The sequence below is a fragment of the Salmo salar genome, chromosome 23 (assembly GCF_965601325.2).
Source record: "Salmo salar chromosome 23, fSalSal1, whole genome shotgun sequence".
Classification (NCBI taxonomy): domain Eukaryota; kingdom Metazoa; phylum Chordata; class Actinopteri; order Salmoniformes; family Salmonidae; genus Salmo; species Salmo salar.
This window is the reverse complement of record NC_138313.1, coordinates 6,591,141-6,735,319: the sequence shown is the minus strand read 5'-3', so window position 1 is coordinate 6,735,319 and position 144,179 is coordinate 6,591,141. Positions and strand designations below refer to the sequence as shown.

Here is a 144,179-nt window from a genome sequence, read left to right as displayed (position 1 = left end):
CTCAGTGCATTCAATTGCCCAACTTATAGGAATCCCCAATTTAGGCATATTTTTTTACATCGTGATGTTGCGCTACAAAGTGATAACATGATGTAGGTAATTAAGTAATCCAAAGAAAGGCGTATTTATTTATTAGCGTAGAGGTTATAATTATTTAGGCATATCATGTGAATAGGCTTCATGTGAAATAATTGTCAAAAGCAGAAGAGATACTGTTGCATGTAGGTCTAGATTATATATGGATTGATCATATAGAAATATCAAAACATTATTTTAACAACTCCAAAGCAACTGCATGTGGCGCACAAACCACTGACTCGCTGAGTAGCTTTTATTTTTACCCATAAGACTAGGAGCAAAATGTCTATATTGTCAGCATTAACGACCAATTTCCTACTCTGAGACGCTTTGTGAATACTGGCCCAGGACTTAAATCTGAGTATATCATAAAACTAAGTCTGAGAGACAGTGGATTTTATATACACCACTTTCTGTTTTAAACAGTGTTTATTCAGTAATTGATGGGGTAATTGTTTCAAAGTCAAATATCTATATTCAATCTAAAATCTCCCTATAGATATAGATGAGTGCAGAGACGGGACCCACCAGTGCAGATACAACCAGATCTGTGAGAACAGCAGAGGGAGCTACGACTGTACCTGCCCCAGGGGCTACCGCTCTCAGGGTGTAGGAAGCCCTTGTGTGGGTACGTCCCCCCTCTACCCCCAAACCCCCTCACCCACTACCCCTCACCCCTGCCCTCATCTTCCCTGCTTCTGTGCGCAGACCTCTGTCTCTCTCCATCCCCCTCTCCCGATGCCTGCTCAAAACTTCAATAATACCCCAGCCAGCTGTGACATCACATCCCCCTTTGCTTTCTAATGCTAACGTTGCTAAAGCACTGCTAGCTGTCTGCTGTGGAAACCCTGACTAACCATTACAAAGAGAAGTTGAACATGCTGAGTACTGACTGAATATATGTGTAGTTAGAGTACAGCAGGTAAAGACAATGGAAACAACCAGCAAGGTAAAGAGGATGAAAAGGAGCCACAGACAGGAAAATGACCTGGCAGAAATTTGACGAACTGACTTGTTGGAAGGGTGGCATCCTATGACGGTGCCACGTTGAACGTCACTTAGCTCTTCAGTAAGGACATTCTACTGCCAATGTTCTTCTAAGGAGATTGCATGGCTGTGTGTTCAACGAGTGTTGCTGAAATAGCTGAATCCAGTTATTTGAAGTGGTGTCCACATACTTCTGTATACATGGTGTATGATCCCAAATTGCAAAAACTGTCCAGTTGTGCTGACATTCATATAATGTTTTTGTATGTGTGTGCACAAAACCTTCCTTTGATGTTGCAAGAATATTAACAAAACAGCAATTCTGAGTTCTTTAAATGTTCCCAGAACATGTAATTTGGTTGTGGGAACAGTGTGGGTACATTGCAAGAGATTCCCGAAACACAAAATATACCCAGTTGTGATGATGTGTAAGTTAGCTTGCAGAGGAAATTCCCTTAATGTAGTAAGAATGAAATCAGTCCGTTTTTATGACATTCGTAGAATATTTTCTTTAGGTTTAACATAATAGTTAATTGATGTTCGCGCATATACACAGTGTGTACAAAACATTATGAACACCTTCCCATGGCATAGACTGACCAGGTGAATCCAGGTGGAAGCTATGATCCCTTATTGATGTCACTTGTTAAGTCCACTTCAATCAGTGTAGATGAAGGGCAGGAGACAGGTTAAGTATCAAATCATTAAAAGTCCAATTTCCAGTGTCAATATCAAGTCAAACTATATTATAATGTAATGACTTCAATGTGTATTTATTTTTATTTTTTATTTTTTTTATTTCACCTTTATTTAACCAGGTAGGCTAATTGAGAACAAGTTCTCATTTGCAACTGCGACCTGGCCAAGATAAAGCGTAGCAATTCGACACATACAACAACACAGAGTTACACATGGAATAGACAAAACATACAGTCAATAATACAGAAGAACAAAAGAAAACAAAAAGTCTATATACAGTGAGTGCAAATTAGGTTAAGGCAATAAATAGGCCATGGTGGCGAAGTAATTACAATATAGCAATTAAACACTGGAATGGTAGATGTGCAGAAGATGAATGTGCAAGTAGAGATAGGGGCCAGAAGTATACAGAATGGTGTCGTCTGCGTAGAGGTGGATCAGAGAATCACCAGCAGCAAGAGCAACATCATTGATGTATACAGAGAAGAGAGTCGGCCAGAGAATTAAACCCTGTGGCACACCCATAGAGACTGCCAGAGGTCCGGACAACAGGCCCTCCGATTTGACACACTGAACTCTATCAGAGAAGTAGTTGGTAAACCAGGCGAGGCAATCATTTGAGAAACCAAGGCTGTCGAGTCTGCCAATAAGAATGTGGTGATTGACAGAGTCGAAAGCCTTGGCCAGGTCGATGAATACGGCTGCACAGTAATGTATCTTATCGATGGCGGTTATGATGTCGTTTAGGACCTTGAGCGTGGCTGAGGTGCACCCATGACCAGCTCTGAAACCAGATTGCATAGCGTAGAAGGTACGGTGGGATTCGAAATGGTCGGTAATCTGTTTGTTAACTTGGCTTTCGAAGACCTTAGAAAGACAGGGTAGGTAGATATAGGTCTGTAGCAGTTTGGGTCTAGAGTGTCACCCCCTTTGAAGAGGGGGATGACCGCGGCAGCTTTCCAATCTTTGGGAATCTCAGATGATACGAAAGAGAGGTTGAACAGGCTAGTAATAGGGGTTGCAACAATTTCGGCAGATAATTTTAGAAAGAGAGGGTCCAGATCATCTAGCCCGGCTGATTTGTATGGGTCCAGATTTTGCAGCTCTTTCAGAACATCAGCTATCTGGATTTGGGTGAAGGAGAAATGGTGGGAGCTTTGGCGGGTTGCTGTGGAGGGTGCCGGGCAGTTGACCGGGGTAGGGGTAGCCAGGTGGAAAGCATGGCCAGCCGTAGAGAAATGCTTATTGAAATTCTCAATTATAGTGGATTTATCGGTGGTAACAGTGTTTCCTAGCCTCAGAGCAGTGGGCAGCTGGGAGGAGGTGCTCTGATTCTCCATGGACTTTACAGTGTCCCTGAACTTTTTTGGTATATATGGTGTAATACAAGCCAGAATATAGCCTAGAGCAAGTTTAAAACTACCTGGACCAGTGAAATTGTCAAAGTCTGCTCTGATTTAGTTTGTACTCCCTTTTGCACTGTATTGCTTGTTAGCCAAGTAGTTTGTGCTAGCCGGGGAGGGCTTGTCAGAACATAAGTCACAAAAGCCTCACGTACGTGGAGACCCAAACTGTCCTATTCCTAGCTCATCCTCTGTTTGACGTAGTGCACACTTCCTCTCTATTCTTCAACACGTTTTGTGAAGTAGTTCATACGTGCAGCCTCTCGTATATCTTGTGACACGCATGTGCTAGGATCGGTCATGCCTGTGTGTAAGCCACTCACAGGGATGAGAGCAGAAGTGGGAACAACATCAATCTCCATTTGTTCATCTGCTGGGAGACATGATTAAGTGGCACAGATATGATCCATAGAAACGCCTCACTCTGAGCCCCTAGACCCAACACACGTACACACACACACACATGCAGACACACGGACCACACACGGACACACACCGGACACACACACGGACACACACGGACACACACACGGACCACACACCACGCACACACACACGCACACCACACACACACACACACACACACACACACACACCACACACACACACACACACCACACGCACACACATACACACACACACACACACACACACACACACACACACACACACACACACACACACTGTAACCACACATGTACATGCAGCACACACACACACCAGCCACACACACAATCACACAATGTGACGGCTTGAGTTTCAGACCCTGGGTAGATTGACTGGCCGCTACTCCCTGTCCTGATTTATTTTTGCAAATTGAAAGATTCCAAGAAGTAAGTCAGTTTTTTTTGGCAAGGCAACCGCCCAGATCGGTTACAGGCTGCACCACGTGCCCCCGCTGCTCGCTATTTTCATGGTACACACTGTATCAACCATGAAATGATACCAACACTAAAACAATATTAATTAATTGAGATTGCTGCAATACTTCAGGGTTTTGGCTCTGGGCCCTGGAACCTGGGGCTGTCCGGTCGGACCTCCGGCTAGGGCCTGGAATTCTCCCAGGCCCTAGCCTGAGTGATGGCTGGGCTGGCAGGGATCAAAGCAGCGGATTGTAGCTAACGTTGGTGAGATGTATGCTACGGTACAGTAATCTGACCTCACTGCAAACACAGGTTATCATAGAAATGTTCCTAACACTGGCTGGGGGTTTCTGATTATATTGAGTACAGCTTGGCACAGCCTCCCTCCATCATTCTCCACTGCAAGGACCCTGCTCTGCCCTGCCCTGGCACAGGGCTTATAATGAGGAACAACAAAATAAATACACTGCTAAATACTTTTTTCTTTACATAGTTGAATGTGCTGACAACAAAATCACACAAAAAGAATCAATGGAATCCAATTTATCAACCCATGGAGGTCTGGATTTGGAGTCACACTCAAAATTAAAGTGGAAAACCACACTACAGGCTGATCCAACTTTGATGTAATGTCCTTAAAACAAGTCAAAATGAGGCTCAGTAGTGTGTGTGGCCTCCACGTGCCTGTATGACCTCCCTACAACGCCTGGGCATGCTCCTGATGAGGTGGCGGATGGTCTCCTGAGGGATCTCCTCCCAGACCTGGACTAAAGCATCCGCCAACTCCTGGACAGTCTGCGGTGCAACGTGGCGTTGGTGGATGGAGCGAGACATGATGTCCCAGATGTGCTCAATTGGATTCAGGTCTGGGGAACGGGCGGGCCAGTCCATAGCATCAATGCCTTCCTCTTGCAGGAACTGCTGACACACTCCAGCCACATGAGGTCTAGCATTGTCTTGCATTAGGAGGAACCCAGGGCCAACCGCACCAGCATATGGTCTCACAAGGGGTCTGAGGATCTCATCTCGGTACCGAATGGCAGTCAGGCTACCTCTGGCAAGCACATGGAGGGCTGTGCGGCCCTCCAAAGAAATGCCACCCCACACCATGACTGACCCACCGCCAAACCGGTCATGCTGGAGGATGTTGCAGGCAGCAGAACGTTCTCCACGGCGTCTCCAGACTCTGTCACGTCTGTCACGTGCTCAGTGTGAACCTGCTTTCATCTGTGAAGAGCACAGGGCGCCAGTGGCGAATTTGCCAATCTTGGTGTTCTCTGGCAAATGCCAAACGTCCTGCACGGTGTTGGGCTGTAAGCACAACCCCCACCTGTGGACGTCGGGCCCTCATACCACCCTCATGGAGTCTGTTTCTGACCGTTTGAGCAGACACATGCACATTTGTGGCCTGCTGGAGGTCATTTTGCAGGGCTCTGGCAGTGCTCCTCCTGCTCCTCCTTGCACAAAGGCGGAGGTAGCGGTCCTGCTGCTGGGTTGTTGCCCTCCTACGGCCTCCTCCACGTCTCCTGATATACTGGCCTGTCACCTGGTAGCGCCTCCATGCTCTGGACACTACGCTGACAGACACAGCAAACCTTCTTGCCACAGCTCGCATTGATGTGCCATCCTGGATGAGCTGCACTACCTGAGCCACTTGTGTGGGTTGTACACTCCGTCTCATGCTACCACTAGAGTGAAAGCACTGCCAGCATTCAAAGTGACCAAAACATCAGCCAGGAAGCATAGGAACTGAGAAGTGGTCTGTGGTTACCACCTGCAGAACCACTCCTTTATTGGGGGTGTCTTGCTAATTGCCTATAATTTCCACCTGTTGTCTATTCCATTTGCACAACAGCATGTGAAATTTATTGTCAATCAGTGTTGCTTCCTAAGTGGACAGTTTGATTTCACAGAAGTGTGATTGACTTGGAGTTACATTGTGTTGTTTAAGTGTTCCCTTTATTTTTTTGAGCAGTATACAAACGAACCTAACTGAAAACAAATGTGCTGCCAGGAGTGGTAATATGGTATGTGGGTCAAGTTTTTCCATGACCATGCAACATCAGCAACAACAACAAAAAAAGGTCATATGCACAACTCCTGGACCTAGTGTGGAGGGCACTCCACACTAAGCATTTAACTTCAGGCGATGTCTTTTGCACATATTTCTTTGGTCCTTCTGTCTTTTTTAGGGTCTTTTTTTGGTGCAGTCCCGACCGGTCTTGATTTCAATGTTCACGGACGTTTAGTTTTGGTCCAGACCGAACCAAATCTGAATCAATCATAAACATCTATGTTTCACAAATTTGGACAGCACAGTACAGTAGAGCACATCAGAGTACAGTACATTGCAGTACACAGTACAGTAAAAATAAGTATAGGACAGTACAGTACAGTAGAGCATACTAGAATACAGTAAAGAAAAGTATACTGTACGATATTGTGATCTACTTTACTCTAATGTACTGTACTCTGCTGAACTAAACTGTACTGTATTGTACTGTACTCTACTGAATTAAACTATACTTTACTATAGTATTCTCTACTGTACTGTACTCTACTGTACTCTGCAATGTTTGATTCCCAAGACAGGTTTTTTATGCTCTGCACCACCTTGGAAGCTGTCTTTCATTGTCTTTTTTTCAGTATATATCCATGGCAGTACAGTAGTGGTGGTGCCTGGGTAAAATCACTGAGGAAGCCAACCCAAGCCTGTAAAAAAGCCATATTACAACCTATGTTGTGATAATTGCTTTGTAACCCATTTATTCATATGCCACCATAATATATAATAAGGCCGTGACAACAAAACGACAACGGTCACACAGTGGTGGAATACATTCCACTACACATACGTTTGTTTCATTACAAAACCGGAGCGTAACATCTGTCCTGTGAAGTCCACAAAGCAAATATTACATGTAACAAACAGTTATATCACCTGCAGCATGGTCAAGCAAGTTAATCTTTTCAAAAGATTACTAAACCATTACCACGGAGTTACCGCAAGTCAGCACAAAGACAACAGGAGCACTGCCTCAGCTATTCCAGCACCATTTCAAATTAAACACTTAATCATCATCAAATCAATAAGGCTTAGTTTATTCAATGAAAACAAACTAAAAGATACCAAAAACGATTTAGTCCAATCAATGTTGGTAAATATCATGTTGCTGTCCATACCACTGACGTGTGTGTGTGTGTGTGTGAGCGAGTAAAACAACAAATGTTGACTCACCCTACTTGTAGACTAGTTGAATGCCAATGCCATCCTCTCTTTCATGTTGGAAAAACGGTCTATGGCTCTGTCACACAGTACACTTTTTTAACGTTTTTTTTGTCATAGGCTACCGAGCTGAAATGCTTGCTAGCCTAACTTCATCGCATGGGCAACAATGAACCAGCTAAGTGAGCTTGCTTGTTAATGTGAGCCTACTAGGCTATATCTAGGCTACATCTTGAACTTCAATAATCTCAGGCCAGTTGCACAACATATTCATTTATGGTTAGATCAGAGTAGCCGTCATAACCTTGGCCTGTACAGAGAATCAAGAACAGTCCACCACCCAAAGGACATCCAGCCAACTTGACACAACTGTGGGAAGCATTGGAGCCAACATGGGCCAGCATCCCTATGGAATGCTTTCGACACCTTGTAGAGTCAATGCCCCGACGAATTGAAGCTTTTCTGAAGGAGAACTAGGGCTGTTACAGTGACCGTATTACCGCCACACCGGCGGTCACGAGTCTTGATGGCAGTCAAATTCCATGTGACCGTTTAGTCATGGTAATTAGGCTTCTCCAAGCTCTGATGCTGCTGATGGTCATTAGTAGCCTACAAAACTTTGCTAACTGCCTGTTACTCAGCACTCTATTGTACCTCTAATCACTCAGACATCAATGCAAATGTAATCGAAAATCTAATCAAACACTTCATGAGAGCCCATGATTTTGTGTGCAACATTTCTATAGGCTATGCAATTGTGTGAGAAAACAGAGTGATGGTTTGTATCACAACTAAAGTGGCCAAATAACTTCTTAAAATTAAGCACATTAATCAGCTTTACAACAGGTTTAGAGCCTAACTGGCATACATACGCAGCACATGAGTTTCAAGTGTGGTGAAGATCATTTTCACCATAAAAATTGCACCTTTATAATAAAAGCATTACATGAATAATTGCATTTGTGGTCACTTTTGAGAATGGTGTTTTCCCGCGAATATAATATTTGCGCTTATAGCTCTAATGTACACATTGCTGCGTTTATAATGTGAAGAAATAGCCTAATAGTTTATCAACATTTTAAGCTAAATATTCTGATCCATTGTGTCAGCCTCATTGCTTAAAAATGTTTTTTTTTTTTATGCTAGTGGTTGTATAAATTTGGGATCTATCCCATCCCGCAACTGTCCCAGACTATGTTTTGAATATTTATTTCTGAAAAGGTCAACTTTTGTACTATGGGGGATAATAGATTGACATAGGCTAGTAGTTTTGCTGTTCATTAGGCCTACTCATCTTGTTGGCTGACGAAAAGTAAATGTGGACAGTTCTTCCAATATCTTTAATATTCACCTCAGAATTGGATAAGGATGCGTGCAGTTGAGTCCCCGATGGGTCTGTCTTCACTTCTAGCCTGTGAGAAAGACCCGATCAGGTGACGGAGAGCCATTTGAGTGAGAGGTGCTTTGGAGCGTGCAGCTGGGAGAAGGGAACGATAATTATTATATTCAGCCCAAGAGCATAACGGCCATTGGCTGCAAAAGGCATGGATTTGTTTAGGGGGGATATGGCCACGCAAAGGGATGCCTGCCACGCCCTGACCTTAGAGTTCTTTTTAATGTCTCTATTTTGGTTTGGTCAGGGCGTGAGTTGGGGTGGGCATTCTATGTCCTTTTTTCTATGCTTTGTATTTCTTTGTTTTGGCCTGGTATGGCTCTCAATCAGGGACAGCTGTACATCGTTGTCGCTGATTGGGAGCCATACTTAGGCAGCCTGTTTTCCTTTGGGGTTTTGTGGGTAGTTGTTTTCTGTCTTGTGTTTTTCACCTGACAGAACTGTTGGCTTTCGTTTTTGTTTCTTTGTTTAAGTATTTTGTCATTTATAATAAATCATGACCACTTACCACGCTGCATCTTGGTCCCCTCTTTCAGACGATCGTTACAGACCTACCCACCACAACTGGATCAAGCAGCGTGCTCGGGAGAAGATGGACACCTGGTCTCATCAGGAGTGGATTGGGAGGAGAGACTGGACTTGGGGCCAGGTGATCGACAGATATCGGAGCCTACCCGGGAAGAACGAGAGGCAACCCCAAAAATGTTTTGGGGGAGGGCACACGGGTAGTTTGGCTGGACCAGGGGTGAGGCCTGAGTCAACTACCCGTGCTTTTTGCGGTAAGCAGGTGCCTGCCTCTCGCACTCTCTCTCCAGTGCGCCTGCCCAGCCCAGTACGTCCTGTGCCTGCTCCCAGAGCCAGGCCTCCTGCATGTCTCCCCAGTCTGGTGAGTCCTGTGCCTGCTCCCAGAGCCAGGCCTCCTGCATGTCTCCCCAGTCTGGTGAGTCCTGTGCCTGCTCCCAAATAAATAATGGATTTATTGTGAAGGTGTAGACTTTATTACATGGATTTATTGGACTTTTTAAAATGTAGATGTTCCAAAGGTCTGCATTAGTGGCTTGTAGGCTATGTGTGGATGACAGGAAATGCTAAATGTGTATATGATAATTAACAGTCAATTACCGTGAGTCCGGCAGTTACTTGCTTGACAATCACTGGCTGATGAAATGACCGCTACAGCCCTAGGTGCAACCCAATATTAGGAAGGTGTTCCTAATTTTTGGTATACTCAGTGCATGTTAATTAATTATCTGGCAAGGGAACCAAACATTGCAGGTTCAAACCCCACATGTACTGTACATATGAAGTGTAAAAAATATCAAATCATATGTTATTTGTCACATAAGCCAAATACAACAGGTGTAGGACCTTACAGTGAAATGCTTAATTACAAGCCCTTAACCAACAATGCAGATTTAAGAAAAATACCTAAAAAAAAGAAATAAATATAATTTACACATAATTAAAGAGCAGTAGTAAAATAACAATAGCGAGGCTATATACAGGGGGTACTGGTACAGAGTCAATGTGTGGGGGCACCGGATAGTTGAGGTAATATGTACATGTAGATAGAGTTATTAAAGTGACTATGCATAGATAATAGCAGAGTAGCAGCGGTGTAAAAGATGGGGGCAATGCAAATCATCTGGTTAGCCATTTGATTAGACGTTCAGGAGTCTTATGGCTTGGGGATCGAAGCTGTTTAGAAGCCTCTTGGAACTAGACTTGGCACTCCGGTACTGTTTGCCGTGCGGTAGCAGAGAGAACAGTCTATGACTAGGGTGGCTGGAGTCTTTGACAATTGTTAGGGCCTGGATAGCCGGAAGCTTGGCCCCAGTGATGTACTGGGCCGTTCGCATTACCCTCTGTAGTGCCTTGCGGTCAGAGGCCGAGCAGTTGCCATACCAGGCAGTGATGCAACCCATCAGGATGCTCTCGATGGTGCAGCTGTAGAACCTTTTTCCTGAGGGGGAATAGGTTTTGTCGTGCCCTCTTCACGACTGTCTTGGTGTGCTTGGACCATGTTAGTTTGCTGGTGATGTGGACAACAAGGAACTTTAAGCTCTCAACCTGCTCCACTACAGCCCCGTCAATGAGAATGGGGGTGTGCTCGGTCCCCCTTTTCCTGTAGTCCACAATCATCTCCTTTGTCTTGATCACGTTGAGGGAGAGGTTGTTGTCCTTGCACCACACGGTCAGGTCTCTGACCTCCCTATAGGCTGTCTCATCGTTGTCGGTGATCAGGCCGACAGGAGTGGACGGAGCACGCACGCCTGAGGGGCCCCCGTGTTGAGGATCAGCATGGCGGATGTGTTGTTACCTACCTTACCAACAGTGGGCGGCCCGTCAGGAAGTCCAGGGTCCAGTTGTAGAGGGAGGTGTTTAGTCCCAGGGTCCTTAGCTTATCAATGAGCTTTGAGGGCACTATGGTGTTGAACGCTGAGCTGTTGTCAATGAATAGCATTCTCACATAGGTGTTCCTTTTGTCCAGGTGGGAAAGGACAGTGTAGACTGCAATAGAGATTGCATCATCTGTGGATCTGTTGGGGCGGTATGCAAATTCAAGTGGGTCTAGGGTTTCTAGGATGATGGTGTTGATGTGAGCCATGACCACCTTTCAAAGCACTTCATGGCTACAGACCTGAGTTCTACGGGTCGGTAGTCATTTAGGCAGGTTACTGTAGTGTTCTTGGGCACAGGGACTATGGTGGTCTGCTTGAAATATGTTGGTATTACAGACTCTGACAGGGAGAGGTTGAAAATGTCAATGAAGACACTTGCCAGTTGGTCAGCGCATGCTCGGCGTACACGTCCTGGTAATCTATCTGGCCCTGTGGCCTTGTGAATGTTGACCTGTTTAAAGGTCTTACTCACATCGGCTGCGGAAAGCGTGATCACACAGTCGTCTAGAACAGCTGGTGCTCTCATGCATGCTTCAGTGGTAATTGCCTCAAAGTGAGCATAGAAGTATTTTAGTTCGTCTGGTAGGCTTGTGTCACTGGGCAGCTCTTGGCTGTGCTTCCCTTTGTAGTCTGTAATAGATTGCAAGCCCTGCCACATCTGATGAGCGTCAGAGCTGGTGTAGTACGATTTGATCTTAGTCCTGTATTGATGCTTTGCCTGTTTGATGGTTCGTCGGAGGGCATTACAGGATTTCTTATAAGCTTCCGGGTTAGAGTCCCGCTCCTTGAAAGCGGCAGCTCATTGCGGATGTTGCCTGTAATCCATGGCTTCTGGTTGGGGTATGTACGTACGGTCACTGTGGGGATGAAGTCATCGATGCACTTATTGATGAAGCCAGTGACTGATGTGGTGTACTCCTCAATGCCATCGGAAGAATCCTGGAACATATTCCATTCTGTGCTAGCAAAACAGTCCTTTAGCTTAGCATCTGCTTCATCTGACCACTTTTGTCAGAGTCGCTACTGCTTCCTCCTCATTTTTGCTTGTAAGCAGGAATCAGAAGGATAGAATTATGGTCAGATTTGCCAAATGGAGGGTGAGGAAGAGCTTTTTACGCGTCTCTGTGTGTGGAGTAAAGGTGGTCTAGAGTTTTTTTCCTCTGGTTGCACATTTAATATGCTGGTGGAAATTAGGTAAAATGGATTTAAGTTTCCCTGCATTAAAGTCCCCGGCCACTAGGAGCGATGCCTCTGGATGAGCGTTTTCCTGTCTGCTTATGGCCGTATAGAGCTCATTGAGTGTGGTCTTAGTGCCAGCATCGGTTTGTGGGGGTAAATAGACAGCTACAAAGAATATTGATGAAAACTCTCTAGGTAGATAGTATGGTCTACAGCTAATCATGAGATACTCTACTTCAGGTGAGCAAAACCTTGAGACTTCCTTAGATATCGTGCACGAGCTGTTATTTAGAAATATACATAGACTGCCACCCCTCGTCTTACCAGAGGCTGCTGTTCTATCCTGCCGATACAGTGTATAACCTGCCAGCTGTATGTTATTCATGTTGTCTTTCAGCCACGACTCGGTGAAACAAGATATTACAGATTTCAATGTCCCGTTGGTAGGATATACGTGCTTGTAGTTTGTCCACTTTATTATCGAGAGATTGTACGTTGGCCAATAGTACGGATGGCAAAGGCAGATTAGCCACTCGTCGCCAGATCCTCACAAGGTACCCGGATCTCCTTCCGCAAAACATCAGTCTCTTTCTTCTGTGAATGACGGGCATGAGGGCCTGTTCAGGTGTCTGGAGTAAATCCTTCTTGTCCGACTCATTAAAGAAAAATTATTCATCCAGTTCAAGGTGAGTAATTGCTGTTCTGATGTCCAGAAGCTCTTTCCTTGATAAGAGATGGTAGCAGCAACATTATGTACAAAATAAGAAAAAAACTAACAAAATAGTGCGGTTGGTTAGAAGCCCATAAAACGGCAGCCATCCCCTCCGGCGCCATCTTACCGACAATTAATATGCCTATGTTTCTGTGAGTAAATTCTGTTAAAATGCTCTGTGAATGAAATTAAAATGCCATGTGTCTTTATTTCACCTAAAATACAGTCAGAGTTTCTAAACCCAGTGGCGAGACTTCTCGGGAATGCTTGCCAAAAAGTCCAGGCTGGGGTTTGAGAAGTGAAATATTCTTCCTTAGTTGTTAATTTTCACAAAATCTGAAGACACAACTAAGGCTGTTGCGGTGAATAGAATAGGTTAACTTTTGTACTTTGGGGGATAGTAGATCGACATAGGCTAGTGCTTTCGCTGTTCGTTAGGCCTACTCATCTTGTTTGCTGATGAAAAGTAAATGTGGACAGTTCTTCCAATATCATCAATATACACCTCAGAATTGGATAAGGACGCGTGCAGTTGCTTCCACGATGTGTCTGTCTTCACTTGTAGCCTGTGAGAAAGGGCTCCCGAGTGGTGCAGCGGTCTAAGGCACTGCCTCTCGTACTTGAGGCATCACTACAGACCCTGGTTCGATTCCAGGCTGTATCACAACTGGCCGTGATTGGGAGTCCTATAGGGCATCACACCCTCAAGCGCCAGAGAGGGAGAGCGGGAGCAGGTGTGACAGTACCCCTCTTCTAGGGGTGCCGAACGGTACATGTGGAGGCTGTCAAATCAAAGGCAATCAAAACGTGAATGAGTCCAATGAGCGATGATGCGCGTAATGATGGTTACAGATGTGCGAATTGAAAGGAAGCCTGGTGCCCTCGAGTGCCAAAGAGGGAAAGCGGGAGCATTTATTTAGGGTGCAGGGGATGCAGGGGATGAAGGTGATGAAATTCTAGGCATTATCAAGTGCTTGTCAAATAGTGAATGAGTGACTGATGTAGTGTCCAGTCTGCACAAATAAATTAGCAGAGATCATGCCTTTCAAGCAACTTTTTTCAAATCATCAGTCGCATCATGCAGCCTTACAATGTATTAAAAACCTAACATATCTACAATGTTCGTAGAACAACCAAAGTTACATTAATAACTCTAAGTTATGCATATATGAGATAATATCCTTTCTATTTTATTCAGCTATGTTTGATTGTATGATTCATACTATAAAATAATCCCACGGAATTCAAAGCAAAACTAGTGTAGCCCACAGCCATTTGGCATAGCCAGATCAGGACCTAACATAAGGACAAATCAGAGTATGCTATTCTGTTCTCTGAAATAGACTAAATTTTCTCCATATCATGCTTCTTTAGACCTGTCTAAAATAAATAATGGATTTATTGTGAAGGTGTAGGCTATATTAAATGGATTTATTAGACTTTTTAAAATGTAGATGTTCCAAAGGTCTTCATCAGAGGCTTTGAGTCTATGTGTGGAAGCTAGGAGATGCTAAATGTGTTTATGTTAATTAATGGTCAATTACCGTGATAAAGTTTATTTGCTTGACAATCACTGTCTGACGAAATTCTATGACCGCCACAGATCTAGGCACAACCTACATTCGAGCTAATGTCTTAAGTAGTTGAACATGTTATTACTCCAACCACATGAAAGTAACAAACTGGGACATTTTTATTTGTCAAAAATAACTTTGTATCGAAGGAGTGCCTTTAATTTGACGGCCTCCACATGTGCAGTTCGGCGCTAGATGACCGTTAGACTCTATGATGTGTTTCTACGCATGAGCTTTGCTAGCCAACGTCACCATGACATTGCCTACAAGTGTGATCAGGGATTTCTATTGGAGAAGCAGTTTTAGTTGTACTGTCTTTAATAGTACTCATGCTAATTGCCATTTCATCTGGAGATAAACATAATGGGGATGTATTCCAATCTGCTTTAAGGAGCTACAAATGTGCATGCTGAGAATGTTGTGGTAATATTAGGTAAAACTAAAAGACAAGGTAAAATGTATATTGTGTGAACATCAGTAGAATATGTCCTGTGCAACCTAACTTAAACATTGTATGAATAGCATCACAACTGAGCATATTTTGTGTTTTTGGAACTTATAATGTACCCACACTGGTCCCACAACCTAATTAAATGTTCTGGGAACCTTTAAATAACTCAGAAAGGCTGTTTGTCAACATTCTTGCAACAACAAAGGAATGTTTTGTGCACCCTGATATGAACATTATCTGAATGTCAGCATAACTGGAAAGTTTTAGTGTTTTGGGAACCTATTTCTTGTCGTATCCCCACAATGTTCCCACAACCTAAATAAATGTTTTAGGAACTTTTAAGGAAAATACTAAATGTGTTCTGGGAATGTTCTTGCAACTTTAGGCAAATGTTTTTTGCAACCTAATAGAAACGTTTTCATAATCAGCACACCTGGAACGTTTTTGTGTTCCCATAACCCAGCGATTCCCAAACGGGAAACGCTGGGGTGCACGTTTTGGTTTTTGCCCTAACACTACACAGCTGATTCAAATTATTAAAGCTTGATAATTAGTTGATTATTTGAATCAGTTGTGCAATGTTAGGGCAAATAACAAAACGTGCACCCCTTGGGGACCCGAGGACCGAGTTTGGGAAACCTTGTCATAACCTAATGAAACATTCTGGGAAATCTTTAAAGAACACATTAAATGTGTTCTGGGAATGTTCTTGTAACATCAGGTGAAAGTTTTTTGCACCCTAAAAGAAACATTGTAGAATGATTTGCACAACTGTACAGTTTTTGTGTTTTGGGAAGATATCTTTTGTGATGTCCCCACATTGTTCTCACCAGACTGTTTCCCCAACCTAATGAAACATTCTGGTAACCTTTAAAGAACATATTAAATGTATTGTAGGAACGTTCTTGCAACATCTGGTGAATGTTTTATACAAACATTGTATAATCATCACTGGACAGTTTTTGAGAACATTTGCCGCAACCTAACGAATGTTCTGGGAACCGTCACAGAACCAATTTTGTTTTTCTGGGTACACACTAAGAATGTCCCTAAATGTCCATGTTGTGTTCTATGTTGTAGGTTCTGTCTGAAGAACTGCCCACCCAATGACCTGGAGTGTGCCATGAGCCCTTGCGCGCTGGAGTACAAGCTGCTGTCCCTCCCCTTCGGCATCACGGCAAATCAGGACCTTTTCCGGCTGGTGGCGTACACGCACAACGGTGTGGTGCACCCGTGTACCTCTTTCCTGGTGGTGGATGAGGATGCGACATTACACTTCGCCCTGTGAGACGAGAACTTGAAGAGGATACTGTTCACGACCTGGGCCCTCAGAGAGCCCCACACCTACCGGATGAAGGTCCGCTCCTTGTCTTAGAGGGCTGACGAAGGCATCGAGTACCAGACCACCTTCATCGTCTACATCGCCATCTCCGCCTACCCCTACTGAGAGCACTTTAAAACAACAACATAAAGGGGGCCCTGAAAGGTTGCGACCTCTGTATGCAGCCCCACTGAGAACGACTGTATGTGTGGATGTAAAGGTAACTGCCAAAATAATGAAAACACTTGAGTAAATGAGGGATACACAGTATATTGAAAGCAGGTGTGGTTCCTGAGTTAATTAAGAAAATAACATGTTTAGGGTCATGTATAAAAATGCTGGGCAGGCCATTATTTTGGTTACCATGGCTATGACCCCATAGGATGACAATGCCCCCATCCGCAGGGCACAAGTGGTCACTGAATGGTTTGATGAGCATGAAAACGATGTAAACCATATATCTTAGTCACCAGATCTCAACCCAATGTAACACCTATGGGAGATTCTGGAGTGGTCCCCGAGACAGCGTTTTCCACCACCATCAACAAAACACCAAATTATGGAATTTCTTGTGGAAGTATGGTGTCGCATCACTTCAAGAGTTCCAAACACTTGTAGAATCTATCCCAAGGTGCATTGAAGCTGTTCTGGCTCGTGGTAGCCCAACACCCTATTAAGACACTTTATGTTGGTGTTTCCTTTATTTTGGCAGTTATCAGTATGTGTGGTTGGAAAACTGCCACATATGTGGCCAGTTGCACGCTCCCTCAAAACTTGAGACATCTTGTTGCATTGTGTTGTGACAAAACTTCGCATTTTATTGTCCCCAGTGCAAGGTGCACCCGTGCAATGATAATGCTGTTTAATCAGCTTCTTGATATGCCGACCTGTCAGGTGAATGGATTATGTTGGCAAAGAAGAGATGCTCACTAACAGGGATGTAAAGAAATTTGTGCACAAAATGTTAGCAAAATACGTTTTGTGCGTATGGACATTTTCTGGGATCTTTTATTTCAGCTCATGAAACATGGGACCAACACTTTACATGTTGCGTTTATATTTTTATTCAGTGTAGTAGAAAAAGAGTGTTCATAAGTGAGAACTAAGACAGGACCGGAGAACAGAACTGCAAACCCCAGGAGGCAGATTAGGAAAGTTCAACACTCGCCCCTGGTGCACAACAGAGTTTACACATGAGCAAGCTCCTCTTGGATGGACGTAAACACATTAATTGGCCAGATATCCTAAAAAGAATATTGTACTCTCCCATGCTAAAGGATTTTTTGGTTCCCTGAATGAATTGTTTTACCCTCTTCTTGTACTTTACCCTGCCCTCCTCTCTCCCACCCACAAGGTGTAGTGATATTTAGAGATGACCCGGACTTATTCTCCAGGGACGATGATGAGTCCACCGTTGGCCCAGAATGTAGGCTCCCTCCCGCAGGCTCAATGTGGTGGAGACAAGAAACACTAGCTAGCCTTTATTTACATCTACCTATTAAGTTATTGGGAAGTACTTTAATACGAAAAAAAGGGTCAGTTCCCTCCTTTGCTCAACTCTCGTCTAGTTGGTCACAGAATGTTGTGACATCAGACCGGATAACTGAGCTGTCCATTTGATTGGTCAGAAATGGTGCTTGTAGAGACTAGTTGGCAAGAGAAGTTTGGCTGTCTGTCAGTATAACCCACCTCAAGTAATCACTCCTCCTCCTCATCCCCAGGATACACAATACACTCCATCCTTCATTATCAGTGTCAGATAGGATCAGTATTTATTATTTGCAGTACTACATTATAGTCAATACAACCCCATCATTAAAGGTTCATGTAACTTTTTTTAACCAGTTCATCCATAGTCGGTTACAGTGCCAAGATGTATTCTATTGTTATGTTTTGTATATAAATGTTTTTTCTTATGTATTTCTATACTGTATTAAAAAATGTTTTAAACATAAATGAACAGACATACAATCAAGATAAAGGTAATGTGCTTCTGTGAATAATTATACCAACTGCACCACAAGTACTTTTCAAGTACAATAACTCATAACTTCAAATCTGTTTTCATATCAATTATATTATTTCATCACAAAGCACAAACCATTTTTTGTATTGTTATCAAGTAAGGCAGTTTGTACACCAGTTTGGTATGTTCAGTTGTATTTAGGGTGCCATTTGGGACTCACAGTCCCTTTGGAGACGAAGACATAATACTGATAGTGGTCCTCAAACAATAAGTGCTTGAGAGGAATGAACAGAAGACACTGATTTGAACATAAATAATAGAAAAATAATCATTTAAAACCTTGCATCAATTAACTTTTTGTAAATGTCCTGGGTCCCACCGCGAATGACACAAAACCCAGGGAAAGTGTTTGGTTGTGCACCACAAAATACTGTCCTACATAATGTATGATAGCATTTTTAACTGAACACATTCCCTGGGATCATATTCCAAATACATGGCCTTTAAAAAAGGAGTAAGCTCAACTCCTATTTAATGCAATATGTATTGATAATTCAATGGCTTTTTTTGAAGTACTGACCAATTAACAGGAAGACGCCCAAAGAGAGCTGTTTAAAAATAACAATAGAAAAGCATTACAATTAAACAAACAATTGCACAGGTTAAATAGTGCAAGAAAGATACACAGTGATTGTCTAGCAGTGATGGTATACAAAAAGGTAAGTTAGGACTCTGGTGAGGGAATGTGTGAGTGAGAGAATCAATGGCAACACAGAGCAAAGAATAAATCTGAGTCAATTTCTCTGGTAGTCCAAATAAAAATAATACAAAAATGAATAGGTCTAATTTCCTGAAAGTTCAACAAATGCCTCCCTTATAAAACAGTATAACACAAAACCTGACATGATAATGCTGTGTAGGTGCGAGTGAGTTAGTGATTCAGTGAGAATAGGGCTACATCTCACTACACCCATAGTAGCATACCACTTAGAATGCATGACCATTACATTTGTGGTAGGCTAGTGTGTTTACTGGAACACAGCCTAGGATTATTTAGTAGTAGGAGTAGTAGTTATACATTGTGGGTAATAATCCCTAACTAGGGCAGGCAGGATGGCTGGATCCCACCTTGTAGGAGCAAACGCTCTATCTGTGGCTGTGCTTTTCAGGAGCCTCCCACTTAATTAGGGATTTTGGAGGGGAATTATAGGCTTTTGTTCGATCTGGAATTCACTGATCAGCTTTTTAGCAAAGACAACGGACTAACAGAGCTTTAATGAAAATAGTATTACGGTAAACAAATGAGCTGACAATAATCAGAGATTTTTTCAGAAAGAAACAAAGCCAGACCTAAAAGCGTGCTGTAGCATTGTTTGTGTGTGTATTTGAGGGTCTAGGGAGGGAAGACAATGGAGTAAATACCATGCCAATTTGGTGTGTCTTATGTGTTTGGGTGAATGTGCGAAAAAGTTTGTCATTTTGTATCTGTATAGGTACAGGAAGACAGTGGGAAGTGAGATCTGACTACAAACAGACAGGTCTCCCATGTGGCATCCTGTGATCTACTGTATAATACACATATCATCCTTGTGTTGTGATGTGTACCAGACAGTTGCTGTGAAGAACATGGATCCTTTCCTCATTTGTAAGTTAGACAGTCTTTCTGGCTGTTAGTACTCTGAAGATGCATTCCACTCCACCTGCAGATAGAGCCTGGGGGAGGGGGAATACAGGGATAAAGTGTAATTTACATAAGTTTTCATATGTAACTTTGTTTATCAAGTCTAATTCACGTGTGTCTTGCTCTCTCTCTCTCTGTGTGTGTGTGACCACAGCAACTTGCCCAAGTCTCCCCTAATTTCTCCTTCACCCAAATCCAGATAGCTGATGTTCTGAAAGAGCTGTAAAATCTGGACCCCTACAAATCAGCTGGGCTAGACAATCTGGACCCTCTCTTTCTAAAATTATCCGCTGCAATTGTTGCAACCCCTATTACTAGCCTGTTCAACCTAGCTTTTGTATCGTCTGAGATCCCTAAAGATTGGAAAGCTGCCACGGTCCTCCCCCTCTTCAAAGGGGGAGACACTCTAGACCCAAACTGCTACAGACCTATATCTATCTTACCCTGCCTTTCTAAAGTCTTCGAAAGCCAAGTTAACAAACAGATCACTGACCATTTCGTATCCCACCGTACCTTCTCCGCTATACAGTCTGGTTTCCAAGCTTGTCATGGGTACACCTCAGCCACCCTCAAGGTCCTAAACGATATCATAACCGCCATCGATAAGAGACAATACTGTGCAGCCATCTTCATCGACCTGGCCAAGGCCTTCGACTCTGTCAATCACTGCATTCTTATCGGCAGACTCAACAGCCTTGGTTTCTCAAATGACTGCCTTGCCTGGTTCACCAACTACTTCTCAGATAGAGTTCAGTGTTTCAAATTGGAGGGGCTGTTGTCCGGACCTCTGGCAGTCTCTATGGGGGTGCCACAGGGTTCAATTCTCAGGCCGACTCTCTTCTCTGTATACATCAATGATGTCGCTCTTGCTGCTGATGATTCTCTGATCCACCTCTAAGAAGACGACACCATTCTGTATACTTCTGGCCCTTCTTTGGACACTGTGTTAACAAACCTCCAGACGAGCTTCAATGCCATACAACACTCCTTCCGTGGCCTCCAAATGCTCTTAAATGCAAGTAAAACTAAATGCATGCTCTTCAACCGATCACTGCCCCCACCTGCCCACCCGACTAGCATCACTACTCAGGATGGTTCTGACTTAGAATATGTGGACAACTACAAATACCTGGGTGTCATTAAGCATCTCCAATCATTAAGCATCTCAAATCCAAAATTAAATCTAGAATTGGCTTCCTATTTTGCAACAAAGCATCTTTCACTCATGCTGCCAAACATACCCTTGTAAAACTGACTATCCTACCGATCCTTGACTTTGGCGATGTCATTTACAAAATAGCCTCCAACACTCTACTCAGCAAATTGGATGTAGTCTATCACAGTGCCATCCGTTTTGTCACCAACGCCCCATATACTACCCACCACTGCGACTTGTAGGCTCTTGTTGGCTGGCCCTAGCTTCATATTCATCGCCAAACCCACTGGCTCAAGGACAACAACCACCCGAGCCACTGCCTGTTCACCCCGCTATCATCCAGAAGGCGAGGTCAGTACAGGTGCATCAAAGCTGGGACTGAGAGACTGAAAAACAGCTTCTATCTCAAGGCCATCAGACTGTTAAACAGCCATCACTAACATTGAGTGGCTGCTGCCAACATACTGACTCAACTCCACCCACTTTAATAATGAAAAAATGTATGTAATCAATTTATCACTAGCCACTTTATATTATATAATGTTTACTTACCCTACATTACTCATCTCTAATGTATATACTGTTCGCTATACCATCTACTGCATCTTGCCATCTGATGTAATTAAATGTATCACTAGCCACTTTAAACAATACCACTTTATATAATGTTCTCATACCCTACATTGCTCATCTACTGCATCTTGCCATCTTGATGTAATGTATCACTAGCCACTTTAAACAATGTCACTTCATATAATGTTTTCATACCCTGCATTGCTCATCTCAAATATACTGCTCAAAAAAATAAAGGGAACACTTAAACAACACATCCTAGATCTGAATGAAAGAAATAATCTTATTAAATACTTTTCTCTTTACATAGTTGAATGTGCTGACAACAAAATCACACACAAATAATCAATGGAAATCCAATTTATCAACCCATGGAGGTCTGGATTTGGAGTCACACTCAAAATTAAAGTGGAAAACCACACTACAGGCTGATCCAACTTTGATGTAATGTCCTTAAAACAAGTCAAAATGAGGCTCAGTAGTGTGTGTGGCCTCCACGTGCCTGTATGACCTCCCTACAATGCCTGGACATGCTCCTGATGAGGTGGCGGATGGTCTCCTGAGGGATCTCCTCCCAGACCTGGACTAAAGCATCCGCCAACTCCTGGACAGTCTGTGGTGCAACGTGGCGTTGGTGGATGGAGCGAGACATGATGTCCCAGATGTGCTCAATTGGATTCAGGTCTGGGGAACGGGCGGGCCAGTCCATAGCATCAATGCCTTCTTCTTGCAGGAACTGCTGACACACTCCAGCCACATGAGGTCTAGCATTGTCTTGCATTAGGAGGAACCCAGTGCCAACCGCACCAGCATATGGTCTCACAAGGGGTCTGAGGATCTCATCTCGGTACCTAATGGCAGTCAGGCTACCTCTGGCGAGCACATGGAGGGCTGTGCGGCACCACAAAGAAATGCCACCCTACACCATGACTGACCCACCGCCAAACCGGTCATGTTGGAGGATGTTATAGGCAGCAGAACGTTCTCCATGGCGTCTCCAGACTCTGTCACGTCTGTCACGTGCTCAGTGTGAACCTGCTTAAATCTGTGAAGAGCACAGGACGCCAGTGGCGAATTTGCCAATCTTGGTGTTCTCTGGCAAATGCCAAATGTCCTGCACGGTGTTGGGCTGTAAGCACAACCCCCACCTGTGGACGTCGGGCCCTCATACCACCCTCATGGAGTCTGTTTCTGACCGTTTGAGCAGACACATGCACATTTGTGGCCTGCTGGAGGTCATTTTGCAGGGCTCTGGCAGTGCTTCTCCTGCTCATCCTTGCACAAAGGCGGAGGTAGCGGTCCTGCTGCTGGGTTGTTGCCCTCCTACGGCCTCCTCCACGTCTCCTGATGTACTGGCTTGTCTCCTGGTAGCGCCTCCATGCTCTGGACACTACGCTGACAGACACAGCAAACCTTCTTGCCACAGCTCGCATTGATGTGCCATCCTGGATGAGCTGCACTACCTGAGCCAGTTGTGTGGGTTGTAGACTCCGTCTCATGCTACCACTAGAGTGAAAGCACCGCCAGCATTCAAAAGTGACCAAAACATCAGCCAGGAAGCATAGGAACTGAGAAGTGGTCTGTGGTCACCACCTGCAGAACCACTCCTTTATTGGGGGTGTCTTGCTAATTGCCTATAATTTCCACCTGTTGTCTATTCCATTTGCACAACAGCATGTGAAATTTATTGTCAATCAGTGTTGCTTCCTAAGTGGACAGTTTGATTTCACAGAAGTGTGATTGACTTGGAGTTACATTGTGTTGTTTAAGTGTTCCCTTTATTTTTTTGAGCAGTGTATATATACTGTACTCTATACCATCTACTGCATCTTGCCTATGCCGTTAGGCCATCACTCATTTATACATCTTTATGTACATATTCATTTCATTCCTTTACACTTGTGTGTATAAGGTTGTTGTGAAATTGTTAGGTTATATTACTTGTTAGATATTACTGCATGGTCGGAACTAGAAGCACAAGTATTTAGCTACACTTACATTAACACCTGCTAACCATGTGTATGTGACAAATAAATTTGATTTGATTTGGCTCCAGGTCATCTATAAGTCTTTGCTAGGTAAATCCCCACCTTATCTCAACTCACTGGTCACCATAGCAGCACCCACCCATAGCACACGCTCCAGCAGATATATTTCACTGGTCATCCCCAAAGCCAACTTCTCCTTTGGTCGCCTTTCCTTCCAGTTCTCTGCTGCTAATGACTGGAACGAATAGCAAAAATCACTCAAGCTGGAGTCTTATATCTCCCTCACTAACTTTAAGCATCAGCTGTCAGAGCAGCTTACTGATCATTGCACTTGTACATAGCCCATCTGTAAATAGCCCACGCAAATACCTCATTCCCATATTGTTATTTCTTTTTTGCTCCTTTTGCACCCCCAGTATCTCTACTTGCACATTCATCTTCTGCACATCTATCACTCCAGTGTTTAACTGCTAAATTGTAATTATTTCGCCACTATGGCCTATTTATCGCCTTACCTCCCTAATCTTACTACATTTGCACACACTGTATATAGACATTTCTATTGTGTTATTGACTGTACGTTTGTTTATTCCATGTTTAACTCTGTGTTGTTTGTGTTGCACTGCTTTGCTTTATCTTGGCCAGGTCGCAGTTGTAAATGAGAACATGTCTTCAACTGGCCTATCTGGTTAAATAAAGGTGAAATATAAAAAAATAGCAGTACCTTTTCTTGTCAATGTAGCAGGACGGCACTGCTGTTATCCGATGGCGTCTCAAGGTCTTTGTAGATGTACTTCATGAGCAGGTCCACTCTGTCCTTATCCAGAGATTGGACCACATGCTCTATTATACTACTCTTAAAGGAGCTCAGCACCTTCAACACAAGGTCCGCACAGTCCTAAAAAAAACACAACAATCAAGTTCAAGAAAAAGTACCCCAGGAATGTACGCAAGGAAACCTCCAGGGAATCAAATTTAGCAACAGATCATGGCATTGCTGGCAAAATAAGCTACAATATAGCCTACAGTGCCTTGCAAAAGTATTCAGATACTCAACTAGTCTAAAGATGGCCAGTTTTATTGCTTCTTTAATCAGGAACAACAGTTTTCAGCTGTGCTAACATAATTGCTAAAGGGTTTTGTAATGATCAATTACAATGGAATGGTCTGCCTACCCATGTGAGAGACGCAGACTCAGTCTCAACCTTTAAGTCTTTACTGAAGACTTATCTCTTCAGTAGGTCCTATGATTAAGTATAGTCTGGCCCAGGAGTGTGAAGGTGAACGGAAAGGCTGGAGCAACGAACCGCCCTTGCTGTCTGGGGATTCCACTGGGATTCTCTGCCTCTAACCCTTTTACAGGGGCTGAGTCACTGGCTTACTGGTGTTCTTCCATGCCGTCCATGGGAGGGGTGCGTCACTTGAGTGGGTTGAGTCACTGACGTGGTCTTCCTGTCTGGGTTGGCGCCCCCCCCCCCCTTGGGTTGTGCCATGGCGGAGATCGTTGTGGGCTATACTCGGCCTTGTCTTAGGACGGTAAGTTGGTGGTTGGAGACATCCCTCTAGTGGTGTGGGGGCTGTGCTTTGGCAAAGTGGGTGGGGTTATATCCTGCCTGTTTGGCCCTGTCCGGGGGTATCATCGGATGGGGCCACAGTGTCTTCTGATCCCTCCTGTCTCAGCCTCCAGTATTTATGCTGCAGTAGTTTATGTGTCGGGGGGCTAGGGTCAGTCTGTTACATCTGGAGTATTTCTCTTGTCTTATCCGGTGTCCTGTGTGAATTTAAATATGCTCTCTCTAATTCTCTCTTTCTCTCTTTCTGTCTTTCTCTCGGAGGACCTGAGACCTAGGACCATGCCTCAGGACTACCTGGTATGATGACTCCTTGCTGTCCCCAGTCCACCTGGCCGTGCTGCTGCTCCAGTTTCAACTGTTCTGCCTGCGGCTATGGAACCCTGACCTGTTCACCGGACGTGCTTGTTGCACCCTCGACAACTACTATGATTATTATTATTATTTGACCATGCTGGTCATTTATGAACATTTTAACATCTTGACCATGTTCTGTTATAATATCCACCCTGCACAGCCAGAAGAGGACTGGCCACCCCTCATAGCCTGGTTCCTCTCTAGGTTTCTTCCTAGGTTTTTGGCCTTTCTAGGGAGTTTTTCCTAGGGAGTTTTTCCTAGCCACCGTGCTTCTTTCACATGCTTTGCTTGCTGTTTGGGGTTTTAGGCTGGGTTTCTGTACAGCACTTTGAGATATCAGCTGATGTACGAAGGGCTATATAAAAATAAATTTGATTGATTGATTGATTGAATTAGCCTTTTAAAATGCTAACCTTGGATTAGCTAACACAATGTGCCATTGGAACATGGTCAGCCACCTTGGGCGGCTGACCATGTCGCCTATAATGGTTGCTGGCCTATGTAGATATTTCATAAAAAATCTGTTGTTTCCAGCTACAATAGTGCGTCCTCCGAAACACAACCCAACCAAGCCGCACTGCTTCCTGACACAACGCACATCCAACCCGGAAGCCAGCCGCACCAATGTGTCGGAGGAAACACTGTACACCTAGCGACCTGGTCAGCATGCACTGCGCCCAACCCGCCACAGGAGTCGCTAGTGCACGATGAGACAAGGATATCCCTGCCGGCCAAACCCTCCCTAACCCGGACGACACTGGGCCAATTGTGTGTCACCCCATGAGCCTCCCGGTCGCGGCCAGCTGCGGCAGAGCCTGGGGTCAAACCGAGAATCTCTGGTGGTACAGCTAGCACTGCGATGGAGTGCCTTAGACCACTGCGCCACCCGGGAGACCCCTGACCCCAAACTTTTGAACAGTAGTGTATATATTCACAGTATTATGAATGAATTGTGGTTTATTTGGTAGAATTTCATATTGTGACTGATTTTACTAATTGCATTAGTAGTGTACAAAGCCAGAGGTGTGCTATTTGATAGATTCCCCTGCTCTCTCTACCTCGGGCTTCCAGTGGGGAGACCTGAGGTCAACCTACCCCAGCCCCCCTCCCCATCTTGTATTTTTGAGTGGGAGACCTTCCCAGGCAGTAGCCTGCCTAGCTCACAAACTAGAATCAGGGAGCCCACTCTGACAAGGTTAATTGACCTACAGTCCCACACGGTGACATGATATCATTGATGTGACGTGCAAATGAGCGATAGAAAACCAATAGCGCAAATGTCACCATTCCCCCAAAAATTGTGTGGGCGCCCCGTGCCGCCCCCGGCAAGATGCCACCTTGGGCGGCTGACCATGTCGCCTATAACTAAATCCGCCACTGTGGTACAGAGATAAGGTAGTCATTCAAAATCATGTTAATCACTATTATTGCCCACAGATTTAGTCCATGCTACTTATTATGTGACTTAAGATTTTTACTCCTTAACTTATTTAGGCTTGCCGTAAAAAAGGGGGTAAATTCTTATTGGCTCAAGGCATTTCAGCTTTTCATTTTTTATTAATTTGTAAACATTTTGAAAAACATATTTCCACATTGACATTATGGGGTATTGTTTGTAGGCCAGTGACAAAAAAACGAAATGTAAATTCATTCTGTAGCACAACAAAATGTAGAATAAGTCATGGGGTGTGAACCCTTACCGAAGGCACTGTATGTACTTTACCGACCGTGCTGTGCTGGTCCAGGGGTTAGAAACTGCCAGCCAGTCGACCGTGGTGGTCCCCCATGACAGATGAAAGAGAAACCCGGTGCAGCTCACACTCCATGATGTCACAACTACGTCAAATTATTTTGAAGTGGTCTTTTTAAGTTTGCAGGAAATAAGGGAACGTTTCCAGCTGGTTTTAGCTTTGTCATCATGAAGCCCACCGAGACGGTCTTTGTTAAAAGCACAAAAGACACATCTTCCCAAAAAACAGTACTTTTAAATAAATTCCAGACTCAAAACAAACTGCACTTACTGGTAGGCCTAAATATCATTTATGAGAATGGACACACCCTAATATTACTGGGGCATTAACATTTACTGTAACACGTCTAATGGGCCGTGTCTAGACAGTTGGCCTTTTGCCTCTTATTGAAGAGAAAGGATAACATAAACACACTACTTCCCATTGGGTCAGACATGCTGGACCTGACCACTCTATCTGCCAGTTTCCAGTCTGTGTCAGATGTGTGAGAAAGGATTGCTCACTGTGTCGGGAGTGCATGTGGTGGAATCTGACTAACTGGAATAGAATAGCGCTGTGTAGTGTCAGAGAAAGTGTGAGTAAAATGGGAAGAGTGTGTGAAGCACTCTCTAATGTCCTCAGATGTGTGACCCGGCTGACCTTACATGTACCATCCAGACACATCCATGCACACCCTCCGAAGCAATGGCGAAAGCTAGTCTTACTGGGGTCTGACACATAATGAAAAAACATTGCAAACCAAATTCTTGACAATTTAAAAACATTAACATGTAGTGTGCGTGCGTTTGCATCTATCAGGTGCACATACTTGTCAGTACATACACACAAAAAGTAGGTCATAAAGTGGAGGTGGTGCTTTGTTTTTGAATCCAGGTATGCTGTTCACTTGCGCTATATGAAATTGGATTTCCATGCAATCATGGCTTTATATAATACTGTATGTTTTCTTGAATTTGTTCTGGACCTTTGAAAATACCCCTGGTGGCATGTCTGGTGGGGTAAGTGTGTGTGTGTGTGTGTGTCAGTGCTGTGTGTAAGTTGACTATGCAAACAATTTGGAATTTCTAACATATTGTTTCTTATAAAGACAACTCTTAGCCAAGAGAAACTTCCATGCATATTATTGATATTAGCCCTCTGATTACAATGAAGAGCAAAACATGCCACTGTTCTTGGCCAGCTGCAGCTAAACTAGGTCCAACAGTTTCTTTGCAGCACTTGACCATATGACTGGACAATAATTAAGATAAAACTAGAGCCTGCAGGATTTGCTTTGTGGAGTGTGGTGTCAAAAAAAGCAGACCATCTCTTTATCACAGACAGACCTCTACCCATCTTTACAAACATTGAATCAATATGTTTTCAACCATGACAGTTTACAATCGAAGGTAACACCAAGTAATTTAGTCTCCTTAACTTGCTCAACACCTACATCATTCATTGCCAGATTCAGTTGAGGTCTAGAACTTAGGGAATGATTTGTACAAAATACAATGCTGTTAGTTTTAGAGATGTTTAGGACCAGTTTATTACTGTCCACCCATTCTAAAATTGACAGGAACTCTTTGTTTAGGGTTGCAGTGATTTCACTAGCTGTGGTTGCTGACACTATAGGGTTGAATCCGCAGCATACATGGACACACAGGCTTTGTTTAATTCCAGTGGCAGATCATTGCTAAAAACAGAAAAGAGTAGAGGCGAAGAGAGCTGCCGTGCAATACACCACACTTTACATGTTTAACATCAAAGAAGCTTCCATAAAATAAAAATTCTGTTCTATTAGATAGCTCTGAATCCACAATATAGCAGAGGTTGAAAAGCCACAACGCAAAAGTTTTTGAACAACAGGTGATGGTCAATAATTTCAAAGGCTGCACTGAAATCTAACAGTACAGCTCCCACATTCTTCTTATTATCAATGACTTTCAACCAATCACCATTAATTTGTGTCAGTGCAGTACATGCCGAGTGACCTTCTCTATAAGCATACTGAAAATCTGTTAATTTGTTTACAGAGAAATAGAATTGTATTTGGCCAACCAAATTGTTTTCCAACAGTTTGCTAAGAGCTGGCTGCAAGCTGATAGGTCGGCTGTTAGAACCAGTAAAGGCTGCTTTTCCATTCTTGGGTAGCGGAATTACTTTGGCTTCCCTCCAGGCCTGAGGACAAACACTTCAAGTTGTATTAATCGTATGTACAGGATATGCATGGTATACATCTTCCAACGAAATGCTTACTTGCAGGATCCTTCTCGAAAATGCAACAACAATAAGAAATAATAAAAAATAAGAATACAAACAAAGTAAATGTCAATAGAATATAATATATTTTTTAGCATAAGTGTAATACAGGAAGGCACACTTTATAGTCCAATATTGACATGTGTATGGGGAAGGGAGGACAGAAGTTGTGATGTGTGTGTGTGTATGTCTGTGTGGGTGTTTGCATGAGTGAGTGCATCAGTGGACGCTCCTCCGAGGAGGAAGGGGAAGACCATCCTCCTCAGTGAATTTCATAAAAATAGTCAAACATTACTAACTATATTCATGTCACCAAATAATTAATTAAAACACGCTGTTTTGCAATGAGTAGTAGCCTCAACAGAACTCTCTGGTGTAGCACATGGTGTAGCCGGAAGACAGCCAGTTTCCATCCTCCTCTGTGTACATTGACTTCAAAACAAAACCTAGGAGGCTCATGGTTCTCATCCCCTTCCATAGATGTACACATTAATTATACCAACTTCTGGAGGACGTCCTCCAACCTATCAGAGCTCTTGCAACATGAACTGACTTGTTGTCCACCCAATCAAAGGATCAGAGAATGAATGTACTACAGAAAGCATAAGCTACAGGAAAACTTTGAGTATCATGTAGAAACCTAAACCTATCGATGTTACATTGAGCTGGGTGAATGGAATATGAATGACAGTGTTACGGATACAGTTATCCTGAGTGTGTATTTCTTTTCTCTCCTTCTCCCCTCACAAGTGACAATCATCATTCCCCAATCAGAAGACACCTGCTCCTTTTCCAATACCCTATCACATCCCCTTGGTTTAAAAAAAAAAAATCACTCACTCACACACAAAAGGGGGTACCAAGACAAGTCACCCATGGGCATACACTACCTGTAGGAATACTTTGTCTAAGTACCCTAGTTAGAACTGGGTGGACCACCCACTGTATTTTATTGGTTAGATAGCTAGCGGTTATTGAAGTAGGCTAGTCTAGTTTAGGGGTGTTTTTGGATTATTGTTTCTTTCCTTGTGTCCAGCTCAGCCCCTCTTCCCGCCCCCCTTTACCGTGTGTTTTAAAATAAACCTATAGTCTTTGACGGTAGATTTAAGTTGTCTGTGGTTTTTGTTCTCACTGTTCCCTTTTCACTGTTATAATTTGCATGAGTTATGTTACGGGTCTCGTTTCCATCCCCCTTAGACTGCAGGGCCAAAGGGATTCGTAACAGACAGTTATCAAATATGCTGTAAAAGAAATAAAGCCATGCTCATAAAAAATCTAATCGTCCTACCTCATCTTAAATGGCACCGACCACCACTGGAGTGCATGTGTGCTAAGGTACCGAGAATCAGAGCAGGTTGTCAGTCCAGTTCATGTGTTCAGCAGTCTGATGGCTTATAGATATAGTTTCTATCAGACCTCATGCTCCGATACTGTCTGCCCGACAGTAAGGGAGAGAACAGCTCGTGGCTGGAGTATGTGAGGTCTTTGATGATGCTGCACACCTTTCTCAGGCACCTTTTCGAGTAGATGTCCTGGATGGGTGGGAGCATGGTCCCAGTGATGTACTGGGCTGTCTTCACCACGCTGGAGGGAGTGGATGGAGCAATTCCTGTACCAGGCCATGATACAACCGGTGAGGACACTCTCAATGCTGCAGCCAGAGTATTTGGAGAGGACCCGGCGTGAGATGCTGAATTTCTTCAGCCGGCTTAGAAAGTAGACACTGTTGCGCTCTCTTGACAAGTGTGATGGTGTTGTTGGTCCATGACAAGTCCTCGGTGACTCTTTACTGCAATCCCGTTGATGTGTATCTGAGCATGCTCCCTCCTTTGCTTCCCGAAGTCAACAATCACCTCCTTTGTTTTGCTGACGTTGAGGGAGAAGTTATTGTCATGACACCACATTGCAAGTTCACTTACAGTACCTCCTCCCTATAGGCTGACTGTTGGTTATCAGGCCTACAACTGTGGTGTCGTCAGCAACCTTGGTGATGGAGTTGGTGTCGTGCTAAGCCACGCGGTCATGGGTGAACAGGGAGCACAGCAGAGGACTGAGGACACCCCCCTGAAGGGACCCTGTGTTAAGAGTCAGTGTGGTGGAGGTGTTGTTGCCTGTTGTCTGCCCATCAACAAGTCTAGGATCCAGTTGCAGAGGGTGGTATCCAGACGCAGGGCTCTGAGCTTGCTGTCGAGTTTGGAGGGAACAATAGTGTTGCATGCTAAACTGTAGACAATGAACAGCAGGTATTCCTTTTGTTACAGCTGTGTGAATAGCGATGGACATGGCATCTTCTGTGGATCTGTTGGAGTGGTAGGCAAATTTTCCTCACGTCAGCATCGGAGCAGCAGGAGTCTTCCTTGATGGCTCGGTATTGTCTGCCTTAAAGCGAGCATACAATGTACTAAGCTCCTCTGGGAGGGAGGCTTCGATGGGCACCGCACAGCTGGATTTGCCTTTGTAGTCTGTGATAGTCTGTATTCACTGCGATGCGAGTCTGAGTTGTCGAACATCACTTCAAGTTTGAGTCTGTATTGTCTTTTTGCATCCCTAATGAATTTGCGGAGCTCGTACCTGCTTGACTTGTACGTGTTGCGCGCCACCGAGCCATCAGGGTTCGTTCTGCTGACATTGAATGCTGTAGTACGGGCTCTCAGCATTGTACAGATATCTCCATTCAACCAGAGTTTTTGGTTGGGGTATGTCCAGATTGTTATTGTGAGTACAACATCATAAACACATTTCCTAATGAAGCCTGTGACTGACAATGTATATTCCTAAATGTTGCTGGATGAGTCCTGGGAGGGTGAATCTTTGAAGATATTCCAATCAGTATTCTCAAAACCATCCTGCAGCATCCTCTGTCCAGCACTGCACTATTCTCTGTGTTGGTGGCTCCCTCTTGAGTTGCTGTATGTAGGCGGGGAGTAGGAACAAAGGGACGTGATCCGATTGGCCGACGTAGGGGCATTGTATGCATCATGAATGTTGTGTATACATAGTCAAGCACGCCGGATGCTCTTGTGGTGTATGATACATGTTGGTGATATTTATTTAAATTTTTTAGACAGTCTAAATTAAAGTCACCCGCCACAAAGACTGCTTCTGGGTGAGAGGATTCTTGCTGGCTAATGATCTTGTACAGTTCACGGAGTGCCGCCTTTGTGTTTGCTTGTGGAGGTATGTACACAGCTGTGATAACACATGTGAATTCCATCGGCATATAGTGGGGTTGGCATTTTAGCATCAGAAAATCCAGGTCGATTAAACAGGAGCTCGCAATGTTTTCAACTTCGGTATCAGGAATTGTTTATGAGGAAACATACCCCTTCCCCGACTCTTACCAGAAGCGGACGTTCGAGCCATTCGGAATATGGAGAAGCCGTCTGGTTGAATAGCAGAGTCGAGTGTATTGTCCGTAAGCCATGTCTCAGTAAAAATAAAGACACAGAATTTCCTGATGTCTCTCTGCGATTGAAACCTTGCTCTGAGTATACAAAGTTTATTTTCCAGCAATTGGATACTACGAAGAGGAGGCCGTGTAGCCTTTTCAGCCAAGCTTGGCGTGCTCCTTTCCTTCCTCTTTGTCATTACGCGACTATCATTAATGTGATGATTGCTATTTATCGAATAATTACCTACTACATTTAATAGATATTCAATTAAATTAACCAGAACAATTAACTCATTAGGAATTTGGGGCACCACAGGAAAAGCTCTTTAACGAGTTACTATCTCCCGACTTAAGAGATATTTATATAAATTTAGAGTTTACGTCAATAAGTCAATTATTACCTCAGTCTTTTTCTGAACATTGCACAATTCTTGAATATCTCCACGAACTCTAACCTAAGAGATCAATCAGCAATACACAAATTGGCTTAATTATTTATTTACTAACTAACTAAATCATCACACAGAATACGTAAACACACAGCACATGTTATTGATTACATGCATAATACAATGAAAACAGTGGACTAACAAAAGCTTGACCGTTGGGTTACGCAATGTAAGGGGGAGGGGTATGTAAGGAGAAGGAGAGACAAAGAGAGTCAACTTATCGTACATACATTTGGAAGCTATACTCATGGGAATATGAATACTTTGCACATGAACAACCGCTCATTCGGAAAATAAATGCAATGTATACATTTATGCGTAGATGTCTTTGTCATCTCTCTGTTGAACTCGATGGTTCTATGGGAAGTGGTTCGATGTAAGTCTCTGGTTGTCCACCAGAGGTCATAATGTCCTTAATTGTAGGCTTCTTTTGTTCTGGAGTGTTCGTTAGATACTTCAGATGTACGACACAGTGTTCAGAGGGATCTGACCTTCCCTTTGGTCGTCTTTCCCAGTTTTTTGGTGGCAAAGTCTCTCTGTGTAACAAAGGATTTTCAGCCTTCCAATCCTGCCGAAGCCAAAGGAAGAGTTTCTGCAAGGTATTTAAGTCATAAAACAGGCCAATCCTCAAACATTTGCCTAGCTGATGGGTTCTTTTGATCCTCACCAAGGTGAGAGAGTCATGACAGTCCCTCTCTGGTGGGTTCAACCTTGGAATGATTCTGCAAGTTGCAACCCAACATAAAAATGACCACGGGATGTCCTGGTTGTGGATCATCGTTGCAGTCCCTCTCTGGTGGTTTACCCTGGTAGGCTTTCTGAAAGCTGCCGACCACCACAAGAATGGCCAGGGGATATCCTGGTTGGGAATTGCCGTTCCGGACCAGTCATCCGGTTGTCCAGGCTGGTAGATCTAGGCAGTAACTGAGGCAGATGTTACAGTTTTTCTCCATTGGTTTGGCTCATTTCTTGAAACAGAAATTACATTCTCAAAACTCTAAGATCATTTGGCAAAACAGTCTTACAGTTCAGCACAACAGTATAGCTCACTTGCAAAAGCTCATATCTCTCCTAAAACTGTTCACTCATGCTTCAAAACTAAATTCCTTTCCCATATAAAGAGTCAGTGCCACGAAAATGGCAAAGATCCTTCTCAATTGCTTTGGCTCATTTCTTGAAACAGACCGGACGTTCTCAACACTCTTGGTGCTTTAACCAAAACTAAATTTCCTTCTCATTTAAACAGTCAGTGCCCCCAAAATGCTTAGTCCCTTTGGCATTGTGTAAGCACTGCAAGTCAAAATGTTTAGATGTTTTGTCACTATGGCAGAGGACCATTGAAATATCCCTCATGTCCACCTTTCAATCTTAGCCCAGTCATTCATTGACAATGGTTACTGTACTGTTTTTTGTCCAGCTAACAGAATACAATTGTGTATAAAACTGAAAAAAAGAAATAGGATTTTAGGGTAAGAGTAGCCTCCAAGGTTTGACATCACACATTGCACTCATACTGCCAAGGAAATTGTAACCATTATCATTCACACACAAAGTAACTTCCATACATCAGAGTAAAAAGAAAATGTATACAGCATAATATACTGTAATATAAACACACAAACAAAAAACAATGAAAATTATATGCAGCCTATAGTGCTGTAAATAAAGCTGGAGTTTCACAACTAACAGTTCTTCACTGGTCGCTGTCCCCACCCTCCCTCTCCTGACCACCATCCTCACCCTCCTGGCCATCCACACGCTGCTGTCTGTCTGGCCACAGATTCTCGTCCACATCACAGCGTATATTCTCCCTTGCGATGCAACGAGGGAAGAAACGGCGTGCATGTCGCAACCATCCCCTACACTGATCTCCTGTAATATCCTCACATGCAGCGTCCAATGCATGGAGCAGGGACCTCTGATCTTGAGCCCGATGCTCATACACTCTCCACCTCCAAGCGGAGAAATACTCCTCAATAGGATTGAGGAAAGGAGAGTAAGGAACACCATGACCATCCTTGGATGAGTAGTGAACCAGGCCCTGATGAGCGGGCCACGGTGGAAATTCACATTGTCCCATACAATGACATATTGTGGTAGGTGAGGTCCTACGAGACCTCTCTCATTTTCAGGGATCAAATCAAAATGAAGGCGGTCCAAGAAGATGAGGAGCTTCTGTGTATTGTATGGGCCAAGACTGGGGATGTGAGTGGCCACACCATTCTCAGATATGGCAGCACACATAGTTATATTGCCCCCTCGCTGGCCTGGGACATCCGCCGTGGCCCGGTGGCCAATAATATTACGGCCACGTCTTCGGCCCTTGGCCAGGTTGAAGCCAGCTTCATCCACAAACACGAGGATGTGATGGGTCTCGTTTCCTTCCAATGCCATTATTCTCTACAATAGCGTAAAAAAAGAAAACATCAAATCAGTCATACAGAAGAGTCATACACTACAGTTACAGACAATGTAGGCATAGGAATGTTCTATGTTCTCCACAAGTTCAATATACTACTGGCCACTACTCCAGTGGTTCCAAACCTGGGGTACATGTACCCCTATGCAGAGGTACTACAGGGGGTATTTGACAGAAAGGGGAGGGGGAAATCATCAATGACTAGACTTACTGAAATGTTACAGTAAAACCCACAGTATTAGATAGATTTACATGGGAGGCACTAATTGCAGCTCTTTGACCCCTTTTCTTATTGTATGTTATATTCTTCAAAATAAGGATTATAATGATAATTGCATCATACAGTAAGCTGCAGTTTTTAGGCGAAATGTTGAAGTCAGATAAATCAAATACTTCCATACCTGGATTACCTGGATACACAAATCAGGTAAAGTGGGTACTGAAGCCAAAAAAGTTTGGGAACCACTGCTTAATTGTAAAAAGGTTATAATGATGGACAACCAGTAACTGACTTACATGTACATACTGGTACCGCAGCTCTTTCACTCTATCAGAGTTCCTCTCAAATGGTACCCTGTAAATTTGCTTCATTGTCATCTGATGCTTCTTCAATATCCGGTCTATTGTGGAGTTGCTTATAGAGTTGACATTTTGGAATATGGCATTGTCTTGTAGGATTGCAGCGCGGATCTGTCTCAATGTGATGGCATTATTTGCCATCACCATGTTACAGATCTCTTGTTCTTGTTGTTCATTGAGAAGTTTTCCTCTGCCACCCGTGCAAGGTTGTCATCCAATCCTAGATATAGAAGTCAAAGGACAACACTCCATTCGTAATCTATACCTTATGTATTCCTTACAGAATGAGTTACCTATGTAATTGTATTGTTGTTTTACTTACAGTAACTTTACCACAATTCTAATGCATCACTGCACAGTGACTGGAATACTACTGTAAACTGTATCATCAATACTGTAGAAAATACACTATTCCATAGTTTATTTTCTCCAATGTTTTTCTTGTCATTTTTAGTATCATAACATCCCATTGAGGTAAGATATTACTGTAGGCCTATCACACACACACACACACACACACACACACTAAATGAATAGGTAAATGTGTAAATAAATATATTTCTTGCTCTATGCACAGTGTCCTATCCTCTACAACATATAATTCCATCATTGACTGACTACATACCTGTTTTCCCTGCGAAAGGTTTGGATGATGGAGGAGACTGTTGAGCGAGGCACATTAGGCTGCACTCGGCGACCTGCCTCCGCCATTGTGAGGCCATGGTTGATGACATGGTCTATAATTGTGGCCCGAATTTCATCCGGGACAGCATGGTGTCTTCGTGCTCCTCGGCCTCTTCCCCTATTCCACCACCACGCACCCTTACTACTCCTCCTCCTCCTCCTCTTCTTCTTCTTCCTCTTCCTCTTCCTCGAGCAGGCAGTTGCCCTTGTTCATTTACTTGGCCAGGTGCCTCCATGTTCAGAAATTGTACTGGTCCTGCATGGTCAAGCTCTTTACATACATGTTTGGCAGCATTCACAGTCATGGACAGCACCTGTCAGGTAACTAAACATACTGTTTGATTGGTCATCTGAGATGTGTGAAACTCCTCCTTCGTTAGTCAAGTTTCACCTGACTGTCAATTGCTGTAATAAATTTATCAAATGTTCCAAGGGATTCATATATGGTATTCATGGTATTATGTTCTTGACTAATTTTGACAATTGAACAGACTATTGTGCATGTGATGACTTAAACAATGAAATGACGCTGACACGTTTTGGAGCGAACAACCATTAGACTGAGAATCAACAATCAGTTTAGATCGATAAGATCTATTCACTTGGAAATTGTGCTAAATGTAGGCTACATGTACTTAATCATTTGCAAAGATGTACTGAGACATTGAGACATGTACTTAGACATTTGCAATTTGACAAAATGAATGAGAAATTCAATTCTGTTGTGAACAATTGCCAAGTGGTTTGGAGGTTTGTCCATGTAGTTTTGAGAATGTAATTTCTGTTTCAAGAAATGAGCCAAACCAATGAAGAAAAACGGTAATAACTTCTTACGGGTACGTGGGACTGTAGCGTCCCACCTGGCCAACATCCAGTGAAATTGCAGATACTAAATTCAAATATTTAACATTCTTGAAAATATGTGTTATACATCAAAATAAAGCTTAACTTCTTGTTAATCCAGCCACCATGTCAGATTTCAAAAAGGCTTTACGGTGAAAGCAAACCATACGATTATGAGGACAGCACCCCATATACAAACACATGAAAAATCATATTTCAACCAGGCAGGTGCAACACAAAAGTCAGAAATAGTGATATAAAAAAATGCCTTACCTTTGATCTTCTTCTGTTGGCACTCCAAAAGGTCCCAGTTACATCACAGATGGTCCTTTGTTCGATAATGTCCTTCTTTATATCCATAAAAACTCAGTTTAGCTGGCGCGCTTCAGTCAATAATCCACTCAGTTTCCCTCCATCAAAATGCATACAAATGAATCCCAAACGTTACTAATAAACTTTTCCAAACAAGTCAAACAACGTTTATAATCAAACCTTAGGTATCCTACTACGCAAATAAACGATAACATTTAAGACGGAGAATAGTATGTTCATTACCGGAGATAAATAAGAAAGAATGTGCTTTCCTCCATGCACTTGGAAACACTACAGCCAAAATGGGAGCCACCTAGAAAAACTACAATTTGAGCTATTTCTCCAAAAACCAGCCTGAAACGCTTTCTAAAGACTGACATCTAGTGGAAGCCCTAGGAACTGCAATTTGGGAGGACTTGGGCATATAATTATAGAACTAGCCATTGAAAATAGTGGTAAGCTGAATGTTTTGTTTTTGGGATGGTTTGTCCTCAGGGTTTCACCTGCCATATCAGTTCTGTTATACTCACAGACATAATTTTAACCGTTTTAGAAACTTGAGTGTTTTCTATATAAATCTACCAATTATATGCATAGCCTAGCTTCTGGGCCTGAGTAACAGGCAGTTTACTTTGGGCACGCTTTTCATCCAGATGTCAAAATACTGCCCCCTACCCCAGAGAGAGGTACACACACTCATAAAATACATAATTCAATTTCTTTCCCAAATGAGCAGTGTTGTGGCACTAACTGATGGTCATATGGGAAACTTGTTAATGGCTCTATCACTTCCTAAGTGTCAAAGAAAATGAAACAAAAATTAATAAAAGCATTAAAAAAGATATAGTTACCACAACTTAATCATCTAATTGGACTGTATTCTATATATGTCCAAGGTCTTGGCAAATGACTATAATGGCATTGTGTCTAATGTCATATCTAGGGCGTTCCTACTTAGCGGTGTGTTGTTCTAGGACACTATCCTAAGTTGATAACTACATGATAAGTCTACAGCTGTATGGCACTAGCTTCGGACAGTCTAAAGGGATGACCTATGGACCTCTGGGGAGAAACTGGTGAGTACTGTAGCTGTAGAGTCAAAGGCCTCAGTAAAGTTGAAAATGTACCCTAAGGCTGGTATTTTGCTCATTAAATGTTCTGTTGTACGTGTGTGTTTATGCTTACACAAGCGCACATGCCAAGGGAAAGAAAACCAAGTATCTTGGTAGCTGCAACCTGTTCAGAATGAGTCTGACGTCATCAGATAATTTCCATGTCAATGCCTGGAGGTCAGTAACAATTGATGCCGACCTCAAGACATATGTTAAGGGGACCTGTAGTAATTTTACTACAAGTCACTGTGTCTTACACCATTGTAGTGGCGGTAGGTATGAAGGAGTCTATTTCATAGCTATGTTATCCACAGAGGAGCTAACATCACGACGGAAGTACTCTAGAAGCACTGAACCAGTCGTACGCGGTGTGATCATGGTTCATGACTTCTAATAATGTTCCTCCTGAATGGAGGGGTCCATTTATTAGTGGCATGTGTGTTAACCATCAGGAGAATGTTTTGGAGATTCCCTTCCACGTGTTGCAATCTAAGTGATACCCTGGATAGGGTCTCGAGTGAGAGCGGGGATAATTTGAATGTTTACAACCTTGCTAAGGGTGTTAATTCTGGAGGACCTATTGTCTGGCAATTCCACACCTAGTCATAGTGATTTAACTTTTTCCCTTTTCTCAGATTTCTCACTTTAGTACTTATTACGTATTAGAACGTCTAGAGCACATCAATCTATGTTTTGATTGTCAATGAACCCTTTGTTACCCTTGTGCTCTGACACTGTGTGGGTTGGGTGTATGAACGTAGCGATCAGGTTGATTGTAGCGGTAGCGGTAGCTGGCGACGTACTTTATAGTAATTTCGACCACGGTGGGTATTGGTATCGCGGTTTCGTGGTAGAAACAGTTGTTGGGTGTCATCTCTCAACGCTCCAATACCTGATAATGCACCCTCTAATTGGAGTGAGTGCTCCTGTCCAAACTTCAAACCTGAGATGTCAGGGTTCGCAGTGCTGCGCACTTTTGATGCGTCTTAAGCCATGCTCGCAAACTCTCTGAGTTCTAAGATTGGCAAACCAAAGTGGGCCGTAGGGCCCAAGTAGGTAATGAAGTTGGGATACATGTTCGACGAAACATTTGTTTGAATGGTAACAGCTCTTCCATTCCTGTTTCAGTGAGTAAGCCAAAGTAAGCTAAACGAAGCCTATCATAGTAAGCTTGTGAGTGTTCATGCCGAGCTTGTTTGACAGTGTTAGCCAGTGAGCTGTTGTGTTTTCGAGTCGCAGAACCACTGAATTATATTTTCAAAGCCGTGGCAAGTTTAGCGTAGTAGTTTTGCATGTGTTGTTGTTGTAGACGAATGAACCTTGTCACGTGTCTAGTCGACGTTCGACCTCAACAGGTAAAGCCTGTCAGAACCTGTAGTGTTCAGGTAGCCATCCAAGGCGTCCTCTGTCTGCTAGGAATGCCTCAGTGTCGTTTGGCTTACAGTGGTTGCTCCACTGACAGTTTTCCAATTATGCTGCAGTACTTAGAGGTCATGTGTAGTTTAGTACGGTACCCAGCGTCACCACTTCATTGCTCCAGACCAGTGCAAGGGGGAGTTAGAGCACTGATTATGCTTTTGGGTCCTACTGTGTCTCTAACTGACAATGAATGGGCAACATAAACCTAAATATAAACTGATAACTGTGCCCGACTTCAGTATTACTTCTTAAAACTGTTATTACACTTTTTTTGATTTTTTGCTCTTACTGAAGTACTGTATGTCACTCCCGACCGGTCACGTTGTACAGCGCCTAAGTGGCGCAACGGTCTAAGACACTGCATAGCTGTGCAAGCTGTGTTGCTACAGATGCTGGTTCCATACCTGTGCTGGCCTTGACTGGGAGACCCAGGAGTTGACTGTAGGTTTTTGGTTTCTCTCTAATTCTAAATAACTGGCTTTATTTACAAATTAGTAACAATGTCTCACCCCATGTTCAAGAATGGCTTTTTTCCTCGCAAATTTTACGTTACCTGAAAACGAAATCTCCAAAATATTGTTATTTTTTAAACAAAGCGATTATTATTAGTATTATTAATGTAGAATTATATAAAAGCCCCTTGGATATTTTCACAGATATATTATTAACCATGTTACTAGTAGGACAATATATTTAGGCCATATTGGTCATGTCTCCCGAGTGGCGCACAATGTTATTGCCTTGCTGTTCTCCAGCTGTATCCACTGAAAGCGCGCGAGGTTCAAGGCACGAGGGTACGGGGCCGCAAAGCCGCGCACAGAAGACAGACCTATCCCATGGGGAAGGGAGGAAGAGGAGGAGGGAGGGGGGTGGACCCCCACCTCCCCACATTGGGTAGCACAGAGCGACACTTTCATGGGCATTGCACTAATAATGGAGCTGACTAGCAGGTAACTGGACAATAGACTTGCCTACATGGAGGGTAGGGGAGAATTCTATCGTCAAATGTATTTAAGTTAGGTTCTAAGTTAATAATAATATAATAATAAATACTTATTTATCACATCCGACCGTGATTGGGAGTCCCATAGGGCGGCGAACAATTGGCCCAGTGTTTCTCTCCCTCTAAAAACAGAAATGTTTTGGCCTTCACAAATATTATTTTGGCCTTTATTCAGATTACAATCGCTCATTTTTTTTTTTTGAAAACGAAATAACCTCCATGTCAGGCGTGTGCGTACTGGTGGTGAAGTCAGGTGCAGGAGAGCAGAGAATTGTGAACAGGTGCACACTTTATTAAGGCAGGAGAGATATACAGATGGACGCAGCTGCGTCAAAAGCCTCCTCCAGCCAACAAGGCAAAGTGTATAGCGCGCACAAATGTCACAACATAAATGTGTAGCAATACAAATACGCTTCGTGAAAACACATGGAAAACAACAAACCTTTAGCCTAGTGCGTACAACACGTAACACAAAAATAATTTCACACAAAGACATGAGGGGGAACAGAGGAATAAATACAATTAGTGTGATTGGGGAATGCAAACCAGGTGTGAATGGAACAAGACAAAACCAATGGAAAAATTGAAGAATGGAGCGGCGATGGCTTGAAAGCCGGTGACGTCGACCGCCGAACGCCGCCCGAAAAAGGAGAGGGGCCGACTTCGGCGGAAGTCGTGACTCTCCAAAATATCGTTATATATTATCAAGTTGATGGCACAGTCACCTACATAAAGCTGAGTGACTCACCCATTCATGGCTTTGGGTCAAAATAAATAAGTACCAAAATTCTTTCTGATAGCCTTTAATAAATAAATGTTCTGGTTATCCTGACCTGGACACCATGTACATTATAATAATCCATTACGGGCTATTAGCAGAACAATTTACCTTTACCAACACCTCTCTGTATTTTGATACTTTGTGGATGGGGTCTCCCCAGTGGTGCAGCTGTCTAAGTCACCGCATCGCAATGCAAAATGCGTTGCTACAGATACACGTGCAGGCCGCCACCGGGAGACCCATGAGGCGGCTTTTGGTTTTAATTTAGAATCCTCTACATGTAATTATTGGCGGAGAGTCACGTCATATTTTTCGATATACTGTAGGTCTACCGTAGGCGACATGAGTCTCACTAGTGTTGAGTAATGTGCTGTTAAAAGTGGTTTAGGTCCTATTTAAAGAGCATATTGAAGTTAGAAGCAATAGCCTACAACTATTTTAGCACCGTTTTGCAGTGCTCTGAGAGAAGCATGGGGACTGGTCTTGATAAATCAATGAGATTTTATTTTCACTGAACCTCCGTTTTGGTATTGGTTAGACTACAATTATGGTGTACAAATGTTATGCTCTTAGTGTAACATTTATTTAACTAGGCAAGTCAAATTCTTATTTACAAGGACAGCCTACTCCTTCCTCCCTGTTGGGGAATTGTACCCCAGTCTCCCGTGTGCCTGCACAACATGGGGATGCTTTAGCTAAATAGCCCAGTACTGTATAGCCTACACCCAACTGTCACTTTGTACAGCACCATATTTTCCATTCCATCCTAAAGGTAACCCAGAGGGTTTTTCGTTTTTCTTGGAATATAAACACCATAATATTAATCAAATTAATCACAAACTCTAAAAATAATTGGAAAGGTTGATACAAATTAATTGATGTCGTTACAATAAAGAAAGTAAACAAGATGCTGTGTTTTTATTTACAGTAGTGATGGACAGCTGGTGCCATTTTGAAAACAGGTTTTCAAACACTTGTAGCCCGATTAGCAGGACAATACTCTTTATAGCCCGGCTACTGTAGGAGTGAACATCCCCCTACCTACAATGTGTTCAATGCTTAAGTATTAAGTACTGAAGTGTTACATTTCTAACTAAAAACAGCGGTACAGTATTTCTTCATCAACATCTTTATGCTTTCGTTAATAAAATAACTAGAAAAAAAGACTTTCAAAATGCAGATGGTTATTTAAAGTACATTTTAGTTGCACTTCCACCCAGCTCCCCAACCACAGGTAAAACCTTGCTGAGATGATCAATGTATTTGTTGCATTGTAGCATCTCAATTTCTCTAGAGAAAACATCTTGATGGCCTCAAAAGTTTGGACACACCTACTCATTCCAGGGTTTGAAGTTTCTAAAACTGTTTGAATGGTGTCTGTGAGTATAACAGAACTCATATGGCAGGCAAAAACCTGAGAAAAAAATCCAACCAGGAAGTGGATTTTAGTTTTTCCAAGACTGGGCCTATTCAGTATACAGTGACTTCGGGTTCAATTTGCACTTCCTAAGGCTTCCACTAGATGTCAACAGTCTTTAGAACGTGTTTCAGGCTTTTGCAGTCAACAGAGAGCGAACAAGACCTCCTGGAGTCTGATGACCGAGAGAATGACAGGCCACAATTACGCGCTTTCATGTGAGGAGGTAGCTGTGTTCCATAATGTTTTTCAAGACATTGGAATCGTCCGGTTGGAATATTACTGAAGTTTTACGTTAAAAAAGGCCCTAAAGATTGATGTTTTACAACGTTTGACATGTTTCAACGAACGTAAATATAACTTTTTGTCGTGAAATTTTCGGCGCGCTTCCTACATTTGGAGTAGCTTACTGAACGTGCAAAAAACAAGGAGTTATTTGGACATAAATTATGGACTTTATCAAACAAAACAACATTTATTGTGGACCTGGGATTACTGGAAGTGCCTTCTGATGAAGATCAAAGGTAAATTAATATTTCTAATGCTATTTATGATTTTAGATGACTCCAAAATGGCGGGTATCTGTATTGCCTGGTGTATTTTTCTGAGCACAGTACTCAGATTATTGCAAAGTGTGCTTTCCCCGTGAAGCTTTTTTTAAATCTGTCACAGCGGTTGCATAAAGGAGATGTTCATCTATAATTCTTTGAATAACAGTTTAATATTTTATCAACGTTTATGATGAGTATTTGTGTAAATTGTTGTGCTGATTCACTGGCAGTATTGGAGGCAAAATATTTTCTGAAAGTCACGCGCCAAAGTAAAATGCTGTTTTTGGATATAAATATGAACTTTATCGAACAAAACATAAATGTATTGTGTAACAATGTCCTAGGAGTGTCATCTCATGAAGATCGTCAAAGGTTAGTGCTTCATTTCGCTGTGTTTTGGGTTTTATTGACACATGTCCTTGCTTGGAAAATGGCTGTGTGATTATTTTTGTCTATGTACTCTCCTAACATAATCAAAATGTTTTGCTTTCGCTGTAAAGCCTTTTTGAAATCGAACAATGTGGTTACATCAAGGAGACGTGTATCTTTAAAATGGTGTAAAATAGTCGTATGTTTGAGAAAGTTGAATTATGACATTTTGTTGTTTTTGAATTTGCCGCCCTGATATTTCACTGGCTGTGTCCCGCGTCCCACCTAGCCCATAGAAGTGAAACAAATATAAATATACAGTTGAAGTCAGAAGTTTACATACACTTAAGTTGGAGTCATTAAAACTTGCTTTTCATCCCCTCCACAAATTTCTTGTTAACAAACTATAGTTTTGGCAAGTCGGTTAGGACATCTACTTTGTGCATGACACAAGTCATTTTTCCAACACTTGTTTAGAGACAGATCATTTCACTTATAATTCACTGTATCACAATTCCAGTGGGTCAGAAGTTTACATACATTAAGTTGACTGTGCTTTTAAACAGCTTGGAAAATTCCAGAAAATGGTGTCATGGCTTTAGAAGCTTCTGATAGGCTAATTGATATCATTTGAGTCAATTGGAGGTGTACCTGTGGATGTATTTCAAGGCCTACCTTGAAACTCAGTGCCTCTGTTTGACATCATGGGAAAATCAAAAGAAATCAGCCAAGACCTCAGAAATAAAATTGTAGACCTCCACAAGTCTTGTTCATCCTTGGTAGCAATTTCCAAACACCTGCAGGTACCAAGTTCATGTGTACAAACAATAGTATGCAAGTATGAACACCATGGGACTACGCAGCCGTCATACGCCTCAGGAAGGAGATGCGTTCTGTCTCCTATAGATGAATGTACTTTGGTGCGAAAAGTGCAAATCAATCCCAGAACAACAGCAAAGGACCATGGGGACAAAGATCGTACTTTTTGGAGAAATGTCCTCTGGTCTGATGAAACAAAAATAGAACTGTTTGGCCATAATGACCATTGTTATGTTTGGAGGAAAAAGGGGGAGGCTTGAAAGCCGAAGAACACCATCCCAACCGTGAAGCACTGGGGTGGCAATATTATGTTGTGGGGGTGCTTTGCTGCAGGAGGGACTGGTGCACTTCACAAAATAGATGGCATCATGGGGTAGGAAAATTATGTGGATATGTTGAAGCAACATCTCAAGACATCAGTCAGGAAGTTAAAGCTTGGTCGCAAACGAGTCTTCCAAATGGACAATGACCACAAGCATAATTCCAAAGTTGTGGCAAAATGGCTTAAGGACAACAAAGTCAAGGTATTGGAGTGGCCATCACAAAGCCTCAATCCTATAGAAAATTTGTGGGTAGAAATGAAAAAGCTTGTGCGAGTAATGAGGCCTACAAACCTGACTCAGTTACACCAGCTCTGTCAGGAGGAATGAGCCAAAATTCACCCAACTTATTGTGGGACGCTTGTGGAAGGCTACCCAAAACGTTTGACCCAAGTTAAACAATTTAAAGCCAATGCTACCAAATACTAATTGAGTGTATGTAAACTTCTGACCCACTGGGAAAGTGATGAAAGAAATAAAAGCTGGAATAAATAATTCTCTGAACTTTATTTCTGACATTTCACTTCCTAAAATAACGTGGTGATCCTAACTGACCTAAGACAGGGACTTTTTACTAGGATTAAATGTCAGGAATTGTGAAAAACTGGAGTTTAAATGTATTTGGCTAAGGTGTATGTAACTTCAGACTTCAACTGTATGTGACTCACCACCTGGATTCGGTCTTATGTAGCAAAATTTAAATTTCTGTTTTTGTACATTGGCTAAAAGTAGAGAGTCAGAGCTACAACAAATGGTATATCATACACTGCATTTAAGGAAACAATGGGAAATTAATTCTGCTTTGAAAGTTGATAAACTTGTAAACTCACTTTTGAGAAAACTGTCTGTTTTGGTACTACTATTTGTCTACACCCATTCAGCATTGCTCACACCCTCTTAAGCCTTAGCCCCACCCATCTCTTTAAGGGTTGATCTGAGCATTCTGTACTAACTTGCCAGCTTCATCCAGACATCGAGAGAGAGAGAGAGAACAGGTCACTGAACATTACTCGCCCTAGCAGAGCTGGTTAGGCTGTTATGTTATCCAGAGCGCTGATGACTGCAACTGTGCTGTCAGATTGTCCGTTGGTAATTTCAGAGCGTTTCTTGTTCAGAGGGCACACTGGACTCTCTGGCCAATAAGTAGGGTTGAGCCGAAAGCTCTGACCTCACAACAACAGTCAAGCACCCAAGCTAACTGGCTAACATTGGCTAGCTACTTCCAGGCACATAATGAGAACACCCCACTCTGACCATTTTACTCACCCTAACAGAGCTGGTATCCAGAGCGTTGGTGACTAACTGTGCTGCTGGCAACAATTGAATTACGCTTTGTTGCCGACGTTAACTGACACTGGACATATTCAACGGGTGTTGAGCATAAAAATGAATCAGTTATTCTGCGCTCTGGCACACTAAGACGAGAGTCTTTAGTTAAGAAATGTAGCTAGCTAGGTAAACTATGAATCCCAACGCATGACGTAACGTTAGTTAGCGGGCCAGCCAGCTAACGTTAGCTAGCTAGCTAACGGTACACTTTAACTTGAAATAAATACTTTATGTCGAGAGAATGTCAAGAGTGTGCAAAGCTGTCATCAAGGCAAAGGGTGGCTACTTTGAAGAATCTTAAATATAAAATATATCTTCATTTGTTTAACACTTTTTTGGTTGCTACATGATTCCATATGTGTTATTTAGTAAAAAAAAAAAAAATGTAGAAATAACTTTTGAATGGTACTGTATGTCAATTCGCAAAGTCTTCTCTGATAGCTTGACGTCGCTTCTGCCAGCATTCTGGCTCTCACTTCTGGGCTTTCTCCCGCTTCAGGAACATTTTGTTCTGGATCTCGTTGAGTGAGAGGGACACAGAACAGCGTGAGGGATTCTCCTTCCTGTACATAATGCTCTCCTTAATTGCCTCTTTTATCACCTAGAGAGGTGGATGGAGGAGGTGGAATGGATTAAACACTGTATTAACCTACACATGGTTAGTCAATTGACCGTTAACAAGCAATCATAATGAATTCAAATGTGGTTATAGGTTAGATTAAAGAAAACAATCAGCATAGGCCTACACACAGGTGTTTGATGTCCGGGGGACCCATAATTAGTGATGGATAATTGAGCAAACTTTGATGTTGCTGGAATGTTTAACATACATTACATCTGGCTGGCTGAACTGACATTTACGTTGTTGAAATATTGTTTTACATACATTAGTTTTGGCTAACCGAACTCACCACTTTGTTGAGGGTGGTTTGAACAGGAGTCAGGATGCACATTACCATCTACCACATACAGTACTAATGTCATATTGGGAAACCCCTTCAGTCCCTGCATTTTAGTTCTGACCGACTGAACTGACTTTTTGATTCGTGGGATCTTTTTACACACCCACACACAGTGCTTAAGAATCAATTTGACCTTGATATTGTAAAACACTTCACAATAACGCACCAACCACAGACAAAACTAGATGGCTCCACATCAACATATTTCCTGGCTCTTTTAAGAGCACTTAATTGTTCCAAAAACTGTCTGACCTAACATATTAGAGATGGATGTATAGTAGCCAGTGGTGATGTTGTTGAAGGCTGAACATACCTCGATGTTGTTGAGTGTATTGAACTCCATGAGGTCGTGGAGTTGTGTGAAGGCCTGGTTTGAGTACTGGAAGTTAAACGTGGAGTACGGCGTCTCGGGGTCATCAAAGATGTCAAAGTCAGCCATCTTCTTCTCCTGTTCTGTCTCACGAGGCACTCCTTCAAACACACAGCAAAGGGATGATATGTATTTCAGGATGATAGTGACTATGACTAACTAATAAATGGTCATATACAGCTAATAATAGCCTATATCATATGACTAATTCAGAACTACGGTTATTTCAGCCCCAACTCCAGTGGATTACGCACTGTCAATCCATTTTAACAATGGCGAAGTTACGTGATGTCTAGTCATTTGTGACTCACAACCTGGATTCGGTCTTATGTAGCAAAATTTGAAATCATGTTTTTGACATAGAACAAAAGTAGAGACAGAGCTATAAAATGGTATATCATACACTGCATTTTTGAGAAACAATGGGAAAGTAATTCTGCTTTGAAAGTTGATAAACTTAAACTCACTTTTGCAAAAATGGCATTTGAATGTTTTGGTATCTAGTGTAGAGCTCTTTGTTTACACCCATTCAGCATTGTTCACACTAGAGGTCGATCGATTATGATTTTTCAACGCCGATACCGATAATTGGAAGACCAAAAAATGTATTGATTAATCGGACGATTGTTATATATGTATTTGTAATAATGACAATTACAACAATACTGAATGAACAATGAACACTTTTATTTTAACTTAATATAATACATCAATAAAATGTATTTAGTCTCAAATAAATAATGAAACATGTTCAATTTGGTTTAAATAATGCAAAAACAAAGTGTTGGAGAAGAAAGTAAAAGTGCAATATGTGCCATGTAAAAAAAGCAAACATTTAAGTTCCTTGCTCAGAACATGAGAACATATGAATGCTGGTGGTTTCTTTTAACATGAGTCTTCAATATCCCCAGGTAAGAAGTTTTAGGTTGTAGTTATAATAGGACTATTTCCCTCTATACCATTTGTATTTCACATACCTTTGACTATTAGATGTTCTAATAGGTACTTTAGTATTGCCAGCCTAATCTCGGGAGTTGATAGGCTTGAAGTCATAAACACCGCAATGCTTGAAGCATTGCGAAGAGCTGCTGGCAAACGCAGTAAAGTGCTGTTTGAATGAATGCTTACGAGCCTGCTGCTGCCTACCACCGCTCAGTCAGACTGCTCTATCAAATCATAGACTTAATTATAATATAATAACACAGAAATACGAGCCTTAGGTCATTAATATGGTCAAATCCGGAAACTATCATTTCGAAAACAAAACATTTATTCTTTCAGTGAAATACGGAACCGTTACGTATTTTATCTAACGGGTGGCATCCATAAGTCTAGATATTCCTGTTAGATTGCACAACCTTCAATGTTATGTCATAATTATGTAAAATTCTGGCAAATTAGTTCACAACGAGCCAGGCGGCCCAAACTGTTGCATATACCCTGACTGCGTGCAATGAACGCAAGAGAAGTGACAGAATTTCCCTAGTTTAATATTGCCTGCTAACCTGGATTTATTTTAACTAAATATGCAGGTTTAAAAAATATATATACTTCTGTGTATTGATTTTAAGAAAGGCATTGATGTTTATGGTTAGGTACATTCGTGCAACGACTGTGCTTTTTTCGCAAATGCGCTTTGTTAAATTATCCCCCGTTTGGCGAAGTTGGTTGTCTTTGTTAGGAAGAAATAGTCTTCACACAGTTCGCAACGAGCCAGGCGGCCCAAACTGCTGCATATACCCTGACTCTGTTGCACAGAACGCAAGACAAGTGACACAATTTTCCTAGTTAAAAGAAATTCATGTTAGCAGGCAATAACTAAATATGCAAGTTTAAAAATATATACTTGAGTATTGATTTTAAGAAAGGCATTGATGTTTATGGTTAGGTACACATTGGTGCAACGACAGTGCTTTTTTCGCGAATGCGCTTGTTAAATCACCCGTTTGGCGAAGTAGGCTATGATTCAATGATAAATTAACAGGCACCACATTGATTAACCTCTCTAGGATAGGTGGCACCAAATCGTCTCACCTACGTAACAGCCAGTGTAATCCCGTGGCGCGTTATTCAAAAACCTTAGAAATGCAAAAACTTCAATTTTTCAAACATATGACTATTTTACACCATTTTAAAGACAAGACTCTCGTTAATCTAACCACACTGTCCGATTTCAAAAAGGCTTTACAACGAAAGCAAAACATTAGATTATGTCAGCAGAGTACCCAGCCAGAAATAATCAGACACCCATTTTTCAAGCTAGCATATAATGTCACATAAACCCAAACCACATCTAAATGCAGCACTAACCTTTGATGACCTTCATCAGATGACAACCCTAGGACATTATGTTATACAATACATGCATGTTTTGTTCAATCAAGTTCATATTTATATCAAAAACCAGCTTTTTACATTAGCATGTGACTAGCATGTGACTAGCATTCCCACCGAACACTGCCGGTGAATTTACTAAATTACTCACGATAAACGTTCACAAAAAGCATAACAATTATTTTAAGAATTATAGATACAGAACTCCTCTATGCACTCGATATGTCCGATTTTAAAATAGCTTTTCGGTGAAAGCACATTTTGCAATATTCTCAGTAGATAGCCCGGCATCACAGGGCAAGCTATTTAGACACCCAGCAAGTTTAGCACTCAGAAAAGTCACATTTACTATAAGAAAAATGTTATTACCTTTGCTGTCTTCGTCAGAATGCACTCCCAGGACTTCTACTTCAATAACAAATGTTGGTTTGGTTCAAAATAATCCATAGTTATAGCCAAACAGCGGTGTTTTGTTCGTGCGTTCAAGACACTATCCGAAAGGGTAAATAAGGGTGACGAGCATGGCGCAATTCGTGACCAAAAAAATCTAAATATTCCATTACCGTACTTCGAAGCATGTCAACCGCTGTTTAAAATCCATTTTTATGCCATTTTTCTCGTAAAAAAGCGATAATATTCTGACCGGGAATCTGCATTTAGGTAAACAGAGGAAAGAAAATAAAGCATTCGGTCGACTCGGGCACGCGCCTAAGCCCACAGTACTCTGAGCGGCCACTTGTCAAACGCGATAATGTGTTTCAGCCAGAGCCTGCCTCGATATCCTTCAGCTTTTTCCCGGGCTCTGAGAGCCTATGGGAGCCGTAGGAAGTGTCACGTTATTGCAAAGATCCTAAATCTTCAATAAAAAGAGCCCAGATGAAACACAACTTGTCAGACAGGCCACTTCCTGCATGGACTCTTCTCAGGTTTTGGCCTGCCATATGAGTTCTGTTATACTCACAGACACCATTCAAACAGTTTTAGAAACTTTAGGGTGTTTTCTATCCAAAGGCAATAATTATATACATATTCTAGTTACTGGGCAGGAGTAGTAACCAGATTAAATCGGGTACGTTTTTTATCCAGCCGTGTCAATACTGCCCCCTAGCCCTAACAGGTTAAATTCAACGCAGGACAAGCTAGATAAACTAGTAATATCATCAACCATGTGTAGTTAACTAGTGATTATGTTAAGATTGATTGTTTTTTTTACAAGATAGGTTTAATGCTAGCTAGCACCTTACTTGGCTCCTTGCTGCACTCGCGTAACAGGTAGTCAGCCTGCCACGCAGTCGCCTCGTGGAGTGCAACATAATCGGCCATGATCGGTGTCCAAAAATGCTGATTACTGATTGTTATGGAAACTTGAAGTCGGCCCTAATTAATCGGCCATTCCAATTAATCGGCCGACCTCTAGTTCACACCCTCTTAAGCTTTAGCCCTACCCATGTCGTTTCACTCTCGGAGCGTTCAGAGTGCACACTTGACGCTCTGGCCATTGATTTGTTTACCACTCACATGACAACATGTGAGTGGCCCTCGTCATGAGGCCCTAAACACTATAATTCAGTGTGTGAGGCAGCGCAGAGGCCAGGCCAGTGTATATATGTGTTCCTACGGCTGATGATGTATACCCTATTTACACACTGCTCTCCCAGCATAGTGAGAGATTCCCCCCATAGCACCTGGTCACAGATCTGCTCCTTATGGGTTCATAAGTCACCCCACTAGGCAACTCGTAAAATACCAATCCCACATATGGCCCAGTTCTACACCATAAACCCTCAACTTCCTTAGGGGCATATTCCCTATGGCTAAACAGTCAGTAAGGGGCGTACTATTATGTATGGAATACATTGGAACAGACCAGACTTGATCGGAATACACTGGAATTGATCTAGGAACCAAAACCAAGATGTGGAGACCAGTCACTAAAATAACATTGCTTATAGCTAAAAGCCCCATAGCTTAATTGAAGAGGAAATCACTTTCAAACAGGGCTCACATATTTCACATGTACACAAACAACATGTACAGACATACATATGGTATACACTGTACATATACAGTACTTACCAGGGGCTTTGAACATCCTGAAGTTGATGTTGACCAGGACAAAATGGATGACAGTGGGGCAGTTCCGTTCCCCCTTTATTGGCTTGAAGATGTAGCACTCTTTCAGGCCCTCGCGGTCAAACACTTTGGGGTCGATCTTAGGGAATGGCAGCTTGTTCATCCGGGCCCACTTCTCAGCCAGCAGCAGCTCCTATATACCAAACACAAGTCAAAAAGTTCACATCTTGATTACTACGGCATAGTAAAATGATTAACTTTTATCCTAACTCATAACTACTTAATCATCACACAAAAAAATTGCTCACAAAATAATCTTCAATGATAAAATGAAATAAACATTTTAAAGTAAACTACTGGCAGGCGGAGCTTGGCAGTACAATGATCTGACCTGAATGGTGACCACATTTAAAATACCTAATATATTAAAATGCACCCTCCATTTGCATTGTACTGCCTATGACCACACTTATTGTCTCAAGAATTTTTTTCAAACACCAAGTTAGGCATACCTAATTTCAAAATAGGCCATCATCACTGTCAATCGTGAATAATATTACTTAAACTGCATCTGCATGACAACCATTCGATCTTCTTGAACTACTGTTCGTGTGCAAATTAGAACAGATGGTGTTAACAAACTACAGTGGCTTGTGAAAGTATTCACCCCCTTGGCATTTTTCCTATTTTGTTGCCTTAGAACCTAGAATTCAAATGGATTTCTGGGGGGTTTGTATCATTTGATTTACACAACATGCCTACCACTTTGAAGATACAAAATATTTTTATTGTGAAACAAACAAGTAACGAGACAAAAAAAAAAAAGGAAAACTTGAGCTAGCATAACTATTCACCCCCCCAAAGTTAATACTTTGTAGAGCCACCTTTAGCAGCAATTCCAGCTGCAAGTCTCTTGGGGTATGTCTCTATAAGCTTGGCACATGTAGTCACTGGGATTTTGCCCATTCTTCAAGGCAAAACTGCTCCTTCAAGTTGGATGTGTTCCGCTGGTGTACAGCAATCTTTAAGTCATACCACAGATTCTCAATTGGATTGAGGTCTTTGGATTGGGGCTTTGACTAGGCCATTCCAAGACATTTAAATGTTTCCCCTTAAACCACTTGAGTGTCGCTGTAGCAGTATGCTTAGGGTCATTGTCCTGCTGGAAGTTGAACCTCCATCCCAGTCTCAAATCTCTGGAAAACTGAAACAGGTTTCCCTCAAGAATTTCCCTGTATTTAGCACCATCCATCATTCCTTCAATTCTGACCAGTTTCCCAGTCCCTGCAGATGAAAAACACCCCCCACAGCATGATGACGCCACCACCATGCTTCACTGTGGGGATGGTGTCCTCGGGGTGATGAGAGGTGTTGGGTTTGTGCCAGATATAGCGTTTTTCTTTATGGCCAAAAAGCTCAATTTTTGTCACATCTGACCAGAGCACCATCTTTCACATGCCTTTTGGCGAACACCAAACGTGTTTGCTTATTTCTTTCTTGAAGCAATGGCTTTTTTCTGGCCACTCTTCCCGTAAAGCTCAGCTCTGTGGGGTGCACGGCTTAAAGTGGTCCTATGGACAGATGTTCCAATCTCCGCTGTGGAGCTCTGCAGCTCCTTCAGGGTTTTCTTTAGTATTTTTGTTGCCTCTCTGATGAATGCCCTCCTTGCCTGGTCTGTGAGTTTTGGTGGGCGGACCTCTCTTGGCAGGTTTGTTGTGGTGCCATATTCTTTCAATTTTTTAATAATGGATTTAATGGTGCTCTGTGGGATGTTCAAAGTTTTTTTTATTAACCCAACCCTGATCTGTACTTTACAACTTTGTCCTTGACCTGTTTGGCGAGCTCCTTGGTCTTCATGGTGCCGCTTGCTTGGTGGTGCCCCTTGCTTAGTGGTGTTGCAGACTCTGGGGCCTTTCAGAACAGGTGTATATATACAATGAGATCATGTGACACTTAGATTGCACACAGGTGGACTTTAACTAATTATGTGACTTTTGAAGGTAATTGGTTCCACCAGATCTTATTTAGACGCTTCATAGCAAAGGATGTGAATAAATATGCACATACCACTTTTCTGTTTTTATTTTATTTTTGGAAACATGTTATATTTTTCATTTCACTTTACCAATTTGGACTATTATGTGTACATTTCCATTACATAAAATGCTAATAAAAATCCATTTAAATTAAAGGTTGTAATGCAACAAAATAGGAAAAACGCCAAGGGGGATGAATACTTTTGCAAGGCACATAGCCTTCCTGTATCATTCTGCATGGTTTGAGTTTGGCCGCATAATTATAATTTTTTTACTATTCAGCTGACCATCCTAAAATCTCATAACAAATTAGGTGGTGTTTTTGGTGTAACAGTGACGTTATATCATGTGATTATACTTGGTTCTGTTATGTACAGTGCTAATTATTCATTATGTGATCTTCCTAGACATTGATTTAGCTTTGATCTAACTTCACTAAACGAGAACCATTGTGAGAAGTGGCGGCACAATGCTCCGGCCACACCTGCTCCCGCTGCACTGAGCGAGCAAAGGGAATGTAAAACAGTTAGGAAGGGAGACTTAAAACAGGTTTGAGTGAAGTAGCAGCAAATATGTTGAATGAGAAACTAATGAGCATGGAGAGCCTCACAAGTTTGATGAAATTACCTTATATCTTTCAGTTTAATACGTCTATTTACTTACATTTGTAGCTCTTCGTCAGAAGTACGCTTTTTATAAGTTGTTAGGCCTAACCAGTCCCTCCAGGATTTTGCGAATTGTTTTTGTGATTTCTGCAGCCAAAAATGCTTGATTTTGTGGCAGCTTTTCTGAAATTCTGCGATACATTTTGCAATGTTTTTTTTTTCAGGGTAATTTGGAAATTGTTTCGCACGGTCGTTAGCTGTTATTTTTTTTGGCAAATAAGATTGATTTCTGTTCATTGCACCCATCATCTTCGTACGTGAATATGCTGACAGGCCAGGGGGAAAACTTTGTTGACCTGTGGTTGGATTGGGCCATTTTCCATGGTAACAGTGCAGTAATTAGTCAAAATTCCAAACCCGCTTTTGATTGGAGCCTTTTATGCGCTAAAAGTGCGGGAATTGTTCAAAATTGCGAACTCTCGCATAATGTGCACCGATTGGTTGATTTTGCATTGAATTATGCAATCGCAGAATCGCGGAATCCTGAAGGGACTGCCTAACTGTCCTCTCCAATTTTAGCTGGAATTTAACCCGAAAGGATTTGAGAAATATGATTGATTGACAATAGGCATATGACATTGGCCTACGTCTCATCTTGCGTTGCGCAGAATATCAGATCTCAACAACGATTGAAGAAGTGTTTAACATCAGCAGTACCACATCCTTATGATATATATTTTTTCATAAGCACAACGTGACTGGAAGAGACAGGTTGGAATGTCTGACTGAAATATGGAACAAAACAACTTTTTAATTCTAAATTAGTGATGTTTGAATTTGTTGATAAAATGTGGAACATGATTGGTTGCGGGACTCAGGACAAAGGTCCAAATTGCGGGACTGTCCTGCACAATCCTGGACATGTGGTCAACCTACTGACCTTGAAGGGTGGGCTGGAGTCACTGGGGCGGGCTGAGAAGTCGAAGGAGATGATGAGGTCGACGCCACGCTGCGGGCGCAGGATGAGGGGGTATGGGAGGTTATAGGTCAGACCACTGTCCACTATGTGGATCTTCTTACTCTTCACGTCCAGTGGCTCGTAGATACCAGCAAACTCATCTGGGTCTGAGAATGTTATGGAATACAATGCAGAATAAATACAGAACGTGTTATAGTAAATGCATAAGGGAACAGATGTGTGTTAATTGTGTGTGATGGTCATGTTATAACTGTTTCCATATGTACACAGTAGATGTCTTCATGGATCCACCTGTACCCAAATACCCGAGATCCGATCCGAGAGGGTCCGGATCCAGAATTCGAAATAATGTCAGGGGTCTGGGTCGGATGTCATATGATGTGATTGTCACTGGTATGTGTAATTTTAACCAACTTGTCTGGAAGGGCCCATACAGATCCGAACGCGACTGTTGCAGTAGAGAGAAGTTCTATAATTTTTGCCGCTGCTCTTGCTTTTCACTAGAGTGGACGTGGCGTGTGTAGCTTGTTGTTGGCCAATCATAAGTCATCATTGCGGCAATAGGTTACAGTCATAGAGCCTCAGTGTGTGGCAAATGTTAGATGTCTAATCAATGGAAGATGGAATTAAAATTACCGAATTTAAAAGTTAAAGGAGAAGGATAGTCTACAACTACCAAGAGCCAACAGGTAGGCTGCTACTTAATATTCTGAATGGAGTTGATGTTATTTGTAAGTGTAGGATGAGAAAGTGCATGCACTGCAGCCTCAATTAGCCTAGCTAGCTAATGTTGGCTTGCTTGACTAGTGTCTCTCAGTTTTATGCAGTCAAGACCGGTACTACGTAATCATATTTGATGAACGTTAACCTAGCTATGGCAGCTATTAGACTACTATAGCGCAAGTCGGCTTGGTTGGTTGCTGTCTCTCATGTCTCCCTCCTTCCTGCCTGCCCGTTTCCCTCGCTCACAGTATGGCCCCTCCCCCGCCTGCTAGAGCAGCACCACAACCTCTCTCCCCCTCCTCTCGCGCTTTATCAGCTATGCTTAATAAAGTAGCTTAAAAAATGACTTTTCTAGTGCTTCCGTCACCAGGTTTGGACCAAGACTGGATCCAACCAGGTCAATACAGAACAGATCTAGTTGTCCTCAGGTCTGTTCGGAACCATTCTCTATTTCATGCATATCAGTTCCAACTTTTTGGACAAGTGAAGACCTCCCTGTGGCTCAGTTGGTAGAGCATGGTGTTTGCAACGCCAGCATGGTGTGTGCAACGCCAGGGTTGTGGGTTCGGTTCCCACGGGGGGCCAGTACAAAAAAAATGCATTAAATTAAATGTATGAAATGTATGCATTCACTACTGTAAGTCGCTCTGGATAAGAGTGTCTGCTAAATGACTAAAATGTAAAAAATTTAAATGTTCCCAAACTGTGGGGGGCGCAAGGGGTCAGCAGGAGGGGGCGCGCCCTACAATTTATTTTTTAAAGGAACCCAGTCTGGCTTTATCCTTACTCTTGAAAGTAGTAATAGTAGAATGTACAAGCTGACATTTCGAAATTGAGTAGTGCATCATCAGTTCCTCATGGCATGTTCGTCTTTGCACACCTTAGAGGGCTATTTATAATTTGTCAGAAATGTCCTGATCAACTAGCCCATGTCAGCTATCATAGTGTCCATTGAGTTTTTTACTCTGAGAATTAGAACCTAACAGTTGGCGCTGCGAGCAGGGTTCACCACGATTTGTAGTCAAACCAGAGAGTCCAGATCAGTGGAGTAGGAGCTGGCAACAAACAACGTAGGCACAGTTCCCACACCTGTTATCCACTCATTCTGACATCTTGGGGAGATGAGAATCGTAGTCTGAACAATTATAGGATGTAGACCTAGAGAGCCTGAGTTTATTCGGTAGGCCCATTGTGTAACGACCAGTTGTAAATATCTGGTGGAGGGTAGGTTCCTTAAGGATAGGTCCCGAGTAGAGGTTTTCCTCTGAAAGATCTAGGAGTGACAATACAGTGTAGGGTACGTTCTGAATTAGGATAGGTCCCTAGTGGGGTATTCCCCTGCGAGATCTGTAAAAGGGACAAAAGTCCCAGCTGCAGTGAGTTTTAGGAAGACGAGAGTTCTAGAAGCTATTGAGTTTTAGAAGAAGATGAGTGTTCTAGAAGATAGTGAGTAAAAAAATAAAACAAATAAGATATTCAGACACTGTTTGAGTTACGTGTAGTAGCAGTAGCAATACAGAGAGAGGTTGGTTTATGCCCTATGGGGAGGGGGAAGCATGAAAGATTATGTGGAAATAGGAAGACAAGGATGAATAATTTTGGTAACGTGTGTTATCAACAACAGTGATTTTTGAGGCGCAATATTGGAATCTGTATTCTCCAGTAATACATTTGCAGACGCTATAGTATTGGTACTAATATAAGGTATTAAGTGCAATGACCAATTAATTAGGCACAAAAACCATAACCATTCTCCGGGGAAGTGGGTAGCGCTACCGTGGAAAATAGTTAATAGGTGTGTATTATAGACGGGAGTTAAGAAATCTAAAACACCCTAAACACAAATGGGAGAGGTTGGGGAATAATAACTATTGATATGGCGACAGACGGCCCCGATTCTCCATGCGGAGCTAGAGGAGTTTAATAAAGCCATGGAGGCGCTGAAAGAAGCGCACGAGCATTCTACCAATTCGGCTCAAATATGAATGAATAGATGTACTTGGCTACAAAACGACAGGGTATGTGAGTTCATTCATAGAATTTGTACTTTGGCTTTGATGGCAGGTTTGAAACCTGTGATCAAAACGGCAATTGCGGGGGTTGTGGATGAAATAGAGAAAGATGCTTTGAGAGTGGAATATAACTCCGCTCACTTCTCAGACGTGCGAGGAGTTAATACGGCCACAGTGAAAGTCACTAACAGTGGCTTCAATGACCAAGGTAAGACAAAGAAACGTAGCAAAAAAAACATCAAAGCGTAAGGAGATAGCTCCCTGTTTTAGATGTGGGACTATCAGACTGGAAGAATGAGTGTAAGTAGGAATGGAACCTGCTGCATTCGGAGGGAATGCTGCTATGCAAGTGTTTGCTTTTTTTCGGTTCGATCTATAGTGGTTCATACAGTTTCTATGTGAAGGAAGACATATGAGATCAAGTCTTACCCAACTTTTTAATAGATGCCAGGATCAAATATCACGGATTCTTTATGATGAGAAATTGGCTAAATTTGCCACAGGAAAAAGTATTTTGGGTTGAAGAATTTAGGCGAAATGCCAGAGGAATGGATTCTAGAGGTAACACATTTAAATTATCTGGCCAAATACTCAGAAAGCCTTGTTTTATTTTTATTTTTTTATCTCATGAGACATTTTGTGTGGTTTTATTATGAAATAGATTTACATTTTATGTTGTCTTATTCTGAAACAGATTTCTAGAATGTACGAAAGGGTGGTGGGGTAACGAGGAATTAGGAAAGGGGTTGAAATGATATTTTCTTTTTTTTAGTTCATGAACATTGTGGTGCGGTGGTTATGGAGAAAGGTACATGCTAAATACAAGATAAATAAATTATGGAGTAGGCCATAAACAGAGTTCCAGATAAGTGAGGCCTGTTCATGTGTGTTTTTGACCTACGGTTTACCACACACACACCAGCACGCACACACAACTGGTTATGAATGTGTTAGTGGTGTTGATACTGTGGGATTTATTTTGGATGGGGTCTTTTCAATTCAGTTTTAAATTGGGTATACAGAAGGATGGACATGTCTGGAAGGTTTTGAAATGGTTTCTGAAGAACAGGGAAAGAAAAGGGAGAGGAAATATTTAATTGTGTCAAATGCCCTGTATCCTGGCTTTCCGGTGAGCCCTGATCAAACTCACAAGAAATGATAGAAACAGGTGGGCTTTAATTATAAAATGAATGAGAAACACCAGTTTCTACTCTATTTTACCATTACTTTATGAGATACTATTATTTCCTTATGGGGTTATCAACAGTTGTAATTCTAAGTTGATTGGTTATTCAAATTTGTTTATTTTTTATTTAACAATGTTTTTGAATCCTGATGTGAATCATGTGTTCAAAGGGAAAATTACCAGTTTCCTGGGGTCCTGGTCCTTGGGTAAATATACAAATGTACTTTGTTTAGTCTGCATATAGAAGGAAAAATATGTTAAATAGGGATGACAGTTACTCCAAATGGATTGTGATATGTGTATTGCTGATTTCCTCTTTGTCTCGATACAAATTTCACCAGATTGGGACTTATGGAGTGTGGGATTCCCCGATGGGTTAGGGTGCTAACTTCCTGATCTGGTAACTCTTCCGAGAGCTTGCCAGTAAAATAAGGGAGTATGAACTAATTTGAAAATTGTTTTAACAGTAACAGTATGTTGCTATGCTTTTTGACATTTGTCGTAGAGATAATGTTATTAAAAACTTCTTAGGGCTAGGCGTTCTGGTGAAATTGGAAGGCGAGCAATTCAAATAAATAATCATAAAAATGATGGATATTAAGGTTAATGTAATAATTTGTCATATAGTCAATGCTTGTTTGGATTTCCTGAAACAGATATGAATTGAACTAAACTGTTGTTCTGATCTGTCCTTTTTTGAGGTTATCATGGAAGGTGCCGTCAGATCGTGTCTTAATGCATGGTAGGAATAATTTGACCACAAACAGTGAACCCGTGTGTGAACCTCAAAACCCCTCCCTAAATGGCTGAAGAAAGAGAGACAAATGCATTCAATGCGACAGTAACTTTTAACACTCCAATCTGAGTCCGAGCCAAACCGGGGTAAGGACGCCAGGAGGGCTGAGAGCCCGTGTGGAGTGAGCGTGGAGAGAGATAACGGCTCAGGTGAGAGACTTGTGTACGTGGTAGAAACGGATGTATATATTAGGATATTAAAATCGGGACATTATCAAGGGCCAATCTAATGTGACAGGCAGGAGTTACATGTGCCGTTGGGAAGATGAACTGTAAACGCTATCTGAAGAAGACACGCTAGAATGATAAGTGCCGGTAGAGGGGGGAGGGGGGTTGGTCTACACATAGCGAACAATTTAGACTAAGTATGCATTGAGATACTGATCTTACATTACCAGGCCAAACAGGGACAAAGGGGGGGCTGTAATGAGAAGTTCTGTTTATAAATGTACATTCTAACCGGGATGATGTGTGCTAAGTTGAGAGGCTTGAATTCGAGTCATAGACACAAAGTACACACTAAGGACTGTCATTATAAATTTGGGTTGGATCATTTATAAATGTTGTATTCATGATTCGGATACAGCGACAGAGTTGCTATAAAACAGTGAGGGGTGGGGGCACTGCTCAAATGTATGTGCCCTAGAGAGGTTCTAGAAACCTTATTCCAGTATCCTCCGACAGGGAGGTTATAAGTGAACTCACTGAATGATAGCTTGGGTCAACCATGAAGGTTTTTTTTGTTCTCTTTTGTTTTACCATGTCAAATCAGAATTTTTATGTTAAATCGCATCGATACATAGAGATTGCTGGATGATACAGTACAATTAATTGCATACAAGGCTCATAGTCTGTGTTTTGCGATAACACCCAAGAATGAAAATGAAGGATGGGGCATGGAGACCAGCATAACATGGCTATAGAATGTAAAGGATGGACGGTTCTTTCTCCAGTTTTAGTCACATCAAGGGTGGTGTGAAATTATTAAACATGTACTTTTTTTCCTCTTTCCTTTTTGAGTCAATATGTTTTTAGGTTTCGTGGAACATAAGAGTGCTATTTTTTCCAGAGGAGGGAATGATTTAGAAGTAATTTCCAAGTTTATGTAATGTTGAACAGTATGGAGTTAAATGTTCAAAACGGGGTACTGTTAGATTCTGGTTAAAGTTGGTACATTGTTACCCTAGAGACATGATACATCAGGAGTAATACTATAGTATCTGAGGAGTGATAGAGACTGCTTTTTACATCAGAAATTAAATGGTTATCTGTAGGAGACAGATGGCTTTGTAATGTGCTCGGTAGAGGGGAAGCAGTTAACCTCTCTAGGGTAGGGGGCGGTATTTTCACTTCCGGATGAAAAGCGTGCCCAAAGTAAACTGCCTGCTACTCAGGCCCAGAAGCTAGTATATGCATATTATTAGTAGATTTGGATAGAAAACACACTGAAGTTTCTAAAACAGTTTGAATGATATCTGTGAGTACAACAGAACTTATTTGGCAGGCGAAACCCCGAGGACAAACCATGCAGGATTTCTTTTCTTTTTTAGGTCACTCTTTTCAAAATGGGTTTTCTATGGGGATCTAGATTTCTAAGGCACTTTCTTGCAGTTCCTATCGCTTCCACTGGATGTCAACAGTCTTTAGAAATTGGTTGATGTTTTTCCTTTGTGTAATGAAGAAGTAGGGCAGTTCAGAACGAGGGTCGAGTGAAGTGTACTGTTTGTTACTGGCGCGTGACCTGAAAGCATGCTCCACTTTGTTTTCGTCCGGTATTGAACGCAGTTTATCCCGTCTTAAATTTGATCGATTATTTACGTTAAAAATACCTAAAGTTGTATTAGGAAAGTTGTTTGAAATGTTTGGACAAAGATTACAGGTAACTTATTAGATATTTTGTAGTCATGTTGCGCGAGTTCGAACTGGTGTTTTTCTGGATCAATTGCGCCAAATAAATGGACATTTTGGATATATAACGACGGAATTAATCAAACAAAAGGACCATTTGTGATGTTTATGGGACATATTGGAGTGCCAACAGAAGAAGCTCTTCAAAGGTAAGGCATGAATTATATTGTTATTTCTGAGTTTTGTGTCGCACCTGGCGGGATGAAATATGATTGTCTGTGTTTGTTTGATGGGGTGCTGTCCTCAGATAATCGCATGGTTTGCTTTCGTCGTAAAGCCTTTTTAAAATCTGACACTGTTGCTGGATTAACAAGAAGTCAAGCTTTAATTTGACATATTGCATGTGTATTTTCAAGAATGTTAAATATTTACAATTCTGTAGTTTGAATTTGGCGCCCTGCACTTTCACTGGATGTTGGCCAGGTGGTCCCACGTACCCTAGATTGGTTAAGGGAGGGCTATAGGTGATAAGGGTGGAGAGCTTTGGATTAGGCATCATGGGGGTTGAGGTCAGGTCACCTTAATTAAGGGAGGAGGAACAGTTTATTACCCCATCACTTCATCTTCCTGTCGAACCATAACAGATGTCAGGGTTGGAGAGAAGGAGGAGTGCATCTAAATTGGAGTATATATACACTTGTGTTGGTGGTAACATGTTTTGTCTAATGCAGCTGTATTGATCGTCTAGGAAGAATAAACTTGGTTAAGCTTTCATAGTGTCCGTTCAGTTTTTTACTCTGAGAATTAGAACCTAACAACCCTATGACAAAATGTGCAGAATTGCAGGAAATAAGCTTTAAACCTGCACAATTCTCTCCACCAACAAGATCGGTGTGAACAGTTTTTGTTATGAACAGTGCTTGTGCCCATAGAAATAGATGTGGCGCATGCACACGGGCACGGAATGTTCCCCAATACTGGAAGGGGGTCCCCGAGTGAAACATTTTGGGAACCTTTGCTGCAGTGGAGAGGGTCAAAAGCTTCAAGTTCCACAGCGTGCACATCACAGAGGATCTGACTTTTTATTACTACTTGTTATTTTTTTTACTTTTGCATTTGATTCTTGATGGATATTGATCATGTAATGCATTGTTGAGGAGAGTTAGCAAGTAAGCATTTCACTGTACTGTGCACCTGACAAATAAACTTTGATTTGATTTGCTTTAACTAGAATCTAACAACGGTCATAGACCTGTCATATCTGGAATGTGTTACATCTAGAACTCCTAGATCTCCAGATTTGACATCTGACCTGTGACAGCATCAACCTCATCCTCGAAGGAGGCGCAGGAGTTCTGGTACATAAAGTCTCCGAAGGTAGAGAAGGGCATGTTGGTGTTGAGGTTGAGGCCTAGCATGAAGTTATGGACCTTCCCTGCCCGCCCCTCTCTCGTGTTGAACAAGGAGTCGCCGCTGAAGAGGGAGGTGATCATTCGCTGGACCCAGCTGTTCTGGGCGGTGCCGTACTCATCTTCCGCCTCTGGGTTCTCCTTGCCTCCTGGAGAGGGGAGAGATGGAGAAAAAGAAGGGAGGCAAGGAAGAGAAAAGGGGACAATGTTGATAAAGAGAGGCCACATGGGATGTACAGTAGGCTTACAGTATGCATTTGGTGGCTAGAGGTGCTTGATAGGCCTTGATCTGAAGTGCACAGTTCCGAGGGTCACAGTTTAATTGATCAATCGTTTAGTCTACACGCCCAGGTATAAAAATATTATATACAGTGCATTCGGAAAGTATCAGACCCCTTCACTTTTTCCAGATTGTGAAATTACAGCCGTATTCTATAATTGATTCAATTGTATTTTTTCCTAATCAATCTACACACAATACCCCATAATGACAAAGCAAAACCAGGTTTTTTTTTATGTTTGGAAATGTATTAAAAATAAAAACTGAACTATCACATTTTCATAAGTATTCAGACCCTTTACTCATTACTTTGTTGAAGCACCGCCTCAAGTCTTCTTGGGTATGACGCTACAAGCTTGGCACACCTGGATTTGGGGAATTTCTCCCATTCTTCTCTGCAGATCCTCAAGCTCTGTCAGGCTGGATGGGGAGCGTCACTGCATAGATATTCTCAGGTCTCTCCAGAGATGTTCGATCTGGTTCAAGTCTGGCTGGGCCACTCAAGGACAATCAGAAACTTGTCCTGAAGCCACTCCTGCGTTGTCTTGGCTGTGTGCTTAGGATCATTGTTCTGTTGGAAGGTGAACCTTCTCCAAAGTCTCAGGTCCTGAGCGCTCTGGAGCAGATTTTCATCAAGGATCTCCCTGTACTTTACTCCGTTCATCTTTCCCTCAACCCTGACTAAACTCCCAGTCCGTGCCGCTGAAGAATATCCCCACAGCATGATGCTGCCACCACCATGCTTCACTGTAGGGATGGTGCCATGTTTCCCCCAGCCGTGATGCTTGGCATTCAGGCCAAAGGTTCAATCTTTGTTTCATCAGACCAGAGAATCTTGTTTCTCATGGTCTGAGAGTCCTTTAGATGCCTTTTGGCAAACTGTCATGTGCCTTTTACTGAGGAGTGGCTTCGGTCTGGCCACTACCATAAAGGACTGATTAGTTAAGTGAGTTAATGGCACCGGAGGGGAGTTAATGGCATGTTGTTTGTAACACATTTTTTCACTTATTTTGTACATAATGTTGCTGCTGTCGTCTCCTATGACCGAAAATAACTCCTGGACATCAGAACAGCGATTATTCACCTCGAACTGGACAAAGAATTTTTCTTTAACGAGTCCGACGTGAAGGATATACTGCTTTCTCGGGAATGGGCCCAAATCCCCGCCATTTGCGGGAAGAAAAGACAGAGAAAAGGGGGGCGGAGGTCAGGCTTCATTCTGAGAGTTCGTAGGCGCTTGAGTAAACTTCCACTATCATCTGTTTTCTTGGCCATTGTGCAATCATTGGAAAACTAAATGGATGATATATGGTCAAGACTATCCTACCAACGGGACATTAAAAACTGTAATATATTAGTCGTTTGATAAGGAAATGTACTTTAGAATGGATCTTTCACAAGTACCACCCGGTGGTTATTGGTCGAGGTTACTAGAATAGATACTTTAGAGGTATCTATAGTGGTGAAAGGAGATCGTTCTTCTCTCTCTTCTTCGTTCAAGTTTCCTAGACCATTTTACATATACAGTTGCAGACTGTGAGGGTTGTGGGTTCGATTCCCACGGGGGGACCAGTACGGAGGAAAAAATGTATTAAATGTATGCATTCAATACTGTAAGTCGCTCTGGATAAGAGCGTCTGCTAAATGACTAAAATGTAAAATATGTAAATGTAGTGTTTAGTTTTGTAGATTTCTTAACCATTCGTGACTTCCGGTTCACACCATCCGCCTGCTTGGTCTCTATTTAAATTGCCAACCATTTCAACATGTAGCTACAGCTCCAAGCTCTCTGGTCTATAGAGTAGTAGCCATTTCAACGTGGGGACTCCCGTCCCTGCATTTTCTTGACTAAATGTACATTTATTTAAGCACTCGTGGAAACAGGGGCGTTACATTCTTTTGTCGTAATGTCTGTGCTCACGTGGGTGTGGCCACTGACTTGGTTAAGACTTCATATGAAAAACAATTCTCTCATTTAGATCACATTACGTCTTCTCACAAATAGTTTAATCATATCACATTGGATGTGAATCTGATCACTGAGAATTATACACATTCAGAGATAGAGTTATGTTGTTCGACTGTCCTTAGTTACATTGCAATTATTAACAAATTCAACAGGATTGTTCTTTACGTGCCCATGGACCCTTCCAACTGGTTGGAATACAGAAATATTGTTTCATTATTGAACCTTTTAATGTTAAAGTTTGGCCAAGTCTCTCTGTATTCCACAGTCACACATTCCACTCTCAATATGGCAGAGCCAAAAAGCAGAGTTTTTACGACCGGTCATAAAACTGGTGGGGGAGAGAGAGCGAGAGAGGGGTATGGGGGGATTTTGGCACCTATAATCCTCACCCAACAGGGCAAGTCATGACACTGTCGTCCCCACAGTGACCGTACGTACATATTCCAACCAGAAGCCATGGATTACAGGCAACATCCGCATCAAGCTAAAGGCTCGAGCTGCTGCTTTCAAGGAGCGGGACACTAATCCAGACACTTATAAGAAATTCTGCTACACCCTCAGTCGAACCATCAAACAGGCAAAGCATCAATACAGGATGAAGATTGAATCCTACTACACCGGCTCTGACGGTCGTCAGATGTGGCAGGGCTTGAAAACTATTACGGACTACAAAGGGAAACCCAGCCATTAGCTGCCCAGTGACACAAGCCCACTAGACGAGCTAAATAACTTATGCTCGCTTCGTGGCAAGCAACACTGAAGCATGGATGAGAGCACCAGCTGTTCCGGATGACAACGCTCTCGGTAGCCGATGTGAGGAAGACCTTTAAACAAGTCAACATTCACAAAGCCGCGGGACCAGATGGATTACCAGGACGAGTACTCGAAGCATGAGCAGACCAACTGTCATGTGTCTTCATTGACATTTTCAACCTCCCCCTGACTGAGTGTGTAATACCTACATGTTTCCAGCAGAACAATCTCAATCGTACTCCACACTGCCCTTTCCCACATGGACAAATGGAACACTTATGTGAGAATGCTGTTCATTGACTACAGCTCAGCGTTCAACACCATAGTGTCCACAAAGCTCATCACTAAGCTAAGGACCCTGGGACTAAACACCTCCCCTGCAACTGGATCCTGGACTTCATGACGGGCCCCTCCCAGGTGGTAAGGATAGGCAACAACACTTCTGCCACGCTGATCCTCAACACTGGGGCGCCTCAGGGGTGCGTGCTAAGGCCCCTCCTGTACTCCCTGTTCACCCAGGACTGCGTGGCCAAACATGACTCCAACATCATCATTAAATTTACTGACAACTCAACAGTGGTAAGCCTGATTACCGACAACGATGAGACAGCCTATAGGGAGGTCGTCAGAGAACTGGCAGTGTGGTGCCAGGACAACAACATCTCCCTCAATGTGAGCAAGACAAAGGAGCTGGTCGTGGACTACAGGAAAAGGCAGGCCGAAAGAACAGGCCCCCATTAACAGCGACAGGGCTGTAGTGGAGCGGGTTGAAAGTTCCTTGGTGTCCACATCACCAACAAACTATCATGGTCCAAACACACCAAGACAGTCATGAAGAGGGCACAACACATTTTCCTTCTCAGGAGACAAAATATTTGGCATGGGTCCCCAGATCCTCAAAGTTCTACAGCTGCACCATCAAGAGAATCCTGACCGGTTGCATCACTGCCTGATATGGCAACTGCTTGGCATCTGACGTAAGGTGCTAAAGAGGGTAGTGCGTACAGCTTAGTACTTCACTGGGGCCAAGCTTCCTGCCATCCAGGACCTATATACACTAGGTGGTGTCAGAGGAAAGCCCCAAAAATTGTCAAAGATTCCAGTCACCCAAGTCATAGACTGTTCTCTCTGCCACCGCACGGCAAGCGGTACCGGAGTGCCAACTTTAGGACCAAAAGTCTCCTTAACAGCTTCTACATTGAGCTAAAAGCTCAAGCTTCTGTTTTCAAGGAGCGGGACACTAATCCAGACACTGACATTTTCAACCTCTCCCTGACCGAGTGTGTAATACCTACATATTTCAAACAGACCGCCATAGTCCCTGTGCCTAAAGAAGCGAAGGTGACCTGCCTAAATGATTATCGCCCCATAGCACTCACGTCGGTAGCCATGAAGTGCTTTGAAAGGCTGGTCACGGCTCACATCAACAGCATCATCCCGGATACCCTAGACCCACTCCAATTCGCATACCGCCCCAACATATCCACAGATGATGCAATCTCAATCGCACTCCACACTGCCCTTTCCCACATGGACAAAAGGAACACCTGTGTGAGAATGTTGTTAATTGACTACAGCTCAGAGTTCAACACCACAGTATACACAAAGCTCATCACTAAGCTAAGGACCCTGGGACTAAAACACCTCCCTCTGAAACTGGATCCTGGACTTCCTGACGGGCCGCCCCCAGGTGATAAGTGTAGGCAACAACACATCTGCCACACTCGGGCCCCCCCAAAAAATTGGCCTCCTTATCAGCTTCTACCCCAACCCATAAGAATGCTGAACAATTAATCAAATGGCCACCCAGACTATTTACATTGACACCACCCTCCCCCCATTTGTTTTTACACTACTAATACTCACTGTTTATTATCTATGCATAGTCACTTTACCCCTACCTACATTAACAGAATTACCTCGACTAACCGGTACCCACACACATTGACTCGGTACTGGTACCCCCTGTATATAGCCTCATTATTGTTTATTATGTTACTTTTTATTTTAGTTGATTTGGTAAATATTTTCTTAACTCTCTCTTGAACTGCATTGTTGGTTAACGGCTTGTAAGTAAGTATTTCACCGTAAGGTGGACGTGTTGTTTTCAGCGCATGTGACAAATAGTTTGATTTGATTGGAGTGCTGCTGGAGTGGATGGTTGCCCTTCTGGAAGGTTCTCCCATCTCCACAGAGGACCTCTGAAGCTCTGTCAGGGGGATCATCGGGTTCTTGGTCACCTCCCTGACCAAGGCCCTTCTCCCCTGATTTCTCTGTTTGGCCGGGGCGGACAGCTCGGTGGTTCCAAACTTCTTAAATTTAAGAATGATGGAGGACACTGTGTTCTTGGAGATCTACAAAGCCACATAAATGCTTTGACACCCTTCCACAGATCTATGCCTCGACACAATCCTGTCTCGGAGCTCTCCGGACAATTCCTTCGACCTCATGGCTTGGTTTTTAATCTGACATGCACTGTCAACTGTGGGACCGTATATAGACAGGTGTGCGCCTTTCCAAATCATGTCCAATCAATTGAATTTACCACAGGTGGACTCCAATCAAGTTGTAGAAACATCTCAAGGATGATCAATGGAAACAGGATTCACCTGAGCTTAATATCGAGTCTCATAGCAAAGGGTCTGAATAGTTATGTTAATTAAGTATTCATGTTTTTTCCAAACATTTCTAAAAACCTGTTTTCATTTTGTCATTATGGGGTAATTTGTGTAGATTAATGAGGAACATTTTTAATTTAATCAATTTTAGAATAACGCTGTAAAGTAACAAAATGTGGAAAACGGGAAGGGGTCTGAATAATTTCTGAATGCACTGTACTGTATAGTAGGTATATTGTCTGATACTACAAGGCAAGGGGAGAGCCGGGACGAAAGTAACACAACCCTTTTCTCAGATAAGACAGAAGCTTGAATGATGTAGAGGAGTCAGCATGTTCCTAATGCGGAGGAGGAGCTACCAACAACAACAAAACACAGCCCAGTTCGACCATGCTTCACCGAGTTATCAACAAAAAGAGGTTTAGAGCAATGTAAGTAAAAAAACATTCCCAGAAGTGTTTTTCGGTTGTACAGTTATGTTGTTTAAGATTCCAAACATATGTCATTTTCTTAAGCCATCTAATGAGACAGGATAGGTTTCAAGTATCATGCTAGCTAGTCTTGGGTGTTAGCCTGGGAGAAGTTACAGGAGAGACGGGTGGGCCAAATGTAACACAATGTTAACTGATGACCTGGGGGGAAAAAATAAATAATTTAAGCACAGGCCATTGTCTCATCTAGTTTATATTGATTTTATAATGTTAGCAAAATATCAACAAGTGACTGAATGTTTGAAAATGATATGACAGAATTATGTCTTAATCAATTGACTTCAAGCTTCTCACATAATCCTTTAGCGACAGTTTAGTGGTTAAAAATATACTGAACAAAAATATAAACGGAACATGCAACAATTTTTACAATGGGAGCCAGGGGAGCCAGGCCCAGTCAATCAGAATGAGTTTTTCCCCGCAACAGGACTTTATTACAGACAGAAATACTCCTCAGTTTTATCAGCTGTCCAGGTGGCTGGTCTCAGACTGTCCCGCAGGTGAAGAAGCTCAATGTGTAGGTCCTGGGCTAACGTGATTACATGTGGTTTGTAGTTGAGGCCGGTTGGACGTACTGCCAAATTCCTAAAACGACGTTGGAGGCGGCTTATGGTAGAGAAATTAATATAAAATTCTCTGCCAACAGCTCTGGTGGACATTGCTGCAGTCAGCATGCCAATTGAACGCTCCCTCAAAACTTGAGGAATCTGTGGCATTGTGTTGTGACAAAATGTCACATTTTAGAGTGGACGTTAATTGTGCCCAGCACAAGGTGCAGCTGTGTAATGATCATGCTGTTTAATCCGCTTCTTGATACGCCACACCTGTCAGGTGGATGTATTTTCTTGGCAAAGGAGAAATGCTCAGTAACAGGGATGTAAACAAATTTGTGCACAAAAATACGCTTTTTCTGCAGATGGAAAATTACTGGGATCTTTTATTTCAGCTCATGTCACATGTTGCGTTTATATTTTTGTTCAGTATATACCTTACCAGTCAAAAGTTTGGACACACCTACTCAGTCAAGGGTTCTTTATTTTAGAAACATTTCTACACTGTGGAAAACTGAAGACATCAACACTATGAAATAACACATATGGAATCATGTAGTAACCAAAAAAGTGTTAAACAAATATATTTTAGATTCTTCAAAGTAGCCACCCTTTGCCTTGATGACAGCTATGTACACTCTTGGCATTCTCTCAACCATGAGGTAGTCAACTGGAATGCATTTCAATTAACAGGTGTGCCTTGTTAAAAGTTAATTTGTGGAATTTCTTAATGCGTTTGAGCCAATCGGTTGTGACAAGGTAGGGGTGGTATACAGAAGATAGCACTATTTGGTAACAGACCAAGTCCATATTATGGCAAGAACAGCTCAAATAAGCAAAGAGAAATGATTGTCTTAAAGTAATGATGGACTAAGGTCACACAACATTTCAAGAGCTTTGAAAGTTTCTTCAAGTGCAGTCGCAAAAATCATAAAGCGCTATGATGAAAATGGCTCTCATGAGGACCGCCACAGGAAAGTAAGACCAAGAGTTACCTCTCCTGCAGAGGATAAGTTCATTAGAGTTAACTGCACCTCAGATTGCAGGCCAAATAAATGCGTCAGAGTTCAAGTAACAGACACATCTCAACATTAACAGTTCAGAGGATATTGCGTGAATCAGGCCTTCATGGTCAAATAGCTGCAAAGAAACCACTACTAAAAGACACCAATAAGAAGAGACTTGCTTGGGGCAAGAAACCCGAGCAATGGACATTAGACCGGTGGAAATCTGTCCTCTGGTCTGATGAGTCCAAATGAGCGATTTTTGGTTCCAACCGCCGTGTCTTTGTGAGACGCAGAGTAGGTGAATGGATGATCTACGCATGTGTGGTTCCCACCGTGAAGCATGGAGGAGGAGGTGTGATGGTGTGGGGGTGCTTTGCTGGTGACACTGTCTGTGATTTATTTAGAATTCAAGGCACACTTAACCTAGCATGGCTACCACAGCATTCTGCAGCAATATGCCATACCATCTGGTATGCGCTTAGTGGGACTATCATTTGTTTTTCAACAGGACAATGATCAAAAACACACCTCCAGTCTGTGCAAGGGCTATTTGACCAAGAAGGAGAGTGACAGTGCTGCATCAGATGACCTGGCCTCAACAATCGCCTAACCTCAACCCAATTGAGATGATTTGGGATGAGTTGGACTGCAGAATAAAGGAAAAGCAGCCATCAAGTGCTCAGCATATGTGGGAACTCCTTCAAGACTGTTGGAAGATCATTCCAGGTGAGCTGGTAGAGAATAACAAGGGTGTGCAAAGCTGTCATCAAGGCAAAGGGTGGCTACTTTGAAGAATTTTACACACTCCCAGGAATGTCATACAAAATGGATCATTAGCTTCCCTACATAACCTTCACACATCTAGATGGGTTCCTACATTTGAATATAGAAATGGCTTTTTTCCCAAAAAAACGACCCTGTATTTTATCTCTGGGACCCTCAGGATGACAAATCAGAGCAAGATTACTTAAAGTACATTATTTACCTTCAGAGGTTAATATATCAAACTAGTTGCCATGATAAAAGTGTTTGTTGTTGTGCACGATCCTCAAACAATAGCATGTATTTGTTTTCTGTAATAGCTACTGTAAATTGGACACTGCAGTTAGATTAACAAGAATGTAAGCTTTCAGCCCATATAAGACGTCTATGTGCCGGAAAGTTGGCTGTTGTATACAACGTTTTCTAGTCACATTATCATACATTGAGCAACAACCGTCCCGGTTTAGGGACACCGATCCCATCGAGGTTAAATCCACTTTAATCAGTGTAGATGAAGGGGAGGAGACAGATTAAATAAGGATTTTTAAGCCATGAGACAATTGAGACATGGATTGGGTATGTTTACCATTGAGAGGGTGAATAGGCAAGGCAAAATATTTAAGTGCCTTTGAACGGGGTATGGTAGTAGGCGCCAGGCGCACCGGTTTGTGTCAAGAACTGCAATGCTGCTGGGTTTTTCACACTCAACAGTTTCCCTTGTGTATCAAGAATATGCCACCACCCAAAGGACATCCAACCAAATTGACAACTGTGGAAAGCATTGGGCCAGCATCCCCGTGGAACGCTTTTGACATCTTGCTTTGACGAATTGAGGCTGTTCTGAGGGCACAAAGGGGGAGGGGGGGTGCAACTCGATATTAGGAAGATGTCCTTAAATGTTTTTTTTACACTCAGTGTATATAAGTTGTTTGTCATGAAAGACGGTCTCTCTAGTTCTATCGATCTTTGAGTGATTAGGAAAAAAAATAAAGTGTTAATTTCATCACGGTTTTCCCCTACTTGCACATGGAAAAAACAAAAAGTGTTACTTTCGTCCCGGTTCTTCCCTACATGCACGACTAGGGTTGGGCGATATTACCATAGCATCGTCGATAATTGACTGCCATCGCTGATGGTCACAACATTGTGATGTGACAGACAATGGTTTAGCCTATTTTAACTATATAGCCAACTATATAGAACGAGAGGAATATAGAAAGAGAGGAATTGCAAGAGAGGACTGTAGGCCAGACAGAGCAGAGAATTCCACCAAAGCAGCACGCAATGTCCAGTCAGAAAATAGCCTATTGTTTCTCTCTCTGTCAGATGCATGGGCATTAGGCAATAGCCTAAACGTAATTTTGTTTTATAATGGACACTCCTTAACTATCTAGTGTCAAGCCATTTAAAGAAATGTAGCCTATATTCCCTTCTCTCTAGCCTAAAAACTAAAAGGTATTCTAGCCTGTTGTGGCTTTCAAAAATAACAAGAATGAAAGTCTATAGCCTAAGCATGTGCTATTGTCAATCACAGCTTTATGAGCGATAGAACAAACAATATTATTTATTTTCTATTTTATGAGGCAAATAAAGCAATTATTATCCAGTTCTGAAGATGGTAGACTGCTTCTATCAGCCCATGATGTAGGCCTATAACCTAGCTCACTATGTCGAGACAGCCTGTTCCTCATCAGACAGTCACTGCTCCATCAATGCAGCATCAAGGCGGTGACTTCCCCTGAACAGTTTGAATGTGTTAAAATAAATGTAGACCACACACTTATTCAGGTTTCTGTGTATTTCGTATGAATCATTATGCATCACGGATATTGCAGTTCTCACCTTTCCAAGGCCTCTCGTCATTATCTAGACTGTCCTCCCCCACAATGTGTTGAGGCTTTAACTGTTCTGCAGGAAAAGACAAGGACATCTTCTTTAATCACACTTTCACTCATATCCAAGTCAGAGGTTATCATAGCATGACATGTATCACTTATATTAGGCTGTCCAATTAACTTTCAATTGTTTAGGCACTACCTTTTTATAAACTCATTTGCAACAATGGCTTACATAGCAAACACAATAAAACAATTGGCATTTAACATAAACCAGTGAATTATTGGAATGGGTGTAGGTGTACCTGCTTGCAGATGCAGTGAGTGCACATGTGCACTCACTACATCTGCAAGCAGGTACTGTATGTATTCTATTGTAGATGTGTGTTGGTGTGCTAAAAGGTCAAATCAAACACCAACAGCCCATAAAACAAACTTAAAAAGCAGTTATAAATAATAACAGGAAGCTGAACATTATCTTTGTTTTGACCGAAGGGAAATCACACACACATCTGTGAGCTGGCATCAGGTACTAGCATGTCACATAAATCTGCGTTCACACAAAGAGTCAGGCGTACCGTACGTAATAAAGAAAGCAGACTACAATGGGAGATGCAGTTGGCTTGTGTTGCGCAGAGCAGATCCAACACATTGGATTGGGACTATGGGCTAACACAACACATAGGAACTAAGCCTTTCGGCTAAGCACAGTCATTGTCTTCAGGTCTATAAGCTGCAATGTATGAGCTTCACTGTGAGTAGATACAAGACAAGTGTATGTGCTGTACTAACTGTGGGGGAGACCACGATGTGGTACTTTATCTGTACAGGGTGCATGACTTCATTTGGGTCAGGGGTAAGACCAGAGGTCAGAGTTAGGATTGGGGTTATAAGAAAAGTGTGTGTGGTTTCTTACCGAGCTCTTCCTCCATGGTGCTCCCCCCGACAGTGTCTTTGACACCCAGCACTCTGTTGAAGAGGATGGAGAAGGCACTCCCCCAAACCCCTGGAGAGAGATAAACCCACTAGATCAACATCAATATCATGTGATGACTTATGAATATCATGTTTGATGATAGCTTATGTGAGGAATCTCTTCAGGAAGTCCTATGCTGAAGTGCCAGCAATATTCTGTTGTTTGTGTATGTATGCGTGTGTATATTTCTGGATTTTCTTACCCATAAGGAAATGTAGTGGGTTCTCTTCATACTGCTTCACAGTGATTCCCATGAAGAACTTGCTTCCAAAAAGATCAGGGGTCATGAACGTTCCGTACTTTGCCATTCCAATCTCATATGGGCTGAACTCCACCCAGTCTGTCCCCCAAAAAATGTTAAATATAAAATGTTAAATAAAATAATATCCATTGATAAAAATCAATCTGTGCATGTAACTAGCCACCTCTTTAATTAGGGGAGCACACTGTAAGTGCAATGTAATTGGGAAAATGTGTATATCCTGCAGTAAATGTGTGTATGTTTTTGTTATGGAAAAAGGGTAGCCCAGGTTTACAGTAACAGTGCAGCTCAGAAGCAACTGTCATTATGACCGCCATTACTGGAACCAGGTGACAGGGGGTATATACCCTACCTGACTCTAGTGACAACAACACCCACACATATAATTGTAAGGCACAACACACTGTTCACACATTATACGTCTGACAGAGTTCCTCAGAATGACAATACACTATCACCTTTCAGCCTATCATTGGTCCTGGATTAAGGAGTATAATGTTACTACTGTACTGTAAATTATGTGGTGTTATTTTAGCCTTAATCTGGAATAGTTGTGACAGCATTACCTTGTCACACCAGAGATAAAAGGTGGGGGATTTACAGTAAAAAAAAAAGTAAATGACTAACTGATTTAATATTCTATTCCAGCTAATCTATAAAATACACTGGAACACCAACATTCATTTGCATGAATATTATTACAAATATGTTGGTCACAGTACCAATGACTCAGCATACAGTAATGGACTCAGTCACCCTAACAGGGGACAGGTTGTCCCTAAGGACTGTTTTGAGGTCCGTTTTACATGTCATGTCATTATGAGTCAAGCTAAAATTTGAGAAAGATCCTAGATCAGACTAGGGGCGTACAACAACCACATTGACACCTATATAACATTTCCCTTCCACATTGTACTACTACACCTACTAGTGATGGTGGGAGAAATCTATACAGTTACATATCGGGATTTTATTTTTGATGATATATCATTTTGACAATATCGCAATATTATTTTTGAGCTAGTTAGCTGTACCTGCCCCTATTTCCTTCATAGCTTGTTCTCCATCTTCTTTTTAAATACGCAGCCAATTTGTTTTCAGCACTTTTATTTCCATGACTAATCAAAACATGTTGTTTTCTCATGGCTCTCTTGTCCCTCTGCAGCAGACATATGGGGAGCAATATGTTTGGAACATCGAATCGCAATAAATTCACAGTATCGAATCGCAATACATATAGAATTGTGAGAATCAGCGAGAATCGCAATACATATCGTATCGGCACCTAAGTATCTTGATAATATCGTGAGGTCCCTGACAATTCCCAGCACTAACACATTGTTGACGTTCCTTCTCACACTACAGCACTAAAACTACAAGAATGCCTGGGGTCAATATGTTGATATCATCATTCACTGTTTTGGAATAACATTGTTTGCATAATCCTTTGTTCTTCATCACCTCCAGTTCCTCCTTACCTTCAGTAACAGAGACTGTTTCAGATCTGCAAATTGTTTAGACTCGTGTCACTATTAATTTGTTTAAAATGAATGGGACAAACTTAGCCACTGTGCATATGACCAGCGCTGGTTATCTGCAGTACATTCATGGATGACTCTCTCAAAGCAACATTTGAATATCAGCCAACCATGACACATCAGTGTGTGTGAAATGAGTGATGCTCCAAGGAAATGTAGAGAATGGAAATTTTCATGCGGGAGAGATTATCTGACCATCTTTGATTACTCATAATGCAAAAGGCATACACATATTCATTGTACTAGAGATGCAAACACACACACACACACAAACATATACACACACTTCAGAACTTGAATCCTCCATTCCAACTACATGTCCAATACTGCGGACACACTCACACTACGTGCATGACACAGGCGGCTGGTGGTATGTTAATTGGGGAGGACGGGCTCATTGTAATTGCTAGAACAGAATAATTGGAATGGTATCAAACACAGAGTTTGAGTTTGATACCATTCCATTCACTCCATCCCAGCCATTATTATGAGCAGTCTTCCTCTCACCAGCCTCCTGTGGTGCATGAACTCCTACTGAAATGACCTTGTGATCTACAGTAATACACACACAAACAAACGTTAACACACCATTATGAATGTAAATCAGTGAGGTAAAGGCAATGACAGGGGCTCATCACTCTCTCCTCCCCCTCTTACGCAGGTCTACTCAAACTGACAACATTGATTGTTGCGTAACCATTGTGTGAACAAACACACACTCACACAGACCACCCACACAGACACACACACAACGCATACACGCTCACTGACCTGCGAACATGAGCTCGGACACGTCTGGTTTGACGTGCAGACAGGTGAACAGAGGGAGAGGACACTGGCCCTCGTTCACCTTCTCCTGCAACTCACTCAGCTTTGTGTCCATCCTCTGATGAAAACAGAGAAACACTGGGAGTTATAGTCAGTTTAGTTTCACCCTCTTGAAGAGAGAGAGAGAGAGAGAGAGAGAGAGAGATGGGTGTAATAATGGAGTAACAACAAAAACAGGTGTGTGTGGTTCTCTTCTCACCGCAGGGATGAGTGTCTCTCCGATGAGCATGCCGAAGATGTCAGTGAAGGTGACGGGCTGTCCGTTGGCCTTCTTGCTCCACAGAGACTGGATGTAGTTGGTGATGTGCTTGGGCAGCAGCAGTCTCAGAGGGTTACTGCTCACTCTCTTCATCAGCTCCGCGTTGATCTCCTTAGGACCCTTAGAGGGGAACTCTGGGTGAGAGAACAGGGTCGACATGTACCTGTGGGAGGGACGGAGATAAGGAGGGAGGGAGAGGGAAAGAGATAGTAAGGGAGGCATGAGAACACACAGGTAGAGCACATACAGTCCTCCATCTAAAAACGGGTTACATTTTAGTGCAGAGGTAGATGGGTAGACACTGTAGGAGAAAAGAGGAGTGGGAGGGAGGGAGAGAGAGCGCATGGTATAAACAGATGAATAGTTGACTGACCAGGTGGATCCAGAGAGGCCAGCAATGTAGGTGGCACAGTCCAGGACCCCAGACTCATACAGGCCCTTCATAACCCCAGAGAAGCCCACCATGGCCCTGAAGCCTCCCCCTGAACCCACTATGGCGATCACCGGCACCTGCACAGACACAGACAATGACAGCCACAGACAGGAAGAGATTGGAAAGGATTCGGATCCCTGTCATAACATGACTCCTTGAGATTCATAGCAGGTCAACTGTCAGTAAGCCCCACTTCCTGATGTTACTTCCGTCAGTCAGTCAGTCTACAGTAGATGACTGTTGTTGCCTCACTCTACTTGCTGTAGTTCCTGGGCCTCTTTCCGCCTCTGCACTGACTTCTCTGAACTAGAACCACAGTAATTTCCGTAGACAATTCAAATATTATAACCCACTCTGACAACAACTGCACTTCACTGAGTTGTGAAATGTTCTAGTATTTATTAGCCTCAATGGGAATGCGGTGTGGCAGCTCAGAAGTTCTGCAACAACACTTTTATGTGGTGGATTATTATCTCATTATGGCTGGTAGCTTCCGGATCATCTGAGAACACAGGCAGGCAGTGAGAGGTGTCGGTAGAGGCTACAACCAGGAGAACAGGGCCAAATGTCAGCTGCCTCTGAACCAGCCTTCAGAGCTTTCAGTGTGAGAGGAAGTTAGTGCCTATAAAATTATCACATTTGAATACTAAGAGACCTGTGGATGTGGTGTACGTGTTCTTGTCTCGTCTATGAACTTGACCACTATGCTCAGTAATACTGCAGAGTAAGCCCCCTTTCTATGGCAATAAATGCTTTATTTAGTTCATGTCTATTATATTGCCCGTTCATTTTGAAATGGTTACCATTCTATGACCCATTGACCCTGCAATGCATCCTAATACATGAGGTTTCACATGTAAAACACTGCATTTGACTATAAGTCAGAAACTGATTTAGAAAAGAACACTGGGGTTGGCAGTAGGCCGCTTTGCAAGCCTGGGCCCACAGTACTCAGGTATGCCCACCTCCTTAGGGGTGCTGGGGAGGAAGCGGGGCTTTTCCATGTCCAGCAGCTTCTTGATGCCCAGCATCACCCTCTCTCTGCGGGCCTGTCTGAATAGTTTCTCCTTGTCACACAGGGTCAGGCTGAACCGCAGGTCCAGGTTCGTACTGCATGGGGACACAGAGACAAGATAAGGTTATAACCCTGCATATGGCCATCATAAGCGAGACAAAATGTTTATCAAATAAATAGGTCACACTTTATTTGGATAGTCTGGATTTTCATACTATGAATAAACTATTTGTTGATAAGCAACTGCTTGCTAAGGTTACGGTTAGGGTAAGAATAACCCTAACTAGGGTTAGAGGTTGTAGATAGTCTGTAGACGCTCTACATACTATCCAAATAAAGTGTTAACAATAAATATTTGTCCCATTTGACAAATGTAATAATTTACTATCAATTTAGATTGTTAGAGTGCTCAGTTGAATGTGTCCCACTAGCAAAAGCCTGTTTGTGGGGTCAGTGAGTTTAGGATGTGTTGTTGTTGAGTGAAATGAAGTAAGATTAGTTTAGAAGACCTACAATAATAAGCATAAACAAACGCAGGCAAAACATATTCACACTTCTGTCATTACATTTCAACAACTGCTTTAAAAAATCACGTTTTCCCATATGGAAACAGACAGACGTCTCTGTATTCTCTCTAGTAGACCTGTTAGTCAGCCGTGATGATTGATTTGATGTTCTGTAGGTTAGCCAGCCATGACTGAAGTTAACTTAGGCTCCAGATGTGATTAGATCTGGTTCCAAGTTGGTCTGGTCTGAGATAGACCTCCAGAGACAAACACACCCAAGGCCTCCGACCTCCCACCTCCGCATTACTGAGACTACAATCATGCCAAGCATGTCCTCCCCTTTACCTAAAACAACAGTCTGGTTAGAGCATTGGGCCGGTAACCGAAAGGTCGCTGGTTTGAATACCCGTGCCGACAAGGTGAAAAATCTGTCCATGGGCCATTGAACAAGGCATTTAACCCCAATTTGCTCCAGGGGCGCTGTACTACTATCACTGACCCTGTAAAACAACACGTTCCAGTGTATATGACAATAAAACATTTATTTTGGTCTTTTTTTGCAACGGTCCAGTAAATCTAAGCCATGTGTTTACTGAAAACAGTTACAGTTGTTAAAAAAAGGAATAGAACGAAATATGGTGGCTCCCATTGCCCTGGAAGAAGTGGATCTCTCTCTTAAACAAACTACACTTTGACCCAAACAACCTATTTGGTGCAAAATTGAAAAACAATTAAACTGGGAAATGAAATGGCACCCCCAGCCTCCAATATTTAACAATAATGCCTTGCGATCTGGAGGATGGCCTTTCACATCGCCTCAATGGTCCAAATGTGGCATCCGTACCCTTTGCGATATCATGGATAGTAATGGTTTGAGGATATTCCAAGATCTGAAAGAAGCATTTATTTATATTAGCAGGTAACTCTTTTTTTCTTTATCTCCAACTTAGGTCAGCTGTGCTGGTTTATGGTGTTCCATGGGAAACCCAGTTGTCGATTCATCCAATGATGGAATTTGTAAACAGATTATCTGGTCTCATGAAAGGACTAATCTCGGTAATATTTCAACAACTTTTGGAAAGCTCGCCATCAGAACGGTATGGCCCACAGATCTAAATGTAACTGAATCATCCTTTAACTGGACCAGAATATGGAAAAATTACGATGAAGATGTGTGAAGAGGGGGGCTAGGAGGGATGGGAAACATGGTTTCCGGTAGAGGAGGGAGAATGCAGGCAGGTGGATGGGGACTGAGAGGGTTGGGGGGAATGGGTTTGGGAGAGGGAGTTTTTTAAATGCATTTTCCCTTCATACAGAATATTACTTAAACTGCTGATGCTGTTCTTTGTCTTTGTATGCACTTCTCAGATTTCTTTGTTTGAGTGGTAGCCCACATGTACAGGAAGGTGGTACCTGTAAACACATTCGGAAAAATTGACAAACTAAAAAAAATTGAAAATAAATGTTAAGAGTTTTGTACTAAACCACACTGGTGTGGGTTACATAGCCTGATGTGAATTCCTGTGCTTTGTTTAAGCTGACACCAGTAAGAGTAGCTGCTGCTTCTGCAAAAGCTAAATGGGGATACAAATAAATAAACAGACAGAGACGAGGAGAGGAGTGTTAATGGAAGTACACGTACCAGACCTCCAGGACCATCTCTAAGTACACATTGGTTGCCTGTCAAAACAACACAAAGACGCTGTGGTTGTTGTAGAAGAGAAAAAATTGATTAATCTGTCAACAGCCTGGGATAAAACTAAACAACAAATGAATCTGTCAACAGCAAAACACCCTGGGATACAGTACAACATCCAGAAGGAGAGGGGATGAGAAATACTGTAGGAGGATGAGGGTAATGAGAGGAGAGAAGGGGAGAGCGATGCAGGTAGGTAAGCTACAGTAAGGAAAAGGAAGAGTGGATGAAGAGGGATAGATAGAGGGTGAGAGAAGAGAAAAGAGGGATATTCAGTAAGAGGTAGGAGAAGAGAGGAAAAGCTCACTGCCATAGATGAGTCAACATCACTCAACAGACAATTATATTTGTGTGAGCTAATGTCTTTCAGGCACACTCTTTCCTTCAGGATACTCTACAGACAGACAGTGAAAGTATAGAGGTCTTACTTTGCCGATGAGAAAAGGCACTGTCTCTGTGTGGCCAGTTTTCAACATCTTGGAGATGTTGTACGATGCAGTCCCAAGCTTTTCGTCCATCACGTAATTGGCGTCCATTAATGTTATCTGATTGAGTACAGCACCAACCAACAAGCTTAAAACCTCTTTGGGATAGGGGGCAGTATTTTCACGTCCGGATGAAAAGCATGCCCAAAGTAAACTGCCTGCTACTCAGGCCCAGAAGCTATGATATGCATATAATTGGTCGATTTGGATATAAAACACTCTAAAGTTTCTAAAACTGTTAACATAATGTCTGTGAGTATAACATAACTTATTTGGCAGGTGAAACCCCGAGGACAAACCATCCAGGACATCATTTTTTTTTTTTTTTTGAGTGCACTGTTTTCTATTGGTTTTCTATGGGAAACTAGATTTATGAGGCACCTGATTGCAGTTCCTATGACTTCCACAAGATGTCAACAGTCTTGAGAAATTGGTTGATTTTATCCGCTATTGAACACAGTATATTCCGTCTTAAATTTGATCGATTATTTACGTTTTAGGATACCTAAAGTTGGATTAGGAAAGTTGTTTGAAATGTTTGGACCAAGTTTACAGGTAACTTATTAGATCATTTGTAGTCATGTTGGGCGAGTTGGAACCGGTGTTTTTCTGAATCAAATGCGCCAAATAAATGGGCATTTTGGGGATATAAAAAAAATAGTTTATTGAAAAAAAAGGACCATTTGTGATGTTTCTGAGACATATTGGAGTGCCAACAGAAGAAGATCTTCAAAGGTAAGGCATGAATTATATCGTTATTTCTGACTTTCGTGTCGCACCTGCTTTGTTGAAATATGATTTTCATGTGTTTGTATGATGGGGTGCTGTCCTCAGATAATCGATTTAATCTGGTTATTACTACTGCCCAGAAACTAGAATATGCATATAATTATTGGCTTTGGGTAGAAAACACCCTAAAGTTTCTAAAACTGTTTGAATGGTGTCTGTGAGTATAACAGAACTCATATGGCAGGCAAAAACCTGAGAAGATTCTGTACAGGAAGTGCCCTCTCTGACCATTCCTTGGGCTTCTTGACTCTTTTTATTGAAAACTTAGGATCTTTGCTGTAACGTGACACTTCCTACGGCTCCCATAGGCTCTCAGAACCCGGGAAAAAGCTGAACGACGTCTTTGCAGCCCCTGGCTGAAAAACATTTGGTAAGTGGTCTATCAGAGGACAATGAGACTGAGGCGCGTGCACGAGGCGACCCCATGTTTTTATTTTCTCTCTTTGTACTAAAACACGGTTTCCCGGTCGGAATATTATCGCTTTTTTTACGAGAAAAATGGCATAAACATTGATTTTAAACAGCGGTTGACATGCTTCGAAGTACGGTAATGGAATATTTAGAATTTTTTTGTCACGAAACGCGTCGGGCGCGTCACCCTTCTTTACCCTTTCGGATAGTGTCTTGAACTCACGAACAAAATGCCGCTATTTGGATATAACTATGGATTATTTTGAACCAAACCAACATTTGTTATTGAAGTAGAAGTCCTGGGATTGCATTCTGACGAAGAACAGCAAAGGTAATAACATTTTTCTTATAGTAAATCTGACTTTGGTGGGTGTCTAAATAGCTAGCCCTGTGATGCCGGGCTATCTACTCAGAATATTGCAAAATGTGCTTTCACCGAAAAGCTATTTTAAAATCGGACATAGCGAGTGCATAGAGGAGGTCTGTATCTATAATTCTTAAAATAATTGTTATGTTTTTTGTGAACGTTTATCGTGAGTAATTTAGTAAATTCACCGGAAGTTTGCGGGGGGGTATGCTAGTTCTGAACGTCACATGCTAATGTAAAAAGCTGGTTTTTGATAGAAATATGAACTTGATTGAACAAAACATGCATGTATTGTATAACATAATGTCCTAGGATTATCATCTGATGAAGATCATCAAAGGTTAGTGCTGCATTTAGCTGTGGTTTGGGTTTATGTGACATTATATGCTAGCTTGAAAAATGGGTGTCTGATTATTTCTGGCTGGGTACTCTGCTGACATAATCTAATGTTTTGCTTTCGTTGTAAAGCCTTTTTGAAATCGGACAGTGTGGTTAGATTAACGAGAGTCTTGTCTTTAAAATGGTGTAAAATAGTCATATGTTTGAAAAATTGAAGTTTTTGCATTTCTAAGGTATTTGAATAACGCACCACAGGATTCCACTGGCTGTTACGTAGGTGGGACGGAATCGTCCCACTGGCCCTAGAGAGGTTAAGCTTTATTTTGGGGTATTGCACTTGTGATTTTCTTAAAGTTAAATATTTCTAATAATTTAATTTGAATTTCGCGCTCTGCAATTTCACCGGATGTTGTCGAAACGTTCGGCTAGCGGAACGTCTAGCCGTAACAGGTTTTAAGGCTTCAGCTTCCACATCTTGACCTGACTGGGAGTTCAGTTGATTTGACTTAAATTAAACTGTGCTGAACTTAGTTGAACTGACATGGTTCCATCTCTCACCTCTAGAACATTATCCTGGTTTGGGTCCAGTATGAAGTCAAAGGTCTCATTCCATTCTGGGTGGATGTCGTTGTCTATGTGCCTCGTTCGTTTCCTGCTCTCAGGGGTGGTGGGAATGAACAGCTCCACATAGGGGTCAGGAGTGTCCACTGCAGACACAAACACACGAATGCATGCGTTACATACAGTACATACATTTACATACAAGCTAACATAGAAATAGAAAGAGTGATACAAACATACTGTACATATGTTCAATAAACACATAACAGATGAACACAACTACAATATTGTTATTACACAGCTATAAGTGCAAGTTAATATGAAGTGTTTGAATATTCTGGCAGGTCTTGAGTATTTGGAATAATTACATTTCACGACACAATATAAATGATTTGCTTTTACATACTGAAGTGACAACTCCCTGTGATATGTTTTTACGTTGGAGAATTTGTGATTGTTAATTAACATGTGAACTAGGAGCATGTGGAATAACAGGTGATGTCAGACTCACACAGGTCACCCAGTGCTCCCTTAGTGACATTCTTAGCTCGCAACACCGTCACTCTGAATTTGTGAGAGAACTGCTGCTCCACCTGCACACCAACAGAAACATAGTCTGTGAGCAAGGACACACTCACCACACATGCACAGATCTATTACACTTGAACTCCAACAACTGCCTAGAACTACTTAGGGACAGCGTGTACAATATTAACTGTGCTTATTGTCAAAACCTAAGCTTTGATACAATCATGTGATGCAAGAGGTGTCAAGGTGAGGTGTGAGTCCTACTCCTTTTCTTTAAGATTATCCGAGCTCCCTTACCCCAAATAAGGGGCAGCCGCTGGTCTTTTTTGTTGCTGTGTTATTGTTTTGCAGTCAATTGTAAACATAAGGTAAGATGGTGTAATTTTGTCTTATCACCATTCCTCTTGTAGTGAATCTGTAGATCTGCTAGTCTTCACTACAGTGTAACAGTGATGAGTGAGCAGCAGGCACAGACTTTCACTGGGATCTAGACTGCCATGGTGGGGCTATAGTACAGTGGCATAACTCAAGCCAATTCGGCGCCTTCTTCATTTAAAAATAGTTTTTATCTGTGTTTTCTTTATTGAAATAGAAAGTCACAAATGAGAAGAGCAGACAGCTAGGTAGAGTAATACATACACTGCTCAAAAAAATAAAGGGAACACTTAAACAACACATCCTAGATCTGAATGAAAGACAAAATCGTATTAAATACTTTTTTCTTTACATAGTTGAATGTGCTGACAACAAAATCACACAAAAATAATCAATGGAAATCCAATTTATCAACCCATGGAGGTCTGGATTTGGAGTCACACTCAAAATTAAAGTGGAAAACCACACTACAGGCTGATCCAACTTTGATGTAATGTCCTTAAAACAAGTCAAAATGGGGCTCAGTAGTGTGTGTGGCCTCCACGTGCCTGTATGACCTCCCTACAACGCCTGGGCATGCTCCTGATGAGGTGGCGGATGGTCTCCTGAGGGATCTCCTCCCAGACCTGGACTAAAGCATCCGCCAACTCCTGGACAGTCTGTGGTGCAACGTGGCGTTGGTGGATGGAGCGAGACATGATGTCCCAGATGTGCTCAATTGGATTCAGGTCTGGGGAACGGGCGGGCCAGTCCATAGCATCAATGCCTTCCTCTTGCAGGAACTGCTGACACACTCCAGCCACATGAGGTCTAGCATTGTCTTGCATTAGGAGGAACCCAGGGCCAACCGCACCAGCATATGGTCTCACAAGGGGTCTGAGGATCTCATCTCGGTACCTAATGGCAGTCAGGCTACCTCTGGCGAGCACATGGAGGGCTGTGCGGCCCCCCAAAGAAATGCCACCCCACACCAAGACTGACCCACTGCCAAACCGGTCATGCTGGAGGATGTTGCAGGCAGCAGAACGTTCTCCATGGCATCTCCAGACTCTGTCACGTCTGTCACGTGCTCAGTGTGAACCTCCTTTCATCTGTGAAGAGCACAGGGCGCCAGTGGCGAATTTGCCAATCTTGGTGTTCTCTGGCAAATGCCAAACGTCCTGCACGGTGTTGGGCTGTAAGCACAACCCCCACCTGTGGACGTCGGGCCCTCATACCACCCTCATGGAGTCTGTTTCTGACCGTTTGAGCAGACACATGCACATTTGGGGCCTGCTGGAGGTCATTTTGCAGGGCTCTGGCAGTGCTCCTCCTGCTCCTCCTTGCACAAAGGCGGAGGTAGCGGTCCTGCTGCTGGGTTGTTGCCCTCCTACGGCCTCCTCCACGTCTCCTGATGTACTGGCCTGTCTCCTGGTAGCGCCTCCATGCTCTGGACACTACGCTGACAGACACAGCAAACCTTCTTGCCACAGCTCGCATTGATGTGCCATCCTGGATGAGCTGCACTACCTGAGCCACTTGTGTGGGTTGTAGACTCCGTCTCATGCTACCACTAGAGTGAAAGCACCGCTGGCATTCAAAAGTGACCAAAACATCAGCCAGGAAGCATAGGAACTGAGAAGTGGTCTGTGGTCCCCACCTGCAGAACCACTCCTTTATTGGGGGTGTCTTGCTAATTGCCTATAATTTCCACCTGTTGTCTATTCCATTTGCACAACAGCATGTGAAATGTATTGTCAATCAGTGTTGCTTCCTAAGTGGACAGTTTGATTTCACAGAAGTGTGATTGACTTGGAGCTACATTGTGTTGTTTAAGTGTTCCTTTTATTTTTTTGAGCAGTGTATATGAAGGTGGAGGCAGTGTTTGAACCCATGCCCCACAAGAGACAATGTGTGGTTTTGAGTCAGCAGCACTACCACTAGACCAGACTCCAGCACCAGCAGGGCATTTTCTTTATCCTACCATGATATATAGTATGCCTAGAGCTTCAATGATGAGAAACATGCAGTGCTGCCCACTAATGTGCTGATAGAGTGAGACAGGAAACAGAGAGGTTTTCAACTGAAGTTATACTGCTGTTTAATTCCTCAACAGGGTCTGAGCTTACACACAAGCCAAGGCAGTGGGTTCCCCCTGCCATAGACTTTAAATGCAAGTGGACATGTGTGGACTTACAATAATGTACTGGTAGGGGTCAATGGAAGACATTGTTGGCTGGTTGGTGTTACCCTCTTGTCCAGTCTCTGTCCAGTCTCCAGTGTCCTTGAACTCAGGAAGATCCTCCACTGGGTACCATCTACAGACTCTGGGGACACAGGATAGTACAGGATAGTAACAAACAGTCATCTATGACTTAGGAAACATGTTGCTATATAAAATGTACATTAAATACATTAAATGAGACTAAGAATTGGAATTAATTACAACTTATTTCAAATGTAAACATGTGCAACATTGCATCAACATTGCTGAAGAACAAAAGTGGTTGCATAATTGTCTATGCAAAAAGTGCACTATGAACCATTGTACATGGGCCTCAAATTATTATTTCAATTTTTTATCAAATAAAGTGTATGTTTTCTGGAGAACAAAGGAGAGTTGAACAAAAATAATAGTCTAAATGCACCGAATGTTACTGTGGGCCATGCGATATTCATATATAAGTCACTCTGGGCTCAATCAACCCATCTGAAGATCAATTTAGCTTCTTCTGAAAACTTTGTCACATTTGTGACCGAGAAGTAGTTTTGGATGAGCAACAGCAGTTGTCTTCCAACAGTGAAATCATCAAAGCGTGCCTTGAAGTTATCCATCAGCTTCTAAATGAAAGAACATGGTTGGGAACATCTTTATCTCCCTGCATTTGCACCAGAGAGATCATTCTTGAAAAGCTCCAATTTCTTCTGGAAAGTCCAGACTGCTGTTATGATATCACGCACTGTGTTGTCCCGTCCTTGCAGCTTAACATTCAGTTGATTAAGGTGTGATGTAATGTTTGCAAAAATGCAACTGTTTCCATCTTCTCCTCATCTTCCAAAAACTCCAAAAATTTAGTTGGCTTGTCACTCTTTTGCTCTGATAAGAAAGCTTTGATTTCCTCCATGAATGGCCCAAAAGCATTCCAAAACCCTGCCTTTGCTGAGCCCTCTGACATTGGTGTGCAGTAGTAAGTCATCAAAACTGGTATTGGCCATTGTCAGAATGCCTCGTAGCAGGCGGTGTTGTAGGGATGATGTTGCTGTCAAAAAGTTGACCAGTTTCATTATCGTTGGCATGACCTCAGAATACTATTGTCCCAGACTGGCACACAGGACAGATTGACGGATTATGCAGTGATATGAAGTCAGGTCAGGGTTGTCCACTTTCAAACGTGCAACCAGTCCCCTCCCTCTTCAAATCATGGTGATGTGGTGATGGAGACCACTGACTTCAGATCTATCCCCCTTTTTGTCAGCATCCCTTTGATGGCCTCAGGTACAGTATCAGTTAAATGTCTGGACACTCATTCCAGGGATTTTCTTTATTTTTACTACATTGTAGAATAATAGTGAAGACATCAAAAACTATGAAATAACACATATGGAATCATGTAGTAACCAAAAAATTGTTAAACAAATCTGAATATATTTTATATTTTTCAAATTAGCCATCCTTTGCCGTGATGACAGCTTTGCACACTCTTAACATTCTCTCAACTAGCTTAATGAGGCAGTCAGCTGGAATGCAATTCAATTAACAGGTGTGCCTTTGAGCCAATCACAAGGTAGGGGTGGTATACAGAAGAAGGCACTATTTGGTAAAAGACAAAGTCCATACTATGGCAAGAACAACTCAAATAAGCAAAGAGAAATGACAGTCCATCATTACTTTAAGACATGAATGTCAGTCAATGCTGAACATTTCAAGAACTTTGAAAGTTTTTTCAAGTGCAGTCGCAAAAACCATCAAGCGCTATGATGAAACTGCCTCTCATGAGGACCGCCACAGGAAAGGGAAACCCATTGTTACCTCTACTGCAGAGGATGCTTCACAGAGTTCAAGTAACAGACACATCTCTACATCAACTGTTCAGAGGAGACTGCATGAATCAGGCCTTCATGGTTGAATTGCTGCAAAGAAACAGGACACCAATAATAAGAGACTTGCTTGGGCCAAGAAACACGAGCAATGGACATTAGATTGGTGGAAATCTGTCCTTTGGTCTGATGAGTCCAAATTTGAAATTTTTGGTTCCAACTGCCGTTTCTTTGTGAGATGCAGAGTAGGTGAACGGATGATCTCCGCATGTGTGATTCCCACCGTGAAGCATGGAGGAGGTGGTGTGATGGTGCTTTGCTGGTGACACTATCAGTGATTTATTTAGAATTCAAGGCACATTTAAACAGCATGGCTACCACAGCATTCTGCAGTGATACGCCATCCCATCTGGTTTGCGCTTAGTGGGACTATCATTTGTTTTTCAACAGGACAATGACCCAACACACCTCCAGGCTGTGTAAGGACTATTTGACTAAGAAGGAGAGTGATGGAGTGCTGCATCAGATGACCTGGCCTCCACAATCACCTGACCTCAACCCAATTGAGATGGTTTGGGATGAATTGGACCGCAGAGTAAAGGAAAAGCAGCCAACAAGTGTTCAGCATATGTGGGAACTCCTTCAAGACTGTTGGAAAATCATTCCAGGTGAAGCTGGTTGAGAGAATGAAAAGAGTGTGCAAAGCTGTCATCAAGGCAAAGGGTGGCTACTTTGAAGCATCTCAAATATAAAATATATTTTAATTTGTTTAACACTTTTTTGGTCACTACATGATTCCATGTGTTATTTTATAGTTTTGATGTCTTCACTATTATTCTCCTATGTAGAAAATAGTACAAAATAAAGAAAAACCCTTGAATGAGAAGGTGTCCAAACTTTTGACTGGTACTGCATATCTTCTTCCCGTGTGTGTGCTTCTACATTTGTTAATCCCAACAGCTCCTCACAGAATTCCTCTGTTTCGTTATAAAATCTGACAAACACAAGAAGCTGGGCATTATCAGTGTTATTTGTTGATTCACCCAGAACTAATGAACTGCATACTGAATGGCCTCATGAAGTTGTGAAGTTAAATCTTCACTAATATTTCAGTTCTCCTCATTGCTGTGGAATCTGACAGTGGGATCTGTTTGATCTTTTCCCTGAGCTCATCTTTTTGTTTACCTCCAAGCAAGGTGTGGTACACATTCATTCCATCTCAGTGTCTGAATTTTGAATTTTTTTCCCCCAAAACCGAAGCTATACTCAGTGAACACTCTATTGCACGTTCTTGGGCTTTCAGGGATTGACAAGGACTTTGTTGGACCTCTCATATTGGGATTTCAGTTGGTTAATCTTGTTTCTTCTCACCTCCGTGTTCAGGGGATACATCTGATCGAATTTGCTATACCTGGTGTCATAATGGCGCTTAACATTGGCACTTTTCATGAGAGCCTTGGACTCACTGCATATCAGGCACATTGGTTTTGTGCTAGTTGCGGCAGAATTAATAAATACTGTTCCGTCCACTCAACTTTGAATATACGGTTTTCAGAATCAACTTAAATTTGTTTTAACAAGCCATATTAACAAAGACACTGGTAACTAAGCTCATTCTATCTGTGATATTTACAGTTGAATCGCGGTCACATATTTCTGTTTCTTTCTGCCTGCTTGTCCCAAGGTTCAACGGAGGATATTTGGATTAATGTGATTGGGTAAGACACGGCCTCTTGTATTTGCATATAACCACACGAATGGATTAGACAAGCACTAGTAGTGGTGGGCGTTGCTTCGAGAGAGAGCGAGAACGAGAGGTTGCTGAGTTAAAGAGGCTGCTGAGCCGGGTAGTTTTGTTTAAAGATGTCTAAAAAATAATGTATTCATTTTTATATAACAAAATGCGACCCGGATTGACCCTTCTGAGTCTGGACCCCTGACCGCGGTCCGCCAGTTGAGTTTGGCTGATGTAAGGGATGGTGTTGTAGTATCGAGACTCTGGTGACGCACAGAGAATCATCATGTAAGGCAGTATTCAAACTTTTTCTGCGGGGAACCATTCTTTTCACAACAATTTCTTGTGACCCCACCCCGAATCTAATGACACAACATTAGAGTCGGTAAATGTATATTTTTACATCAACAAATAACCAAATAATCTCTTATCAAGATAAAAAGAAAACAGTAAATAAATGTACTCAATAAAATTGTAAATTTCAAATTATCTTACTTTTTTTTTTTTGCATATTGTTCCATACAGTAATCTGTACTCATACATTTTTGTAAAGAAAAAAAAAAAATGCTAGTATTTACTTTTATTTTGGTGACCCCACTGCAGTTCCACCGAAACCCCGACTTTGAATACCACTGATGTAAGGCACGGTGTGGTAGCATCTACAGACTGACAGTTAGTGAAAAAATGTATTTGTGCTGGTGTGTGAAACAGTTTATTTTTTACTTAACCTTTATTTAACTAGACAAGTCAGTTAAGAACAAATTCTTATTTACAATGACGGCCTACATCGGCCAAAGCTGGGCCAATTGTGCACCGCCCTATGGGACTCCCAATCACAGATGCAGTGCCTTAGACCGCTGCGCTACTCGGGAGCCGGTCAGGTTTACTGTAACAGTGATGATGCAAATACTAAAATAATGCCTTGAAATAACTGTGTAACTGGTTAGCAACTACTGTAGTGAGTATAGGACCAGGGAGAGAGGAAGTGTGCTAAAGCCACAGGACTGAGATATGCCTGTGTGTGTGTGTGTGTGTGTGTGTGTGTGTGTGTGTGTGTGTGTGTGTGTGTGTGTGGAGTGTGAGTGAGTGAGGCCTAAGTGACTCAGCGAAGTAAAAGATGCTACCACAGTCGAATAATGTTGTGTGTGTGTGTTACCGTGCGTGTGTGTCTCACAAGCTCAGTGTGGATAAAAGGCTTTCCTCAGTTCTCACTTGTTCAATAAAGCGTAGCAATTCTGTGAGCAGTTCATGCACGTATTGTGGGTGTGTGTGTTCACAGTGCTGGTCACGTAGTTTGAATGGATGGTCCAAGTTCTGAATGAGCTTGTTCGGTCTGCGACGTGGTGACCTGCATATGCACCATATTTCTGAATGATCCACAACGCAATAAGAGCTGAGTAGATTGGACAGGAACACAGACACAGCAGGGCCTGACGTTCTGCCACTGCTGAGTGGTCGTCTGGTTCTTTAGCTGCCAGGGATATTAAAGAAAGCAGTGCCAATGTGCTTAATAACTACTGGCATTATTATTGGATTAATGGAATGGAATAACAATGGTTAATCACATTTAAATGACAATATCATGACTGCATTTTTATGTTCCTAAGCACAAAACCATGGTCAGAGAATGTAGACCATTTCTCTCTATTTTAACAACATATTCCAAACTCCTTTCGCAGACATACTGGTAACTAACATGCAGTAATATGCCATGTTGGAACACTTGTGTTATTATGTTAAGGTATCACTCTGCTCATAGAGAGTGGCGGGAGACAATAGCATTTAACTAACCTAAATGCCTTGACTTTGATCCAAATGAAAGTCAATAACAAAAATAAAGATAAAATAATAACATTTTACATGGCCAGTAGGGCAGAGAATTGCCAGGGACCTCAAGATACGATATTATCACGATACTTTGCTGCCGATACAATATGTATTACGATTCTCACGATTCTATATTTATTGCGATACGATGTTCCAAACCTATTGTTCACCATATGTCTGCTGCAGAGGGAAAAGAGAGAGCCTTGAGAAAACAAGTTTTGATCAGTCATGGAAATAAGAGCTGAAAACAAATTGCTTCCCTATGTAAAAAGAATATAGAGAACAACCTATGAAGGAAAAGTACTGGAGTTTTGGTGGAGGTACAGCCAACTAGCTCAGAAATAATATTTAGATATTGTCAAAAAATAATATCCTGATATGTAACCGTATCGAGCTTCAACTTTCAAATAATTTCTTAGGAGTTTTCCGGACCTCACTAAAACTCAAACTCTGGTTACGGCCCTGAACTTAACATGCAGTGCACAGAGCTACTGTCTTCTAGCACTCATTGCTAGGTTAGCCATGTCCCACTGGGCACACCACGTAATTTCAACGTGGACATTTTGTTAATATTTGGTTGCGACGTTGTTCAACGAGATTATTCACCCACTCAAAAAGAACCAGAAGTCTGTTGAATTCCCAATGTGTTATCACTATACTTCAACCATCTAAAAGCACAACCAATGGAAAAGCAATGACTGATTTTGGGTTTAGTCATCTAAATGCGTCATCACTGCACTTTCAATCATTTCAAAGCACAAAGTTCAAATGGGAATACAATATCAGATATTTTGTATTTATTAAACAACTTCATTTGTTATCACTGTGCATCATTAAATACCACTACCAAATTACAAGGACTGCAGTTGAGATTACATTAGAAGTACACAGTGCAAGTGATCAATGCTGTTCAAGATTCTGCATAGATTATTATAGCAATTGTGAAGATCTACACAGACCTGCGACCTTTGCATGCTATCTTGAACATGCACGGTTTATATGATTACATAAGAAGCCATTTATAGGCTAACCTCAAAATGTGGCTATGGATGTGTTACTCAATTTAACACAACCAAATATCAGCATTTGAAGGAGATGTACTGTATCCTTTGTGCCACTGACTTAGTCTGGCTTTAATTCCAGTTTGTCTACAAATGAATAATTTATATGTTGGATTCACATTTCCATCTCAACCAAAAATCTAAGCTAAACAATAGGACTAAATCGAATCAAACTTTAAATACACTTTAAATAAAGTTTGATTTGATTTAGTCCTATACTTTAACTTAGATTTTTGGTTGAGATGGAGACGTGAATCAAACATATTAATGATAACATAGAAGATTACATTTGAAACTTGAAACCCTAGGCCTAAATATGTATTGTCTATTTTTAGTTGAACCCTGGGTTGAATTGAAACAATAGCTGTTGATGACTTTTCAAATGCTATTAAGGCCTATATAGTATCATTGATGATACAGTATGAGACTTATATGGGTACATTTAATTTGCTCTGTTAAACCTACCCTTTGGAATGACTGATAGCAACAGTGAATGTCCTGTATTTAGTTAAGAGATCTCAATAATCATTCTCACGATAGCACATTGGTAGTAGTTAGTGACAAATATCAAAGCTAAACTGGGCTTGGTTAAAATCATCAAAGGGAGACCAAATGAATAGCTGTAGATAGATCCGCTCTAGTAGGAGGTGCTGCCCAGCCTATATTTTATTTTCGACAAGTGGATATAACATTTAAGATCTGACGTTGTTTCAAAGGTACATTCAACATATTTCATACAAGGTTTGTCTATGTTGAATCCAAGATGGCGTAGCAGTCAGACGTGTGTTTGTCTTGTCCCGTCTTGTCCCATGTAAATAGTCAGTTTCGGTGTTTTTTTCGTATATATTTTAATCTCACTTCCCACCTACAATCTAAATATACTTTCCTGCAACCCGCCTCACCCAATGTGGTACAGATCTGCTACAGATCTGCTATTTTTATACGTGATAACTGGAACCTCCATCAGAAGCTAGCCAGCTAACTAGCTAGTAGTCACTGTTAGCCACGTCTAGCGGTCTTTATCTTTAGCTCGGACACTAGCCAGCTTTAGCTCGGACAATGCCAGTCTGCACAGCACGATATCAACCCAGAGCATATAGGACTGCTTTTCTCCACCACATCACCGGATTCCTGCCGCAAGCTCTGGGCCATTACACCAGATCATTGCAGCTAGCTAGCTGCAACCGAGTGGCCACTGCTGGCTAACTCCTCTGTCCCAAAGCAAGCACCAGTCAGCCTTGAGCTAGCCTCGAGCTAGGCCCATCTGCCGGCTAGCCGAAGCGGTATACCCGCTAATTCGTGGGCTACAACACCTCTTTCGCCAATTGGCCTGGACCCTTTATTGCCAACATGGAGCCCTGCCAATCCATCATGACTGGTCTGCTGACGTAATCGTCCGATGTGGTTTCAACTGGCTTTTCCGTTGCGATGTTGCCGAAGACCCATCTGCTAGCCCCAGCCCGCTAGCTTTCTGAACGCTGTGCCTCCCGTACGCCTAGCATAAGAGCGACTACCGAACAGCACCCTGACTCACCTATTGCTGTTCATTGGACCCTATGATCACTCGGCTACACATGCCTCTCTCTAATATCAATATGCCTTGTCTACTGCTGTTTTGTGTTAGTTAGTACTGTTTTATTTCACTGTAGAGCCCCTCGTCGAGGTCAACATCTTTGCTAGGTAAAGTCCCCCCTTATCTCAGCTCACTGGTCACCATAGCAACACCCACCCATAGCCCTCGCTCCAGCAGGATATATCACTGGTCATCCCCAAAGCCAACACCTGCTTTGGCCGCCTTTCCTTACAGTTCTCTGCTGCCAATGACTGGAACGAATTGCAAAAATCACTGAAGCTGGAGACATATCTCCCTCACTAACTTTAAGCATCAGCTGTCAGAGCAGCTTACCGATCACTGTACTTGTACACATCCCATCTGTAAATAGCACACCCAACTACCTCATCCCCATACTGATATTTATTTTTTTGCTCTTTTTCACCCCAGTACTTGCACATCATCATCTGCACATCTATCACTCCAGTGTTAATGCTAAATAAAATTGTAAATATTTCACCACTATGGCCTATTTATTGCCTTACCTCCCTAAACTTACTACATTTGCACACACTATACATAGATTTTTCTATTGTGTTATTGACCGTACGTTTGTTTATCCCATGTGTAACTCTGTGTTGTTTTTTTTCGCACTGTTTGCTTTATCCTGGCCAGGTCGTAGTTGTAAATGAGAACTTGTTCTCAACTGGCCTACCTGGTTAAATAAAGGTGAAATAAAAAATAAATAAATGTTGAAAATTGGTTACAGTGATGACATATTCCTGTGGTTGAAAGTTCACCCTCAACAACAGTTTACATTGATGACTTTTTTCAAATCCAATGTATTTTCCATGTAGATTCCTTGTCACAATACGTTGACAAATGATGTTCAAACAATGTTGATTCAACCAGTTTGTGCCCAGTGGCGTTAACCTAGTCTGCTAGGTTGGTAACATCTTGTTAAGGATGCTGCGCATAACTAATCAATCCCAGATAGATCATACATCACTACATCTCCCCTTTACTGAGATAAATCAAAACTTGTAACATGTATTTTTTATAGTGATGCACCGATATGATTTTTTTGGCCGATACCCGATATTTTCCTTGCCAAAAAACCCGATACCGATATTTTTAATTTTAGCGGCCTTTAAAAGCATTCTACTACAGTTAAATAGTTAACATACATATGGACGCAGCGGTCTAAGGCACTGCATCTCAGTGCAAGAGGTGTCACTACAGTCCCTGGATCGAATCCAGGCTGTATCACATCCGGCCGTGAATGGGAGTCCCATAGGTTGGCGCACAATTGGTCCAGTGTCGTCCGCCACACACACACACACACACACACACCACACTGACCAAAAATGCATTTTTGGAGCATTTACGAATGTCCCCATTACCAGTGAAACATAATCAAAACCTATTTCTTTCACTTACATGCTGTGCTGTTTCGTTGTTCAGTCATTTCATTCTCAACCAGGACTTCTTTGGAACGCCGTTTTGGTCTTTGCATGTCAAAAAAGATACACGTCAAATAACACTTTTTGACACGTCAAATAAGCTTGTTGACCAATCAGGACCTGAATATGACTGCACATCACATAATAATTTAAAGAATTCATAAATGTTTTAAGATATTAGACATTGATTACACTATCACTCGGATTTCATACGTCACAACGATACATTGATACGTATGCTATGATGCTGGTAAAGTTGTCTCGCGCACCTACAGTGCAGGTCATAAACAAAAGATAGCGAGCTCATGGATGCAAACAATGTTCTTACCCAAAAACATAGCAAAATGACATCTGTTTCAGTAGCTATTGTTAGCTAGCTAACTATATAGCTAGGTGTCATCTAAAATAACCCTAATTTATAAAACAGCTCTTATTTTAATAACCTGTTTGGGATAGGGGGCAGTATTTTCACGGCTGGATAAAAAAACGCACCCGATTTAATCTGGTTACTACTCCTGCCCAGAAACTAGAATATGCATATAATTAGTAGATTTGGATAGAAAACACTAACGTTTCTAAAACTGTTTGAATGGTGTCTGTGAGTATAACAGAACTCATATGGCAGGCCAAAACCTGAGAAGATTCCATACAGGAAGTGCCCTGTCTGACAATTTGTTCTCCTTCTGTGGCATCTCTATCGAAAATACAGCATCTGTGCTGTAACGTGACATTTTCTAAGGCTTCCATTGGCTCTCAGAAGGCGCCAGAACGTGGAATGGGGTGTCTGCAGTCTCTGGGCGAAAAACAACAGGAGTTTTTGTGAGTGGTCAGGCTGAGAACAGTGACACTGGAGATGCGCATCCATGAGACAACTCCATTTTGTTCTTTCAGCCTTTGAATGAATACAACGTCGCCCGGTTGGAATATTATCGCTATTTTACGAGAAAAATAGCAGAAAAATTGATTTTAAACAGCGTGACATGCTTCTAAGTACGGTAATGGAATATTTTGAATTTTTTTGTCACGAAATGCGCTCGCGCGTCACCCTTCGGATTGTGACCTGAACGCACGAACAAAACGGAGCTGTTTGGATATAACTATGGATTATTTGGAACCAAAACAACATTTGTTGTTGTAGTAGAAGTCCTGGGAGTGCATTCTGACGAAGAACAGCAAAGGTAATCCAATTTTTCTTATAGTAAATCTGAGTTTGGTGAGGGCCAAACTTGGTGGGTGTCAAATTAGCTAGCCATGATGGCCGGGCTATGTACTCAGAATATTGCAAAATGTGCTTTTGCCGAAAAGCTATTTTAAAATCTGACACCGCGATTGCATAAAGGAGTTCTGTATCTATAATTCCCTCTTGAGCATCTGATCCCGTTAGCGGGATCAAAATCCAGCGAAAAATCATATCGCCAATTAGCATTAAAAAAATATCATAATTTTTTTTTTAAATAAAAAATATATATATTTTTTTTTTATAGATACACCTCTCCTGAATCGACCCACGTCGTCCGATTTCAAAAAGGTTTTACAGGAAAAGCAAATCATTAGATTATATTAGATGAGTCCATCGTAAAAAGCAGCTTCATAGCCATTTTCCGACCAACCACTTGCATCACATATAATCAATAAACAGCTAAATGTAGCACTAACCTTTTACAAACTTCATCAGATGGCACCCCTAGGACATCATGTTATACAATGCATGCATTCTTTTGTTCAATAAAGGTCATATTTATATATAAAAACAGCATTTTACATCTCTGTCTGACGTTGACTACCTAATTTCCCCTCAAAAGCGTCCCGGTAAACAATGCTACGTTTCAATAAATTGCTATACTATAACGATTTTTTAAATGTATATTGTCAATCTAACATTTATAGATGAATATCTCTTGAGAACACCCGTCATACCAGATTTTAAATTAACTTTACTGGGTAATCACACTTTGCGATAAAAGGAGATGCGATACTCAGAAAATGAGCTAATATACAGTGCTCGGCGCCATCTTGGACGCAACACCATGAACCATCTCATCTTCTATAATATTGTCAATAATCGCCTACCTTTAGTTGTCTTCATCAGAAAGCATCCCAGGTCCACAACAGATGTATTTTCGGTCAAAAAGTCCATACTTCACGTTCCATTAGCCTGATGTTGGTAGCGCGTCCTATGGCTCTCTCCAAGCGCAGCTCTGAAGTTCATAATGAAAGCAATCCTCGCGCATGTAGGTTCGTTCAAACATGTCAAACGTTGTATAAAATAAATCTTCAGGGCCTCTAACACCAAGAGAGCCAATAAGATTCGAGGGGGATGATGTCATGGCCTTTAAAACCGGCGTCATAATGGTGATGGCCCATCCCCTGTGACCAATTTCAAACTTGTGTCATTCACTGAGTTTTGACTCTATAAGGCTCAAACCACTGTGAAAGGACTGGCGACATCTAGTGGAAGCAATAGGAAGTGCTCACTGAACCATGGTTAACGGTGTGATTAATAAGGAAAGATGAGAAGTCAAGTCCACAATTCAGAATTCCACTTCTTGTTTCAATCGGTCTCGGGGTTTTGACTGCCATTTGAGTTCTGTTATACTCACAGACACCATTCAAACAGTTTTAGAAACTTTAGAGTGTTTTCTATCCATATATAATAAGTATATGCATGCCCTATCTTCTGAGTTTGATTAGTAGGCCGTTGAAAATGGGAACGATTTTTTTTCAAAATGCGCTGTGGCGCCCCCTATCCTAGGGTATCCTCAAGAGGTTAAAATAATTATGTTTTTGTCAACGTTTATCGTGCGTAATTTAGTAAATTCACCGGAAGTTTGCGGTGGGTATGCTAGTTCTGAACATCACATGCTAATGTAAAAAGCTGGTTTTTGATATAAATATGAACTTGATTGAACAAAACATGCATGTATTGTATAACATAATGTCCTAGGAGTGTCATCTGATGAAGATCAAAGGTTAGTGCTGCATTTAACTGTGGTTTTGGTTTTTGTGACATATATGCTTGCTTTGAAAATGGCTGTCTGATTATTTTTGGCAGGGTACTCTCCTGACCTAATCTAATGTTTTGTTTTCACTGTAAAGCCTTTTTGAAATCGGACAGTGTGGTTAGATTAACGAGAGTCTTGTCTTTAAAATGGTGTAAAATAGTTGATTGTTTGAGAAAACTGAATTGTGGTATTTTAGTTGGTTTTGTATTTCGCGCCGTGCGATGCCATTGGCTGTTGGCTAGGGGTTCCGTAGCGGAACGTCTGTCCTTAACAGGTTAACAAGACATTTGTGGAGTGGTTGAAAAACGAGTTTTAATGTCTCCAACTTAAGTTTATGTAAGCTTCCGACTTCAACTGTAAATATGTATGTAATTCATCCGGAAATTCTGGAGTTCTATAAAAATATAGCAACTATAGTCTGATTGTCAACCCAAAATGTATGTCAGTCACTGGATTAGGTCACATAACATAATATCTTGTGTCATGCATTCCTGCTTGGGACATGTTAGATTAAACTATTTATTTATTGAATACCACAGTAGTATATTTATTACACTTCTTAATAAAGCCCTATGAATGACTTCATAAGATGATTACTGACCAAATCATAGGCTGGTGCCACCAACTGTAAAAGTTAGTGGCACCAGTGACACAAGGGGAACATTTTATTCTGATTCAGAGGAACACATACGACAGGCACCAATTTGCAATATAGCCTAAGTAGTTAGCTTAGCTTTTATAAGGTAAAAGGCTTAAAGTGGAACTGACAGCGTTTTAACAACTTTGCACATATGAAACAGACAATCATAATATCTGTCACGCCCTGATCTGTCTCACCTGTCACTGTGATTGTCTCCACCCCCTCCAGCTGTCGCTTATTTTCCCCTGTGTATTTACCCCTGTGTTTCCTGTCTCTCTGTGCCAGTTCATCTTGTATGTTTCCAAATCAACCAGCGGTTTTCCCATTCTCCTGTTTTTTGCTGTTCTCCTTTTTCTAGTCCTCCCGGATTTGACCCTTGCGTGTCTCTGGACTCTGTACCCACCTGCCTTGACCATTCTGCCTGTCTGCCATGCTATACCTCCTGGACTCTGACCTGGTTTTGACCTTTTGCCTGTCCACGACCATTCTCTTGTCTACTCCTTTTAGATTAATAAACATTGTAAGACTCCAACCATCTGCCTCCTGTGTCTGCATCTGGGTCTCGCCTTGTGTCACGATAATATCAGTGAAAATATAAAATTCCTAGTTTATGCTACAAAACCAGCCTTACTGTATAAGAGGTTTTGAAAATATAACCTATTTTAATCAAAATTCCATGACATATGAGCAGTAGCCTGGCTGGCTACTCAACTACAAGACATTTTTCAACCGCACCGGTGATCCATGCAGTGCATAAAAAGAAAAACCTGTTTTAAGTTTAAAAGTTACAACAACCTATGTTTTTGTTATTTGGAGATAGGAAATACTTTTTGATTAGGGTTTCACCATACTATGCACATCTGTAAGCATAGCAGCAAAGGCTGGACAAAAATGTATCTCTTTTGTTTTAATATGTTAAAATGCTTTATACAGCATCTTATGTACATAAATGGACATTATAAAGGGCCATATTATTTTCTAATAAAACAATTAAAACAGTTTGGGTCGTTTGGGTATGGGTAGCTAGCTATGCTGAACTTGAATGATTGTTATCCACAGTTAGCATTTATTTTAGTTGTCAATCAAATGTATTTGGTAGGCAGGCAAGTTCCCATTCAATTGTCAAAATGTGGGTTGGGACAAGCATGCATTGGAAGGCAAGCTGCAGAAGGATGAGCAGGCTTCTATTCCTCATTGTTTATTAGTGCAATTTTGAAGGCCAATGGGCTGAAAACATTTGAGAGCGTTTATCTAGTGTTCTCTCATTACATTTTAGCTCATCTCGCTCTGGCTAGCATTAGTTGTTGATCTTGTTGATGTGCATAGGAAACTGAGGGAGAGAGCCTACCTTTTCATGGTTGTTTGATCAATAGGTCTATGAATTACCTAAATGAAAGGGGACTCCAGTGGTATTTACATATTTGCAGAAATCCATTCAGGTGTATTTTGAGGCTTTTGGCGAACGCGTTCTAATTATCTAAAGTCGTGGTGGTGCTACTGCCTGTAAACACAGCCCAGTTCAAAGTGAATGATGGTAGGCCCCTGTGGCAAATGTCTTATTTGCATATAGGCCTACTGTAGCTCTGATTGGCTATGGCGCACCGGTCTTCGTAGACACAGGTCCTGGACAAGAGATGTTTTTATTAGGTTTTATTTACTTCAGTGTCTATTAATTGTCCAAACGCACAGCCGTTTTCCCACTCTACAGTATTGTTATAGAATTTCGACAAACGCCTTAGCATACATCTTTCCAAAACATTCTATGAATTTATGGTAATGTGAAAATGACGATATCTAAGCGCTCGCTTGTCAGAAAAACAAGAAAAAAAAGGTGTCATATTCTTCCTGGGGGTGTATATGAACAGATTTCAATAATATTTCATGTTGCTAAAACGCTGTCAGTTCCACTTTAAGCAGACAGGCAGACAGACAGCGAACAAGAATAAGCACAGAGTGAAGGCAAACAAAATGGCTAGAGCTATAGTTATAATGGTATCTCCTGTGGTATTTTTACATAATTGTAAATGTGACAAGATAAGCTGTCATCTTGAATTGCTTTGTTTTCTCAATTATTTTTCACTGCCGTATGAACGTATGTTTATATATACACAACATGTTAAGTGTTGGTCCCATGTTTCATGAGCTGAAATAGAAGATCCCAGAAATTCTCCATATGCACAAAAAAGTTATTTCTCTGAAATTTTGTTCACACATTTGTTTACGTCCCTGTTAGTAAGGATTTCTCCTTTGCCAAGACAATAAATCCACCTGACAAGTGTGGCTTATCAAGAAGCTGAGTAGACAGCATGATCATTACACAGGTGCACCTTGTGCTGTGGACAATAAAAGGCCACTCAAATGTGCAGTTTTGTCACACAACAAAATGCCACAGATGGCTCAAGTTGAGGGAGCGTGCAAATGGCTGACTGCAGGAAACAGCTCTACCAAAGCTGTTGCCAGAGAATTTAATGTTAATTTCTCTACCATAAGCCGCCTCCAGCGTCATTTTAGAGAATTTGGCAGTACCTCCAACCAGCCTCACAACCGCAGACCACATGTATGGCGTCGTGTGGGCGAGCAGTTTGCTGATGTCAATGTTGTGAACAGAGTGCTCCATGGTGACGGTAAGCTTATGGTATGGGCAGGCATAAGCTACGGACAACGAACACAATTGCATTGTATCGATGGCAATTTGAATGCACAGAGATACCGTGACGAGATCCTGAGGCCCATTGTCATGCCCTTCATCCGCCGCCATCACCTCATGTTTCAGCATGATAATGCACGGGCCAGTGTCGCAAGGATCTGTACACAATTATTGGAAGCTGAAAATGTCCCAGTTCTTCCATGACCTGCCTACTCACCAGACACCAGTTCTTGATCGATGTGTATGACAGTGTGTTCCAGTTCCCACCAATGTCCAGCAACTTTGCACAGCCATTGAAAAGGAGTGGGACAACATTCCACAGGCCACAATCCACTGTATGAGGCAAATGGTCACACCAGATACTGACATTTTTTCTGATCCAATCCCCCTACCTTTTTCTAAGGTATCTGTGACCAACAGATGCATATGTAACTTGTTTCAGGAAGCTAGACGTATGTCGTGCGTCACTTCTTCACAGGAGAGCCATTTGAACGTAACGTTTTTTTTTTTTTATCAAAATGCAATTTTGGGCAGAAATGCCTTCTGCAACATGTGAACTTTCATGTGCCTTAATAACAAACTTGTATGCCATCTGTAAATACGAATACAATTGTTAAAATTACCAGCCTAGTTGATTTTGCCACAGAAAAAAGTCAGCAACCTTCCCGCTTGCCATGACTGGCTGAGAATGAGTGGGCTGGACATGCTGAGAGATGAGTTCGGATTGGTCTGCCATGTAGCATGCTTTTGTCTATATTATGAGCTGGTCAGTATGTGTAGGTAATCCTTTTAAACGCGACTATTTTGAAAGATATCACGTAGTAGAAGTGCATAAGTGTTGCTCTCCACTTTCTGGGGGACCGAGTTTTGAAATCAGTGGAATTAGAGTATGATAGCTAAGGAGATGGACATTCTGCCGTGTGATTGCAAATATGCAGACGGAATCGAAAAGAGAACACACGGAAGGCTGTTGTAAAACACCTGCCTCCAGATGACATCTTCAAACTATGGGCAACCATGGCATCCGTGACAGAGAGGGAGAAGAGGCCATCCATGTAACGTAAACTCACCCCATTCCGTACAAATGTGCGCAAACGCGACATTCAAACGAGGCTGCAAAGAAAACTAATGGGACTGTAGCGACTGTGTTGACTTCAAAATCTGGGGTGTGAACTACGTTTCTATTCAAGCGTTGATCGACATGGTAATGGCTCTATAGTGTCGGAGAAAAGTTGAAAAAAACTGACCCTCCGTTACATCGTGACGTGTCATGCCGTAACGTACAGCACGCATAAAGCAACTATTTCTGTCTTACAATCCCTCTCCACCAGGTGTAGCACTTCTCTCATCGTTTAAAAACAAGAAATGGACAGTGACGGGGGTAAGGGGATACCTAGTCATTTTTTGCGTCATCACTATAAGCGATCATGACTCTCAAAGCCGCTGTTTACTTCTGAAGATCACTTTAGCACCGCCCTAAAAACCTGATTCAAATTCGACACAAACCTTGAAATAGATATGTAATGACACATTATATAAACTCTTTATAGTGTTTTATTTACATTTTAGAGGCGATAAGGTGGTAAGTTGGACAGAGAGTGAAAAAAAGCAGTTTTGCCACACATCTCCTCTCCTTCTCACTACCACGCATTAGTTTCGCTTCCCCACCCGCCATTTTTAAAAAGACCCGACGGAGCTCATTGCCTTCTTGAATAATGCAGAAACGGGCAGCTTGGAGGTCATGTCATTCATTTTGTTGGAAAGGGGAGAAATTGTGCTTTACAATGGTATTGACATTACAGTTGATCTGGAAGTATTACGTTACGTCAATTGTACGGACCAAGGCGATGTGTCAGTGAGTTTACGTTATACGGGTAAGAGAGTCTAGCTAATTACATTTTCAGATATTACATGTTTCTAATTTTGTCAGAAAGTCATTTTAATTTCAAGTTAAAGTGTGGCTGGCTAGCTAGCTAACATCACGTGTATGATGTGTAGTAATATTATTTGTATCTCAGAAGCATTTGCATTGCTAGTTATAGCCTAATGTTAGCTAGCTACAATTGAACATGGTTGGTTAGCTACCTGCAGATTCATGCAAGGTAGTAATGTTATTAGTTGGGATAATGGTTCATTGTTTAGCTAGCTAGCTACATGTCTAAACAAAAGACTCTGCTATGGAAGTCACTATTTCAACACAATGTTTATGATGTCACTGCGACAACTGTCGATAGACATAGCTGGTAAATTCACTCTGGCTATCTACTCCAATTTCAGAGCACTCTCATCTGAGTGTGCCAGAGGGCAGAATAACTGATGAATTTACGAACTCTCAACACCTTTTGAATATGGCCGGTGTCACTAAACGTTGGCAAAAAATTGTAATTAAATTATTTCCAGCAGCACAGTTGCAGTCACCAACGCTCTGCATAACATAAAAACAGCTTAACCAGCTCTGCTAGGGCGAGTAAAATGGTAGCTAGCAAACTAGCCAACCAGTTAGCTTGGGCGTTTGACTGCTGTTAGGTCAGAACGCTCGGATCAACCTTACTTTTCGGCCAGAGTGCACACTGGACGCTTTTCGGAAAGTAAGGTTGTTCCGAGTGTTCTGACCTAACAACGCTCCAAGAGTGAAACACTTTGAATTTACGAATGCAGAATCTGACAACGCTCTGACTTTACAAACATCCAGAGCACACTCTGGCACTCCAGATTAAATTTACAAACACACCTGTAGTATAAGCCAACCTTTAGTCTTGAAATCTTTGGTTGTTTAGTACATAGCCTCATATGTGAATCCTGAAAGAGATTGGTGGAGCTAAAGCTTAAAAGGGTGTAAACGATGCTGAATGGGTGTAGACAAAGAGCTCTCCAGTAGGTATCAAAACATTCAAGGTCCATTTGCTCAAAAGTGAGGTTAAAAGTTTGTCAACTTACTTTCCCATTGTTCCTCAACTGTAGTGTATGATATACCATTTTCTAGCTCTGAGTCTCTACTTTTATCCAACGTAAAAAACACAATTTCAACTTTTGCTACATAAGACCGAATCATGTGAAGCCCATAGTGTCACATTGTATAAATGATTGGAGACAGGCACAGGAATACGTAATAGGGGGTTTTAATACTCCACCCAAAATTACAACATGTCATGAAAGGCTCGGGGACGAAGCCCAAAACAAACACGTATACAAAAACACAGGGATGTAACCCAAACAAAAGAGCGAGGTTAAACCTCTAATAAATACACGGGACGAGACCCGTAATAACAAGTGCACAACAATACATGGGATGAGACCCGTAATAACGAGTACACAATACATGCAGCACGAAAGCCAAGACAACAAAGCACAGGTACTCACGAGACCAACGGACATAGGAACAATAAATGACAAAACAATGGTGAACAGAGATATACAATTACTAAACAGGGGGAACGGAAACCAGGTGTGTGTAATGAAACAGTTCAGTGATGCCTAGAGGCCGGTGACGTAGACCTCCGGAGCTGGTGCACGGAATGAGCAGCAGTACCGGGGGAATCCGTGACACATAGATTAGGGCCTAATGAATTTATTTCAATTGACTGATTTCCTTATATAAACTGTATCTCAGTAAAATTGTTACATGTTGAGTTTATATTTTGTTCAGTATATGTGTGTGTCCATATATAGACATGATTATTTTATTTTGCTACAGCAAATAGTGTCTTATAGGCCATATGGGATGGCCATCCTAATGATGCATGACATTATAATAATAAAATAAATCAACTAAAATTGTATTTGTTTTAAACATGAGGTGGTTAAAAAAATATGAGGAGGACCATGTCTCGCCAGTCCGTGGCAGGGTCTACAGACAATTACGGACTACAAAGGGAAAACCAGCCACGTTACGGACACCGACGTCTTGCTCCTGGACAAGCTAAACACCTTCTTCGCCCTCTTCGAGGATAACACAGTGCCACCGGCGAGGGCCGCTAACAAGGACTGTGGGCTCTCCTTCTCAATGGCTGACGTGAGTAAGACATTTAAGTGTGTTAACCCTCGCAAGGCTGCCGGCCCAGACGGCATCCCGAGCCGCGTCCTCAGGGCATGCGCAGACCAGCTGGCTGGAGTGTTTACAGACATATTCAATCTCTCCCTCTCTACTGTCCCCACATGCTTCAAGATGTCCACTATTGTTCCTGTACCCAAGAAAGCAAAGGTAACTGAACCGTAGCCTCGTAGCACTCACTTCTGTCATCATGAAGTGCTTTGAGAGACTAGTCAAGGATCATATCACCTCTACCTTACCTGACACCCTAGAACCACTTCAATTTGCTTACGGCCCCAATAGATCCACAGACGATGCAATCACCTTCACACTGCCCTATTCCATCTGGACAATAGGTATACCTATGTTAGAATGCTGTTCATTGACTATAGCTCAGCATTTAACACCATAGTACCCTACAAGCTCATAATTAAGCTTGAGGCCCTGGGTCTGAATCCCGCCCTGTGCAACTGGGTCCTGGACTTCCTGACGGGCCACCCCCAGGTGGTGAAGGTAGTAAAAAACACCTACACTTTGCTGATACTCAACACAGGGGACCCACAAAGATGCGTGCTCAGCCCCCTCCTGTACTCCCTGTTCACCCATGACTGCGTGGCCACACACACACCTCCAACTCAATCATGAAGTTTGCAGATGACATAACAGTAGTAGGCCAGATTACCAACAATGATGAAGACAGCCTACAGGAGGTGAGGGCCTTGGGAGTGTGGTGCCAGGAAAATAACCTCTCACCCAAAGTCAACAAAACAAAGGAGCTGATTGTGGACTTCAGGAAACAGCAGAAGGAGCACCCCCCCTATCCACATTGACAGCAGTGGAGAAGGTGGAAAGCTTCAAGTTCCTCTGCGTACACATCACTGACAAACTGAAATGGTCCACCCACACAGACAGTATGGTGAAGAAGGCGCCACAGCGCCTCTTCAACCTCAGGAGGCTGAAGAAATGTGGCTTGGAACCTAAAACCCTCAAACTTTTACAGATGCACAATTGAGAGCGTCCTGTAGTGCTGTATCACAGCCTGGTACGGAAACTGCACCACCAGCAACCGCAGGGCTCTCCAGAGGGTGGTGCGGTCTGCCCAACGCATCACCAGGTGCAAACTACCTGCCCTCCAGGAAACCTACAGCACCCGATGTCACAGGAAGGCCAAAAAGATCATCAAGGACAACAACCACCAGAGCCACTGCCTGTTCACCCCGCTATCATCCAGAAGGCGAGGTCAGTACAAGTGCATCAAAGCTGGGACAGAGAGACAAAAACAGCTTCTATCTCAAGGCCATCAAATACTGTTAAATAGCCATCACTAGCACATTAGAGGCTGCTGCCCTATCTACATATACTTGGAATCCCTAGCCACTTAATAACAGAACACTAGTCACTTTAATAATGTTTCCATATTTTGAATTACACATCTCAAATGTATATGCTGTATTCTATCCTATTGTACTGCATCTTAGTCTATGCAGTTCTGACATTGCTACCCAAATATTTATATATTCTTAATTCCATTCCTTTACTTTAGATTTGTGTGTATTTTTGTGAAATTTTTAGATATTACTGTTAGATATTACTGCACTGTTAGAGCTAGAAACACAAGCATTTCGGTTCACCCGCAATAACATCTGTATGTTACAAATAAAATTTGATTTGATTTAATGGTTGAAAAACACTTTAGTGTACTACCAATGTTAAGTACCAGCAATACTGCCTGTGTCTAAGTAGGGTGTGTAGGGTCAGGGTGTAGACTGTATGTGTGGGGATGGGGTGTGTGTGTATAGCTGGTGGCCTGCTTGGGGTGGGGGGGGGGGGGGATGTGAGTTAGCTTGATTTCAGTGATGTAGGCTTGTGTGGATAAAATGGATGGGACGAATTCTTGTCCCAGTCCGGCCCTGGTCTTTGGCTTGTTCAGCGTGACAAGGTCTAGGTCTGCCGCTTAAGTACCACTACGTGTCAAAAATGTAGCCTTTGTCATGTAGTGTGGCTGGTGTTATGAGCCAATCCCAGTGACTGACCAATAGGAACATGGCCGGCACTGATTATACATTTACATGTTACATTTTAGTCATTTAGCAGACGCTCTTATCCAGAGCGACTTACAGTAGTGAATGCATACATTTAATAAAACATTTTCTCCGTACTGGTCCCCCGTGGGAATCAAACCCACAACCCTGGCGTTGCAAACACCATGCTCTACCAACTGAGCCACACGGGACCATTATGCAGTCAGATTAATATAATAGTTTGATTTAAATGTTTACATGCTTTGCAAGATTAATGATTTCCTAACAATCCTGTTTACATGTCATTTCTGAAATCAGGCTACCTGATGGGTTTTTGATAAATGAATAAAAACGTCAATCAAAATAAACATTCTACCACTGCGACCATGTTAGTGTAAGAGGTGTGTAACTGGCTGCAGGGAAGTCAGGCGCAGGAGAGCAGAACTGGGTAACAAACGGAGCAGTTTAATAAAGCAACATAAACTGCACCCAGAACAACAAAATACGGGTTGACAATAACCCGTGGCAAACCAGTCAAAAGTGCACATACACTTAACAACAAACAATTCCACACAGACATGGGGGGAACAGAGGGTTATATGCACGTCAAGTAATGAGGGAATGTAAACCAGGTGTGCGGGAAAACAAGACAAAACAAAAGGAAAATGAAAGGCGGATCGGCGATGGCTAGAAGACCGGTGATGTCGACCGCCGAACGAACAAGGAGAGGAACCAACTTCGGCGGAAGTCGTGACAGTTAGTTTTGGGAATCCTATTTGATTCTTAGTTTGGACTTATAAAGTTTGTATGTGAAACTATTTCTAAGATGGATACTTTTCCAAATTCACTTCACACCTGCATATTGTTGGAGGGATGCTGGTGCTGGCACATGTGCAGCTCAAACACAATGCTGCAGCTGACATAGCCTACATCGGCTGACGTAGCCTCGCAAGCCAATTGCAGAATATGACGACAAACTGAAGTAAATCGTACAATCAGGCCAGATTGATATCAAGATAATAATTTTGTAACTTTTGTAACGACTTTCAAAATCCTAACATTGCTGAGCCTCTCACATTAAACAATTCCTCACATTAAACAACACCTGTAGTTTTGTGTCTTGCCAACGCAGGGGTGCGCACACTAAATTATGTGGCCGAGACGGGGTCACACTACAAGATTCACTTGGCCGTGAGGATTCTCGATACCATGCAGTTAACCTAATAAGGATGAGTTATGGCTCAAAGCAGGCTCAAAAAACTTTTTCAGTCAGACATTCACACATGCCATGTACACAGGTGAAATATCTAGCCAATACATTTTGAATTGAATAACACTGTATTAGGGATGACCATGGAGGCAATGAAAAACACAGATGGGGTGCAAACAAGTAGGGGTTTTATTCTCCAAATTTTCAAAAATACAAATGATTACAATATGAAATAAACCAAGACGTGCTTTAAAATTGACAAAATGGATAACTGAACTAAAATGAAAAAAACTGACTGTCCTATAAAGTCTCAACTTAAAAAAAGAACTGACATCTAAGGTACAGGAACAAAACGTACATAAATCATAATTCAACTGACAAGAAAGGGGTTGACACAGAGAATATGACCAAAAGTATGTGGACAACTGCCGTGACTTGCTTCCATTCAGCCATAAGAGCATTAGTGAGGTCGGCACTGATGTTGGGCGATTAGGCCTGGCTCGCAGACGGCGTTCCAATTCATCCCAAAGGTGTTCGATGCGGTTGAGGTCAAGGCTCTGTGCAGGCCAGTCAAGTTCTTTCACATTGATCTTGACAAGACTATTTCTGTATGGACCTCTGTTTGTGCACAGGGGCATTGTCATGCTGAAACAGGAAAGCACCTACCACAAACTCTTGCCTCATAGTTGGAAGCACAGAATTGTCTAGAATGTCATTGTATGCTGTAGCGTTAAGATGTCCCTTCATTGGAACTAAAGGGCCTAGCCCAAACCATGAAAAACATCCTCAGACCATTATTCCTCCTCCACCAAAAGTTACAGTTGGCACTATGCATTCGGGCAGATAGCATTCGCCTGGCATCCGCCAAACCCAGATTCGTCTGTCGGACTGCCAGATGGTGAAGCGTGATTCATCACTCCAGAGAACGCGTTTCCACTGCTCCAGAGTCTAATAGAGGTGAGCTTTACACCATTCCAGCCGACGCTTGGCATTGCGCATGGTGACCTTAGGCTTGTGTGTGGCTGCTCGGCCATGGAAACCCATTTCATGAAGCTCCTGACGAACAGTTTGTGTGCTGACGTTTCAACCAAGGACAGATGATTTTTACGAGCTACACGCTTCTGCGGTCCCGTTCTGTGAGCTTGTGTGACCTACCACTTCGCAGCTTAGCCGTTGTTGCTCTTAGATGTTTCCACTTCACAATAACAGCACTTACAGTTGACCGGGGCAACTCACCATTGCCCCCCAGCAAAATCATATTTTTTAACCACACTATGTTGAGGTAAAAATGTGATTATAATGCTTGTATAGATGTCAACCCCAATACATGTTCATGTCATCAATCAATTGCATTACAGTTAAAAACTACTTTGACTACCACCACCAATTTCTGTATGCTATCTATGCTACAAGCATATACGAATGGCAGTTAGCATTTAGCAGTTTTCCTGAAAAGTGTCTTCTAAATGTTACCCAGTGAAAAAAGCCAAATATGTCCAAATCGGATTTTCCACATTGTGGGCCTGTTACAATTAATCAATCATGATGGATTTGACAAATATCCACTTTTTTGGACAGATTTGTTGAATGTGCGCCAATCCATGTGCACCAATTGCATCTATTCCGTTTACCTCCCCAATCTCTTTCCAGGAGTTCAAACACATTTTTGTGTCTTTGAAATCCCTACGAGGTATCATAAACATGTTTTTGATTTGTGAACTTTTGTCAAAGTTCTCCATGTTTGTTGTCAAGGAAGTGAGATGCAGCAATGGTGGTGGCAGCATCATGCGGCAGGGACTGGGAGACTAGTCAGGATCGAGGGAAAGATTAACAGATCCTTGATGAAAACCTGCTCCATAGCGCTCAGGACCTCAGACTGGGGTTAAGGTTCACCTTCCAATAGGACAACGACCCTAAGAACACAGCCAAAGCAACGCAGGAGTGGCTTCGGGACAAGTCTCTGAATGTCCTTAAATGACCCAGCCAGAGCCTGGACTTGAACCCAATCGAACATCTCTTGAGAGATATGAAAATAGCTGTGCAGCGACGCTCCCCATCCAACCTAACAGAGATTGAGAGGATCTGCAGAGAAGAATGGGGACAAACCCCAAATACAGGTGTGCCAAGCTTGTAGCGTCATACCCAAGAAGACTCGAGGCTGTAATCGCTGCCAAATGTGCTGCAACAAAGTACAAAGTAAAGGGTCTGAATACTTACGCAAATGTGAAATTTCTGTCATTGTTTTTTTATACATTTGCAAACATTTCTAAAAAACATTTTTTCTTTGTCATTATGGGATATTGATGAGGAAAAAAATGCAATTTAATCCATTTTAGAATAAGGTTGTCACAAAACAAAATGTGAAAAAAGTCAAGGGGTCTGAATACTTTCCGTATGAACTGTGTGTGTGTGTGTGTGTGTGTGTGTGTGTGTGTGTGTGTGTGTGTGTGTGTGTGTGTGTGTGTGTATGTATGTATGTATATATATATATGAGATCAATCTGGTCTTGAATTCAAAGAAACAATAGCCCAGGCCAATGAAGCGACACACAGATTACAATATTAGGAGGCTATATCAATCTGTGTGTCGCTTCATTGGCCTGGGCTATTGTTCCTTTGAATTCAAGACCAGATTGATCTGTTTGTCAGAGTAGTCACTATTTCGGCCATGTGTGTGCTATTGAAAAACATTCAGCTGATGTCTTCTGTCATATCTATAATATATTTGATGAAATGCATTTTTAAAAGGCAATTAACAAATGTTCCCCATGTGTGGAAATCGTAAAAATGCTTCTGCTCAAGTGTACTCTATGCCACATTGCAAAAGTTAATATGCCTTTATTATAAAAGGGTTTTTTCTTCAATAGTAAATTTACCACACATCGAATTGCATCGTGGTGCATGGATTTGCATCTTGGTGCACGGATTTGTTTACATGAAATTATAATTTTCCAGGGGAAAAAAACCCAGGGCCTATGATTTCTTAACCAGGCCCTGTTCAGAGCATTCAAGCAATGCATTCCGCCAAGACTTGTTTACAATCTAGTCCGGTTGCGGTCACAACTAGACCTCGTTTCAAATTTATCAAGAAATAGTAGTATTTGTATGCCTAGCAATCAACCAATGTACTATGTTTAAAACACACTGTTACAAGTCTCATTCACAAATGACAGCTACAATAAGCCCCTTATGATGAACGACATGTGAACGAGATGCTTGTAGAATCATGACTCTCTAGAGTTTTCAGTTCATCGTTCGCGGGTAGAGGTACTGCATGCTCTGGGCATTACAGACACAAATGAACGAAATCAGTCGAAAGATTTGTTCTTTTGACTGAACGAGTCGAAAAGATCCGAGACAGTAAAAAGAACCTAACTTCTCATCATTAGTAGCCTACTCATCGCTAGGTTAGTCATGTTAGCCTAATCTGCTAGATTGGAATCATCCGGTTAAATTGCTGTGCATAATCAATCCCAGATAGATCAGACATCACTCACTATTTGCCAAATATCTTCAGTGGTTGATAATTTTATGAATCGCATAAAGGTCATTCAAAGGAGAGTGTATCATTCCTTGCTGATTTGTAGAAAATTAACAAAATTATAAGGATTTAAGGTATTTCAAGTTATGATCGAATGGAATTAAATCGGTCTAATAAGGCAAATATATTATCTTTGACTTGACAATTGCATAAAAATCATGAAGTCAATTCCATAAAGATCAGGAAGTCAATACAATTGACACACCACTGCGCACAGCAATATTGCAAAGGGCAACGTGTCAAAATGGTTAAATAGGCTATGTCCTACATAATAGACCTAATGTGTTTGTATTGTAACAAACATGCAACGTAGAGGAATGCCAGTTATTTTCCCACTTACCTTGAGAACAGTATCAGCTCATAAATCCTAGAACATATGTAATCATATGCAGAAGTATGGTTCCACTGTGTACGAGGAGCAGGAGGTGCTAAACACTGTCTCTCAAAAACGTACGCACCCCTGTAGCGCAATTCAATTTCTAGCTTTGACAATGTAGGAAGTCATAACTTTTGGGGGGACAAATCGAAAACTGAAATGTGGCGCATGGGTTGTATTAGAGATATTGCTATAGGCTAGCCTACCTATCTGACCTCAAAGGCATCCCATGAGAGTCAGTGATGTAAAGTACTTATGTAAAAATACTTGAAAGTACTACTTAAGAAGTTTTTTGGGGTATCTGTACTTTACTTTACTTTTTATATTTTTGCAACTTTATACTTCACTACATTCCTAAAGTAAACTATGTACTTTTTTCTCCATACATTTTCCCTGACACCCAAAAGTACTCGTTACATTTTAAATGCTTAGCAGGACAGGAAAATTGTCTAATAAAAAAAAAAAAATCGATATTCCCAAAGTTGAGTGTCTTTGGAGGGGGACTTTTATTTTGGAGACAATTATGAAGCTAGCATGATTTCCTGCTGCTAGGAGAACGTTAAGCCATTTCCCATTATGCTCTATGAGTGGTGTGCGTAAAATGTCTCCACTCGAGGGCGCGCAAAGACTAGGTTGTTTGTTGATTCTCAGACTGGACATTTGCGAGATGCTGTGGAGAGGCTGGCTGGTGGTCTGAAAAAACTGAGATGAATTTTTTAAATGTCACCTATTTGTGGCCTACAATACAAGCTATGAATTACATTTCCCCCAAGCACCCATACCAAATAGGATTAGAAAAGTCTGGCAATGTAATTTAATACACGTTCAATGTGGACATTATTCGTTGACCAGTACTATTACATTGATTGCGATTCAGTCATTATCAAGTAAGATTAACATTAGCAACATAATATGGATTTGTTAAATAAATTAATAGCAAACTCAGCACTCACATTACTGTAATAACTATAGGCTATCCTATATCTTCAAGAAACCTGAATAATATTAAAGAAAATAGTGTGTTTCCTATAGCTTAATTAATGTTCGCTAGACTGAGATGGCTCATTATGATCAAAGTCATCATCAGAAATATTTCCACTGGTCAGTAAGCATAATGCTTCAATGGGTCGACGACACCATTTGGCGAGCGAATAATTTAGGCTGTCACGCTCAAGCCCACACCCAGTAGGCCTACTATAAAACGTGTCCTCGATGCAGACAGCTTCATTCACAACCTCAAACTGGAAAGAAAAACAGAGGTGCGCTATCGGTAAAAGGCATTGGAATGAACAGAAGCATATCGGCGCTTTTATTTCTGTCTCTAGGCATAATATTTGTCTGCGAAGGAGGTAAAAACATGATGGGAGAGTAATTATGAAGCGTTGGTGCTGTCTAAATGTATTTGTTTTTCTAATATCATATCTGCAATGTGTTAACAAAATGTGTCTAAACATTTTATTCACTTTCTTTTTCTTTTTTCTTTTAGTTAGAAAAGTAATTAGATTATCAGCTATCGAACATTATGAGCGTTTTTTTTATGGCTATATAAATTGATAGCCTATGCTATATTTGGATATATAGCCAACCTATAGGAATGATTTGATATGTAGGCCTATATGTACATCGAAGCAATCAGATAATTACATGTTTATGTGATCATAATTTATTACACTTAGTCTAACTTAACCAAAAATGTTTTTATGCAGGCAACCCTTGCTGCTCACAGCCATGCCAGAACCGTGGCGTGTGTACGGCCATGGGCGCCGACGACTATGAGTGCGATTGCACACGCACAGGATTTTATGGCCACAACTGCACACAACGTAAGTTATATCCTATATAAACAAATCTTTTTTTTTTTTTCATCCTTTTTTTTTTTCCCTAGACACCTTATTCATATGCTTTTATCTTGACTTAACAGCTAAATTAGTCACGTGGATTAAAGTGTCTCTGAAGCCAACCCCGAACACAGTGCATTACCTCCTCACCCACTACAAGGGGCTCTGGAACATCATCAACAGCATTTCATTCCTCAGGGATGCTATCATGAGATATGTTCTGACATGTGAGTTGAGTTCAATAGCATCATACAGTAGTCTTGATGAGGGTTTTCTCTCTTGCGATTTGATCATGTCAAAATTAGTGTTGTGAAGTTTTGCTTAGTCAAAACTAGGCCATTCAATAAGTAAGGCTACAAATACAATAACATACAAAGTCATCACAGTTTAATTTGAATTCATGTTCATCAATTGTGCTCTCTCTGTCTCCAGCTCGCTCTCATCTGATTGACAGCCCCCCGACTTTCAATACAGACTATGATTATAAAAGCTGGGAAGCCTACTCAAATCTCTCCTACTACACACGCACCCTTCCTCCTCTGCCCAAGGATTGCCCAACTCCTATGGGAGTCGTAGGTAAGCAAGCTCTCTCTCTCTCTCTCTCTCTCAGATTTTTGAACGATGCCTCACCTCCATAGCTTTATTACATCATGCACATGCCTGACAGTCCCTGTAAATCATACTCACTGAGCCACACCAAAGTTCGTGTGGCATTCCCATGCATGCGTCTGGTTTGGTGGACATAGGATCAGGTTATTCTATTGTATTGGCAATATATTTCATTTAATGATAAAAACAAGCACCTTCTCCTGTATATATTATAAAACTACAACATTTAAAAAAGCAAACCTCTAAATTAAACCAATCTCTCTGCTTTCCTCCATCCAGGTAAGAAGAAGCTGCCTGATGCTGAGATGCTGGCAAAGAAGCTCCTGATCAGGAGGAAGTTTATCCCAGACCCTCAGGGCTCCAGTCTGATGTTTGCCTTCTTTGCCCAACACTTCACCCACCAGTTCTTCAAATCTGACCAGAAGATGGGGCCGGCCTTCACTAAAGCCAAGGGCCACGGGGTGAGTACCAACACTGGACAGCACCAGCACAATAACAGCACATAATAGACCAGCACTGAACATTAAAACATGGTTTTGCCCATGGATCAAATGACAGGGGGGCAAGTGGGGTCATACAGTGCATTCGGAAAGTATTCAGACCCTTTGACTTTTTCCACATTTTGTTACATTACAGCGTTATTATAAAATCTATTATATTATTTATTTTTCTCATCAATCTACACACAATACCCCATAATGACAAAGCAAAAACAGTTTTTTAGAAATGTTTGCAAATGTATTAAAAATAAAAAACAGAAATACCTTATTTACATAAGTATTCAGATAGGAGACTTTCTATGAGACTCGAAATTGAGCTCAGGTGCTTCCTGTTTCCATTGATCATCTTTGAGATGTTTCTACAACTTGATTGAAGTCCACCTGTGGTAAATTTAAATTGATTGGACATGATTTGGAAAGGCACACACCTGTGAATATAAGGTCCAACAGTCGACAGTAAATGTCAGAGCAAAAACCAAGCCATGAGGTCAAAGGAATTGTCCGTAGAGCTCTGAGTCAGGATTTTGTCATGGCAAAGATCGAGGAGCGGGTACCATTTCTGCAGCATTGAAGGTCCCCAAGAACACAATGGCCTCCATCATTCTTAAATAGAAAAAGTTTGGAACCACCAAGACTCTTCCTAGAGCTGGTCGCCCGACCAAACTGAGCAATCGGGAGAGAAGGGCATTGGTCAAGGAGGTGACCAAGAACCTGATGATCACTCTGGCAGAGCTCCAGAGTTCCTCTGTGGAGATGGGAGAACCTTCCAGAAGGACAACAATCTCTGCAGCACTCCACCAATCAGGCCTTTATGGTAAAATGGCCAGACGGAAGCCACTCCTCAGTAAAAGGCACATGACAGCCTGCTTGGAGATGGCCAAAAGGCACCTAAAGGACTCAGACCATGAGAAACATGGTCTGATGAAAGGAAGATGGAACACTTCGGCCTGAATGCCAAGCGTCACATCTGGAGGAAACCTACCACCATCCATACGGTGAAGCATGGTTGTGGCAGCTTCATGCTGTCGGGATATTTTTCAACGGCAGGGACTGTGAGACTAGTCAGCATCGAGGGACAGATGGACGGAGTTAAGTACAGAGAGATCCTTGATGAAAACCTGCTTCAGAGTGCTCAGGACCTCAGACTGGGGTGAAGGTTCACCTTCCAACAGGACAATGACCCTAAGCACACAGCCAAGACAATGCAGGAGTGGCTTCGGAGCAAGTCTCTGAATGTCCTTGAGTGGCCCAGCTAGAGCCAGGACTTGAACCCAATCGAACATCTCAGGAGAGACCTGGAAATAGCTGTGCAGCGACACTCCCCATCCAACCTGACAGAGCTTGAGAGGGTCTGTAGAGCAAAATGGGAGAAACTCCCCAAATACAGGTGTGCCAAGTTTTTAGCGTCACACACAAGAAGACTCGAGGCTAATTGCTGCCAAAGGTGCTTCACCAAAGTACTGAGTAAAGGGTCTGAATACTTATGTAAATGTGATATTTCAGTTTTTAATTTTTTATTAATTTGCAAACATTTCTAAAAACCAGTTTTTGCTTTGTCATTATGGGGTATCGTGTGTAGATTGAGGGAATCATTATTTTAAAATCAATTTTAGAAGGCTGTAACGTAACAACATGTGGAACAGGTCAAGGGGTCTGAATACTTTCCGAATACACTGTATGTAGGATCTTAAATTGATCACCCTGTTGCAGGAGAGCTTTCCTGCAGTGTAGGAAATGTAACCTTTGTAGTGTATTTCAGGTTTAAAAAAGCTTCTGAAGTTTGTAATTTCTATTTTCCCTTACTAAAAATGTATCAACCTTTACAAAAATATCCATTATTATAATCCACATAATAATTCACTTTTCCTGTTGCTGCAGGATTATCATCCTGCTGTAGCAAACTTGCTCAAATGAAGATCCTACATCTGTATGTGACTCACTTCAATGCTTGATTTCCAGGTGGACCTGGGCCACATTTACGGTGATAACCTTGAAAGGCAACACAAACTGCGGCTCTTCAAAGATGGCAAGCTGAAGTTTCAGGTACTGGACAGATCTTGTCAACTTTAAATAACCTTGAACATCACTGAACAGATTCTGTTTGTCATATGCCCAGCTGACAGTCTCTTCTCTCACCTTTACTCTCTATAGGTGTTGGAGGGAGAGGTGTACCCACCTACAGTGAAGGAGGTAGGGGTGGATATGCACTACCCTCCCCATGTCCCTGAGTCTCACCGCTTCGCTGTGGGCCATGAGGCATTCGGCCTGGTGCCTGGTCTTATGATGTATGCTACCATCTGGCTGAGAGAACACAACCGAGTCTGTGATGTCCTGAAGGAGGTACACCCGGACTGGGATGATGATAGGCTCTTCCAGACATCTCGCCTCATTCTCATTGGTAAGCAGTCTAAACGAGCAGTATCTGAAGAGAGATGTATAGGACTTTCTGCTTATTATCACAAGGAAGCCATGTGGTCAGATCCTGCAGATCTTACATAGTATCTGGATTGACATTGTCTATTGTAAATATTGCATTTATTTGCAAACAGCTATTATATTCTATAATATTGGATGCAGACCCAATATTCTACAAAATTCTATCCAGACCCAAAATGCTATTGTATTTCGACCTAATGAACCAAAGTGTGAACCCATATTTACAGCAGTGCTCATCGTTTTCACTTCATCTCTATGGGTCTGACCACAGGAAGTCCTTTTACATGAAGTTCTTGATAGTAAATCAAATCAAACTTTATTTGTCACATGCGCCGAATACAAGAAGTGTAGACTTCACCGTGAAATGCTTACTTACAAGCCATTAACCAACAGTGCAGTTCAAGAAGAAGAAAATATTTACCAAGTACCCTAAAATAAAAAGTAATAATAAAAAGTAACACAATAAGAATAACAATAACGAGGCTATATACAGTGGGCACTGGTACCGAGTCAGTGTGTGGGGCTACAGGCTAGTTGAGGTAATCTGTACATGTAGGTGGAGGCGAAGTGACTATGCATAAGTAACAAACAAACAGCGAGTAGCAGCAGTGTACAAAAGGGAGGGGTATCAATGTAAATTGTTGATTTTATTGTACATTTTATGAATTGTTCAGCAGTCTTATGGCTTTGGGGTAGAAGCTGTTGAGCCTTTTGTAGACATGACGCTTGCCGTGCGGTAACAGAGAAAACAGTCTATAACTTGGGTGACTGGAGTCTATGACAATTTTATGGGCTTTCCTCTGACACCGCCTATTATATAGGTCCTGGATGGCTGGAAGCTTGGCCCCAGTGACGTACTGGACCATTCGCACTACCCTCTGTAGCGCCTTACGGTCAGATGCCGAGCAGTTGCCATACCAGGCGGTGATGCAACCGGTCAGGATGGTCTCGATGGTGCAGCTGTAGAACCTTTTGAGGATCAGAGGACCCATGCCAAATCTTTTCAGTCTCCTGAGGGGGAAAAGGTTCTGTCTCGGTATGTTTGAACCATGATAGTTCGTTGATGATGTGGACACCAAGGAACTTGAAACTCTCGACCCACTCCACTACAGCCCTATCAATGTTAATGGGGGCCTGTTTGGCTCGCCTTTTCCTGTAGTCCACGATCAGCTCCTTAGTCTTGCTCACAATGAGGGAGAGGTTGTTGTCCTGGCACCACACTGCCAGTTCTCTGACCTCCCTATAGGCCGTCTCGTCGGTGATCAGGCCTACCACTGTTGTGTCGTCAGCAAACTTAATGATCACGTTGGAGTTGTGTTTGGCCACGCAGTCGTGGGTGAACAGGGAATACAGGAGGGGAGTAAGTACACACCCCTGACGGGCCCCAGTGTTAAGGATCAGCGTGGCAGATGTGTTGTTGCCTACTCTTACCACCTGGGGGCGGCCCGTCAGGAAGTCCAGGATCCAGTTGCAGAGGGAGGTGTTTAGTCCCAGAGTCCTTAGCTTAGTGATGATCTTCGTGGGTACTATGGTGTTGAACGCTGAGCTGTAGTCAATGAACAGCATTGGAGTGTGATTGAGATTGCGTGAGCAAGGCACTTAACCCTAATTGCTCCTCTAAGTCGCTCTGGATAAGAGCGTCTGCTAAATTACTAAAATGTAAAATGTGTTAATGTCAGTTACCAAAAGTTGTCGATTGGTCACTGTGTAAATGAGCCTAATATGACAGCAGTTTAATGGCGCCATGTAAATTGGGGTTCAAAACAACACTTGAGAGTTGATATCACTCTGTGATGTTATGTCAAAATTAACTTTATGGAGATTTTTAATAACTTCCCTCTCTTGTAAAAGGGGTTTTGTTCCAGTGGGACAACCTGAAGTAAAGAGTAGATGTATGCATATATAAACCTCAAAGATTATAAGTAATTGCCCCTCTCCTTGCTCCTTGCTGTAGGTGAGACCATCAAAATTGTGATCGAGGACTACGTGCAGCACCTGAGCGGCTACCACTTCAAGCTGAAGTTCGACCCAGAGCTTCTCTTCAAAGAGCGTTTCCAGTATCAGAACCGCATCGCATCAGAGTTCAACACCCTGTACCACTGGCACCCACTGATGCCTGACTCCTTCCACATCCAGGAGCAGGTCTACTCCTACCCACAGTTTGTCTTCAACACCTCTGTGGTCACCACACATGGAATCACCATCCTGGTGGAGTCCTTCACCAAGCAGATTGCTGGACGGGTAAGAGGCTCTTTCTGTGTGGGATTTAGGTTGTACACTGTGGTCTCTGGTTGGCTGCTTAAGGTGTGGTTCAGAATTAGGAATGTAAATGGGGCCTGGTGAACCAAGGTTGAAATGTGGGTGTTGCATGTTATTATGTGAGTTTTAAGCAGACTTGATATTTGACTTTAGTACTTACCCTGAGGGAATGTCAGTCATTCAAAATAAAGAGAAACTCATTGTTGTTTAAGGCTGGTCGACTTACATCTTGTCCCTTGTTCCTCCTTAGGTTGCTGGAGGTCGTAATGTCCCCCCTGCAGTGCTAATGGTGGCTCTGAAGTCCATAGAGAACAGCAGACAGATGCGCTACCAGTCTCTAAACGCCTACAGGAAACGCTTCTCCATGAAGCCATACATCTCCTTCGAAGACCTCACAGGTGAGAACCACCATTAGCATCACAGCTATTACATAAACACTTATCATCCTAAGCATTGGGATTGAGTATATAGTGATAAGATTGTAATACAGTGATCATTTAGTGTAATTCACTTTTAAGAGTAGAATTAACAGTAGAAGGTGTGACATCCTGTGGTGTACTGCTTTCAATTAAGCCCTGTAAAGGGATGGATGGAAGGTCATTGAAATAGTAATAAAACTAGCCTGGGCAGATGGTGCCTGCTGCTGTAAGTTATATTGGAGCAATACTGAGCTCCTTTTAAGGGCTACAGCAAAGGCAAACAGATGTGCACTTTAGTTAAAGATAGTGTAAACAGTTAGTGATGTCAGAGAGCCGGGTTTAAACAGGCAGAGGCAGAGGGGCGTCTGGGAGGTCGACAAGCTCTGCAATGCCTCATACAGGCCTGCTGCATTCCTCTCAGAAAGAGCTTTTTTTAATGACAGTGTGAGAATAAACAAAATGTGTGTGTGTGTGTGAAAGAGAGAGAGTGTGTGAAAAAGAGCGAGTGAGAGGGAAAGATGTTGAATGAGTTTGAAGTACATTCCATGTGTATTGTACTGCATTAAGTATGCAAACTCAATCTCTAAATGCTTATGAAACAGCTCTCAAACTTGTAATATTTTCACTAACACTTGTTCTGTAGACAAAACACAGACGGCAAGACACGAGGTCAGATGTAGATACATTACATCAGTGTGTCGTCATCATAATGTCCACATCAGCTTAGTCAGAGACTAAGATAAGCCAGGTTGAGTAGAGTACCTAACATAACCCTTTCTCCCAGAAGCCATACTGAGTAATGTAACATTTCCCTCTCTCTCTGTGTTTCTCAGGGGATACGGAGATGGCTGCTGAGCTGGAGGAGATGTATGGACATGTGGATGCTGTGGAGCTCTACCCAGGCCTGCTGGTGGAGAAGCCAAGAACCAATGCCATCTTTGGGGAGACCATGGTGGAGATGGGCGCCCCCTACTCCCTGAAAGGCCTGATGGGAAATCCCATTTGTTCGCCAGAGTACTGGAAGCCCAGCACCTTTGGTGGGAGCATCGGCTTTAACATCATCAACGCAGCGTCCCTACAGAGGCTGGTGTGCAGTAACATCAAGGGCCCCTGCCCTTTGGCATCCTTTCATGTGCCCGACGTAAAAGACAATGGATCCAATGTCATTAATTCCAGTGCGGCACATTCGGGAAGTAACGATCGCAACCCCACAGTACTTCTAAGAGAAAGGACCACTGAGCTCTGATAAGACAATTCAGCATTTAAATGTATAAGCATTTAATGTATTTATTTATGTTAATATTTATTTAATTTATTGTATTCTGGAAGCGTTATTGAGAAATGTTGTTGAGCATTTTTTTGTAATGCCTGTTTTGACATGACTTTTGTAAGTTTAAAGAAAATCAATCCTTACGTTTGGGTTATATTTATTCTACGAGCTAATTTAAGGTATTATTTTATTGACCTCAGAAATAGCACTAGCAATATTGTTTATGTTTGTCATTTTACTTTGTTTAACAACTGATACTTGAATTCAGCACGTTTAGTTGACAACATGACTCTAATATTCCGTCTTAACTGCATGTTACATTCCACCTAACTTACAGCTGCTTCTCCACTTATTGTGCAAGGGAAAAGATAGCTAGGTATGTAAAGTCCATTGTACTGTGATACTGTAACCCTTAAAGTATTTTCTTTGTGTATTTTATTCTTGAGCTGACTCCTTATTGTTCTAATAAAACACTGTCTATAATGAAATACGACTCCATCTTTTCACATTTGCTAAATGACACTGCAGCAGAGGTTGCTATTCAGTCCTCTTACTGCATCACTGTGATATTCTCAACTCATGTATTTTTGTTTAAGAGGGCACTTTGTGCGAGGATAAAAATGTAGTTCTTGTCTCAGTGCTGCAAAACCTCCCTCTTCTTCTCTCCCCCTTTCTGTCCTCCATATGTGACCGACCGCCTTGACTCAGTCTTATGTAGCAAAATTTGAAATTATGTTTTTTACATTGGATAAAAGCAGAGACAAAATGGTGTATCATACACTGCATTTGATGAACATTGGGAATGTAATTCTACTATCAAAGTTGATAAACTTATAACCTCACCTTTGAGAAAATGGCCTTGACTGCTTTGGTACCTACTGGAGAGCTCTTTGTCTACACCCATTCAGCATCGTTCACACCCTCTTAAGCTTTAGCTCCACCAATCTCTTTAACCTGTTGGGGCTCGGGGGCAGTATTGAGACATTTTGAAAAAAATATGTGCCCATTTTTAACTGCCTCCTACACCAACTCAGAAGCTAGGATATGCATATTATTAACACATTCGGATAGAAAACACTCTGAATTTTCTAAAACAGTTTGAATGGTGTCTGTAAGTATAACAAAACTCATATTGCAGGCAAAAACCTGTGAAAAATAGATCAAAAAAAATGTGAATTTTGTGACTGTACTATTTAGTGTCATTGTTTTATAGATACCATAGTGAGAAAGGATTCATTTCGCAACACCTACGGCTTCCACTAGATGTCAACGATCTTTATAAAGTTGTTTGAAGCGTCTATGATAAACAGAGAGCAAATTAGAATCCAAGGAAGTTGACATGTCATCACTTCATTTTTTTGCGCCTGCGCATAAATCTGAGAAACGTGAGTTTTGTCTTCATTGTTTATCTCGACATAGGATAGGTTGTGTGAAAATATTACTGATGTTTAACGTTAAAAATGGACCAAAAGATTAATGCTAAACAACATTTGACATGTTTGAACGAACATAAATAGATTATTTACTAGGTTTTTTTAGCTTTTCGGCGTGATTTTACAGTCCCCCACCACGTTTTGTGGGAGCATAATGAACGCTAAGTACTTGGTGTTATTTGGACATAAATTATGAACTTTGTCAAAAGAAACCACATTTGTTCCGGACCTGGGATGCCTTCCGGACCTGGGATGCCTGTCTTCTGATGGAGATAATCAAAGGTAAGGGGATATTTACAATGTTATTATCGATTTTAGATGATGCTAACTGTATAGCATAGCCTGTTGTTCTTAGCATAGCACCCCGTTTATTGCAAAATGTGATTTCCCAGTAAAGTTATTTTGAGATCTGGCCATTCGGTAGCAATTACGAGATGATAATATATTATTCTTTGAATGACAATATTATAATTTACCAATGTTTTCGAATAGTAATTTTGTTATGTTCACCGGAAGCATTTCAGAGAAGAAAAAAATCTGAATTTCACGCTACTGTAAAATGCTGTTTTTGGATATAAATATGAACTTGATGGAACAAAAAATGCATGTATTGTATAACATAATGTCCTAGGAGTGTCATCTGATGGAGATTGACAAAAGTTAGTGCATAATTCAAGCTGGTTTCTGCTTTTGGTGACGCCTGACCTTGAATTGAAAATGGATGTTTGTACTTTTGTGGCTATGTACTGTCCTAACATAATCTAACTTTATGCTTTTGCCGTAAAGCCTCTTTGAAAATCGAACAATGTGGTTAGATTAAGGAGATGTTTATCATTTAAATTGTGTAAAATAGTTGATTGTTTGAGAAATTGAAATTATTAGATTTTTGATGTTTTGAATTTCCAGCCTTGTTAGCAATCCCGGCTCGGGGTTCATTGCTAACCTGTAGCCCCAACAGGTTTAAGGGTTGATCCAAGTATTCTGTCCTAACAACAGCCGTCAAGCACCCAAACTAACTGGTTAACAGTTGTCGCAGTGACATTCTATTAAAAAGGACACTTGCATAGTGGAGTCTTTTGTTAAGACATGTAGCTAGCTAAACAATGAACCCCAACTCATGACGTTACTACCCTGCATGAATCTGCAGGTAGCTACCCAACCAGGTTCAATGTTAGCTAGCTAACATTAGGTTATGACTAGCCAAGCAAATGGCTCTGAGAAATGAATAATAAGATCATACACGTAACGTTGTTTAGTGAGCCAGCCAGTGCACGCTCGCTAGCTAGCTAACAGTACAATTTAACTTGAAATGAAAACAATGTCAAAATTAGAAACAAGTAACATCTGAAAATGTAGCTAGCTAGACTATCTTACCCGTATACATCATGGTTGGACACTTCTCCCTGTCACGGATGCCATGGTTGCCCTTAGTTTGAAAATGTAATCCGGAGACAGGTGTTTTCTCCATCTCCTTAGCTATCATACTCTGATTCCACTGATTTCAAAACTCGGTCCTCCAGAAAGTGGAGAGCAACACTTATGCAGTTCTATAAAGGCATATATTTAAAAAAAAGCAGCGTTAGACAGAATTACCTACACATACTAACCAGCTCAAATAGACATAAACGTGCTATATGGCAGACCAATCTGAACTCATTATCTCAGCCAATCATGGCTAGTGGGAAGGTTGTTGACTTTTTCTGTGGCTAAACCAACTAGGCTCGTAATTTAACCATTTTATTTGTATTTACAGATAGCATACAAGTTTGTTATTAAGGCACATGAAACTTCACATGTTTCAGAAGGCCTTTCTGCCAAAAAACGCATTTAGATAAAAATGACTCTTGTGACCCACAACATACGCCTATTTTCCTGAAACGGGTCACATATCTGCTGCAGGAGCTACAAACTTAGATTGGGGCACGCACGCACGCACGCACGCACGCACGCACGCACGCACGCAAGCACGCACACACACACGCACACACACACACACACACACAGCACACACACACACACACACACACACGCACGCACACACACACACACACACACACACACACACACACACACACACACACACACACACAGTTTAATAAGAGTGCCTAAGTAAAACAAGGTGACATGCCCAAATGACTATCGCTCTGTCGCACTCACCCCAGTCATCATGAAGTGCGTCAAGAGTCTGGTCATGGCCCACATCAAGGCCAGGCATGCTGGACCCACTCCAATTTGCCTATCCACCAACAGATCCATGGAAGATGCCATTTCCATCGCTATTCACACTGCAGTAACACATCTGGACAAGAGGAACACCTATGTGAGAAGGAACTTTATTGACTACAGTTCAGCATTCAACCCTATTGTTCCCTCCAAGCTCAAGACCAAGCTCAGAGCCCTGGGTCTGGACACCACCCTCTGCAACTGGATCCTGGAATTCTTGATGGGCAAACTACAGGCTGTGAGGATTTGCAACAACCCCTCCTCCACACTGACTCTATACACAGGGGTGTGTCCTCAGCCCTCTGCTGTACTCCCTGTTTACCCATGACTGCATAGCTTAGCACGACACCAACTCCATCATCAAGTCTGCTGACAACACCAAGGTTGTAGGCCTGATAACCAACAGCGATGAGTTAGTCTAAAGGGAGGAGGTAAGTGAACTGGAGTTGTGTTGCAAGGACAACAACGTCTCCCGCAACGACAGCAAAACAAAGGAGTTGATTGTTGACTTCAGGAAGCAGAGGAGGGAACATGCCCCGATTCACATCAATGGGACTGCAGCAGAGAGAGTCAGCAGTTGTAAATCCCCCTGTGTCCACATCACCGAGGAAGTGACATGGACCAATAACACCACCACTCTAGTTAAGAGGGTGAAACGGCTGAAGAAATGTGATATGCCACCCTGGGTCCTCTCCAGATGCTACCGCTGTACCATCGAGAGCTTGGTCCGGGAATTGCTGACTGCAAGGCCCTCCAGTGGGTGGAGAAGACGGCCCTGTACATCACTGGGACTGAGCTCCCACCCTCCAGGACATCTACAATGCCTTCAGAAAATATTCACAGCACTTGACTTTTTTCATATTTTGTTGTGTTACAGTCTGAATTCAAAATGTATCAAATAAAAAAAATTGTCACTGGTTTACACATAATACCCTATAATGTCAAAGTGGAATTCTGGAATTCATTTTTACAAATTAATAATGAATAAAAAGCAGACATTTCTTAAGTCAATAAGTATTCAACCCCTTTGTTATGGCAAGCCTAAATAAGTTCAGGAGTAAAACTTTGCTTAATTAACAAGTCACCAAAAAAGTTGAATGTATTCACTCTGTGTGCAATAATAGTGTTTAACATGATTTTTGAATGAGTAACTCATCTCTGTACACCACACATACAATTATCTGGCTCTCGCTTTAAATGACGTTCAACTTATAAAGGCTTCATAAAGCCTTCATAATGCCTTCATGAGCACTACATAAATGTGTTACAAAGCATCTGTAACTGTATGTCATGCTTTTTAAAGGGTTATGCCATAAATGTGGCATAACTGTGTGATTTAATCCCCAATGTCAAATGTGACATAACCCATTATGTCGAATATGATATAAACAGCTTTGTAAAGGGTGACATGTTGTGCTGAAGGATGGCATACACTCTAAAGTGATGTCATGTTCTCACATTACACCTAATCTCGTTCCCAGACACTTCCGCCCAAATGCGCGGAAGGTCTGGTGGACCAATGCATGAGTTAGTGTTAGGTTTAAAATCACATTTTAAGAAGATATACATTATGGAAATGGGCAGGGTTTAGCAATAATTATGACGTTGTTTGACTGTGTTAAATAGTGACGATGACAAATAATTTACTCAGTACGGTCACTCCAATAGAATTATATGGTCACTTCCACTAAGGACAATATGAATGGTTGATATACTAGGCTTACATATGCTGCGTGTGCAATATCCTGTGGACAACATTAGACCAATAAACACTTATCTTGATGAAAGCCCCCAACCTAAAGAGTAAGTGTATTTCTTCTGGAACCAAGTTACATGTTCTTCAGTACACAAACACGCACACAACAAAAATTTGCCATAACTTGCGGTGCTGGGCCCAGTCAGTTCTTTGACACATTCACCCACTCCCCTGCTGAAAGATCAGCCACAAAATGTTGGCACCGTTGTAACAAGTTGTGAACAAGCCCTGGTCTCCAGCATGAGAACAGAAGAGGAATACCTGGTGAGGTAGTCTTAGGTTGGACTACTCCAAATCAGCTTGGTTCTGACACACACACAAACTCAAATGCAAACTTTGCAGGCCCATCAACCCATTTGAAAACCTCTCACACCCTACAGTAACCTGTGGATCATGAAAGAATCTTCATAAATCAGAAGAACATTAATAACCTATTTATTGACACTTATATGTAATTTCCTATAATACTTAGTTTGAAGTGAGTTACCTTCAGTCATTCATAACACATCGATAAAGACTCTATATTGTATGACGCTGTACTTACAGTTGAAGTCGGAAGTTTACATACACCTAAGCCAAATACATTTAAACTCAGTTTTTCACAATTCCTGATATTTAATCCTAGTAAAAATTCCCTGTCTTAGGTCACTTAGGATCACCACTTTATTTTAAGAATGGGAAACATCAGAATAATAGTGGAGAGAATTATTTATTTCAGCTTTTATTTCTTTCATCACATTCCCAGTGGGTTAGAAGTTTACGTACACTCAATTAGTATTTGGTAGCATTGCCTTTAAATTGTTTAACTTGGGTCAAACGTTTCGGGTATCCTTCCACAAGCTTCTCACAACAAGTTGGGTGAATTTTGGCCCATTCCTCCTGACAGAGCTGGTGCAACTGAGTCAGGTTTGTAGGCCTCTTTGCTCGCACACGCTTTTTCAGTTCTGCTCACAAATTTTCTGTAGGATTGAGGTCAGGGCTTTGTGATGGCCACTCCAATACCTTGACTGTGTTGTCCTTAAGTCATTTTGCCACAACTTTGGAAGTATGCTTGGGGTCATTGTCCATTTGGAAGACCCATTTGGAAGACCCAAGCTTTAACTTCCTGACTGATGTCTTGAGATGTTGCTTCAATATATCCACATAATTGTCCTCCCTCATGATGCCATCTATTTTGTGAAGTGCACCAGTCCCTCCTGCAGCAAAGCACCCCCACAACATGATGCTGCCACCCCGTGCTTCACGGTTGAGATGGTGTGCTTTGGCTTGCAAGCCTCCCCATTTTTCCTCCAAACATAACGATGGTCATTATGGCCAAACAGTTCTATTTTTGTTTCATCAGACCAGAGGACATTTCTCCAAAAAGTACGATCTTTGTCCCCATGTGCAGTTGCAAACCGTAGTCTGGCTTTTTTATGGCGTTTTTTGAGCAGAGGCTTCTTCCTTGCTGAGCGGCCTTTCAGGTTATGTCGATATAGGACTTGTTTTACTGTGGATATAGATACTTTTGTACCTGTTTCCTCCAACATCTTCACAAGGTCCTTTGCTGTTGTTCTGGGATTGATTTGCACTTATCGCACCAAAGTACGTTCATCTCAAGGAGACAAAATGCGTCTCCTTCCTGAGTGGTATGGCTGCATGGTCCCATGATGTTTATACTTGCGTACTATTGTTTGTACAGATGAACATGGTACCTTCAGGCGTTTGGAAATTGCTCCCAAGGATGAACCAGACTTGGCTGATTTGTTTTGATTTCCCCATGATGTCAAGTTAAGGGGCACTGAGTTTGAAGGTAGGCCTTCAAATACATCCACAGGTACACCTCCAATTGACTCAAATTATGTCAATTAGCCTATCAGACGCTTCTAAAGCCATGACATAATTTTCTGGAATTTTCCAAGCTGTTTAAAGGCACAGTCAACTTAGCCTCTATGGGCTAGGCGGGACGAATTCGTCCCACCTACGTAACAGCCACTTGAAGCCTGTGGCGTGATTTTCAAAACCTTAAAAATCCTATTACTTCAATTTCTCAAACATATGACTATTTTACAGCTATTTAAAGACAAGACTCTCGTTAATCTAACCACACTGTCCGATTTCAAAAAGGCTTTACAACGAAAGCAAAACATTAGATTATGTCAGCAGAGTACCAAGCCAGAAATAATCAGACACCCATTTTTCAAGCCAGCATATAATGTCACCAAAACCCAGAAGACAGCTAAATGCAGCACTCACCTTTGATGATCTTCATCAGATGACAACCCTAGGACATTATGTTATACAATACATGCATGTTTTGTTCAATCAAGTTCATATTTATATCAAAAACCAGCTTTTTACATTAGCATGTGACGTTCAGAACTAGCATACCCCCCGCAAACTTCCGGGGAATTCGCTAACATTTTACTAAATTACTCACGATAAACGTTCACAAAAAGCATAACAATTATTTTAAGAATTATAGATACAGACCTCCTCTATGCACTCGATATGTCCGATTTTAAAATAGCTTTTTGGTGAAAGCACATTTTGCAATATTCTAAGTACATAGCCCAGGCATCACGGGCTAGCTATTTAGACACCCGGCAAGTTTAGCACTCACCATAATCATATTTACTATTATAAAAGTTTGATTACCTTTTGTTGTCTTCGTCAGAATGCACTCCCAGGACTGCTACTTCAATAACAAATGTTGGTTTGGTCCAAAATAATCCATCGTTATATCCGAATAGCGGCGTTTTGTTCGTGCGTTCCAGACACTATCCGAAATGGTAAAGAAGGGTCGTGCGCATGGCGCAATTCGTGACAAAAAAATTCTAAATATTCCATTACCGTACTTCGAAGCATGTCAACTGCTGTTTAAAATCAATTTTTACGCCATTTTTCTCGTAGAAAAGCGATAATATTCCGACAGGGAATCTCCTTTTCGGCAAACAGAGGAAAAAATCACAAAGGCGGGGGTGGTCGGGTCACGCGCCTAAGCCCAGAGTCCCTTGATCGGCCACTTGAGAAAGGCGATAATGTGTTTCAGCCTGGGGCTGGGATGACGACATTCTGTTTTTTCCCGGGCTCTGAGCGCATATGGACGACGTAGGAAGTGTCACGTTAGAGCAGAGATCCTTAGTAAAAGATAGAGATGGAAAAGAAGTTCAAGAAATGGTCAGACAGGCCACTTCCTGTAAAGGAATCTCTCAGGTTTTGACCTGCCATTTGAGTTCTGTTATACTCACAGACACCATTCAAACAGTTTTAGAAACTTTAGGGTGTTTTCTATCCATATGTAATAAGTATATGCATATTCTAGTTACTGGGTAGGAGTGGTAACCAGATTAAATCGGGTATGTTTTTTATCGAGCCGTGTCAATACTGCCCCCTAGCCCTAACAGGTTTTAATATATGTAAACTTCTGAACCACTGGAATTGAGATGCAGTGGATTATAAGTGAAATAATCAGTCTGTAAACAATTGTTGGAAAAAATACTTGTATCATGCACAAAGTAGATGTCCTAACCGACTTGCCAAAACTACAGTTTGTTAACAAGAAATTTGTGGAGTGATTGAAAAACGAGTTTTAATGATTCCAACCTAAGTGCATGTAAACTTCCAACTTAACCTGTTGGGGGTAGGGGGCAGTATTGACACGGCCGGATAAAAAACGTACCCGATTTAATCTGGTTACTATTCCTGCCCAGTAACTAGAATATGCATATAATTATTGGCTTTGGATAGAAAACACCCTAAAGTTTCTAAAACTGTTTGAATGGTGTCTGTGAGTATAACAGAACTCATATGGCAGGCAAAAACCTGAGAGATTCCTTTACAGGAAGTGGCCTGTCTGACCATTTATTGGCTTTCTTTGGCATCTCTTTCCAAAACTTAGGATCATTGCGGTAACGTGACACTTCCCACGGCTCCAATAGGCTCTCAGAGCCCGGGAAAAACCTGAATGTCGTCATTCCAGCCCCAGGCTGAAACACATTATCGCCTTTCTCAAGTGGCCGATCAAGGGACAGTGGGCTTAGGCGCGTGCACTGGCCGCCCCCGTCTTTCAGTTTTTTCCTCTGTTTACCGAAAAGGACATTCCCGGTCGGAATATTATCGCTTTTTTACGAGATAAATTGCATAAAAATTTATTTTAAACAGCGGTTGACATGCTTCGAAGTAGGGTAATGGAATATTTAGACATTTTTTGTCACGAATTGCGCCATGCTCGTAACCCTGATTTACCATTTCGGATAGTGTCTGGAACGCACGAACAAAACGCCGCTATTTGGATATAACGATGGATTATTTGGGACCAAACCAACATTTGTTATTGAAGTAGAAGTCCTGGGAGTGCATTCTGACGAAGACAACAAAGGTAATAACATATTTGTTACAGTAAATCTGATTTTGGTGAAGGCTAAACTTGCCGGGTGTCTAAATAGCTAGCCCGTGATGGCTGGGCTATGTACTTAGAATATTGCAAAATGTGCTTTCACCAAAAAGCTATTTTAAAATCGGACATATCGAGTGCATAGAGGAGTTCTGTATCTATAATTCTTAAAATAATTGTTATGCTTTTTGTGAACGTTTATCGTGAGTAATTTAGTAAATTGTTAGTAAATTCCCCGGAAGTTTGCGGGGGGTATGCTAGTTCTGAACGTCACATGCTAATGTAAAAAGCTGTTTTTTGATATAAATATGAACTTGATTGAACAAAACATGCATGTATTGTATAACATAATGTCCTAGGGTTGTCATCTGATGAAGATCATCAAAGGTTAGTGCTGCATTTAGCTGTCTTCTGGGTTTTTGTGACATTATATGCTAGCTTGAAAAATGGGTGTCTGATTATTTCTGGCTGGGTACTCTGCTGACATAATCTAATGTTTTGCTTTCATTGTAAAGGCTTTTTGAAATCGGACAGTGTGGTTAGATTAACGAGAGTCTTGTCTTTATAGAGCTGTAAAATAGTCATATGTTTGAGAAATTGAAGTAATAGGATTTTTAAGGTATTTGAAAATCGCGCCACTGGATTACACTGGCTGTTGCGTAGGTGGAACGAATTCGTCCCGCCTAGCCCAGAGAGGTTAACGTCAGACTCCTTTGGTCATTTATAACACATACATAAATGCCTCGTATCATTTGACGCTGTACTTACTATAAAGTCTGACACCTTTGGTCATTCATAACACATACATAAATGCCTCGTATCATTTGACGCTGTACTTACTATAAAGTCTGACACCTTTGGTCATTTATAACACATACATAAATGCCTCGTATCATTTGACGCTGTACTTACTATAAAGTCTGACACCTTTGGTCATTCATAACACATACATAAAGTCTTAATGTTGTAAACACAAATGTACTTATGAAATTATCACTAACAGTTAAAACAAATAAACATTAAAGACATTTACTTTTATTTCTACAAAAAAATATATAATAAAATACAGGAAGTTTCAAAAAGTCCAGCAATGCAATAACATTGAACATTACACAAGGCTGTGAATAGTGTAGCTAGTCACTGAGCAGGCAGACGAATGGTTCTTGCCTCTTCCTGCTTGAGGTACTGCATGTTGGTTCCAACCTTAAAATTAACAACAAAGAAAGTTAGCAGGTCTGTTAGGAAATGCCTTTGTCACACGATATGGATAAGGGCATTTCTGTGCTGCACCAGAAACTCTAAATGGGAAGATGGGAAACTTCTTTCAATTCGTATTATTACAGTATATTCCTCTTTCATTTACAAATATCATGACATGACTATGAGACATGGCTCTGTCTAGAAGGATTTGTATTTAGCTGAGCCTGCTAGCTAGCTAAATTTCAGCTAGCTAGCAATAGCTTTGAAGTCACCAAAATTATTTGAGATGCAGTATGTAATCTAGCTCAACACTTAACTACTACAAACTAATTCAAGTTACAATGAATAAAGGTTAACATAGTTGTTTTTTGCTGTCCAGTGGCAGCACACGCGTGGCATTTGATTTGCAAACTCATCACACGATCAGCATCTCGTCAGCAACATTAAAAAAAGACGTCCGGGTCACGGAATTTCAGACATTTTCAAAATAAAACTCCCACACGTAATAGTAGAAAGGTGTCAATAACCACTCAAAAATAGTTATTGAAACATTAACAATGATTCATGTTTGTTCATATTTAAGTTACATTTGCATAAAATGTGGGTTTTAAATCATGTTCCAATGTCAAATAAATGCCCCCAATGCGAATCACTGTATATGGAATACATATTGGCTTAGAGCAATAACTATTCTCGGTGCTGCAGTAAAAGTATTGTAGACAATACTCAGTAGGGTCTGTAGAATGTACACTGCTCAAAAAAATAAAGGGAACACTTAAACAACACAATGTAACTCCAAGTCAATCACACTTCTGTGAAATCAAACTGTCCACTTAGGAAGCAACACTGATTGACAATAAATGTCACATGCTGTTGTGCAAATGGAATAGACAACAGGTGGAAATTATAGGCAATAAGCAAGACACCCCCAGGATAATAAACAAGGTGTGTTATAGATTAAAACTCCCTTCTTATTATCGTATTAACCCCTCGTTTCATGTGTCTCTCCTCAGGCCGGTGGTAGCTGGTCCCCTCTGGACATCGAGGGGGGCCCGGCGTATACAGTATGCTCCATTCTGGACTCAAGGCGCCGGGTGGGGGGCCTGCAGTACCTCGTGGACTGGGAGGGATACGGTCCGGAGGAGAGGTGCTGGGTCCGGGTGGGGGACATACTGGATCCATCATTGTTAGGTGATTTCCATCGCCTCCATCCGGATCGCCCTGCGCCTCGTCCTCCGGGTCGACCTCAAGGCCGGTGTCGGCGCGCTACGGGAGCCGTGTGTTGGGGGGGGGTACTGTCACGACTACTGCCGAGGGCGGTTCCTCTCCCTGTTCGGGTGGCGCTCGGCGGTCGTCGTCACCGGCCTACTAGCTGCCATCGATTCCTTTTTCGTTTTTCTGTTAGTTATGTATTTATGAGTTACACCTGTTTCCCATTAGTAATTAGTTGTATTATTTAAGCCCGCCTCTCCACCTGTTCTGTGTGCGGGCTTGTTACGTGTCGTCACTTTGTATGTTTTGTGGTACATGTATTTTGGACTTCGGGGTTATTGTTTCACCCTGTTGTGTTTGGACATATTTCCTCGGTTTTCAGTACTTATTAAATTACATATTATACCAAACATTTTCCTGCTTCCTGCGCTTGACTCCACACCCACGAAGCCCAAAGTGTTACAATTTTATGGCTTTTCTAGCACAGAGAGAAATTGAAATCACGTTTGTACGTAGGCTAATAAGAAAAGATGTGAAATGATTTGATTACATTTTTTATTTGCATCACAAAGTGACTGAAATGCATTCAAAAAGATTTGGAAAGTTCACGAAAACATTAGGGAAGATCATCAGGTAGGATTTCTGCCTACGTAGAAACGTGGTTGCAGTTTCTATCTGTGCTAGAAAAGTCATGAAATGAAAAAACAAACACGAGAATGGCGCCGGCGGAGATGCCTGCCGTTTTACAGTTTCCAAACCCATTGTGCTATTGTGTGTGTGTTTTTTTTGCGTTATTTGTAACTTATTTTGTACGTACAGTGGCTTGCGAAGGTATTCACCCCACTTGGGATTTTTCCTATTTTGTTGCCTCACAACCGGGAATTAAAATTGATGTTTGGGGGGTTTGTATCATTTGATTTACACAACATGACTACCACTTTGAAGATGCAAAATATTTTTTATTGTGAAACAAACAAGAAATAAGACAAGAAAAAGAACTTGAGCATGCATAACAATTCACCCCCCTCAAAGTTAATACTTTGTAGAGCCACCTTTTGCAGCAATTACAGCTGCAAGTCTCTTGGGGTATGTCTCTTTAAGCTTGGCACATCTAGCCACTGGGATTTTTGCCCATTCTTCAAGGCAAAACTGCTCCATCTCCTTCAAGTTGGATGTGTTCTGCTGGTGTACAGCAATCTTTAAGTCATACCACAGATTCTCAATTGGATTGAGGTCTGGGCTTGGACTAGGCCATTCCATGACATTTAAATGTTTCCCCTTAAACCACTCAAGTGTTATTTTAGCAGTATGCTTACACGGAACCCAAACTGGCTGCGCGCGTGCGCCATCGTGCATAAATGTATTTTGTCCCCCCACACCAAACGTGATCACGTCACGCAGGTTAAAATATCAAAACAAAGTCTGAACCAATTACATTAATTTGGGGACAGGTCAAAAAGCATTAAACATTTATGGCAATTTAACTAGGTAGCCTGCACTTGCTAGCTAATTTGTCCTATTTAGATAGCTTTCTGTTGCTAGCTAATTTGTCCTGGGATATAAACATTGAGTTGTTATTTTACCTGCAATGCACAAGGTCCTCTACTCCGACAATTAATCCACACATAAAATGGTCAACCGAATCGTTTCTAGTTATCTCTCCTCCTTCCAGGCTTTTTCTTCTCTGGACTTTATATTGCGATTGGCAACTTTCATAAATTAGGTGCATTACCGCCACCGACCTTGTTCGTCTTTCAGTCACCCACGTCGGTATAACCAATGAGGAGATGGCACGGGGGTACCTGCTTCTATAAACCAATGAGGAGATGGGAGAGGCAGGACTTGCAGCGCGATCTGCGTCACAAATAGAACTGACTTCTATTTTAGTCCTTGGCAACGCAGACGCTCGTTGGCGCGTGCGAGCAGTGTGGGTGCAATAATTGAATAATATAGATTTCTGACTATTTTGTGACGCGAGCGGTGTAGTCTGCCTGTTAGGGTCATTGTCCTGCTGGAAGGTGAACCTCCATCCCAGTCTCAAATCTCTGGAAGACTGAAACAGGTTTCCCTCAAGAATTTCCCTGTATTTAACGCCATCCATCATACCTTCAATTCTGGCCAGTTTCCCAATCCCTGCTGATGAAAAACATCCCCACAGCATGATGCTGCCACCACAATGCTTCACTGTGTGGATGGTGCTCTCGGGGTGATGAGAGGTGTTGGATTTGCGCCAGACGTAGCGTTTTCCTTGATGGCCAAAAAGTTCAATTTTAGTCTCATCTGACAAGAGTGCCTCCTTCCATATGTTCGGGGAGTACTGCTTAAAGTGGTCCTATGGACAGATAATCCAATCTCTGCTGTGGAGCTTGGCAGCTCCTTTAGAGTTATCTTTGGTCTCTTTGTTGTCTCTCTGATTAATGCCCTCCTTGCCTGGTCCGTGAGTTTTGTTGGGCGGCCCTCTCTTGGCAGGTTTGTTGTGCTGCCATATTATTTCAATTTTTTTATAATGGATTTAATGGTGCTTTGTGGGATTTCAACGTTTCAGATATTTTTTTATAACCCAACCCTAATCTGTACTTCTCCACAACTTTGTCCCTGACCTGTTTGGAGAGCTCCTTGGTCTTCATGGTGTCACTTGCTTGGTGGTGCCCCTTGCTTAGTGGTGTTGCAGACTCTGGGGCCTTTTAGAACAGGTGTATATATACTGAGATCATGTGACAGACCATGTGACACTTAGATTGCACACAGGTGGACTTTATTTAACTAATTATGTGAGTTCTGAAGGTAATTGGTTGCATCAGATCTTATTTAGGGGCTTCATAGCAAAGAGGGTGAATACATATGCACGCACCACTTTTACGTTTTTTATTTAATAATTTTTTTAACAAGTTATTTTTTTGATTTCACTTCACCAATTTGGATTATTTCATGTATGTTCATTACATGAAATCCAAATAACATTCTACTTAAATTACAGGTTGTAATGCAACAAAATTGGAAAAACACCAAAGGGGATGAATACTTTTGCAAGGCACTGTAAGGAGGCATTGAGGAGTACACCACATCAGTCACTGGCTTCATCAATTCATCAGTGCATCGATGATGTAGTCCCCACAGTGACGGTACGAGCATACCCCAACCAGAAGCTATGGATTACAGGCAACATCTACACTGAGCTAAAGGGTTGAGCTGCCGCTTTCAAGGAGCGGGACTCTAACCCGGACACTTATAAGAAATCCTGCTATGGCCTCTGACGAACCATAAAACAGGCAAAGCGTCAATACAGGACTAAGATCGAATCGTACTACACCGGCTCTGACTCTCGTCGCATGTGGCAATGCTTGCAAACTTTTACAGACAACAAAGGGAAGCACAGCCGCAAGCTGCCCAGTGACACAAGTCTACCAGATGAGCTACGAGGCTAGCAACACTGAAGCATGAATGAGAGCATCAGCTGTTCCGGACGACTGTGTGATCACACTCTCCGTAGCCGATGTGAGTAAGACCTTTAAATAGGTCAACATTCACAAGGCTGCAGGGCCAGACGGATTACCAGGAAGTGTACTCCAAGAATGCGCTGACCAACTGGCAAGTGTCTTCAATGACATTTTCGACCTGTCTCTGTCTGAGTCTGTAATACCAACATGTTTCAGGCATACCACCATAGTCCCTGTGCCCAAGAACACTAAGGTAACCTGCCTAAATGACTACCAACCCATAGCACTCACATCTATAGCCATGAAGTGCTTTGAAAGGCTGGTCATGGTTAACATCAACACCATTATTCCAGAAACCCTAGACCCACTCCAATTTGCATACCACCCCAACAGATCCACAGATGATGCAATCTCTATTGCATTCCACACTGTCCTTTCCCACCTGGACAAAAGGAACACCTACTATGTGAGAATGATATTCATTGACTTCAGCTCAGTGTTCAACACCATTGTGCCCTCAAAGCTCATCACAAAGCTAAAGACCCTGGGACAAAACACATCCCTCTGCAACTGGATCCTGGACTTCCTGATGGGCCACCACTAGGTGGTAAGGGTAGGTAACAACACATCTGCCACACTGATCCTCAACACGGGGGCCCCTTAGGGGGGAGTGCTCAGTGCCCTCCTGTACTCCCTGTTCACCCATGACTGCATGGCAAGGCACGTCTCCAACACCATCATTAAGTTTGTCGACGACACAACACTGTCACCGACAATGATGAGATAGCCTACAGGGAGAAGTTCCGAGACCTGGCCGTGTGGTGCCAGAATAACAACCTCTCCCTCAATGTGATTAAGACAAAGGAGATGATTGTGGACTACAGGAAAATGAAGACCGAGCACGCCCCAATTCTCATCGACGGGGCTGTAGTGGAGCAGGTTGAAAGCTTCAAATTCCTTGTTGTCCACATCACCAACAAACTATCATGGTCCAAACACACCAAGACAGTCGTTAAGAGGGCACAACAAAGCCTTTTCTCCCTCACGAGACTGAAAAGATTTAGCATGGGTCATCAGATCATCAAAAGGTTCTACAGCTGCACCATCAAAAGCATCCTGACTGGTTGCATCACTGCCTGGTGTGGCAACTGCACGGCCTCCGACCGCAAGGCACTACAGAGGGTAGTAATAACATAATAACTTTGGACATGCGTGCGTTCCTATCAAAGTAAGTTCATTATTTTCTGTATATAGTGTTGTCGTTTCAACTGTAGGCACATACAGTATGTATGTAGATATGTATGTATGTAAGGAGCATATGTGTTTACAGTTTTATTCACATGTTTTCAATTACTGGTGACAAATAATGCATTCCGATTATTGCATATATTGTAATGGACACCAATGATGTGTGTATAATACTTTTTTGAAGGTTGTACTGATTATAATGCATTAAGCTGTGACACCAAAGATGTTATAATGAGGTGAAGGAATGGTTCACTCATCTTTCGGGTAAACTTCCGAAAGTAAATTAAGGGAAATGGATGATCGTAGACGACACACCCCCTTCAACATGCATACTATTAACCTGTTAGGGCTAGGGGGCAGTATTTGCACGGCTGGATAAAAAAAATGTACCCGATTTAATCTGGTTACTAATCCTACCCAGTAACTAGAATATGCATATACTTATTATATATGGATAGAAAACACTCTAAAGTTTCTAAAACTGTTTGAATGGTGTCTGTGAGTATAACAGAACTCATTTGGCAGGCAAAACCCTGAGACATTTTCTGACAGGAAGTGGATACCTGATGTGTTGTATTACCTTTAAACCTATGCCATTGAAAAACACAGGGGCTGAGGAATATTTTGGCACTTCCAATTGCTTCCACTAGATGTCACCAGCCTTTACAAAGTGTTTTGAGTCTTCTGGAGGGAGATCTGACCGAACAAGAGCCATGGAACGATGATGGCCCATTAGACACCTGGCGCGCGAGTTCATGTTGGGTACCCTCGTTCCAATACGTTATAAAAGAGTATGCATTCGTCCACCTTGAATATTATTCATGTTCTGGTTAAAAAAGGCCCTAATGATTTATGCTATACAACGTTTGACATGTTTGAACGAACGTAAATATATTTTTTCCCCTCGTTCATGAAGTGAAGTCCGGCGGGCTTAGATCATGTGCTAACAAGACGGAGATTTTTGGACATAAATTATGAGCTTTTTTGAACAAAACTACATTCGTTATGGACCTGTGATACCTGGAAGTGAAATCTGATGAAGAGAATCAAAGGTAATGGATTATTTACATAGTATTTTCGATTTTAGATCTCCCCAACATGACGACTAGTCTGTATCGCAACGCGTATTTTTCTGGGCGCAGTGCTCAGATTATTGCAAAGTGTGATTTCCCAGTAAGGTTATTTTTAAATCTGGCAAGTTGATTGCGTTCAAGAGATGTAAATCTATAATTCTTTAAATGACAATATAATATTTTACCAATGTTTTCTAATTTTAATTATTTAATTTGTGATGCTGACTTGACTGCCGGTTATTGGAGGGAAACGATTTCCTCAACATCAATGCCATAGTAAAACGCTGTTTTTGGATATAAATATGAACTTGATAGAACTAAAAATGCATGCATTGTCTAACATAATGTCCTAGGAGTGTCATCTGATGGAGATTGTAAAAGGTTAGTGCATCATTTTAGCTGGTTTTATGGTTTTGGTGACCCTGTCTTTGAATTGACAAAACATTACACACAACTCTTGTAAATGTACTGTCCTAACATACTCTAAATTTATGCTTTCGCCGTAAAACCTTTTTGAAATCGTAAAACGTGGTTAGATTAAGGAGATGTTTATCTTTCAAAGGGTGTAAAATAGTTGTATGTTTGAAAAATTTGAATTTTGACATTTATTTGGATTCAAATTTGCCGCTCTTGAAATGCACCTGCTGTTGATGGAGTGCACCACGGGGGGGACGCCTGCGTCCCACCTAGCCCATAGAGGTTAACCTCTCTGGGGCAGGCGGGACGAATTCGTCCCACCTACGTAACAGCCAGTTGAATCCTGTGGCGCAATTTTCAAAACCTTTGAAATGCTATTACTTCAATTTCTCAAACATATGACTATTTTACAGCTATTTAAAGACAAGACTCTCGTTAATCTAACCACACTGTCCGATTTCAAAAAGGCTTTACAATGAAAGCAAAACATTAGATTATGTCAGCAGAGTACCAAGCCAGAAATAATCAGACACCCATTTTTCAAGCTAGCATATAATGTCACAAAAACCCAGAAGACAGCTAAATGCAGCACTAACCTTTGATGATCTTCATCAGATGACAACCCTAGGACATTATGTTATACAATACATGCATGTTTTGTTCAATCAAGTTCATATTTATATAAAAAAAACAGCTTTTTACATTAGCATGTGACGTTCAGAACTAGCATACCCCCCGCAAACTTCCGGCGAATTCACTAACAATTTACTAAATTACTCACGATAAACGTTCACAAAAAGCATAACAATTATTTTAAGAATTATAGATACAGAACTCCTCTATGCACTCGATATGTCCGATTTTAAAATAGCTTTTTGGTGAAAGCACATTTTGCAATATTCTAAGTACATAGCCCAGCCATCACGGGCTAGCTATTTAGACACCCGGCAAGTTTAGCACTCACCAATATCAGATTTACTATTATAAAAGTTTGATTACCTTTTGTTGTCTTCGTCAG

The 144,179-nt window shown here is 41.9% G+C and overlaps 3 protein-coding genes across 3 annotated transcripts; 1 reads left to right on the top strand and 2 right to left on the bottom strand.

Annotated features, from left to right (window-relative positions):
- Positions 1 to 33,451: 33,451 nt before the first annotated feature.
- On the bottom strand, positions 33,452 to 41,809 carry LOC123729872 (uncharacterized). Its single transcript, XM_045706417.2, has 3 exons — positions 37,036 to 41,809; positions 36,348 to 36,630; positions 33,452 to 35,812 (listed from the first exon to the last, which is right to left on the bottom strand). The coding sequence occupies exons 2-3, from the start codon at positions 36,555 to 36,557 to the stop codon at positions 34,979 to 34,981; spliced, it is 1,044 nt and encodes a 347-aa protein (XP_045562373.2). The 5' UTR covers positions 36,558 to 36,630; positions 37,036 to 41,809; the 3' UTR covers positions 33,452 to 34,978.
- Positions 41,810 to 42,054: 245 nt separating this feature from the next.
- Positions 42,055 to 115,548, bottom strand: LOC106583972 (cytosolic phospholipase A2). The gene is made up of 18 exons (XM_014168697.3): positions 115,421 to 115,548; positions 88,512 to 88,641; positions 85,944 to 86,025; positions 85,430 to 85,578; positions 82,909 to 83,025; positions 82,427 to 82,464; positions 80,229 to 80,373; positions 79,204 to 79,340; positions 78,771 to 78,993; positions 78,515 to 78,629; positions 76,146 to 76,283; positions 75,884 to 75,973; positions 74,975 to 75,040; positions 64,605 to 64,850; positions 56,690 to 56,874; positions 53,112 to 53,301; positions 48,645 to 48,802; positions 42,055 to 47,970 (listed from the first exon to the last, which is right to left on the bottom strand). Exons 2-18 carry the CDS (start codon positions 88,542 to 88,544, stop codon positions 47,842 to 47,844), a joined length of 2,241 nt encoding a protein of 746 aa, XP_014024172.1. The 5' UTR covers positions 88,545 to 88,641; positions 115,421 to 115,548; the 3' UTR covers positions 42,055 to 47,841.
- A 1,094-nt stretch (positions 115,549 to 116,642) lies between these two features.
- Positions 116,643 to 125,268, top strand: LOC106583970 (prostaglandin G/H synthase 2). The gene is made up of 10 exons (XM_014168694.3): positions 116,643 to 116,805; positions 117,163 to 117,279; positions 117,378 to 117,521; positions 117,727 to 117,870; positions 118,183 to 118,364; positions 120,363 to 120,446; positions 120,555 to 120,801; positions 122,794 to 123,080; positions 123,349 to 123,496; positions 124,351 to 125,268. Exons 1-10 carry the CDS (start codon positions 116,742 to 116,744, stop codon positions 124,761 to 124,763), a joined length of 1,830 nt encoding a protein of 609 aa, XP_014024169.1. The 5' UTR covers positions 116,643 to 116,741; the 3' UTR covers positions 124,764 to 125,268.
- The last annotated feature ends 18,911 nt before the right edge of the window (positions 125,269 to 144,179 follow it).

What these genes read in the sequence shown, in the direction of transcription:
- LOC106583970 (XM_014168694.3), top strand. Translation starts at nt 116,742, where the DNA reads ATGAACAGAAGCATATCGGCGCTTTTATTTCTGTCTCTAGGCATAATA. An exon ending in CATGAGATATGTTCTGACAT is followed by an intron (nt 117,522 to 117,726) that starts GTGAGTTGAGTT and finishes CTCTGTCTCCAG; the next exon opens with CTCGCTCTCATCTGATTGAC. An exon ending in AACTCCTATGGGAGTCGTAG is followed by an intron (nt 117,871 to 118,182) that starts GTAAGCAAGCTC and finishes TCCTCCATCCAG; the next exon opens with GTAAGAAGAAGCTGCCTGAT.
- LOC106583972 (XM_014168697.3), bottom strand. Translation starts at nt 88,544, where the DNA reads ATGTCTTCCATTGACCCCTACCAGTACATTATT. An exon ending in TGACGAGAGGCCTTGGAAAG is followed by an intron (nt 64,851 to 74,974) that starts GTGAGAACTGCA and finishes TCCCCTCTCCAG; the next exon opens with GAGGCAAGGAGAACCCAGAG. An exon ending in CAGGATGTTCAAAGCCCCTG is followed by an intron (nt 48,803 to 53,111) that starts GTAAGTACTGTA and finishes GTGTGTTTGAAG; the next exon opens with GAGTGCCTCGTGAGACAGAA.
- LOC123729872 (XM_045706417.2), bottom strand. Translation starts at nt 36,557, where the DNA reads ATGGTGATGGCAAATAATGCCATCACATTGAGACAGATCCGCGCTGCA. An exon ending in TGCGGTACCAGTATGTACAT is followed by an intron (nt 35,813 to 36,347) that starts GTAAGTCAGTTA and finishes ACGCTATTGTAG; the next exon opens with AGAATAATGGCATTGGAAGG.